This window comes from Acomys russatus, chromosome 7, assembly GCF_903995435.1.
Source record: "Acomys russatus chromosome 7, mAcoRus1.1, whole genome shotgun sequence".
Taxonomy (NCBI): domain Eukaryota; kingdom Metazoa; phylum Chordata; class Mammalia; order Rodentia; family Muridae; genus Acomys; species Acomys russatus.
The window spans coordinates 20,912,372-21,056,550 of record NC_067143.1 but is presented as its reverse complement, the minus strand read 5'-3'; the positions used below and the strand labels follow the sequence as shown (position 1 = coordinate 21,056,550).

Sequence of the window (144,179 nt, the reverse complement as noted above, 5' to 3'; positions counted from 1 at the left end):
GGGCCTTTGCAACAGCGAACAGCGTCGGCCTCTTTTCTTCAGAATTTCCCCAGGTCAGGTATCGTGTTTTCCTGATAGGGAATGGAGGGGTAAATGTTTCCAGCTTCGGGATGGTGCTCTATCCTTTGGGGACTCTCTTTCCTTGGAGGGAAGCAAGACTTGGCTTTCCCGAAAGCACAGAGCTAGTCCCTCCCCGGCTTCTAGAGGTCTCAGCAGTCCTATACCTCCAGCAAACATGGAGACTCCACTTGGCGGAAGCAGCTGGCCAGTGTACCAGGCACAGGTAGCAGTAGTATGCTCAGCATGAGTAACATCCTACCCATATCCTGGGGCTGTGGCCACCGTCATCCAGCAGCTCTGGATTCTGGGTCATTTCAGAGTCAGTTACCTACAGGCCTCTTTGAATCCTCTTCTTATGGTCCTTCCAGCATGATAACCAGACTGGTTTGCAGGCAGGAGATGTGGTGGGCACAGCCAAGGGTGGCCTTGCATTACTGTTTGAGGGCCATCCCCTCTGGCTGAAGGCTCATTCAAAACTACCAGGGCACACCCTTGGCTCAAGCGCTTGCCTTGTCACGCCTCGCAGATAAGGCACAACCTACCTGCTCCTCCTGCTCTCCCCCTCCTCAGCACTTGGATGGGCTCAGTTGTCCCTGGAATTGAACACATCAGTCAAAACTCAGCAGCACGCTCAGGTGGGCAGCACGGGGGTGCTTGGTGTGTTCAAGCGTCGGGGACGTCAAGTCTGGAAGGGCTTTATCCTGTTCTGAGCTACAGGCACAGAATACAAATGGCTCTTCCACCTGTCCTTTCGTCAAAGCGGCACCGTAGCGACTCATCTTTTCGAAGCAGCAGTCCGCATGCTCTGCTGAGGGGCCAGACACACTCACAGGACCGCCGTATCCCAGCTATTCCCAGCATGCCTTGCAGAACGGGCTAGATTGGAGGATGGAACTGAGCCCTGGCAGACATGGGTCCCTCCGTTTGTCAAATACAGTCAGGGTCTCAAATAAAATCCAGGGCTGGTTGTCATGTGGCTCTCTTCTCCCATCTCTGTGATAAAAATAACCGACGAAAGAAACTTAAGCAAGAGAGGGGTTTATGTTGACTCAGAGTTCAAGGGTGTCGCCCCGGAAAGTGGGACCTCGAAGTGGTTTGTGGCATGCATCTGGGGTCAGGACATGAAAAAGGCATGCCCTCTAGTGTTCAGCTCAGCTGACTCCTCCCCTTTTTTGTTTTGTTTTCGAGGCCAGGTTTCTCTGTATAGCCTCGGCTGTCCTGGAACTCGCTCTGTAGACCAGGCTAGTCTCTGCCTCCCAAGTGCTGGGATTAAAGGCCTCTACCCCAGATCTCCAGCTATAGAGTGGTACTGCTCACAGTTAAGGTGGGCTGGCTTTCCTCCCTCCGTTTACATAATCAAGACAGTCACCGGCACACCCTAAAGCCTCTCTATGGGTGACCCTAAATTCTGTCAAGTTGACAGTCCATATTAACAACCAGGTCTTGAAACATGAGAAAGTGGCCATTTTTACTCGCCCCAGACTTTAGAGGTATATTGAATCAGGCAGAGGAAGGGTCATCTCCAAAGGTGGTGTGACTGAACCGTGGGCTCACATTCCAGGGCAGAAGCCTCCCCCTCCGTTCTCCCTGTAGTCTGAGCACCTACTGTGTGCATAAGCCTCACTGAGTGTGCTAGCTGTGGGCACAGGAGTCTGGGCCAGGTGATTGGCCAGGGTGGAGCAAGCTGGGGGAGGGGCAGCTGCCATTTGAGGCCCAGCCTTCCGGGTTGGCAGAGGAGATGTTCAGGCAGCCAGAAAGGCCATTGTGGGAGCCATAGTCCGAAGGGGTTGGGGTGTTCTAGGGTACAGGAAAACCCCTCCTCACACTAGGGAGGACCAGGCATAATAACCCCCAGAACTACTGCAGAGACAGCACCATCATCAGCCCGGGGACGGTGCTGTCCCCGGGTGCCGTGCTCAAGATTCAGGCAGAGGCCCACTCTCTGCTCCGGATCATTTGTCTCTGTACTGCCTTTGTAATGCCTGATCCACCAGCATGGTTAAAGTTTATGTATTGTGCATGTATTTTTTATTTTTTATTTGAATAATATCTATTAAGTTGTAATTTCTTATTTTTATGCCTCGATAAAACACGTGCAATAAAAACTCACCGTCGACGGCAGCTCAAGGCGAGTGGCACTGAGTAACAGACACTTGGGTGCGGCCATTACCACCTATTTCCAGACGCTCCTCGCCTTCCTAAGCTGGAGCCATCCAGACCCTTTTCCTCCACCCCTGTCAGCCACCACCCTACTTTCTGTCTCTGCCTGCACAGAAGCCTTGTTAATGGAACCTCACAACATTGCCTTCTTGAGCCCGGATCACTTAACTCAGTCCTCTCAAGGTTAGTTGATATCATAGCATTGGGCACAGTCCCATTTTCTTACATTTGAATATTCTACTGTTATGGACCATGTTTTTCGTAACCATCCATTCGCTGGCACTTAGCATTGCTACACTTTTAAATTAACACCTTAATGCGTATCAGCTTTCTTCAGTGTCTTAGTCCGACTGGACTATGATCTCACCGTCTGGTCTGTTCTCTTTTCTTTGTACACAGCAAGCCCGTTGCCTCTACCTAGGCCTAATTCCCTCGCACACCTGGCCACAGGCAGCTTCTCCCACCTCAGTATCCCTGTTGACAACATCTATGTGCAGGCCTTTCTATCATCGCCTGCCTCTATGTTTCCACCAGCATCCTTCCGGCTTCCCATTGATTCTTTTCATAACTCATTGTTTATGCTTTAAGCTTAGCCCCTTAGCTTTCATTGTTAACTTGACACATTGTCTATATCAGGAGGGCCTGTAGGCATGCCGTGTGTGTGTGTGTGTGTGTGTGTGTGTGTGTGTGTGTGTGTTGATTGCTTTAATTGGTGTAGGAAGATTCGCCTTAAATGCAGCTTCTGTGTATGATCTGGGTTTTGTCTAACAACACACGGGATTTTTGTTGGCCCACAGGAATGGTGGGAGTCCAGAGAGGCTGAAGCCAGACCGAGAGCCTCTGTATCTGACTGTGTTGCAAGCCCCGGGGCTGCAGTGATGGACAAGATAGGCACACTATCCTCTTTCCATCTCCTTACAGTCTGACTGAGGAGCAAACCTGACAGGCTGATAAATAAAACGCACGCAGAGCTGTGAGAGTGAGCAGAGGGGGAAAGATTGGGATGCGCATCACTTCAATGTGAGCCTGAAAAAGACTCTCCACGGTGGTGCAAGTATCCCAGAGAGACAATTGTGAAGCTCGGAGGTGGAGGAAGTGGGGTGGGGGAGGACCCCGAAAGGTGTGGGGCTGCACAGCATTGGACTCTGGTGTCACTGGAGCCTCAGGGCCAGTGTGGGACCTTCGCTCTGTGTGAGACGAGGAGCTATGGAGACAGCTAAGGGACGAGGGTTATTGTGACCTCTGTGAGAACAGGTCACACACTTTGTGTGATGAGGCAGCACAGATGGGGCTGAGGGAAGTGAGGTGAGGCTGTTTGTGATGATCCAGGCAGGAAGCCATGATGACAGCACAGGGTGATGTTGCTCACAGCGAGGACGGTACTGCAAATGAAGTGTAGCAGCATTCCAGAGTTTCTATGTGTTTTTGTCCCTCAAGGCATTATGGGTTAGTGGATTGGTCCCAGTGGCATGAAGTTGAGAGGTCATGGACCCTAAAGTGGGGACAGTTGCATAGGTTACCAAGGATATTGTCCTCATAGGAATTGATGTCGTTATTTTGGGAGCCTGAGTTAGTCCTCCAGAAAGCATAGTTTTAGAAGAACAAGACTGACCCTTCTTGCTCTGGTTTCTACTCTGACAGTGTGGTCTCTCCCACTCCCATATGGTCCCCACAAATGGGATACCTTCAGCTGTGGGGTTCCCATGAGCAGAAGCCAGATCCATGCTCTTATGCCTCCAGAAACAGGAGCTAAAATACCCAGGCCCTCATCTTCCATTACAAGAGAAAAATGAGATAAAACACAGAGAAGAAAAGAAGGGAAACAGGGATCAATCATGTGTGGCCCACGTGACGGACATTGTCATTCTGTCAAATGGGTAGATTGATTGGGGAGTGACACGTGCTGAGGAAGATCAATCAAACCGGCCAAATTGGCTTTCGTGGACCCAACTGGAACAGAGAGCTCAAAGTAGACGGGAGAGACTGACAGGAGACATTCCTGCCAAGCTGTGAGGCACAGATGGTATTTGAGACCAAGAGGATCTCGGGTTCGCTGAGGGAGGTGGAACTGAACCCTGAGCCCTCACTGGAGAGTGGGAAGGAGTGAGCAGCTAGTCCAGTGGTTCTCAGACTTCCTAATGCTGCACCCCTTTAATCTAGCTCCTTCTGTTGTGGTGACCCCCCCCCCCAACCATACAACTGCTTTTGTTGCTGTTTCATAACTGTAATTTTGCTACTGTTCACAATGTAAATATCTATTTTCTGATGATCTTGGATGATCCCTGTGAAAGGGTCGGTTGCAACTCACAGCTTGAGAACCTGGGTGCTGTCTGTGGTGAGGTGGGGTGGACTGCCGTGAAGGCCTACTCTAATTGTGGGTAGCATGTCCAGGTAGCAACCCAGATGCCAAGGAGCACAGAAGAAGGAAAATTACTTTCCGCTCATGTGGTCTTCCCTCTTGCCACTGAGTCGATCTATCCTGCTGCTGCTGCTGCTGCTGCTGCTGCTGATGATGATGATGACGACAATGACGATGATGATGGTGTGGTAGTGGTGGTGATGGAGGTGATGATGGTGGTGATGGTGGTGGTGATGGAGGTGGTGATGGTGGTGGTGGTGATGATGATGATGGTGGTGGTGGTGATAATGATTTCTTTACTGATGTTAGAACCAGTGTTTTCAAGCCTCCATTGTTGTCTAAGGACCAGTGGCTCTCCAGGAACCCTCTAGATTTTTGGTGCCAGATTGGGACTATTGAGGCACCCAGCCTTGCGGGCTGAGCAGCTACCAGGTTGTCTGCCTTTCCAGTGTGAGACATTCACTGTAGGACTTCTCTGACTGCTGTGACACCCCAGCCTCAAGGACCAGGCTGCCACCATGTTCTCAGCTGCCCAGGTGTGAGAATGAGGCTGGAATGTTTTCTAAAGAAAAAGGGGGGTGATTTGGTTCACAGTTTTGTAAGCTGACACTTCAAGATCAGTTGGCCCCATGTATTCCACTTGAGAAGGGCTCCCCTAGGCTGTGTCACGTGATAGCAAAGGGGAGACATCACATGACAAGACAGGAAGCCAGACTGGGGTGGGGGGGGGGTGGGGGAATCTCTTTCCTCTTAACTCTGGAGGGTGGGAACTAACTGGAGTCCCATGGGATCTAGTTTATTACCTCCCAAGGGTAGTATACCCAGTGACCCAAGTACCTGTGTGTTAAAACTTCTATCACCTCTCACATCACCACACTGAGGACCCAGCCTCTAATGCACGAACCTCTGGGAAGATATCCAAGCTGTATTCAAACTCTGGCTCCGGACCCTACACAGCACACTCAGTCAGTAGTGCAAGCGTTGACCAGCAAATCCTCTTTGCATCCGACAAGGCATGGTGGACAGAAGCCAGCAGACAGACCCACAGCCTTCCCTGGCAGCATCCATCACAGCTGAACAAGCAATAGATCGATGAGAGCAACTGGAATGAATTGGGGAAGAAGGCAGGTGGGAAAATGGACCTTCATTGGATAGGTGGTTTATCTGTAACTGGTCATGCTCTGGCTCTGGGGCCTTGGCCAGAGCCTCAGCTTTCTATCTCACTAGATTCTTGTCGGTGCCTTCCTTGCGGGGCCATGGTAAAGACTTCTATTAGCAGAAGATATCTCGCTTTTCATGCTCTTGATGGTATGGTGTCCTCCAACTCTGTCTTTAAGGTTTCTGTTGCTGTGATAAAACATCATTACCCAAAGAAGTTTGGGAAGAAGAGGGTTCGTTTGGCTTACAGGTCCATATTACTGTCCATCACTGGAGGAAGTCAGAGCAGGAATGCTCCAGGCAGGAACCTGGAGACAGGAACAGAAGCAGAGGTCGTAGAGAAGTACTGTTCACTGGCTTGTTCCTCATGGCTTGCTTCAGCCTGCTTTCTTATACATGCAGGACCATCTGTTCAGGAACTAGAAACATTGATTATTAATTAAGAAAATGCCTTATAGGGCTGGAGAGATGGCTCAGAGGTTAAGAACACTGCCTGCTCTTCCAAAGGTCTTGAGTTCAATTCCCAGCAACCACATGGTGGCTCACAACCATCTATCATGAGAGCTGGTGCCCTCTTCTGGCCTGCAGGTGTATATGCAAGCAGGATACTGTATACATAAGTTAATAAATAAGTCTTTTAAAAAATAAAATGAAAGTGCTTTATAGACTTGCCCTCAGGACGTATGATGGAGCCACTTTCTCAACTGAGATTTCTCATACCAAATAGCGCTAGCTTGTGCCAGATTTATAAAAACAAGCCAGGACAAACTCTTTCTGCCTTTGAAGACTTAAAAATGTGCCCGGAACTGGAGCTTTCAGTCCTCATTCATCTCTGACACCTTCTGCAAGTTTCCTGCTTACCATGGCATCTACCTGGAGCCACCCTACAAGTGGGCCAAAGAGGTGACCTTTGGGGCTGTCATGGTTGATGTGGATTGTCACCTTGACAGAGCCCAGAATTACTTAGACAAATATTTATCATCTATGTCTGTAAAGAAGTTTCTTGAATTTAATAATTGAGGTAGAAAGAGCCACTCTAAATGTGGGTAGCACCAGTCCACGTGCCAGGGTCCTGAACTGAATAAAGAGACGAGAAGGCGCTGAGCACTGGAACTCAGTGCTGCTTTCTGGCAGAAGCCAGCTGCCTCGACACTCCTGCCACTAATGCTTTTATTGACATCATGGAAGCTTTTATTGACATCATGACATCATCCTCAGCCCGTGAGCCAAATCAAAGCTTTCCAACTTTATGGCCTTTTGGACAGGTATTTTGCCATGTCAAGGAAAAAAAAAAATAACCAATTCAGTAAATTAGTACCAGGAATTGGATTGTTGCTACGGAAAATCTGATCATGGGATTCATAGGCCCTTTGAACTATTTGGCAGAGGAACGTTGAAGAGTTTGCAGTTGTGGGCTAGAGGAGCCTCTTAGAAAGCAGAACTGAGTGGGCTGTTCTGATGGGAAATTGGAAGACCAGAATCCTAAGAGAAAGGTTAAAAAAAAAAAAAAATGAAGGCCCACCCAGTTCATGGGATTTCAGAGAACAAAGACTTGATATGGGACTGAGACCGGGGCCATTTTAATAATATTGTGGCAAAGAATCTGCATTTAATCTGCCTGTATCCTGAAAGCTGAATCAAAAAGTAATGGGCTGATGTGTCTGGTGGAGAAAATTTCGAGGTGGGCTAGTGCTCGGGTCGTAGCAGGGCTGCTGCTCACTGCTCTTACTCAGCTCTTGAGAGAGGACGGAAGGACACAAAGAGCATAAGCTTGGCGTGCAACGGAGTGTGAGCAAGATGAAAACCGTGCTGAGGGAGCTGCAGGGAAAAAGGCTGTGACTGCTGGAGAGAGGTGCGCCACTAAGGAGAAACTGGGGTGACAGGAACTGTGCGGAGGGGGGGGGGATCAGGGCCCCACCACTGAAGGCGCCAATACAAACGCATTTCAAAAGGGGGGGGGAGAGAGAGAGAGAGAACATTAAACCATGTCAGCCTGTGGGGCCGTTCTCATTTGAACCAGCACACCATGACCAAGACAACGGATAAAAAGAAAAATGTTTAAATTGGGCGTCATGGTTCCAGAAGGGCCTGTGACCATCACGGCAGGCAGATAGGTGAGGGGCACTGCATCTGTAGCTGAGAGATTACCTCTTGATCCCCAAGCACAAGGCAGGGATCTGACTGGGAACGGTGTGGGCTTCTGAAACCTCAAAGCCCACCCCCCTGTGGCACACTTCCAACAAGGCCACGCCTCTTAATCTTTCTCAAATAGTTTCACTAACTGGAGACCACGCATCCAAATATAGGAGCACTATTCTTATTCAAACCACCACGGTGTTCTTCAATTCTTTCTACAAACCCCCTTACATACAGCCTAGTAAAAGTGCCTTTGTGTGCACATGAGCAGGCATGAGTGTAGTACATGCATACATGTGTGCACATTTATGTGGGAAGCACTCACCAGTAGGTACACATGGAGGCCAGAGGTCAACAGTGGCGCACCCTGCTCTATCCGTTTCATCTTTTTCAATTAAGTAATTATGCACGCCTGTGTGCCCAAGTGTATGTGTGTTCCTGCAGTGCCTGAGGAGGCCAGAAGAGGGCATTGGGTTCCCCTGGAGCTGGAGTTACTGGTGGTTGTGAGTCAGCCACTGGGGATACTAGGACATAAACCCCGGTTCTCTGGAAGAGCAGCAAGCAGCTTTAACTGCCAAACCATTTTGAGCTCGTCACCTTATATTTTGAGACAGTGTCTAGCAGGGAACCTGGCGCTCACTCTTTTGGCTAAAGGGGCTACCCAGCAAGGGCCTGGCCTCCCCACCTGTCTCTACTTCCTGCTGCTGCAATGGTTGTAAGTGTGCAACACCACACCCACGTGTTATGTGGGTGCTGGTGATACAAATGTAGGTTCTCAAGCTTGAACGGCAAACATTTTATCCACTGAGCCACTGCTCTGGCCCCCAGGACTGTCACTTATTAAACCCTATCTCTGCTTCATGCTGGCTTACGTTAAAATTCTTTCTGCATCAGAGCCAGGGGTCCAGATTTAGCTGATCCGTGAGTCAAGATTCCTGGAGGTGTGATGTTTGCCCCTCTGAGCTTCTGTGTTGCCTTCGTCCAATTTTACCTTGCAGAGCCCTTATTCTCCCTTCTAGAATAGGAGCGTCTATTCTGTGATCTTGCCTATTGGAGTTACATGTGTGCTTTTTGCATTTTTATTTGGCAGGCATTCTCAGTTAAGATATTACCTTGAGGTTTGGAAAGAATTAGACTTTGGACTTTTAGACATTCAGAACTGTTAAAGACTATGGGGACAAAAGTCACAAGACTTGAAATTGGACTGAATGCCTTTTGCATCGACAGCCAGCCAACCAGGGCGCCTACGGGTACCAGCAGAGGGAGATTATGGCTTAAGTGTGATTGATATGTTTGAGCGTCAGGCTGATGATTGATTGCCAGCCTCACGGGATCTATAATCGCCCTGGTGACTGTGCTCTGGGAATGTCTGTATGGAGATTCCTAGACTGGACTGCATAAAGCTAGAGAGACACACCCTAAATGTGAGTACACTCATTGCATGAGCCGGGGGCTTGCATTCAAAGGAGAAAGCAGACCCAGAACTTGCATTCATCCGTCTTTGCTTCCTGACCACAGGTGCCATGCAACCATGCACCTCACGGCTGCCTCACACTCCTGCCGCCACGTGCTCCCCGCTGTGATGGGCTATACTCTCAATCTGTCAACCAAAAATAAACCATGCCTTGAGTTCAGAGAGCATCTCCCCTGTGCCCACTGAGGTGCCTCTTCAGTGTCTGGAAGGGGACAGCGTGACGACTACCCAAGACAAAAAGTAGTAGAGAAGAGGTCTTGTTGCAGAGGCACTGTGGCATCACATAACACCAGGTGCGCCACCAAAGGTGATGATGGCTCCATTAGTAGGTGGCGCCCAGGACTGCTTGCCCACTTGGCTGTTCCAGGCTCAGCATCACCAGAAGGCATCCCTTCCTGGTGCCCTCTTGTGAACCTGCAACAGCAAAGACTGACATCTGTTGGCTGCACTCTCATCTACCTGCTGCTTTCCAGGACCCCGGACTATCACATGCTCATCTCACCCATCATCGGGGCGGCGGCTCCCCTTCCATGCTCCTACCTGTGTTCTAAGCCTCAATGCATTCCCTTCATTCTCATCTCCAAGGGACCCAGCCACCCCACCATGCAGGGGTCGGGGTGGGGTTCCCATGTCATCTCGTGAAGGATGCTTTTCCCCTAGCTTTCCACGCGGTGTGTTCTTTTCACGTATGTGGCATTCTTGCTAATTTTGCCTTTGGCATTGGTGGATAGCTGAAACTTCAATTCCTATTTAAACTTGAATGGGGGTGGGGGGGGGAGAGAGAAAGAAAGAACAGCAATTCAACACACAAATAAAGAATGTAGCTAAAATTGGGAGCCGTGAGGAGAAGCGTTTTTTTAAGTTAGTACAAATATTTTTGGAATTTAATTTTCCTTAGGGAAAAAAAAAAAAAAAGACTTGCAGACAGAGTGTCTGTATCCTGTGTTTGAACACCAGTGGCCTCTGATGTCTTTATTTGTAAACCAACCAATGATGTATGAGTCCACAAGCCCTCACTTCCCTCCTGGCAAAATTAGAACAATGGCGCCTCTCTTCCTCCTGAGAGCCTCACCAGCTCTTTCTCTCTCCTCCTCACTCTCCTCTTTCCTCCCTTTCATCTTGCATAATTGTGGGCAAACAGCACCACACCTTATAGGAAATAGCACTGTGAGACAAAGGAAGTCTATAAAGCAAGGCTGGGCCACTCAGTCACAAGGTCAGTTTCGGCCTAAGCATTGGGAAGGGAACCTGGGAAGGTGGGGAGCCTCACCTGCTCTGAGAAGGCAGAGGTGAAAAGTGTGGCGAGCAGAAAACTAGGCCGCCCTTGCTCAGCCCTGGGGCGTGGTGTCCCTTCCTAGCAGACGTGAGGTAATAAAGCTGGACCTGGTGCTGTAGGCTGGTTAGTCTTTGTCAACTGGATACAAACTAGAGTCATCTGGGGAGAGGGACCCTGGCTTAAGGAATTCACTCCAGCAGAGTGACCTGTAGGCAAGTCTGTGGGGCATGTTCTTGATTGACTGATGTGGGAGAGCCCAGCCCCCTGAGGCTTCTGCCACCTCTGGACAGGGGGTCCTGAACTGTATAACTAAGGAAGCTGAGCGGTCCTCCGTGGCCTCTGCTTCGTTCCTGTCTCCAGCTTCCTGCCTTTAGCTCCTGTTCTGGCTTCTCTCACCTGGAAGTGAAAGCCAAGGGGTGAAAGCCAAAATAAACAGGTTCATCCCCTTACTTATTCTGGATTATTAACTTTTATCACAACAATAGAAAAACAAACCAGGATACCTATCATCCTAGCTACTGGTCAGCTGAGGCAGAAGAATCACAAGTTCAAAGCCAGCCTGATCAACTGAAAATTTAAAAAAAATCAAAAGAGGGTTCTAGATGTAACTCCGTGGTAGACAGCTACCTAGCACACACGAGACCTTGGGTTCAGATCCCAATAGCCCTTCCAAAATGCTGACAGAAATAATCTCTTCTTTCCAAATCATCCAGGCCAACCTCTTGGTGGCAGGTCCCTGTGCCTGAGGATTCTGATCCATTCCTAGCCAGTAGCATCTGCCCAGCTTGCCTGTCCCATTGTGGTTCCTAAGATGTCTGGGGCTGTGGAAGAAAACACAGAACTGCTTTCAGAAGGTAGGCCATGTGCTGTATGCTTGGTCAGGCATCTTCTCAGAGCCACCCAATTTTCCTTAATGGAAATTATAAAAACATTGGTTATTGGTTAGGTACATCATAGCATGCCCATAAATGTGGGAACAATACAGGCATCCAGGTAAAGACTGGCACGGGAAACCATCAACCACTCATCTTGAGAAAGTGCCGGCCGAAAAATCATCTGTGATGATGGGTCAGGATATAGGGTACCTCCGAGAGTGTGGGGCTGTAGGCTAGTAAGGGGCGAGAGATCCTCCAACTGCTGTCTGTCTATAGGAGTCTACACAGGGCACATCTCACGTCACTGAGCTATGTACATGAGGTGAAGACAGCATCTCACTGTGTGACTGTCAGTCTTAGGTAAAAGCGGACAGTGTCCTCCACTCATGTACCTACAGGCAGCACTATCTTGACTCAATGGGTTACAAGAGGAGGAAGAAGGCAAAGAGGTGGCCACCACTGAAGACAGGACGTTGAAAGGGAAATAAGAGGGCGTGGACCAGGAGGAATTGGATGGGGGGCTGGGGGAGGGGTATGATTTAAATACATTGTATTTAAGCTTTAAATTACCAAAGAATAGATGAATTCTTAAAAATATGAGTGGATTAGCCACTTTAATCTCAGCACTTGGGAGGCACAGGCAGGTGGGTCTCTTTGAATTCAAGGCCAGCCTGGTCTACAGGGTGATTCCAGAACAGCCAGGGCTACACACAGAGACACCTTGTCTTGAATGGACTGTATGAAGATACCATTAAAATTTAATATGGCAGGTAGGGCTTGGTGGTTAAGAGCACCTCCTACCCTCACAGGGGACCTGAGTTTGGTTCTCAAGACCCAACACCCTCTTTTAATGTCTTTGAGTACATCACACCTGTGGCATCAATCAACACACACACCCACACACATACACACACACTCACAAACACACATTCATGCACACACATGCACTGCGCGTGCGCGTGCGCGCACACACACACACACACACACACATACACACACACACACACAAGGACAAAGCATTTAAAAATGTTTTACAAGGCATGTCAAATTTTTTCAAAGTGGCCCAGCATAATTTCTCATCCCAAAGGCTCTTCTAGAACCTTGCTGCTTCCTTTCTTGGGGGTGAAAGCTCGCTTCTCTCCCCTTGAGCTTGGCAGGCCTTAGTGTTTGTCCCACTAATACAGCGGTTCTCGACCTCTTTTGGGGGTCGAACGACTCTTTCACAGGGGTCACCTAAGACCATCAGAAAGTACAGACCTTTACATTGTGATTCATAACAGTTGAAATTACAGATATGAAGTAGCAACAAAAATAATTTTATGGTTGGGCAGCTCACCCCAACATGAGAAACTATGTTAAAGGGTCGCAGCATTGGGATGGTTGACAACCACATCTAGTCTGAAAAACTTGATCTTGAGGTAACCCAGCTGCCGTGCTGTAAGGAAGCCGCAGCCACTCGAAGAAACCTGACAACAGCCGACAACCACCCAACTGCTGGAGATGCGAGTGGACAGCCTCCTGGTGTTTCAGGCATCATGGGACAGAGAGGAGGTACCCACCACTGCACCTTGTCCAAATCCTTCTGTATTATCCTGGCCCAGGACAGTACATGGCTGCCGTGTCATTCAGTTTGGAGCAATTTGTTTCTCAGCCATAGGAACTGGAAGCGGCCTGTGGGGGCAGTGTCTGGCTGTGTGAATGGAGAATACCTACCTGAACAGAGCGGTTGGGTGGCTATGGACTTGTTTTCCCATAATTCACTATTTCTGTCTCTCTGACTCTGTTTCTCTCTCTTCCTCTCTCTCTGTAGTCCATTTGTCTACCTCCTGTCCCCACCCCCTCAAGACAGGCTCTCATTATGTAGGCCTAGCTGGCCTGGGACTTGCTTCATAGACTAGGCTGGCCTTGACCTTACAAAAATCTGCCTACTTTGCCTTTCTAGTGCTGGGATCTCCCAAGTTATGGCTTGTTTGTAATTTTAATGTTTCAACAACAAGTTGGCATTATTTGTATTATAAATGTAAAAGCAATATGAATTTCCCAAGTGAAAGGATCACAGCATATACCCGAGCACACTGTGCCCAGCTAGTCAGCCTTGTTGCCCTGTAGGGTGGAGAAGGGGTCTGAGCCCTGGCAGGGGAGCCCTTCTCCTAGCTGGAATGTCTTCTGTCCTGCTTTCAGGTGGGTGTGGCTGGCCTTTGTGAAGGGTATTATGGGAACATGCATGTGCTGAGGTGGAAGGGGGCTCCTGCTGGGTCACTAACACATTCTTGACCAAACTTTTCATCTTCAAACACCTTGCAGATATGAGGCTGATTAAGAGGCTTAGCCTGGAATGCTGCGTCTAAGTATGGTATTAAAATATTCATGTGAGCCTTTTCATTTTGAGTTTTTCAAAATGCAAGTTGCCAAACATTAAACAAGTACAGCTGTGGCTGGGGCATAGAGCAGTCAAGGCCAGACCTGCCTCGGATTTTTTTTTTTTTTTTTTTTTTTTTTTGAGACTCTTCAGGTGGATGGAGCCTCACCAAGTATTTCCTAAACCCGGGAAGAATTTGGTTTGTCCCCTCTTTTATATCTGTCCTTACTTCTCCCTAACAAGTTCCTCCATGGAATCCCGCCATCGTCAAGGGTCAAAGAAGTTCCACACCTGAGTGAGACTCCTTTGTTCAGGATCCAGACTTCAGGAGAAACAGAGGAAAACAAGGCTTCTTTTCTTTTATTTTCTGCCTTTTTGTTATTTGCCATGGTTGAATTTCCAAAAGAATCTGCACCAAGGTAGTCTTCTCCCTCCCCACCAGCCCCCATGTGTGTGTGTGTGTGTGTGTGTGTGTGTGTGTGTGTGTGTGTGTGACAGGGAGAGAGAGAGAGAGAGAGAGAGAGAGAGAGAGAGAGAGAGAGAGAGAAAGAGAGAGAGAGAGAGAGCGCTGTGTACAGGTTCATGAACCTGTGTGCACACAAAGGCCAGAGGAGGAGGCTGGCTGTCCTTTGTATTGCACCACTCTGTTCCTTTCATTCAGGGTCTCTCACTGGATTAAGGCTGCAAGTCCCAGCAGTCTTCCTGATTCTAGATTCTATTTTCCACCGTGTTGGGTTTACAGGCACACAACCATAGCCAGCAATCTTTTTTCTGGATGCTGGAATTTGAACTGAAGTCCTCATGCAAGCACTCTTATCAACTGAGCCAGCTCTCCAGCTCCAGGATTGATTCACAATCTAGACGCTTATAACACACTAAATCCAAGAAAGCATTGTGCTTTGGTTTCCACTTGGGGCTCGCAATGTAGATTTCCGGAGAAGGCTACAAAGGCATCGGGAAGTGCAATTCCCAGGCTCACTTCTAGGCATGAGGATCTCCAGATGGCAGGGAGCACGCTGCAGGAGGATGGAGTGGCGAAGGAAGAGGAAGGGTCAAAGGTCTTAGCTCCCCAGCATAGAAACCACAAGTCACTGCAGGGAACTTTCAGGCATAGGGAGAGGTAAGGAATACTCTTTCAGGGCAGAAATACAGACCTTCAGAGGCATGACACAGGCCAAGGCTCCCCTGGAGGAGCAAAACAGCTGATGCTCATTGGGGACCCAAGGCTGGTCCAGGGGTGGAGGAGCCAGAGTCCAGGATCCAGGTCTAGTCAATAGTGCTCCTCCAGGGCTGAGAATTAGGAAGCCTCTGTGGGAAGCTGGGCTGGGCTTCTTGGGAGTGGGGCAGGTCGGGGGGGTGGGGGGCGTTCCAGGGACAGGAAGAAGAATCAGCAAAGATCTATTCTCACCATGTATCCCGGGCACCAGGAAGTCCAGTGTCTAGGCCATAGTGGAATCCACAGGCTAGCCAGCCTCTGGGGACAGGCTGAAGGAGAACCCAACGATGCGAGTCCCCCTGTGGGAACAGATTCCGGTAGGCAGAGCATCTCTCCAGGTACAAAGAGAACACCAGGACCCTGGGAGGCCTTGAGGCTGAGAAACAATGCTTGAGGGATTCCAAGACCCAACTGCCTCGATGGTCCTGGACCCTCCACAGGGGAAGGTTCTGGAAGGTACTTACACGATAGTCACCTGGGTGACTTGGGGTTGGAACCCTCCAAGCATAGGAACCCAGGACGGCAATGCCCTGTTGGAGCAGGGACCTTGTTCTTGGAGTTCTTCTACCCTGCTCTTTGCAAATTGGGAACTGGGGGAGGCATGGAGCTCCCGCCATCTCCTTTCCCAGATCTGTCATTGCTGATACAGGCAAGAGGTGAGGAGTAGACACGTTCCCACTGCTCTTCTCTCGGGGCCCAGGTGCCGAACCCTAGTCTTGAGAAAGATGCTTAAATCCTATTCTTGCACTTTTGTCTACTCTTTGGCTGAATTACTTTGGGGTACAAGGGGTACACCTAGGAGGCAGGGAATAGCTGAGAGGTCAAGGTTCCAGGACACACAGTCCTCTTGGAATCCCTGCCCATTGCCACCAGTTCTGCTTCATCCACTTGCTGTCCCCTTCTCTGTTGTCATAGCATGTCAGTCTTACGTAGAAGTGGCCTTCTCAAAGACACTCTGCCCAGCCCACTCAGGCCAGAGCCACCCCTCCATCACCCTAGGCATCTGCTTCTTTTGCTTATGGCCCATACTTGGAAGCTCTCCTGTCTGCCTGTGTGCTTATCCATTCCCATCTCCCCTCTAGGATGGCAGCTTGACCAGGAGGATGAGATGCTGGTGAGGCTGCTGATACCCACCGAACTCAGGGTCAGCTGCTCATGATGCCTTTGCTCAGATGGTGGCTGAGCCAATGAGTGACCCAGGCTCTCGGGGATGTGCTGGAGGTACAGCGGTAAACGAAACACCTAATGGGTGAAAATAACTGTGTATAGCTGCAGACAGGGCTGTGGGGTCATGACAGGTCCTCTAGCCTAGGGACAGATGGGAGGAACATGGCCGACACTAGGTAGGATCTCAGTGGACAGGAAAGAGGGAGATGTACTTACTTCAAATGGAGAAAGAAATGGCAACAGTGCTGTCAAGCTTGGACCTTGCAGGGCCTACCACATATTCATTTTCCCCTCAGAATCCCCCCTCTCTTATAAGCCCCCTTTTTTTTTCTTCTCCTGGGCACATGGAAGATATTTTCCTGAGCTCCAATGGCATCGTTCTGTCTGAATCAGTTGCGCCCCCAGGGGTCTTATGGGATTCTTGTAATTCATCTCCCTAGCTTGAAAGGGGAAATCCAACTTGGCTGTGGTCAGTCAGGTCCTGGGTTATGACTTCTTGTTTGCTTAGTTAATTAACTAATGTAGCATGTGTGTGAGCCTTGGCATGTCCCTGCAGGTCAGAGGGCAACTTGTGAGAGCTGGTTCTCTCCCTCCGGTGCAAGTCCTGAAATGGAACTGAGGTCATTGGAGTTACTTGGATACAGGCACCTTACCCCATGAGCCATCTCACTGGCCCAAGGCGTTGGGTTCAGATTGTGTCTGGCATCTCTGCACAGCCCACTCACTCTGTCCTTAACTTGCCCAAGGACAAAAGGCTCTCTCTCTGAAAACCCTCTCCCTGGCCCCTCATCCTTTCTTTTCTCCCTTCTGCCCAGCTTTGCACCTACACAGTATACTGGTGGAGCATCCAATTTGGGCAAACCCCTGGCTTCATGGTTTCTTTCTGAACCCACCATAGGGCATTGTGGGCAGAAACTTAGAGGACTATGCTGTGGCCCTACTGTCCTGTGGAGGAGATAGACAGGAGTGTTTCTCCATGCTGGCTCATCCCCAGTCAGTCCAGGGAATACGCCAGCCTAGGGGCAGTTATAATCTTACTGTACATCTGACCTTCCCACATCCCAGACCCCACTCACAGCATCCCCCACCCATGTCTGTGGGTGTTCACTGGGCCTTACTTGAGCTGGAAACCAATGCAGAGGTATAAGCAGCTCTCTGTCTACTCAAGGTGGATTCTAGAAGGATTGTGTCTGTAGGAGGGAAGGGTATCGGGGCAGGAAAGGGAGTTCCCGCCTCAGTTGAGATGGAAGAAGTGTCCAGGAGGGGTGGGCCCGAGAAGATGCCCCTGGGAACTTGTGGGCCATGGTTCTGTATTCTTGTCACGGGAAGTACTGGACCAGCAAAATTGCTAACACTACATTACAGAGCACGTGCCCATGCCAAGCCCTACCCTAACGCTGATTTCTCCTCACAGCATGGACAGTGCTGTCATTGGGGGTGTCAGCGGGCAAAGGGGTTGTGTGGTGGAGTGGGGTGGGGAGAAACACAGCCAGCAGTGGGCTAGCTGGATTCCATAACAAAGCAAGAGCAGGGCAAAGTTGAAACCAGAGACCTGACTCATGTATGTACCCCAGACCCATGACACAGGACTGCCCTCACTTTACAGGCTGGCTCCCACAGCAGTGCCAGTCGGCTGAGATGTCTGAGGATGTGCCCAGGTAACAGACACAGCTTAGGACCCCACCATTCCTTTTCAAGCAGGCAGCTTTTAACCATTTCAATCTAAGCCATTTTCCTAGCCCCCAATAAGAAAGTGTTACAGAAAACCTTCCATTCCTCAGCAAGATAGTGGGTTCCATATCAGTCTCTGAGGGGCCAATGCCCTCTGATGCACCTTCATCTTGTCTCCATCAGCTGGTGGCTCCCGGGATTCTGTCTGTTGCATCACAGAAGCCCCCTGCCCACTGATACGGTCTGGATAGCCAGTTCTGACCTAACCATATGTGTGGGCAGAAAGGAATCTGAAGAGAACCCAGTCTCCAAATAACAATATGGAAAAAATGTTAAAGAGACCAGCGCTAACATGGGTTGTAGCGAACCTCATTCATTAAGATAAAAAGTGAGGAAAATTGGCACAGAAAGAGGGAAAATTACAGGGTTATTTCCTGCGAGGAATATATGCGACATCCTTGGAAATTTCTTGAGGCATAATAGGTTTACTGTTCCTCTTCTTGGAAAAAAAATCCTGCATGGCTCACCTGTCCCCCCCCCCCTTTCCCAAAGCAGTTATTTATGGGTGTAAAATACTCCCTGTTCTGAGCAACTTACAGCAAACACTGCTGTGAGAGCCTCCCCTCCCGGGGAAGAATTTGGCACAAGGTCAGGATCTGAGGTTTGGTTATTTGCTTGCAGCCATTAACTGCTACATAAAGCCTTTGAAAAACAGCCCTGTATCTGGAAGCCTGCCCTATAAAAGACCATTTAGAGCAGTGGGAAGCTTGTCTCTGAGTTGTTGTCGCCAGAGACTTCAGTCTCCAAGCAGGAACTCCCAATTACACATTTACTGGATGAAGGTACGGGGGCTACCTGAGGGATAATTAGAAATGAAAACCCCTCTTTGAACCCACCATTGTGGGATGCCCAAATTTGCCTCCAGAATTACGGCCTTTGTGACCACAAAGGAGCCCAGAGAGAACTGCTTCGGGATTGAGGGGGGAAAAGGGGGAGCTGCCTTCTCCCCCTCCTCAATTAAGAACGCTTTGACCTCCCTTCTTGTGTTTTAAAATGACTAGTCAAATACCTAAGTTCAGCTGCTTTGGCGCATGCCAAGGGACTTATTTAGAGAGCAAACACCTGAAAAGAGCCCAGACACAAATGCATTCTGCTGCGGAAGATGCTGCCCGGGTACTCTGTCTATGGGACCCAAGTTAGAAGGATAAAAACGTTTTGAGACAGTCTATCCCAGCCTGGTTTCTTCCCGTGGGATTCAAGGAGTGTCCAAACAATCTTCTTGCACAAGCAATACCCTTTGTTAAGTGTGAGAATGGGAAGAAGCAAGCTGAGGGTGCCCCCCCTCCGGATTTTGAGTGTTGACTATGCAATTTCCTTCATCATTGTATTTGAAACGGTATCACAGATTCTGCAGGTCTTTGGGTCAGCACCCAGCCCTTGTGGTCAGGATTGCCAGAGCTCTTGAGCCACACAACACACAATAGCTCGCATCAGAGGGGCAACTGATATTGGCTAAGGAGTGGCCACTGATGAACCAGTTCCTCGGGTGAACTTGTAACAGATGCTGGCCACAAAGGCATCTACAGCTTGTTTTCCAGTTTCTGTTCACCAGATGGGCTGTGCACCATTTCAAATACCCCACGTTTCTCACGCAATGCAATGACAAGAAGGCCCCACCTCACAGGACTCACGGAAGGCGAGACACGGGAAGCTCCGCCTCCTTCTACATCTATGGCAAAGCCATAAAGACAACGCATCTTTGGTATCGGTGGTGACGCCCAGTGTTGGGAAGATAGAGAGAAACCACCGTTCCTGACCACAACTGAACACTAGTATTCTGCCATCTTTCTGGAGGGCATTTTGGCACTACTCAAAAGCCTTGAAAACACGCAGTCTAATTTCTGATTCCAATGATGTTAGAGGCGCTCGTTTCAGGCCACGCCTCCCATCAAGAACAACTAGAAAAGGCTGCCTAACCACTACCTGCCCGAAGGCACTGGAGTAAACCCAGGACAGGGAAGACTTGAGAAGACAAGTTCCTGGAGAGAGGAGAGGCTCGAGGGGCATAAACCTGAAACTGGGTTCCTTTTTGTGTCTTAAGGCGTTGGCTGGCTTACAGGTGCTGAGAAGCCAGCAGCAGCGGGGAGTGAGAAGTCAAAAAGGTGGGCAGAGCTACAGGAGCACCATGGGACGGGGGACAAAACCCTGCACAGATGGCTTGCAAGGAGGAGTCAAAGCAGATACCCCAACCCTTTGGAGTCCTAAAGAATGACCCGTGGTGACTCTCTATCTTGGTTCACCTGACTGCCTGTCTTTAGTACCAGAACTTCCTGTTCTGAGAAATTCTTTAGTTCAAGGCAAGCCAAGGTGGTTGTTGAGCCTGGGTGCACCCTGAGACTAAAACTGATGCCTAGTTTCAAACGTCCTCAGTCACTGGGGTAAGTTAAGTGCTCTCACTCATTCTGAGTGCCAGGCAGAGGCAATAGCAGATCTTCTCCAGAGAAGGATGCTGCCCAGGGCCCCTAGAATCCTCTATAGTCCAGAGAAGGATGCTGCCCAGGGCCCCTAGTATCCTCTACAGTCCAGAGAAGGATGCTGCCCAGGGTCCCTAGTATCTTCTACAGTTTTATACAAAATGGCTAATAGTCAATAAAAAATAGCAAAGGTGTGGAAAGTGATGGAGTTGGAAGAAGAAGGGGAAATAAACACTAGAAACAGATTCACTGGGAAATGTGATGCTGCTGTTATTATGCTCATAATGACGTCAAAATATCTGGGTGTGGTGGCCCACACCTATAATCCCAGCCCTTGGGGGTGCTACAGCAGGGGAGTCATGAGTTGGAGGGCCGCTGAGGCTATGCACAGGGATCTGTCCAAAAAAGCAAAGCAAAAAACCTTTATGATAACGAGATTAATCCATGCTAGAAGTAAGATGACAACATGGGTATTTTCAGTAATATCACAGAAGCAATAAATAGAAAACTCGGAACTTGAAAATGTAGCTAAACTTAAGGTAATGGTTAAGTTTACCCAAAGCTTAAGAAAATAAGTAATTATGAAGGCAAGTTAGAAAAATACATGCAGACCAAAGCATAAAATGAAAAAAAAAAAAAAAGATTTTTCTACTTTGAGAGAAAACACATCATTAGAGCTTCAGAGTGAGGGTTGGGGGGAGGGAGTATTTGAGGAGATGATTAATGAGGGTGGTCCAAAAGTGAGGAAGGCAGAGTCATCTGCTCAGGAAGAGCAGGTACGGGGGCTGGGGGGGGGCACCGCTAACCTACTATGGTTGCGTATGTTCTTACACACACACACACAGACACACACACACACAGACACACACCAATAAATAAATAAACAAATAGCAGTATAAATGAAAGCCATAGATAGACACAGAAGTGCAAAACTGGAAAACAAATAGAAAATCAGAAAGTTGCCATTGACCAAGATTTATTTCCTCCAAAGGAAACCGTATGGGCCGGTGGATGATGGAGCCACAGATTCAAAGCTGTGGAAGTAATTATGTCCAATAAGAACATTCATGAATAAAGGGATGTGTGAATAAATAAATAAGAAGGCAGGTAAACCTAAATGAAGATTATATGAAGCAACTTTAGTATTTCCAGAACTCCATGTGATACTTCAAAACAATAAGAAGAGGCTCTGCTGGGGAAAAATATAATGTTAAATTATCCTCAAAGCTGTAAAGCCAAGCTTACAGAAATCACATGAAAAGGGATGAATTTATCATTCTACTATATTTTAAAATATTCTTATTTTATTTGCATGAATGTTTTTGCCTACATGCATGCATATGTTCCATGCAAACTTGGTACCAGAAGAGGGAGAGCACACAGGTAAATTATGTCAACCAAGTTGAAAATTTACATTAAATTTCAAAATTCCTGCCAACTGTTCAGAACTGACATTAGAGGAAATAGAAGACTGAACAATTTTCTGTCTATTCAATGTATAATTAGGAATCCTTCCTATAAAGAAAAATCCAGACCCAGACTACTTCAGGGCATCAATCCACACAGTTTAGGTATAAATAAGACTAATCTCATAAAAACTCTTCCAGAGAGGAGAAAAATGAAAAATAAAAATGGAGACTGGGCGGTGGTGGCATATACCTTTAATCCCAGCACTTGGGAGGCAGAGGCAGGCGGATGGATCTCTGTGAGTTCGAGGCCAGCCTGGTATACAAACTGAGTCCAGGATAGCCAAGGCTACACAGAGAAACCCTGTCTTGAAAAACAAACAAACAAACAAACAAAAAAGGAAATGCCATCAAGACATCAACATATTATAGGGCAAGAAAAAGTTTTATACTCAAACCTGAGAAAATCATTATGAATAAGAAAGTTGTAGGTTACTCGTTCTCATAAATACAAGGATAATCTTAAGATACTAGCCAACAAATAATGGCTAATGTTTGATGTATTTGTATACCAACCTCACAATATATGAAGGATATTCCAGGATGAAAGGTTGGATTAATACTCAAACATTAGCACAACTCACATTGACACTGAAGAAGACAATCCTATGTACCACTGGATACAGGAAAACTGGGTTGATACAATCCAACATCTGTTCATACTGGAAATGTTACATAAGCTCGAGAAGGAAGGGGATTGCTTGGCCAGAGCAAGGAATCTACAAAAATCTTATTGGAGCATCACACCGAACCGTGAGTTAGAGAAAGTCTGTCCCTTAGGATCTAAAAGCAGCCAGGACCAGAAAGGTAAGAATCCGTTGGATGCACTCCCCCATCCCCCGCCCGGCCCCGGCCCTGAGGCTGGCCACAAAAGTACATCAGAAGTGGACTCCAATCATAGAAGGTGATGTTGAAAATCTCTGACAGGTAGGGGTGTGTGTGTGTGTGTGTGTGTGTGTGTGTGTGTGTGTGTGTGTATGTATGTGTGTGTGTATGTGTGTGTGTGTGTATGTGTGTGTATGTATGTGTGTGTATGTGTGTATGTGTGTATGTGTATATGTGTGTGTATGTGTGTGTGTGTATGTATGTGTGTATGTGTGTGTGTACGTGTACGTATGTGTGTATGTGTGTGTATGTGTATGTATATGTATGTGTGTATATGTGTGTGTATGTGTATGTGTGTGTGTATGTGTATGTATATGTATGTGTGTATGTGTGTGTATGTATGTGTGTGTGTGTGTTCTTCACAGCTCAAATGCTATGATCATGGCAACTTATAGCAAAAAACATTTAATTGGAGATTGCTTACAGTTAGAGCGTTAGTCCATGACCATCATGGCAGGAGGCAGACAGGTGGGGCACTGCAGCAGGAGCTGAGAGCTTGACATCCAGATACAGAGGCAGCAGGTAGAGGGAGAGACTGGGCCTGGTATGGTCTTTTTTGAAAACCCACCTCAGTGTCACCTCAGTGGCACACCTCCTCCAACCAGGCCACACCTCCTCCAACCAGGCCACACCTCCTCTAACCAGGCCACACCTCCTCCAACCAGGCCACACCTCCTCTAACCAGGCCACACCTCCTCTTATGAGGCAGACCTCTTAATCCTTCTCAAACAGTTCCACTGACCCCATTCGAACACACGAACTATTGGGGCGGTGGGGGGGCTGCCTCTCATTCCAACCACCACACCAAGGAAGGTGCATGCACATTAAAACCCACTCTCAGGGAGTGAATCAGTTTCTACAAGAACCAGCCTCACAAGAGACATTAATCTCTCTTAGCAACCCAACCACCTCTTCAAGGCCAGTACCTCCCAGCACCAATTTTGTAGCAACCAAGTTTCCACAAGCGCTTGGGTGGAGATAAACCACAGCCACACCACAGCACCTGCTGTGGTGGAGCTCAGCCTCAGGCAGGATGGCCACCTAGGTCGGCCCAATAACCCGCAGAAGCATTGGGTAGCCACGCATAACAGCTTTGCCTGGGGCCATGTGCATACCCACAAGCCCTTGGGGCTCTTGCTTGACTTTAGGGGTGGCAGCATCTGAAGTGATCTGTACTTCCTAATCATACTTCCTAGCTTCCAACAGCGCCAACACCAAGTATGTGCCCGTTTAGGGTAAAAGGACTTGACCCTGTGCCACTGAGCTCTGCCAACAGGAAGAACTATAAAATCCCACAGCTGCCGTTTGCATCTTCCAAAACTGGGAGAGGAGAGAGATTAGCCCTAAGACAGTCTTTTTCCTTTTTTAATTTATTCATATTACAACTCAATTGTTATCCCATCACTTGTATCCTCCCGTTCCTCCCTCCTTCCCACTTTCACCCTCTTCCTCTCCCCTAGGTCTAAGACCGAGAGGGACCTCCTCCCCCACTCTATGGTCATAGGCTATCAAGTCTCATCTTAGTAGCCTGCTTATTCTTTCTTTGAGTGCCGCCAGGCCTCCCCACCAAGGGGAGGTGGTCAAATATGGAGCCCTCTGTCCCCTCAGAAGAAATGGCTCGAGAAAACCAGACTCAGTGTCCTGTGCAATGGATCCGCCCTCAGGTGGTTGGGGACCCTGAGTCCTTCCTGCTCCTGAGTGCTGGTGCCATGTTGCTTGGTGATGGCTTGCCGACAGTGTAGAGTCTGCAGGGAGACTAAGCTCGCAGCTGAAGAGCATGGAGTCTCCCGAGTGCCTGTCCCCAGCAAGGACCCAGCCTCTAGTTCGAACAAGGGTGGCAGATGGACGAGAGGGAAAAGAATGGGGTGCTTTCATTGAAGAATTTTGCATTTTCAGAACACGTTTGCCAAGTTGCGAGGCAGAGATCCCTTTGATCTGGCACCCATGTCGCTGCACTCTAACTTTCGGGGTGGGGGGGGCAACAGAGCAGTGCTCCTTCCCAGCCTTCTGTTGAGCACTTAGAAAAATCAGTACAACTAAGCAAGATGGATGTCACCTGGCTCCTTCATCCTGTGTTCTTTATTGACCCAGAGACCTCAGTCAACATCCCAGAGGGAAAGCTCCAGCCCCGATCCCCCCACCCCCACCCCTGTGGCCAAGTGGGACCTGTTTTGTAGTTCTCCTGGACTTCCCCTAAATCGGAACTATCGTGGTAGAACATATTTTAAATGTGGAGAAATGTTATACTTTGAAACGTGACTACCCACAGGGGCTTGTGTTTTGAGTGCTCCCAGCTGGTGGCACTAATTTGAGGTACGCTAAAGAAATGGGACCTGAGCTGGGCAGTGGTGGCGCACGCCTTTAATCCCAGCGCTTGGGAGGCAGAAGCAGGCGGATCACTGTGAGTTCGAGGCTAGCCTGGTCTACAAAGTGAGTCCAGGCTAGTCAAGGCTACACAGAGAAACCCTGTCTCGAAAAAACAACAACAACAACAACAAAAAGTGGCGCCTGGTCGGTTGCTAGGAGACCGCGTTCAGAGTAGCAGCCTGCCTCCCCTCCTGTCTTCCTGGTGTGCCTTATGAGGAGGCTCTGCCACACTGTATTTAACTCCCCCCTGCTTCCCACTAGGATGAAACTGTGATGGAAAACACACGGGAGCTGTTCGTGCCTTGTATTGTGGTCACAGTTCAAAAACCTCTGGTACAGGAGTGGGCAAGCTTTAGGGTCAGACCTTCTCAAAGCCTTGCTACTCACCCTGTCAGAGACATGCATCACAGTCCGCTCTTCTCTTAGAAAAAGGACCTTGTCATCCACATGGGATTGGGTGTTTTGTTTCTTTCACTTAGAGTTACGAAAATTGAAAGTGATTAATTATGTCTTCTCAACATTTTAAGCCAAACAATTTTCTATATTCTGGATGTTATAATTGGACAAGTACCCTATTGCTGGACACTTACATAGAAAATTACTGTGAAAATTCTTTCCTCACGGACACTCAGTGACTCTACTTTTCCCTGGGGTATTTCTAAACTTCCGGGCTGGAGAGGTGAGACACAGCTGCTCATGCAGAAGAACAGCTTGGTCTCCAGCACCCTTATAGGCCCCTCACAGCCACCATGGGCTCCAGTTCAGGGGCGTGTGGTGCCCTCTTTGGGCCTCTGCAGGTACCTGCATTCACACACGCAAATAAAAAACACACCATAAAAAACGTTTTCCAAATTTCTCATCATTAACATCCTGCTTTTTCCTTATTTTCTGACACGATTGAATTGCTAACCACTGCATTATGAAGTCTCTGCTCTTTCACACAGATGCTGTGCTCATGGGTTCTTCAAAAGACATCAAACACGTGGCATTGATTTGAAAGAATACAATCTTATTAACAACGATTTTTGATTATGTTAGGTTTTTATTGATACTAAAACAAATGATCATACATCAACCAAGCAAGCATAGCTCAGAAGCCTGGCACAGGCCTCCTTGCCGTCAAATCAAGATCTGAGCAGGCTGCACTCCTCTCTCGTGGCCCTACATAGGCGTCCAACCTGCCCCCCTCCATCTTCCAATTTCTTCTCCTCCTCCTCCTCCTCCTCCACCTCCTCCTCCTCCTCCTCCTTCTTCTTCTTCTTTGAGTTTTCGAGATAGGGTCTCTCTGTGTTAGCCTTGGCCGTCCTGGACTCTCTTTGTAGACCAGGCTGGCCTCAGACTCACAGCGATCCGCCTGCCTCTGCCTCCTGAGTGCTGGGATTAAAGGCGTGCGCCACCATCAAGCCTGGCTCCATCTTCCAATTTCAAGAGAACAGTCACATTCCTTGGCTTGTGGTATCTTTCTCCATCTTCAGAGCCGTTCTCTAACATAACAGTGGAAGAGACCCTGCGTCAAAGGCTTTCTGTGCTTACATGGAAGCCTCCTAGAAACCCAGGACCATTTGCTCCTTATAATTCTCAAACTGTGATCACCCCTGTGGAGCCTCTTTGGTTCTGTGGCATGACCACCTCACAGGTTGTGGGCATGAGGATGGGGCATCTTTGGTGGGGCCATCACTCCACTCGCTGCAATGCTGGCTGTCGTTTATTGACTGGATGTTAGTGCCAATGGTGAACCAAGCAGCTTGAGGGTGATTACACATTTAAAAGTCGGTTCTTATCCCCTCCCCCACCCCCAGGAAGATGCTCTTCTTCTCCTCACTGGGCAAAGAGAAATCAAGGCTGGGAGCCATTATTTGGAAGCCAAAGCTAACCCCCTGGAAATCATGAGTCAGCAACTACCCAGAAGCCCTCTTACTTTCCCTAAGAACAACACTGAAAACAGTGTAGACCTGGGACCTTTTGGAGGGTTGTTATTTATAAGTATTGAGTGGGCCAGCTCTGTTTTGAATCATTGGTGTGTGCCATGTGCCCTGAAACCCGTAGGTGAGAAGCTGTTCGTGTGAGCCAGGCATAGACGTCCTTGGCTCCTGGAATGGGGCCTGAGCTTCCATTTTGCTAAGACTTGCCCCGGTTTTTGTTTTTTTGTTTTCATGGAACTGGATGTGGTTTTGTGTGACTTTCAAGTTCCAAATGGTGCTTGGGTCCTCTTAAAAACATTTCCATAAAATGAACTTAAAATAGCCCTAAGTGGTTTGCTTCATCTTGCTAGAGTGAAACACCAAGTAGTGTTTAGCCCCGGAGTGTTCCCAACCACTCCGCTAAACAGATGCAGAAGCGTGGACCACTGCCTGGCCACCGTGCAACAAGATGGCACCTCTGGAAAGGGCTGTGCATTCTGAAGACAATGCTGAGTCATCATTTAGCAGGCGACAAAGGAAACATAAGAATATCAAGTCCCAGTGTCCCTCTGCTATCTCTGAGGCAGGTAGTCTGTCCTTCAGAACTGATGATATGACATTATTTTCCATGGGGCAGGTCTGCCAGGGCTAGAAGCAAGAAACGAGGATGGCTTTGACTTGGCTTGTACTTCAGATAAACAACGAACAGGGTTAGCACACTTTTCTCCCAAATGTACAGTCTCATGCCCACATGTAGCATTATTATTTGTTGTTTGCCTGACATTCAAATTTAACCAGGCATCCCGTATTTTCTCTGGCATCCCTCCTCAGGAGCAATGAGGCCCATTTCTAAATCAGGTACTCAAAGCGAAGAGCTCCAGCCCTGTGGTTGAAGCTCCGTGACTCAAAAGGAAACAGATCAGTGTCTTCAGGGTGTCCTTCCGGAAGCTCCTTTACTTCTTGAGGAGAGCCTCTGGTGGCCCCAAGACTGAGCACCACCATGGGCTTACAGACTGATGAGAGACAAGGAGGGGACAGCAGACCCCTTCAAAGAATGTGGAAATGTTCAGAGACGTGGAGGAGATGGGATGGGCAGGGAGACGATACGTTATGTAAACATTATGCAGTATACGTGTTTCCAAGCATGGTAGCCTATTAACAATACACTGTTAAGTTTCAAAGCCAGGACAGGAGGCTGAGGTACCTGCTTAACTTGTCTCCAGGATCTCCCATTGTCTCGCAGTCTCTACCCGTTAGGGTATAGCTAGCATACACTGCCACACCACCTTCCCTGAACCTCTCCAGGCCACGGAGTGGGCTGCCCTACCCTATACAATCCAGCCATTTTGGCTACCTATCCTTCTTTGTACCTTTGGCCTCTTGGGTGCAGCACCAGGTTCCTCTCTTTCCCCTGTTACCCCTTCTTCTTGTATGGTTCGGGGTTATGACCACTCTGGACTCTCCCGGATGTCTCCGACTTTAGCTATGTCTCCCTTTTATCTATAATAACCCTTCTGCTCCACCAGACCTAGGAGCGGTCGTGTTCTTTCCCTTTTGATTTTAAAACTTTTGTGTACCAGTAAAATTAAATTTAAATGAAAAGAAAAGGACCCTGTTCACGTCCAGCTTTGAGGAAGATAGCAGTATTCTCTGTTTGTGTTCGCAGGAGGGAAGGGGTAGGCAGAGGAGGAGGAGGCGCTCTTTGGAGCTCTTGCAGAACCATAAAGTGCCCTCAGGGCGTACCATAGCATTAGATGAGCATCTATTTGTAGTGGATATAAACATGTTTGTGTTTTGATCCCAAGTGTGGGATAGGTACTGGATGTAAACATGGTTTTGTTTTGACCTCAAGTGTGGGATGGGGAACAGACTTGTGAGAGAGCAGGTGATGTTTATCCACTAGAAGATGAACACCTCGTGTGGGGGCTTGGTTTTTGCCAGCTGAAACACGTCTTAGTACAGACTCTGAGAGGAGATATGACCAAAACAGGAGGCGGGGGCTTTTTGGGTCTTGGTATTGGTGGGCTGTTCATCGCTCCACTTCGAGATGCTCCTAGAAAGCGGCACCAGAGATCATTTCTGTGCTCCGGGTTCCGGCTGCTTTGCCAGGTTCCAGCTGCTGTGCCAGGTTCCAGCAGCAACTTTGGTGGAATTGCTGGTCTGCTGAAATCCTGCCGACTACGCCAGGGGAATCGCTCCCAGGAACTGAGTCTAAAAAGGTCTACTTCTGTTCCCATTAGCCTCTTTGCTCTCCTATCTAAGGGTTGGAAGGAAGGTCTAGCAATTAAGAACCCCAAATAAAGTAGGTTTGGAAAAGGTCAAAGCCTACATCTATTAGTATTTGGTTACAGTGAGAAGTGTGGTGAAATCTCTCTGCTTGAACAAGGCCAGGGACTTGAGGGTGTGCAGCCTGGGGTGAGATCCCAGGGAGCAGCCATCAAGACTTTGGACAATATTGGTTTCTAGTTTCTAGTTTCTGGAGTGTAAAAGTTCTTGGATCTACAGCTTCTGCAGACTGTTGTACAGCATGAAGGAAAATATTAAAATCCTATGAAATATGCTTGGTTTCACTTCAGTCACTCGGGGGCCAGGAGCGAACAGGTCCCACGGGTGGTAAGAGCAATCATGGAATCAGGGCCAGGAAGCTGAGGCATGGGTGGGATCGGGTGTCTCCAAGAACGCTCTCAAGTGTCTGACAGAAAACAAGACAGGGAAAACCATATCTGTGAACCTGGGAACAGGAGGGTGGAGCTGAAGGCCAAGTTTCACAGAAGCATGTAGTCAATGCCTTAGCTCTGAGGGACTAAACTCCAGGACCAGGAGACTCTGAAGGCAGTGGACTCTGTGCCAGGGATCAGAAGAGCTGAGGGGTTCAGGGAAAGAAAGGCAGCGGGGGATCTAAGGCAAGAGGAGAGAAAGAAAGGGCGACAGAGGGAGGGGAAGGGATGAGGGAGCCAAAGAGATCCAGGAAGAGCGGGAGGGGAATGTGTGTCTGGAAGAGAAATAGAAGGAAAACCACAGGACCCAAGAAGCAGGGGAAGCCAGTGGGATCCAGAGAAGGGAGTAATGAAGCTCGGGCAGGTGATAGGCACTAGGGGGGGTGGGGGAGGGGCTGTTTGGTGAGGGTGGGCATGAGCACAGTGTGGACAAATGGTTAGCACCTGTGTGCATCTGAATGTGACTGAAGGACTTTGCTCACTATGAGCACTAGCAGCTGAGGGGAGGCTGCATCAGCTGTCAGGGAGAGAGAGGGGCCTTCCTTTTGCTTCTGGTTGTTCTCCAAGGTGGAAAGTATTTACAATTGAAAGAGAAATTCAGTCTTACATCCCAAATGCTCCTCACCCAAGAAAAGCACTACAGTTCATTTTCAGACAGGTCCCAGTGTCCAGTTTCTCTCCTCCTGTTTTTCCCGTGCCGGGGATTGAACCCGGGCCCTCGTACATGCTAGGCAGATGTTCTTCCTCCAAGCTAGTGGTTCTTAACCTGTGGGTTGCAATCCCTGGGGGGGAGGGGGGTTAAATGATCCTTTCACAGGAATGGAATATCCAACATTCCACACATCATAGAGCTACTTTGTTCTTCATAACAGCAGCAAGATTACAGTTATGAAGTAACAATGAAATAATTTTATGGTTGAGGGTTACCACAACATGAGGAACTGGAGGGCTGTAACATCAGGAAGTTCGAGAACCACTGATCTAAGCTATAATCTTAGACTCCAGTCCAGGTCTCAACTGAGAGAAACCAATTGGAATTCCAGGGACAACCAACAATGAACTATTTCCTGTGCTAACAAAGAGGCCAAGTGTCATAAAAAGCAGAGGTGGGCATGGCCAGTGAGGGCATTGATTCTGAATCATTAAAAGTGATCTCTTGATATTCAAAATGTGAGCATTAAAAGAAAAAACATTTCTTTTTACCTTTTACCAATGTGAATGTTTCTGTGTCTGTGTGTGGGTAACATGCATGTGAGTGCAGGTGCCACAGAGGCTAGGGCCACCACAGGCAGCATGTGAGTGCAGGTGCCAGGGAGGCTAGGGTCACCACAGGCAGCTCTGAGCTGCCTAGTGTGGGTACTAGGAACTGGACTCAGTTCATCTGGGAAAGCCATACATGCTGTTAAACACTGAGCTGCCTCCCCAGCCCTGTGAGCATGGTTTTAAAATGATCGCTTTACCAATTCCCATGAAAAGTGTTGCCATTGGTGCATCTGCATATACACCCCCCCCCCCATGAAAAGTGCTGCTGTTGGTGCATCTGCATATACGCCCCCCCCCCCCAGTGATCACTGCAGGAAGAACAAGATGGCCGCTTCATGCTCGCCGTGGTCACTGCACGGGGCAGCATGGCAGCTCTCCATGGTGAGGCGGGTTTAGGCAGGTTCTGTAAGCATGTGGTCTTCCCACTCACTTTGAGGCCTCTCGTGCTCTCCAGCAGGTGAGTGCTGCTGTTGAGACTGTCCTTTTGGAAAAGCCTTTATAAAACCTTGAGATTCTACCTTCGGAGCAGGTCCACTAATTCTAACGTCTGGGTCTTGAGCAGATGACACTTTGAGGGAAATTGGTCCTTTAGCCTTGCCTGGCCTTTGGGGCTTATGACAGTAAGTTTCTTTCTTTCTTTCTTTCTTTAAGATGTATTTATTTATTACATATACAGTATTCTGCCTGCATGTATACTTGCACACCAGAAGATCTCATTATAGATGGTTGTGAGCCACCATGTGGTTGCTGGGAATTGAACTCAGGACCTTTGGAAGAGCAGCCCAGCTCTTAATTCCTGAGCCATCTCTCCAGCCCAACAGTAAGTTTCTTAAAAACATCAGAGAAGGTACTTATCTTGGCCAGAACGCTGGTGTGTGTGTGTGTGTGGGGGGGGTGTCTATGTAGGTCTTGTGTCTGTGTCCTTTTAGATGTTAAGTCTCGGAGTCTTGGTGTTGGCAGGTTCTCTCTGCTCAGCAGTTTCCATGGAGGCGCCATCCTCAGATGTCATCGGCATACAAATTACTGCTCTTTCCTGGCTGTGCGGTGGCCTGGGGGAAGCCTTTTTCAGATCACACTCTGGTGACGCTCAAGAGAAATCTTCCGACAGGCTAACCAAGGTCAGGCCGCTGCCAACTGTTGTGGCTGTCTTTCCTGGAGCCTTTGAATGTTGACTGAGGCCCTACCACTGAGGACACAGCGACAAAACACCTCCCCCATGTCCAAAAAAGCACAAGCAACAAGCTACAGGAAAGCCACTGTCAGGCTTGCTGACAAGTCTAAGCTGGTTGTGTAACACCTGACCCAGTGATGTCAGCTCCCCGCCCCCCCCACCCCCAGCAGTGGAAGCTGAGAGGGCTGAGAACAAACGAGACTGGAGAGTGACTGTAGGTCTGTACCTGGCAGGCCTGAAGAGTTGGGCCTGAGAGCAAGTGCCTCGAGGACGACGCCATTAGACCTCAGCCACCTGCAGAAAGACAGCGGAGTGTGGGGCTCCCTGATACTTCTGCCTGCTGTGCAGTGAGTTAATAGTTTCTGGTGAAAATTCTCAGATTTGCAAGTGTTTGCAAGTGGAAATGAGAGACTGTGATGCCTCCTTCCCTCTTAGAAACACCTCAGGATAGGGGCCTGACTGGAACAGCCACAGGGCCAGGAAGGAGGCCAGAGACCAGATGGCCAACTTCCTAGTCATCCTCTGTGACAGGAAGAGCTTGAAACAGCCTGAAGTCTCACTGTGTGATGGTTATTATTGTCAACTGAGACACCCAGGAGACAAGCCTCCGGGCACACCTGTGTCAGGTCTCTCCATTGAATGAGGTGGCCCACCTTAGTTGTAGGCCCCACCATTCTCAGGCCCTCAGGCCCTTAGAATAAAAAGCAAAATCCATGCAAGCATTTATTCTCTCAGCTTCCTGGCTGTGAATGCAAAGTAAGCAAAGTCTCAAGTTTTGTCACCATAGCTCGCCTGCCATGATGGACTTGAACTATGAGCCAAAGCAAAGCCTCCCAGAAGCGGGTTTTGCTAGGCATGTTTGTCCCAGCCGTGCAGAAAGTGACTGACAAATCCTGTGGCGAGGTGGTCTGCCAGGATTGAGGGCACAGGGAGTGGCCTCCTGCAGACACTTCAGAGCAGTGAGGGAAGGTGTCAGTCAAGATCCTAGAAATTTAGCCTGGAAGAGACTTTTTAAAAAATTAACATAGCAAGATAAATTTTATATTAAGTAAAAATTTGTCCTTTTTAGGTGTTGCATTGAATGAGCCCCGGAGCTTTTGCACGGCTCAAGGGCACACATGTGAAATGCCTTAGGTCTGATTCCCCAGTGCCACGAGAAAAAATATATTTCTATTTAACGAGTTGTTATGACTGTTCATAGCCCTTTAACCATGACTACAACCCAGGTACAGAATGATGATGTCACCCTCCTAACCCTCCTGTTCTTCTGCAGCCATGCCCCATCCTTGGCTCCTTGCTATTGGGTGCCCCAGTGGCTTATTGCTGTTTGTTGCCAGGCAACAGTGGACTATCCCAGGTCGAGGCAGTATTGCCCCATAAGAATGTACCACTAGTTGTGACCCACTCACCTGCTGAAGGCCATTTTGATGATCTCTATTGGGGAAGGGTGACTGAGTAAAGTTGCCACATGTAGTCACCCAGGTATCTGTGGATATATGTCTTCGTTTCTCTTAAGCAGATGAGAGTAGACACGCAGGGTCACAGAGTAGGGGTGTGTTCAACTCTGTGACCTCTTCCCACAGTGCCGGAGCATTTTTTCATCCAAGCACAGGACTCTGGTTTCTTTATACTCTCACTGGCAACACAGTCCCGGGTTTTAATCATTGTAATACCCACATAGTGGCATCTTGTGAGGTATTCATTTGCATTTCCCTAGTGTTGGCTATCTTTTTGTCAACGTACAGATTCAATGCAATCTCCTTCAACATTCCAATACAGAGAATTTGAGAAAAAAAATTTATCTTAAAATTCACACGGAAACACAAAGACCAAAGATGCTGAACAATAAAAGTGCTGCAAGAGGTATCACTGTGTTTGACTTCAAGTGATGCTACAGGGTTTTAGTAAAAGATCAATATGGTACCGCCATAAAAATAGACACATCGGCCAATGGAACAGAAGTGATGACTCATATAAACCCTCACTCCTACAGCCACCTGATTGTTGAGAGGGCAACAGTACACAGCGGAGAAGAGAGATCTCGAACAGGCTTCATTCAACGGCCTCTCAGGTCCCCTTGTCCTTTCAGAGCCTACAAATGGGGCTCCCTGCCACTTATCGCCTCACATTGGCCGCTGTCTGAAGCCATGGGAGAAGATTCCACGACCTCTTAACTCTCGCATCCTTCATGGCTCGGAAGCCAGCATCAGATGGCCACTGTTGGCTGCTGATCAGTTTGAAGTATCCCCTTGCCCTCGGCAGCAGCATTTGGTTGCTGCTATTTAGGGGGCAGAAAAGGCCTTGTGCTCTCTTCATGAGGTTAGGATGAAGGCTGGATGGGGGTCTTTCCTTCAGGGAGCCCTAACTTTTATTCCAGTGCTGAGCCAGACACTTTTCTTAACAGCACTGCTCTCTTTCTCTCTTTCAGCACAAACGTTGGCTGCAACATTACGTTTCCCAGTGTACTTTCTGTCTCTAAAGTGTGCACTTTGTATTTCTTTCTGCCCTGTTTTCTCTTTTCACTGTAAGCCTGCATAAGAAGGATTAGTAATCACATGAAAGGATCAATATTAGGCTATCATGAAATTGCTTGTGCCAAAGAAATTAATCCATGACTTTAAAATTTTTAAACAGTCTCAGGCAAGTTCTTAGGACACGGACAGAAAGCAGCCATATTTTTTTTTAACTGAAACTATACAGGAAGGGACTATCGTATAATTGCTAATTTTATTGTTCCCCTTGGGAATTATTGAGCCAGCCCTCCACAGACCAATTGTTCTTAGCTCTACTGACCTTCAAGCTCTTAGTCGGATGGCCCACTAAGCTTCATTTGCAATGGTCAATCACTTTTCTAGCCCAGAGTCCCAAAGTCTCCCACAATCCTACAAAAGCCAGCATGATCAGATCTGTCAATAGCCTTCTCCCATATTAGTTACTTTTGTATGCTGTGAAAAGACACCATGACCGTAACTACTTATAGAAGGAAGAATTGTCTTCAGTCCCAGGGAGATAAGAGTTCATCATAGCTTGGAAGTGTGGCAGCAGATGACAGGCATGGTCCTGGAGCCAAATCTGGGGCTCATAGCTTGAACTGCTAGGAGGAATCAGAGAGAGAACTGGGATATGTGCATGGCTTTGTAACCTCTAAGTCTGCCCCCAGTGACACACTTCCCCCAGAAAGGCCACACCTCCTGAACTTTCCCAAAAGGTGCCAGCAACTAGATATCAAGTATTTACACATCTGGATCTGTGGGATACCTGCTCATGTAAAGAATCACACCTATATAGCAGGTAAAACAGAAGCTAATGGAAGCTGTGTTCCACGTAGTGATAGCCACCTGGAGAGAGATAGAAGGCACAATGAAATAGGATATTTTCTGTTCCCTACAGTATTCAGTGCACAATTGAACCTGAGGCCAGATTTATGCTGCTGTAAAATTCAGAAGGTGCTAGCACAATGTTTCTCTACCCCTACGGACTGACACCCTCACAATTCACCCAGATAACTTCTGCCCCAGGAGTGAGAGGATAGAGGGCTCAAGCGTACTTTTCCTGGACTCGCTTGACACGAAGGTCTCACTGGTGACTCAGACCTGCCAGGCACACATCCTGCCATGAGACTCAGGAGTTGGCGATAGGCATGCCCAAGAGGTGACTGTGTGTGTGTGTGTGTGTGTGTGTGTGTGTGTGTGTGTGTGTGTGTGTGAGAGAGAGAGAGAGAGAGAGAGAGAGAGAGAGCAGAGAGAGAGAGAGAGAGAGAGAGAGAGAGAGAGAGACAGAGAGAGAGAGAGAGAGAGAGAGAGAGAGAGCATCTGTAGCATTGACCAGGGCTTGGTTTCTATAGGGGAGGAGGTGAAAGTCCTATGTTCCATTCTAAGCCATGAAGAGGAGTCCAGGGTCTAGTCAGGTGTCTCCCTGACTGTGCTAACTCACTTAACTCCATAAGCTGCTTAGAAATGTACGAACTGCCAATATCTAGCAGATTTGTTTCTCATAAGCAGATTAGATTGATGAAAGCCAATAATAAGCTCCTCTTATTCATAATTGGACTTGAGTGACCATCACTCACAATATAGTCCTAATCAATATATTATGATAGCCAAACAGATAACCCAAATTATCCATTGAAGAATAACACTTTGAAATGAGAAAACAAGAAGCCATATTTTACTCAGACAATAGAGGGATCTGCCGTAGGCAACTGTGGTCACACTCTGAGGTTGAGATATCAAGACATCCAAAATGTCATGTCTATGGAAAGGTGTGTGAATGGTTCAAGTTAATTGACTCCCAGGGAATACTAAACAGTCCACGTTCCATCAGATAAGAGATTTAAAATAAAAATGTTCTCTACATGCAGGTAACATTATACAGACTGAGCAGGTTAGACTTAGGAATACATATGTATGTACATACATATATACAGTAACAATTAATGAAACAAAAAGGCCACAATTTGAAAGAAAGCAAGGAGTGATGTATAGAAGGATTTGGAGGGGGAAAGGAGACGGAGAAATTTTATAATTATATCTCTTCCTCCTCCTCCTCCTCCTCCTCTAGGCTAGGCATGACGGTGCATGCATTTAGTCCCAGCACTTTGGAAGCAGAGGAAGCAGACTTCTGAGTTCAGGGCCAGCCTGGTCTACAGAGCAAGTTCCAGGACGCTCAAGGCTACACAGAGAAACCCTATCTCAAAAAAAACAAAAAACAAACAAAAAAACAAAACCAAACAAAACCTAATCCCAGCACTGAGGGAGGCAGGCAGATTTCTGTGAGTTCAAGGCCAGTCTGGTCTACAAAACGAGTCCAGGATAGTCAGGGCTACACAGAGAAGCCCTCTCTCAAAACAAACAAACAGACAAAAACCAACAAACAAAACCAACCAACCAACCAAAAAAATAATAAAAATTATTTTAAAAATTAAACCAAAAATATTTTAAAATGTACTTTTCCTCGAGTCAGAAAAAAAAAAAAATGTTCGAATGTTTTCACTTGCATTCTGAAGAGCCTGAGGCCCAGGGAATCAATAATGAGATTAGAACTAGAAGCCCCCGCTGCTCACCCAAGTCTCTCTCTGCTACAGCAGTGTCTGCAAAGAAGACAGGACCGGGCCCCATCACATATATTGTCTTTATGACCATATTAGCAGAACTAGACATCAGAGGAGCGGCACTGTGAAAGATGTAGTTTGATGAATTCTGTTCTCTGCTCCTCTCTCTACAGGGAGCTATCAATTCAGAGGGGATGGCACAAGTTCACAGAACACTCTGCCCTCTACCCACACCACACACACCATGCCTTCCCTCCACACACAGTTCCCCTCCATGCAGATCGGTGAGGGATGTGTCTAGTGAAAGTTTTACTTCTCCTAAGCCAGTCACTCCATCGCAGGAAAACAAAAGAATGGGAATGGGAGCAGCCTGCAGTGGCCGTGAAAAAAATATGAGCATTCCCTGGTCCTGAAAATGGGCAGACTGAAGACTGTCCAGCATCACCCTTTAGAGATGTCTCTGAGAAGTAGTGCAGTCCTAGAAGAGAGAAGCTTGCTGTAGGGGTGCCTGCCACAGTCTGGCAGGAGCTTGTGTGTAAGGGAGGCCAGCAGCCAGCTTAGTGTAAAGTTCCCTTGAGCTGAGGGTTGGCTGTCTAAGGGTTTGGGTCCTTCCCACAGGAGAACAAAGAATTGGATGGTCAGGAATGGATGGAGTAAAGGCTTAGAGAAAGTGAAAGTGTTTATTGAGGTGAGCAGAAACCATGGGCAGGAGCTCTGGGCTGCTCTTTGTCGAGGGTCCCTGGGTTCTCCCTTCTTTTGGTTCCTTTTCTTCTCCTGATTCCCTCCTCCCCTCTCTCTCCCTACTTTATCTCCTCCATCCTCATGGTCCTTGGCCTGGACCTTGTCTCTCTGTACACTGCAGTTGCTATGGGGGAGTGTTTTCTCTTCCCTCCACCTCTGCCCTGGCTGCCTAGTCCCTGCTAACTAGGAAATTACTTCATTGTTTGTACAAATGCTTGGAAAGCTCACCCAGATCACAGACTACATTTTCATTAGAGGGAAAGAAAGAAAGAAAGAAAGAAATGATCATTTGGTCATGGGCAACTCACTGGAAATATAAACATTGAGGGGGGATGGGGGAGCGGGGAGAGAGAAAGGAGAGAGAGAGACAGAGAGAGACAGAGAGAGACAGAGAGAGAGACAGAGAGAGAGACAGACACAGAGAGAGAGACAAAGAGAGAGAGAGAGACAGAGAGACAGAGAGAGAGGGAGCCACTTGATGGCCCTCGGGAGGGCCACGCCTCCATGGCAGGTAAGCAGTGACATCACAGGTAGGCGGACTGTAGCTGAATTCTAACATTCATGGCGGGAAGCATGGCAGCATGCAGGCAGCCATGGCGCTGGAGATGGAGCTGAGAGTTCTATGTCTTGATCCTCAGACAAGATGAGACTGTGTACAACATTGAGCATAACTTGAGCATATATATAACACCTCAGAGCCAGTCTCCACAGTGACACACTTCCCAACAAGGCCACCCACTCCAACAACTCTACACCTCTTAATAGTGCCACTCACTATGGGCCAAGCATTCAGATGCACGAGTCTATGGGGCCAAACCTATTCAAATCTCCACCTCCCTAACTTGTTCTTGGTCATGGTATTTCATCATAGCAGTAGCAGCCCTAACAAAGACAGTAATGAAGACGACTGAACCATCATGCCAAGCATGCTGCTATCCAGATGCAACCAGAGACCTGTGGGCAAGGAAAATCAGAGCAGCCGATGGGTGAACCAAGGATGGGACTTGCTGTCCCAGAGAGTCATACCCAGTCCTGTAGAATATCTCGAGCTTTCCCCATGAGACGTCTGTGATTTGCAGTCTTCCCTCTGCCCTCCTGGAGAGGATTTGCATAGTGTGCGCATGCACGCAAGCATTTATATGGACACATGATTACATATTGCAGGGTTAGTGAACAGCCCTGACAACTATTCCCCAGTTCATACAGCTGAAGGAATGTTGTCATATCACACAAGAATGAGACATCACGGGCAAGTTATATGTCCTAGATACGTGCCCTACCAACTCTACCTCTAAACTAGAGTAACCGAAGTTCTTTGGCTTCATCAGCCTTTCTTTTTCCCCCTGCAGCAATACTGGCCTGTTAAGGTGGCCTGAGGAGCCCATGACAGATGAGAATCAGTGAGATTAGCAGAAATAGGAAAGTGATGAGCTGGCTGTTGTCAGGTACATCTCATCGCTCTATCTCAAGTGAAGTCTTTCAGACATTCTTCATCCCTTCCCCGGGGAGCTGGGAAACGGCCAGATCCCCCTGCATGTGTGTGGTTTAATATAACTGTCCGTTAAATTTCCCCTGCAATTTAGGGAACTCTATCTGATTGGTTGGTTTGGTCAGCTTTAGGATATTGGTCTGAAAGGGGGTCATAAATTCTGTTTTCAATTTTGTTTCTGTTGCCTTTTATACTTTAATATGCCCCTGCAGACTTGCTGAGCCTGACGCTCAAGCCAGGGAGAGAAATGGTTCCGGGGGAGAGGCCTCTACCCCATGAAAGAGTTCAATCCCAACAAAGAGTCTCTTTTGACCTTTAAGGACTTTGAGGCTAGGTGGGACTCAAATAGTGTATGGCATCCAGTTGAAGGTTCTCTATCTTTCATGTGGCCCCCTTCTTCAGCAGACTCTTTCTTTGTTCTCTTCATCCTGGCCCGCCTCACTTTAGCTGCAGGGCTTGACATTTCATTCAGGACACGCCATTAGAGAATCCACTTTCTTGGGATGAGAAGGGATCACTACAGCTGCGCCTATAACAGCCTATACTGGAGCTGTTGGGCAACAGGCTGCCCATCCCATTGGTCCCACCATCCCTAAAGCCCAATACTCCCCTGGAAGTTCCCATTGCACAAGTCAGTAAGTCCCTCCAGGCTTCCTCCATTTTCCCCCTGATAAGCATTTTGAGTTGGAGTTTCGTTATTTACAACAGAAAGAGTTATGAATGACACTCTGAGTTCCAAGTCTAGGTGTGCACCCAGTGTGCCTGGGATGTCACCTTTGTCCTCCACTCCCTGTTCTTCCATAAAAAAAGTGTTTGAGTGGTTTGAGCAGCTGCTGCCTTCCATCTTCGGCACGACACACCTGCCAAGACCATCCAAGGACTGTGCTCCATGCCCCAGCCTGGGTGCTCTCCTCTAAAAGGACTTGCCTACTGTTGTGGGTGGCACAGCCAGAGAAGTGGAACCCCCAAGCCCCTGGGAGCCCAAAAGATCATGAGTAAGTGCCAGATATTGGACACTGAGCTTTTTATACTGTTTCATGTGGGTTTTGCTTTGATTGGATTATAACTGTGCCCTTGTCCTTTTCTTTAGGAGTAAGAATGCATTTAACTTGTTTTTTATTTTACAGGATCCCGCAATCAAGAAACTTTGGATTTTTAAAGCTAACTTGGACTTTTAAAGTATTGAAAAATGTAATACTGGGATTTTTAAACATTGGACTGTGGTATTAGCATGAGATTTGGGGGATAAAGAAGAAAGGGAAGGTAATGGCTGAATAGTGTGTGTTTGTGTGTCAAAGTTGACAAAGGGTGAAATATCTTTTATTCAATTTTCATTGACTCTTTGTGCATTTCACATCATGTACCCCAATCCCACTCATCTCCCCATCCCTTTATATCCACCCTTTACCCTTGCAACAAGAAAATAAACAAGCTGGACATGGTGATGCATGCCTTTAATCCCAGCACTTGGGTGGCATAGACAGGAGAATCTCTGTGAGCTCGAGGCCAGCCTAGTCTACAAAGTGAGTCCAGGACAGCTAGGGCTACACAGAGAAACCCTGAGAAACCCTGTCTTGAAAAACCAACCAACTTCCGGGCATGGTGGTGCATGCCTTTAATCCCAGCACTCAGGAGACAGAGGCAGGCAGACCTCACTGTGAGTTTGAGGCCAGCCTGGATCTACAAAGTGAGTCCAGGACAGCCAAGGCTACACAGAGAAACACTGCCTTGAAAAACCACCCACCCAACCAACCAACCTAACAAATAAACAAAACAAAAAATTAAAAAAAAAATCTCATGAGGAAGCTGCAGTGTGCCACAGTGTGTCCCACAGTAATCCTTTCATCCGCACATCTTTACTTGCAAATGTTCATTGCAATGAGTCTCTAGTCAGCTCAAGCCTCCAGCTTCTGCTATATTAACCAATACTGGCTCCTTATCAGTACTCCACTCAGATAGCCTGTTGTTGCCCTGTGTCATGGAGAACCTGAAGCTTTGGATCTGCAGGGCCGGCCCTTTCACATCCTCCAGCAGTTCATAGATGGGGCAAATGTTAGGGTGGGCCAACTCAAAGCCCTGGATCTAGGCCTGGGTGGTAGCTCAGTCGGTCAGCCTGCTAGCATTCCCACACACTCACACCACCAGAGCGAGTTCTTCTACTACCTCTGGGGCCAGCTCCCCCACATCCATGTCACCAGAGCTAGCTCTACTGTGCTGCTCAGTCAAGGTGCAGGGGTAGGGGGTGGGAGTGGGGCTCTCCTGAGCACTGCAGCCGACAAGGGCCAGGTCCAACTCTCAAGAGGTAAAATATTATAGTTTTTGCCAACTGGACCCAAATCTAGACATACCTGGAGAGAGGGGATCTAAATTGAATAATTGCCTCCTCAGATTAGCCTGTGGGCATGTCTGTGAGACATTCTCTTGATTAACGGTTGATGTGGGGAGGCCCAGGCCACTGGTGATGGCGCCATCCCATAGGCAGGTGAGTCAGGCTTGTATATAGAAGCAAACTGAGCAAGCCATGGGGAGCAAGAAGATAGACTGAGGATAAAGTGGGCTGAGGCAGGTGCCCCTTGGCCACTTTATTCTCATTCTATCTTCTTTGGAGATGCACTTTTAGTCTGGACAGGCAAGTGGGTGTAGCCTAGGAAACGAGGCTCAGGAAAGGCATGGGGAGGAAGGTGAGAGTGAAGCTTCACTTCTTTTTTTAAAAATATATTTTATTAATTTATTCATATTACATCTCAATTGTTATCCCATCCCTTGTATCCACCCATTCCTCCCTCCTTCCCATTTTCCCCTTACTCCCCTCCCCTAAGCCTGTGACTGAAGGGGACCTCCCCGCCCTGTATATGCTCATAGGGTATCAAGTCTCTTCTTGGTAGCCTGCTATCCTTCCTCTGAGTGCTACCAGGCCTCTCCATCCAGGGGACGTGGTCAAATATGGGGCACCAGAGTTCCTGTGAAAGTCAGATCCCACTCTCCACTCAACTGTGAAGAGTGTCTGGTCCATTGGGCAGATCTGGGTAGGGGTTGAAGCTTCACTTCTGCTGCTTCCATTCTGCTCCTGGGGGGTGGGGTAGGGGGGTGACTGGGAGAGGAGACATTTTACCTTTTTTTCCCCATCAATGAAACTGATGGACTTGTGTCTGCAAGATTCAAGAGAGGCCGTGTATAGCTAGTGTGGACTGTAACAGAGGAACCAATGACCTAGAGATGATGGGGGTGGGGTGGGATTCCTCAGTCAGGGCTGTGTGTGGAAAGCCAATGGCTGACTGCTTCCCCCGCCCCCTCCAACCCCCCACTTCCTGACCATGCTAGAGACGAAGCTCAGGTCTTACAGAATCAATCAGTCCTGAAGCCATGTGGAGAGCCTGTATCTCTAAGGGACTTAGCACATACCCAACGCCCTTGACTAGCCCATGATCTTGATCGATTCTACTCTGTTGTAATTGAACACCTGAAACTGAATCGTTAATAAAGAACAGACAAGTCTTACAGTTTTGGGGAGCTGAGTAGCCCAAGCCCATGGGGTCCGTACCTAGAGAAGCATCGTGCTGCTTCATCCCATGGCAGAAAGCAGATGCGAAGAGAAGGCATGTTCATGAGAGAGGAGATGGGTGGAACTCACATCTTTTTTCTTGAGAGACAGGGTTTCATGCAGCCCAGGCTGGCCTTGAACTCTGTATGTAGCTGCTGAGGATGACCGTGAGCCCTTGATGCTCCTGCCTCCACTCCTAGAAGTGCTGAGACTCACAGCCCCGTGCCACACATCTGGGGTGTTGGAAATCACAAAGACTTAGACAAAAGATTAAAGACAAAAGGGAGATAATTTCATGACATGCACACACACATGCACACACATGTACATGGAAGGAGGAAAAGAGAGACAAGGAGGGAGGAAGGGAGGGAAGGAAGGAGGGAGAGAGGGGAGGAGGGAGGAGGTAGGAGGTAGGGATGACTTAGCAACAATCAAGATTTGCTCAGGCCAAAAGGAAAGGTGTGTGGAAGGGCCTAGACAGGAGGTGGGAGTGAGGAGTAGGTCTGGAATCCCACGGATGCAGCCAGCAATGAGAGCAGAAAGATGAAGGATCAGATTCCCCTCTCTTCATTGCCAGGTAACAAGTTAGCTCGACAGTAAGTGCAAGTAGCCGTAATTCTACTAAACCAGCCCAGGAAAGAAAGGGGCTGGAGTACTTTCTCTTTGGTGCTCCTACAAATTAAGGTGTTTACTTTCAATTTGTTCATGAACTTTCTTTTCTTTCTTCCAGCCTCAATCCCATGATCCCCCTGAAGGTTGGGATTACAAATGCCATCTTGCCCAAAACTATTGTTGTTGTCCTGGTGATTTGATACTGATATATATGAAATTTCTAAATGGTACAAATTATGTGGAAAGAACAGATGTTGGACTTTCTCATCTCTTTTGTTCAATTTTTGCTGCTCTGGCAGAGATGGGGTTAGGGCAGGGAGTCAGGAAACTGGGAGACAGCTAGGGTGAAGTTTCCTCTTGGGTGAGGGAAGGCCATTCAGGGAGGGCTAAAAGGCAGGAAAACCAGACATGAGCAAGGCTGTTTGGAAGAGCTGGGCCCAGGTGTCATAACCAAGCCCATCATCCATCCCTCTGGTATGAATGCTATCTGTGAAGGTTGCTGATGTTAAAACGGAGTCACTTATGCCAAAATCAAACTCAATGAGTCTGGGAGGCCATGCAGTGGGGACTCTCAGGCACGTTTTGCAGATGAGAACTATTGGAAAAGACCGCTGAATATAATCTTTCAATGAAAGCCTTACCTGTGAGGGTATCCTTCTAATCACAGCCAGTCTGAACCGTGACCTTCATGACCCTGAAGCCAGTGTTGCCTCTATGAAGATGTCTCCCTGGCAACAGTGAGCTGCTGGGCCAAAACTAGTAACAGCCACGACCCCCAATCAGCACAACGCTTCTGTGCCATTGATCTTTTCTCAAAGAAGCTCACATGGGCTTCTCTTTTTCTCCTTTAAAGTTTCCACATGCCTCAGTCCTCTGGGATGCGATCCAGCATAGCGTGCGTCCCTCAGATTACAATCCCCTGCTCTTTCCTGGGCAGATTTACTTTTCTCTGCAAAGTCTCTGGTTGTTGTTTAGGTTGATAAATCCACCCAACCGTGACCAAGACCAGACCATCACCAGCTGCCATACTAGGCTCATGGCAGGTCCCGCTGCCTTGGACTTCCCCGGGCTTCCTGGCTGGGAAGTCTCAGCCATAGGCCTGTCCTTGTCTCTCTACAGCCAGCTCTCCTCAGCTGCAGCTACAGCACTTGGCTCCTCTCCATCTCCTAGGAGATCTCCCTGGCGACCCATCCTTTCCCACAAGCCTCACTACCCACTCTAATCTTTGTCATTCTGAAAGGTTGCTCAAAGTCACATCTTGATATCAAGTGTACCGGCACCTGTTCATCTGCACTTGAAATTCTTTGGTAAATTTCCTGCTTCTAACCTGCATCTGCTTTCTGGTATGTGGTTCCGTCTTTTTTCTTTTCTTGTTCCTGTTTTATTTTAAGGCCTCGCTTTGAAATCCAGACTGGCACAACCTTAGCCCTCTCCTTCCGCAGCCACCCCAGGGGCTGAGTTTGAGTCGTTTCCACTCTCGCTGGTGTGGAGTGCCTTTTTCCACGTGATGCACATTAACCCTGGATCCACTATACACGGCAAGCATTGTCTCTCACGTATTCTCGGTGTACTTCTTCTGCTGTGGCATGCAGTTCTGTTCAGGAAGCCTTGATTAGGTGGTTTCCCGTGTGCCCTCTTGGCACACATAGACACGTTCTCTTCACTGTCCAACACCTCCGTGAGTGGGACATTTGTAACCGTTGATGAACCAACACAACATTACAATGGTGTGGCACACGGCTATCCCCCAGACTCCATCATTTGCATGGGGTTCACTCATGGGCTTGCATCATCTGTGGGACTGGATGTGTGTAGTGGTGAGAACCTACCATTGTAGCCCCATGAGCAGTGATACCAGAGCCCTGACTGGCTTCCCTGCTAACCTGCCCATTACCCTCCCCTAGCCATTGGCTACCACTCACCCCTTTGCCTTTTCTGTTTTCTTTTCATTACTGGTGATTTTTTTCAATGGGGAGGGTATGTGATGGGGAGGGGGAGGAGAAATACTTTTGTTTGTTTGTTTGTTTTTCAAGACAAGGTTTGTCTGTGTAGCCTTGGCTGTCCTGGACTCTCTTTGTAGATCAGGCTGAGCCTTGAACTCACAGCAATCCACCTGCCTCTGCCTCCCGAGTGCTGGGATTAAAGGCATGCGCCACCACCGCCAAGCATATATTTAACTTGTAATTAATTCCATGAGTTCCTTGTACGGAAACTGGGCTCTGGGTCTTGGTTGGAAAGGCCTTCTCAATTCCAGGGGTATAATAATATTTCCCCTTATTTTCTCTTGATTCTTCCAGGGCAGAGTTTCACATTTAGATCTTTAATATACCTGGAATTTGCTTTTGTGTGTGGTCTGTGAGGTAGGGCTCTAACGTGGTCTTTTCTTTTTTTCAAATCCCCTAACATTTGATAGATCATGTTTATCAATGCTCTTAGTTAATACTGGGAAGCTAATAATGCATATTAATAATATATTAAGAGGAAATGATATTTTAAAAGTCTCCCACTCAGCCTGATAAAAATCCTCAACAAACCAAAATATAAAGGAATTTTCTCAGTCAAAATAAATAAGCTACTAAGTCAACATCGGCACATTCATTGTCACAAATTTCCCACGCTTGTGTAAAATGTTAAAAGTGGGGAAATGACAAAAAGTGAGGGCTCTGGGAGAACTTTCTGATTAATTATTTTCCAAAATGTGGAATTGCTTACAAATGACAAACAGACAAACAAGCTACAGTGACCCCAGCATCATTGAAGAAGCATCACACACATGTGCATTAAAGTCAAAAGGAGACATCATGTGTCTTCAGCTTCTACTGTTTCTTCCCTGCAACAGAACAGTCTGCCCCTGACGTCTTCACTTTTGCACATGAGGCCATCACAGTCTTCTTGGCCTGCCTTCTGCTTCCCAGACACTCAACCTCTGCCCTTCACTCTTGTGATGGGTACCTGTGGCTGGATCTGAGCATGGGGTTCAAGAGAGAAAGCTGATATATGAGGGAAATAGTGCCTTTGGACCACATAAGACCTGTTATTTGAGGAGCCAAGTCATGTTCTAGAACATGGTCTCATATCTTATCATCATCATCACCATCATCACCACCACCATCAGTATCCATCACCACCACCACCATCACCACTATCCATCCTCACCACCCTCAGTACCACAACCACAACCACTACCACCATTACCATCACCACTATCCATTACCACTACCACCACCACCATCACTACTATCCATCCTCACCGCCACCACCACCACCACAACCACCACCACCATCACCACCATCCATCATCACCACCATCACTACCACAACCACAACCACTACCACCATTACCATCACCACTATCCATTACCACCACCACCACCACCATCACTACTATCCTCCTTCACCACCACCACCACCACCACCAGCACAACCATCATTATGTTTTCAAACAGGGTCTCATACAGCTCAGGTTGGGCTTAAATGTATTATGTATCCAAGTTTGATTCTGAGTTTCTGATTCTTCCATGTCCACCTCCCGTGCATGGGGGTTACAGACAAGTCCTATTTTGTCTGGCTCAAGATAAAGACCTGTTCAAGTGTCTGTGACTTGCTTCTCAAAAAAACCTTTCCAAAATCCTTCTCTGGCTTCTTAAAATACAGGGCACGTTTGCCATCTGTCCTCACCCTCCTGTGCAGGATCTCACCAGGCCTCCTCACTTTCATCTAGTTTGTCATATAGATTGACAACATGACCATCACTTCTTCCTCTTCTTTGTTGATTTGGTTTGGTTGTGACACAGAGTCTCACTGTGCATCTCTGGCTATCCTGGAACTTGTTATGTGGACCTAGCTGGCCTCGGACTCAGAGACCTACCCGCTCCTGACTGCCTAGTGCTGGGAGTAAAGACATATGACACCACATCCAGCCAAGACGGCCTTCTTTATGGGTCCACTGCCAGTATCCTTGGCCCCTTCTAAGAAATCGTTTCAAACTCCCTGGGCTTTCTACTATACGCCATCCCATGATACCACTTGGGCTTCCTGCTTTGTAAATCATATCTTCTCTACTCTGTATGGAGAGTGAAGAAATGTAGGCCTTATTCAACATGAGCCTGCCGCCTCGTTGGCCTTCCACACTGCTCAGCACCAGTTTCATCCTTGTTCTCAACCCCCACCCAGATGCTGCACTGATCTAGGCCAGGTGCCTCCTGCCTAAGTCATGAGCCTGCATCCTTCGGTGGTTCATGGAGCACGGATGCCTTTCCCATCCTTCTTACCCACCATGCCTTTGTCATAGCTCCGCGTTCATCTAGTCTTCAGCATGTGGTTCATCTTTGTTATGGATCCTCCCTCCCAGAGCTCTTCGACCCTTGGCTCAAGTGTAAAGTGCTTCATATCCACAATGCTGCTCAGATGCAGTACTGGGCCTTCCTGTCTGCTCCTCTGGATTTGGTGATTCTTTGTCTTGTTTTACTAGATTATTCTCTTTCTTTGTATGAAAATGCATGAGCCTTTAATGGGTGTGTGTGTGTGTGTGTGTGTGTGTGTGTGTGTGTGTGTGTGTGTGTGTGTGTTTACCTGTATGCATGAGTATGGAAACCAGAGGTTGACACTGGTGTCTTCCTCTTTCCACCTTCGTTTTTGAGACAGGGTCTCTCACTGAACCTCACCTTGTCATTTAGGCTAGACTTGCTGTCTACCCACTAAGCCCCGAGGAAGCATCTGTCTCTACCTCCAAGTACTGAATTACAGATGCGCACCACCGCATTTGCTCGTATGTGGGTGCTGGCACTCCAATTTCAGATTCTCCTGTTGGTGCAGCAGGCCCAATGACCAGCCACCTCCCATGCTTATCCCAAGCACCTCCCAGTGGTGTCCCAGACTCTCTTTAGTACATCCCCATGCTTGACAGTCACTTTGGCTGCGCTGTTAGCTTGACGCCATCTTCCTCCAGTCTGAAGTCTCTGCTCCGTAGTCTCCAGCTCCTATCGAGGCTGTAAGTCTTCCGCTTGTGTGATTCTCATTCCTGTGAGGGTTATCTGTCTTTTTCCCTGCTGGCAGCTTTTTAGGATTTTCTTTCCTTTGTAAGATTTATCCTGGCTATTCTGAAAATCCATCATGTGTGTTTAGATGGAGATCACCGTGTCACTCAGAATGCTTTCAGCTGCAAGTAATTGAACACCCACCTTGTGGCAACTTCAGAGACAAAGAGATGGATTAGCTCTTATGCTGCCAAGCACCACAGTAGTGCAGTACCAGGCTGCCTCAGCCTTGCAGTCAAACCCCACCACCTCTCCAGCATCTCTCCCCTGGCTGTTTCCCAACCTCAGGTGAGTGCTTGTTGGTGCTCCCGGACCCTGCTTTGCAATGTCAAGAGCAGAAGAGGAAGTAATCTTTTCCTCATGTCTTGTGTTAAGAACTTAGAGATGCATCCTGGGAGAGGATTTTCTAATAGCTCATCATCTAAAGTCGGGCCTTAAGCCTCGCCTATGTTTGTGGCCAGATTTGCCACAACGTGCTTAGACCAGCACAGGCCCAGTCGCCAGGTCCCACAGACAATTGTGAGGAGCTGAGAAGGCAAAGTTGTGTTCTAAGTAAGGAGAGACCATGTCTCCTTGAGCCTAGGCTATTTCCTGTCAAAGTGTTTTCCCGTTGCTTTCATGCTTTCAAACAGAAAGAGTCAAACTCATTTTAAGTCTACGCTGAACCGTTCGAACTGGTTAGAAGCATGTCTTTTTAATTTCCTCGTTTCAACAGTGGTATGCTCAGCAGGTGTGGCTTTCTCTGGATCCAGGATAAGGATGTAGAGACAGACGACAGATTAGAGGCCAGAAACAGCTCATCTGTAAAGTCTAACCCCATTAGCGTCTCCCACCAACCCTCTATTATTCCCTTGACTAAGAAAAGTGTGGTGTCTGCTCATTAAATAAAATTCTGTTTTCAAAATACCCATAAGACAGATGCCTGCACCACACCCAATACCCACAAGTCTTAAAAACACATGATCACAGTACCAAGACCCACTGCTGGGGACTCCCCAACACTGTAGGGTCTCCAGTGCTCCACCCCTGAGCACTCTGGTAGATGCCATCCTCTGAGTTAAATGGCTATCATCTTTCTCGGTGCAGCTTTGCCTATTGATTGTTGACATTGTCTCATAGAAGAGGGTGTGGAGAGGGTCACCCGGCCCTCCGGCACCTCCCGGCCACCTATATGCAATTTCATCCTTAGGACACATGGGTGTGTCTGGAGGTGACTGAGTATAGGAGAAGACTAGGGAAAAGGGCTCCATCTGCGAGGCTATGGTGAAGCCATCCTCCATGCCGGGTGAGGACATCCCAGTGTATCTGCTTTGGGGTCACCCATCTCCTACAGCCTCTCGTGCTCTATGAGTAAATCCAATCAACTCACTGCTAAACTTGGGTGGGGTCATACTTTGAACTGTGGTTGGAACCTTATAAGGAGGGGACAGGAATTCTGACAGTGTCTCCTGGAGGGAGCATGTTGATTACTTCAGCCTCCAGAATCCCGAGCCACAATAAGTCTCTCTCCATTTTGAAGCAGCCAGTGTCAGACGTACCATTCTAGAGGCATGAAAAAGCTGAGTGATATGGTAGAGCCTCTAAAATGGACAGCTCAAGATCTGGCAGTACCATCAAGTTATACAGAGATATGGATATAAGTCAGGGGGAAATAAACCTCTTTACAGAGCTCAGAACTTCCTTCAGAGGAGTGAAAGCTAGAGGGTTAATGGGAGAAGCGCAAAAAGATTTTGTCGTGAGTTTGAGTAAAGTCTTTGAGTTTTAAAACTACATATGTGACATAATTAGAGATTTCAAAATGATTCCTTGATCAGGCAAAGGAATGTAAAACCTCTATTCAAAAAATCAAAGGCCATTTTTCAATAAAGTTCATGTATCTAATTTTCAGAGCGCACTGCAAGAAAATATCCCAGAAGCAGAGATTGGTGGGCTGAAACGCAACATTGTGGAATGGCTTTGAATCTCAGCTTAGCAAAAGCTAAACGGTAGCATGAAGACATTGTTTTCCTCTTGAAGTGTCTCCCCATCATACCCCCACCCCCCCACCTTACCCCCACCCCTGATCCTACCCCCACCCCACCCTACCCCCACCACCCACCCTCAACCCCTCACCTCTGCTCCTAGCTTTTTCCAACTGAAGCATTTTAACTGTAGACAACAAAGAGGAAAAAAAAATGTTCCTCTAACCTTAAGGTGTATGCACAGCTGGATTTCTTTGCCCCTGTCAGGGCATCAGCAGGTATGGACACATTGGATGGGAGTGGATCACAAATGTGAACAAAAGTCCTTAGGGTGTGTATCTGGGACTGGTGTGTTGGGCCTACGGTGTTTTCAGGTTTTTGAGAAACCTTAACACTGATTTTCATAGAGCAGCAGCATTTACACTCCCATCAGCAGTGAATACAGATTCCCCTTTCTTCACCTTCCTTGCCAGCATTTGTTGTTTTCCTAGTTGTAGCTACTCTGAGTGGGGGAGAAGAATTCTCAAGGCAACTTCAATCTGCATTTCCTTGATAGCTAAGGGTGTTAAATAATTTCAAGTACTTACTAACCCCTCATATTCTCTTTTAAAAACCATGTAATTAGCTTATTAGTTCATTTATTGGTTAAATGATTATGTTAATTATATGTGTAGGTGGGTATTTCTGTGTGAAAGTATGCCACATGTTTGCAGGTGGCTGTGGAGGTCAGGAGAGGATGTCAGATCCCCTGGAGCTAGAGTTAGAGGAAGTTGTGAGCTGCCTGACTCTGGCACCATCAACTGAACTCAAGTCCCATGAAAGAACAGGAAGTGCTTGGAACTGTTGAGCCTCATCTCCAGCTCCTTGTTGGGTTTTCTAGTGTGGAGTGAGAACTTTGGTTTCAAACAAACCAAACCATTATGTTATGTGAATATGTTTTTGTTTTATTCCCAGGTGTGGAATATGGGCTGTTTCCGTTTGTTCACAGCCACTAAGATGTGTGTGTGTGTGTGTGTTTATTACCTTTTGTTTTGCTTTAATAGAACTGAGATTCTAGTTTCACAAGATCTGCCCTTTGTAACAAAGACTGGGGTGATTTCTATTAGGACTGATTAGATCTTTCAGCATATCATGTGCTGAGTCAGTGGCGGTCTATCACCCTTGGCTTGTCCCCTTAACCCAACCAGAGAGATGATCGTGTGCATTCCCTCTCCACCCAGTTGGAGGGTGCTAACATACCGAAGCCCACTCTGCCCATCTTTGACTTCTACTGTATCAGCTGCTAACTTTGGATGTGTTGCTGCTCTCCAGCCTTGGCTGGCATCTTGTTGGCTGTTAATTAAACTCTGCCCCCTTTGGCTTCATGTTTATGAACCAGCTTGCAGTTTTATTGTGGGCCTTTTTCCCTTTATTTCCTAGGGAGATCTCCCTCCTGTGTGGCAGTACATTATGGCGGCAAGAGTAGGAGGCATAAAAAAGTTTCTCACCTCCTGGCAGCCAGGAGGGAGGGGAAAAGGGAAGAAGAGCGGAAGAGAAGAGGAGAGCGAGGGACAAGATACATCTATCTTTCCAAGGCATGACTGCACTGACATACTTTTTCTAGTCAGGCCTCACCTCCCCAGATCTCTATCATTTCCCATAAGGCATCACCTCTGGACACCGCTTGCACTGGAGACCAAGCCTTTGATACTTGAGACCTTGGGAAGCTTCACACTCAGCCCACACAGTACTGTATGGTGGCTTTTCCCTTCAGTGCTTCTCCATCATGCCCCAGGACTCCTGCCCTGGCTGGATGTGTGAGCCCTAAGTGATGTGGTCCAGGCCTGTGCTTCTGAAGGGAAGAGATGTGAACCAGGCACTGTGATTTCCTGTTCTTTCATCATTGAAAAATGGTCCTATAGCGGCACCAGCATCCATTTGAGAAAGACATTCAAAAACAAAGCTCTCACTTTCCCCGAGCCTGGCTCTTGCTGACAGAGATAAATAGGTCACAGCGCACACTGAAACGTGAGATCTGTTGCTCTTTAAGCCTCTAATTCTGAGCGCTCTCTCGTAGGCTACTGGACCCCGCGTTATTCTTCAATACACAGTAGAGATTTTCATCTCCTGGATGCTAACACAGTCACTGTTTCTCAGTCAGGGAAGAATTAAGAATACTGCAGTTTCTTAGTTGAGATCTCCTCCCCTTGGGTGACTAACGTGTCCAGCGCAATTATCAACCTAGCCAGATTCAGACTCACCACTCAAACACATCTGACTATGCTGTGGGGTGTTTCAGAGAGGTTCAGAGGGAGAGAAGACACACCCTGAGTGTGGGCATCAGCACTCCATGCACTGGGCTCCTGGACTGAGTGAAGAGAAGGAAGCGTGCAGACAGAACACAGGAATCTGCCTGTCTCTGCTTCCTGATGGCAGAAGCCACGTGACCAGCTCCCCCACGCTCCGGCTTGGCAGCTTCCTCACCAGGGTGGACCATGATTCAAACTCTGAGACATAACACTTCCTTCCTCAAGTTGCTTTGGTCATGTATTGTGACATAGGAAGGAGGAAACTAAGTTACAATTGGTACCCAGGAAAAAAAACCATCAGTTCCTCCACCAGTGAGCTTAGAAACACGCCTATGAACAGTTCTGGCCAATGAAATATGAGGATGTATCCTCTAGGAAATGTGCTCCTTCTCCTTTCTAACTGGAGGGAAAGTGTTTCTTTTTATTCCAGCTGTGTATGCACGCTACGACGCAGAGCAGAGAAGATAACACAGGAATATGAACAAGTACAATGAAACTGCCACATGAAATCAGCTAGTCTGTATACTAAAATTTTTAATGTAAGTTTGAAAAGTGCAAGGCACTGGTGGGCGTTCTTCTTTTCATGGTCTCTTCTGCTACAAACTGAACGCACCCTAGTGAGCGTCCCACCCATTTCGCCTGCTCTTCCTGGTAGACATGGCTCTAGTCATGGGATGCCACTGGGCAGGAGGAATGAATGGGATGTCCAGACAGACCCAGAAGTGAGTGACCACTCGATGGACCACTTCCCTGCCTCTGCCTGTCCTTCCTCTGAAATGAGAAGTCATGTTGTCATGACAGCGCCTCCCAGAGAGTGCCTATGAATACTGATGCTCCAGGCCTGATCCAGAGTAAAGATTCATAAATACAGGGTATCTTTCTTACCTCAAACGTCTGCTGATTGCACTTTCCAGACCCGATGTTTCTACCTGAGATCTGGTAAGTGGACTTTAGGGAGTAACTGGTATGAGTGATTGAAAAATCAGAAGGGCTCAGCAACCCCGAGCCCTATCATTTCCAAGCACCAGAGAAGATACACCTAGCACCTATCATAAATAAAAGATGCTATTTCCTTAAAGCCGTTTGAAAGTCAGCATCAAATCACAATGGTGAGAGCATCCCGAACGAACGCCCAGTTGAGTTAACAGCGGCTTCCTACCTGCTTCTGCTGTCTCTTTGCATTTGAAATGATTGTCATTATTGTTGGCTGCCAGGGTACCTTCCCACCCCACACCGGATTCCAGAATCAATGCTTCTGACAAATGCTCATCATGTCATCTACTGAGGGCTACATTCTGAAATGTTAGCATATGCTTTCTTTCTTTCTTTTTTTTTAATCTTGTAGATACATATAAATTTAGAAACCAAAAGAACACTTTCATTTATATTCTGTGACTTCTGTGGGGGAGGCCAGAAGCAGCTTTTTGGTATGTGTTGTGCTTTTGGCTTTAACAGTGCCCCCCTACCCCCGCCACCCCGTTTTTCTTTGGAAATATGATGGACTGTAATATTTACCAGGAACTGAGAATCCCTGACACACCACCAGCAGCAACACGGTCTCTAGGCTGCAGATGTCTGTTCAGGGGCCAGTGAGGCCAATCCTCAGTTCCTGCCCCCTCAGAATGAAGCAACTAGAAAGTTGTCAAAGCCAGTGGTCCTCCCTTCCAAGACTGGCAGTCAAGATTATTAAGGGTGCCTGTGGTGGGCCCACTATGCTCTCCCAGGGTCCAGGTGCCTCTGTCTGTCCCATGTCCCCGGGAGGCCTGAGAACTGTGTTAGGATTTGGCTTCAGTTGACCTACCTGGGATGTCATTGCCTACCTGCCAAGGAGCGTCGCCCTACCTAGGGCCATATAAAAGGACAGACCCACCTACGCGCTCCCCCCTTACCTCTCCCTCTTCTCTCTCTGTCTCTGTCTCTCCGTTTCCCTCTGCGGTACCCATCCCCTGTTTTTAGCTCTCCCCATGGTCGTTTAATAAACGTCGCCATCTCATATCTGTTGCCTGGCATCTTATTCTTTAAGCAATAAAAAATTGGAACCCTGACTTACATATCTTTAGGTACCCCAAATCCAGAAGTTACATATATATAATTTATATAATACAGCAAGTGTGGTTAGTGGACAGTGGACAACCCGAAGTGTAATGAGTGGACGACAGCTTGACTGAACTGAGGGATGCCAAGGGAGCTGGGGAAACAGACTTCAGCACGTGACAGCGAAAGTTTCCAAAGAAGACTGAGATGTGGGTCATCAGACTCAGTGCAGAAGATGCCTCCTGGATTTGAGTGGGACAACAGTCAATTTTCAGGATTGAGGAGAAGGGGTTGTTCCTGGGAGAACAGAACGGTGGGAGGAGACTCTGTCCCTCTTTTAGCAGCATCTTCCTTCCATCTTTCCTCCCTCCCTCCCTCCCTCCCTCCCAGACCAGGTATGGTTCTCATGTTGCCGCCCTTGCATATCAGCATCCAAGCTCCTTGGCTTTCGGCCTTGCTCTTGGGCCCCTGGCCTTACACTGGAGGCCTCATCATTGATCTGCGAGATTCTGAGGTTTACTGCTTCTGAACAACTGCCAGCTGCCTCGGCCCTCCAGCCTGCAGAAGATGGCTCTTTTTCGACCTTCTCAGCACGTATCAGGTGAAAAAATTTAGTCTCCACCACCCCCCCATACAATACACATGTATACTCTGGAAAATCCAGGCTTAAACTGAAGCCTCTGCGTATGTTTTCTTAAATACTCTCTATGCATTTTACACAACCTCTGTTTTGTGAATTTTGCCTTCCAAGCAATTCCCAGCCTGCTGGTGGATTCCCATCAGACACTGCATGAGTTCGTGACAAGAAAGGATCTGAGGAGTGTCAGGTTAGGTAAGGCAAGTGTCTGCATGGGAAATGTCTGAGCAGCTGGAACCTCAACCTCTCACGTCTCTGTCTTCAAAAAAAAATCTTTTAGATTTATTTATTTATGTTATATGTATGAATGTTTTGTCTGCATGTATGCATGTGCACTGTGTGCATGCCTGGTACCACAGAGACCAGAAGAGAGTGTAGGATTCCCTGAAACTGAAGTTGTGGATGCTTGTGAACCACTGTGTGGTGTGTGTGTGTGTGTGTGTGTGTGTGTGTGTGTGTGTGTGTGTGTGAACCTGGGTCCTCAGCAAGAGCAACAAGTGCTCTTAACTGCTGAGCTATCTCTCCAGCCCCTGAGATTTATTTTATTTGTGTGTGTGCATTTGACTTCATGTATATAAGTGTACTCGCTGTGTGCATGCCTGGTGCTGGAGGAACCCAGACGAAGGCACCAGATCCCTGGGAACTGGATTAGTGATGGTTGTGCGCCACCGTGTAGGGGCTGGGAATAAAACCTGGGTCCTCGGGAAGAGCAGCTAGCATCATAAGTACTCAGGGCTACAGCAGGAGATTCTGGCAGCGCTAGCCAGGTACTTAGCTGGGACCCACGGTCCAGAAAAATGACCTTTGCATGAACAAGTCTAGGTTTGTAGGAGTCAAAACTCATACAACTAAAAGGTTCCCCTACAAAAAAGAATATGAAATTGTTGTTAGCTTTCCTGGAATGACAACAGTGCAATAAATGCCTGAAATAACCAGCTTGAAGAGAGGAAAGAAGATGGAGAGATCGCTTAGCAGGCAAGAGCGCTTGCCCGTGGAAGCCTGGCAGGCTGAGTTTGAGCCCTATTTCTCACTGAGCCAGCTTGGAAGTGTTTCTCATCCAAGGGAGCCTCTGGATTCCTCCACCGCCCTGGCTAGCACTTAGTGTAGGCTAGGAAGCAAGAGCCTTGGAGAAGTAGTTTGAAGTCACACTTGTGTTTCCAACCTGGAGAAACTGTGGGATAACACACACTTTTTAATTTTTATTTTATGTGCATTGATGTTTTGCCTGTCTGTGTGTTTGTGCGAGGGTGTTGGAACCCCTAGAACTGGAGTTACAAGCGGTTATGAGCTGCCATGTGAGTGCTGGGAACTGAACCTTGGTCCTTTGAAAGAACAGCCAGTGCTTTTAATTGCTGAGCCATCTCTGCAGCCTTGCTTTTTAACTTTTTAATAAAAGAATTGTGGTGATTTGTGGCCTGAGTTCTGTCTCGTTTAAATGTCAAGGTTTCTCTCTAAATATAGTGGTTAAATCTGTTAAATCTTTTAGTGGGGCGGGGTACAACAACTACAAGAACTCCATCTTTTTTAGAGAGATGGCACTTTCACAATGAATTTGGGCACCACGAATTTGATGTGCATGTGGTCCTGGAACACTTCTCTCTCTCTCCCTCTCTGCCTCTCTCTCCCTCTCTCCCTCTCTGTCTCTCTGTCTCTCTCTCTGTCTCTCTCTGTCTCTCTCTCTGCTCTGTCTCTCTCTGTCTCTCTGTCTCTCTCTCTGTCTCTCTATCTCTGTCTCTCTCTGTCTCTCTCTCTCTCCCCACACACACACACACATACACACACACCACACCACACTCACACACACACTCCACAGAGCTAGGTATTTTTGTTAGCACAACATGCCTCCTGGGATATTTGTTGAATTTTGCCAACTCCTGCTCACGACTAAGCCATGACTGAATATGCTTAAGGTGAGACAGTGAAATGGATGTCAGGACTTCACTTTCCTGTCAAGGATGGGATGACTTCTATGCCTAATCAGATCAGGCAAGCATTCTGGAATTTTCTAAGCCAGCTGGCACTGGGCATCATGTTCTCGGACTTTTCTGTTCATTTTTTTTTACCCTAGTTGAAATATGTGGTAAGATAGTTGCCCCAACGATAGCCAGTCCTAGCACACAAACGCTGTGACTGCTGTTACATATGGCAAAGAGGACGTTGCAAATGTCATCAGATTAAAGATCGGATAGAAATACTGTCCTGGGTCACTGTAGTGACCTTTAAATACAATCAGAAGTGCCTTCCTAGGAGGGAACACAGAGATTTGTGGCACAAAAAAAGACAGATTGAAAAGGCCAACCTGCTACTCAAAATTCAAGTTATTACACACAACACACACACACACACACACACACACACACACACACACACACAATGTATGAGTGCATGCCACAGTAAGAATGTGGAGGTGAGAGCACAACTTTTAAGCCTCACTTCCCATCTCTAGCATCCGTGTCCTGGCCATGGAACTCAGGTTGCCAGGCTTGGCAACCAAACGCCTTTACCTCCTAAGCCATAGTGCTAGCTCAAAGCTGCTGCTTGTGCCAATGAAAGATGGAACCCAGGAGAAATGTGGCTCTGGGATGCCTGGGGCAAAGAGGGGGGAGGAAGTGTATCCATGACAGCTTTTTGCATATGTGGGTAGCTCCCCTAAGTCCCCTGGTAGATCATCCTTTTACTCTAGTTAATAATTTTATATTAAAATTTTCTGGGTGATGTCTGTCTCCTGATTAGATTCAGCCTACTTGGTATGATGCCATGACCAAATTTTAAGTTGAATCTGTATTAATATTTTCCAACCATAGTGTAGAAAATCAACAAGCCCTCGCTTGTAGTGTTGGCCAATTTCCATGGTGTAAATATCTCTTTCACACACATCATATAACATGGATTTTTGTGACCACCATTATTTGCAGTTTCTATTGAATCGGTACAATACACAGATACAATCCGTATGCATAAGTAATTTTTAGTGTGGTAAAAAATGATTCGGAAGTGTCTGTTTCCATAATGTTAGCATATTTAATTGCAAGCTCACATAATCAACTGTTAACATGCTTGTGTTTAACAACTGGTTCACAGAATCCCAGACCACTGGAGAGTTGGCTTTCCCTGAGCAGTACAAACCAGCTGCAGGACGGCCCTGGGACAGAGGCCTTGGGCAACATGCCAAGGGTGCTGAGCATGCTTCCCGCCAGGGCTGGCCTCTTTAGGGCACAAAGAAGGTCTTCTGATGGACTGCTGGGGTGGGACCTGGGGCAGGAGGAGCCTTTGCCAGCCACATTTGTCTCTCCTGTCTTCCACTGTGACCTTTATCTCTCCTCCCATTCTGCCTGGGAGTAGCTGTACTCATGGACAGCTGCGTTACCATGCCCTGTGTATCTTAGAGCAATGGGTGTCATGGTAGCCACCGTTTTGCTCTCAGCTGTGCTAGGTGAAGGTGACCATTATCCAGCGACTGTACCTAGGTGTGCTACCTTCACAACTCACCTCATTACTGGCTGGCAGAGGAACTCTGAGCCAATCATCCACCACCCACGCATGCCCAGTGCAGCATCATGACTCCACTGCAGTGAGGGTGGAGTGGGGTCATGGAAGCTAGGATGGGGCCCTGTAGCTGAAGCAGCCCTGCTGGAGCCCGCTGCACACTCCCTGGGAAAGCCTATTCCTGGGAACCAGCAGCAGGTCCTGATCACAGACGCTATCAGATAGCCCAGCTTTCCCCCCACCGAAAACAAACCGCAGGCAAGCCGCCTGATCTCACTCTTTCTTGCATGTTTCCCAGGGACCAAAGAGCCTCTAACATAAACTCCAAACGAGCTATTCCCTCGTAGAGATAAAACGTTCCCTGTGCCCAGCCCTGTAACCTTCTCCGGTATCCTTGGCAAAGGAGTGATCACTGCCACCAAGGGGCCACTTGGCTGGAAACAGAATTGAGATGGCTGGGTTGAGGTTCCTGGTCTGCTGCCTGCCTAGAGCCCGTGCTGTCCAGGGGACGAAGCTGCACCGAGTCCCATAAACACCATCCAGGGCCCAGCTTGGGCAGGGTCAGTGAGAAGGTGCCCTTGGCCGGGCTCTACCTTGGCAAGGCACTAGGAAAAGTGTTCCCCGAGCGTGCTTGTGAGGTTAACTCAGAGAAACCTGTTGTGGTCAGCGTCCCCCCTGACCCCTTCTCCCAGCCAGGGCCTTCCCTTCTGGCTCCCTCCCTCCTGCTGCTGGGGCCCATCCTATGTCCGGTAGTCCAGGCCTTAGCAGTCCACACTGCGCTGTTTTCCTCAAAGGATGGAGATCTTCCTCAGGTGAATCAAACTCAGGAGGACCGGGCGGGGACAAAGGAGATGGTCTCAGAAGAGACGACCCACCCCAGATGGAGGTGCCAACACTGGACCCACTCTCCAGGCCTGGCTTCTGGCCACCCCTCCCGGCCCGTTCACTGCTGCCCATCTCCAGGCCTCAGCCTGAGGGCCTCCCCCTTCCCTAAAACAGCAAGTCTGCCTCAGTTTGAGAACGCTCCGGGCTGACTGGCAGGAATGGCCAGATGGCCGGATTGTGAGCCCACTGTGTGGTCAGGTCTGCCTTTTCCCACCTCTTGCATTATCCCAGATGCGGCCAAGCACCAATCCACAGATGTGTTAGCCGATGTGCCTTTTCTTGGTCTCATTAGTGAGAGGTAGAAGAAAGGATGAAAGTAGGGTTCTGGTCACCAGAAAGTGATTTAGGAGGGATGGATAGAAAAATACCAACACAAACACTGATATATAGACCTATGTGAATATGCTGTGCACATGTATATATAGTTATCTACAGTCACTTACTTATAGTTACAGATACCCACACGTGTCTGTGTGTCCATGAACATTTTTGTGTGTACTGACCATTGTCCCTCCGTATCCTTTGAGATTGGTCCTAGGTAGCAAAGCCTGCAGGTTCAAGCCTGGCATGTAAAACAGTGCAGTGTTTACATGTAACCTTTGCACGGACCAATACATGGGGTGAATGCCAGCTGAAGACTTGGTTCTTCAGTATATTCAAAGAATACAGAGAGAGAGAGAGAGAGAGAGAGAGAGAGAGAGAGAGAGAGAGAGAGAGACAGATCAGGTGTGGGGATACACACCTTTAATCTCAGCACTTGGCAAGCAGAGACAAGTGGATCTCTGTGAGTTCGAGGCCAGCCTGATCTACAGAGAGAGAGTTCCAGGATAGCCAGGGCTACATAGTAAAGAGACTATGTCTCAAAACAAAATAGAAACAAACATCTTTATAGTCTGCGCGTATTTTCAGTCTATGGCTGAATCTATGATCACAATCTGCGGGTACAGAGGAAAGAGAAGGAGCGCTGCCATTAATGTACAAGCCTCAACAAGGCTCAAACAGACAGACACTTAAACAGGCATCCAGCATGGACTTCACAGAGAGAACATTTCCTTTTAGACAGGGAGCCCAGAGGGGTACCTGGGCATATCACAGGAGGCCAGGCCAAGAGGTGAGTGTCCCTGGGTTTTAGGCTCCTGGTGGCAGAGAGAATAAAGTGGCCTCTGTTCTCTTATCTTGCTAGTCTCTCCTCCAGTGATGTTGGTCATGCCTGTGGCTTCAATCACCATGAGGGATGCCAAGGACTCTTGTGCCTTCAGCCTGACTGTTCCTGGACCCCAGACCCAGAAACACAGTCACTCCTTGACATCTTCCTGAGACTGCCTAAGATGTTGTCATCATCTGCCGGATGCCCAGCCAGAGGCCTGAGTGCTTCCTGGGCACCACCCCTTCCATCTACATCCATCCCTCACCCAACACTCTTAGGCTTCATTCCCTAATATTCCTTGGGTCCACCCTGGCTCAGCATCACCACCACTACCCTGAATGGTACCCATTCTCACTCTCCAATCAGTGTGGCCCGATTGATCATTGCAGAACTCAATTCTTCATCCCACCCCAGTCTTAGCTCCAAGTTTAGTGACAGCCCTTCCATGCTTTGAAGCTATTCTAGTTCCATTCTGTTGGTGTGATTAAAAACACACACACACGCACACACACACACACACACACACACACACACACACACACACACAAACACTCTAACCAAAAGCAACGTGGGTGAGGAAAGGATTTATTTCTCCTCACAGGATCACTGTCCCTCACTGAGAGAATTGGGTCAGGAACTTGAAGCAGAAACCATGGAGGTAAGCTGTTTGCTGGCTAGATGGCTTGCTCATGCTTGGCTAGCTTTCTTATACACCCCAGGACGATCAGCCCAGGGAATGGTGACACCCACAGTGGGCTGGGCCGTTCTACATCAGCAAACAATGGGGACAACCCCACCCCCCACCCCCATAGGCTTGCCCGCTAGCCTAGTTGACCTAGGCAATCCCTCTTGGAGACTCTGCTCAGGTGACACCAGCCTGTATCAAGTTGACACTGAAAGCAAACTAGGACACTTTCTCTAATTTGAGAACCGCAGAAGGGAAGATGATAAGGGAGAGGAAAAGAGAGGGGTAGGGCAAGGAAGGAAGGAAGGAAGGAAGGAAAGGGAAGTGGGCAGGGCTCTATCTGCCTGACCCAGTCTCCAAGCTCCCATCTGGTCCTACCTGGAACTCTACTCTCTGATTTTTAAAAAATTGGACACAAGTACTGGTCTCAATATGGTCCCGAGAGTTCCCTGGTGTCTGAATCCCATTGGACATTTCCATGTGCTAGGCTGGGGGAAAGGATAGGTTTCCCAGGTGTGGTGGAGCCTCCTTGTGGATGTCAGTGTTACACACATCTCAAGAAGTTTCCAATTCCGTTCAGCCTTCCCCAGTGGTTAATAATTAGTTTGAGAGTCTGTCCAGAAAGGTGTGTCCAGTTCAAGTGTGTGTGTGTGTGTGTGTGTGTGTGTGTGTGCGCATGCGTGAATGTGCACACGTACACACACACACGCATGTACTCATATGGGCATATATCTTTTTCAAGTAGTTTCTAACTCTTTCCACCTGTCTCCACTGACCAATAAATAGACTGAGAGGCTCGACAAGTGTATTAGGAGAAGGCTCTCTCTCTCTCTCTCTCTCTCTCTCTCTCTCTGTGTGTGTGTGTGTGTGTGTGTGTGTGTGATGCTTGTATGTAGGTGTGTGCCTGTTCATGTGTGTGAGTACAGACATGCATGTGAAAGTCAGAAGACAATCTTAGCGATTTGCATTGCTTGATGCAGAGTCTCTGTTCATTTGCCACTGTACAAGCTAGCTAGCCTGTGGGCTTCTGGGAATTCTCCTGTCTCCGTCTCCCATCTCCCTGTAGAAATGGTAGGATTACATACGTGCACTACACAGCATTCAGCTTTACATGGTTTCTCATGATCTGAATTAGGCTCTTTTTGCTTGCACTTGCATGGCAAATGCTCTCTCCACTGAGCTGTCTCCACCATCCTGTGTTGGCTGTAAAGAGATGCCAGCCTGCCTCATCTCTGCAGAGCTCTCACTTAGAGCATCCATTGGGGCAGATACACCTGGGCTGTTCTGCATGAGGCAGCCAGGTCTGCTGACTGAACAGTCAGGCACAAGGGCTCTGGGCAGAGGGGCACAGCATTGACTAAACCTGTCATTCCCATGCAAAGGTGCCATATGGGCAGCATGGTTCCAGCTTATCCAGTAGCTTTAGAAGGGCAGCCCTGGTCATCATGGAGGGGGAAAAAAAAAGATAGCTTTTCTACTAAAGACTCAAAAAAAAAAAAAAAAAAAAAAAGACATTGGCACATGAGCACACAGCGTTGAGACAACCCAACAGAGCATGTGACAATGAGGCACCATCCCCTGTCATTCGACCATAGGCCAGAGTCTCACAGCAGTGCTCAAGGCATCACGGTCCTGAAGCATCTGCTAGATCTCTCTGCTGGCATTCCTCTAGCTCTCTTGAACTGCCGGCCTGGGGTCTGTGCCAGTACTTTTCTGTTGCTGCGATAAAACACCATAACCAAAGCAACTTATAGAAGGATTTATTTGGACCGATGGCTCCAAAGGGATCAGCGTCCATAACCACCATGGCAGGTGAGTGAGACAGAGGCAGGCACAGTGCCTGGAGCAGCAAGCTGGGGAGAGGAATCAGAGTGAACTGGGAATGGCAGGAGGCTTTGAAACCCCAAAGCCCCATCCCCAATGATGTAGCACCTCCAGCAAGGCCACATCTCTTAAGCATCATTGTCAACTGGGAACTGATTATGCAAATGTCAAAGCCTATGGGGGACATTCTTATTCGGTGGGGGGGGGGGCGTTGCCTTATCTGGCCAATATTTATGCCCTGTTGTCATCAGGGTGAAGCCATGGGGATACGGAATGGAGGAGGGGGGAGGAACACAAAGTACAGGTGTAAGGTTTGGGGGGATGAAGCAAGAGGGCGGATACAGGATTCTGGAGAGAGAGAAGCAGGTGTGAAGGGTGTAACCATGGGGCACAGGGAGTAAGAATGTGGGGGTACCAGGGTGATGACTGAGAAGATTATGGGGTGCAGGGATGAGGGGTGGAAGATAGAGGAGGAGAGACCCAGGAAAGAAACAGAGACAAGATTAGGAGAAAAGAGGGATACAGGGATTAGTTCTTCTCTTAGATTCCCTAGTTAGAGGCTGACAATAGATGGAGAATGTGAGAAAGTACTCTGTCCCATAAGCAAAGATGAACATGCTGCAGCCAAGGCAGAGCTGGTTCTGGAGAGCCTTGCAGAGGGTCTTTGGGCTGTGTAGGGATGTGCTAATGGCAATAGAAAGGTGAGCCCTCCTGCCCCAGCTGCAACCTGCACTGACGTCATTGGCTACCGTGTTCTGCTAAGTCCCCAGTCCGTTAGAATCCCAGCTACCTTGCTGGGAGAGCTTCTGTGGCACTTTCGCATGCCGACCATGTTACCAGCCCCGTTTGCCTAGCATTTTTCATATGCTTATCGTGTCATCTGCCTCACTTCTTAAGTATTTTTCATGCGCTTATCATGTCATCAGCCTCATTTTCTTGGAAAAGGCAATGGCCAGAGGTTAATTGCGGGAAGGAAACAGCCTCCCGTGAGCAGGCGCAAGACCATGAGCGCCCCGTGTGAGCTCAGCAGCAGCCTGGGTGGCGTCACCACTCAGAAAACTCAGGTGCTTTCAAATTTGGGATTAAGTTTCACACTGTTTGGGGATGTTTCCTCTCCGGCTCTGCCTGGGTAGCTCAGCCCATCACTTACCCTTCTACAGCTGCACTTAGTGACTATATAATGCCTGTGGGCACCGTAGTCTGCGGATGGGGAAAGGACTTTTCAGCCTTCGGTCCTGTCCCATGAGCAGCCTCATATAGCCGCAGATGCTATGCTTTGACGTGCTTTTCCTCTGCTTCGGTCTTCCTAAAATTCCAACGTACCAGAAACCCTTTCCCAACCAGCCCGCCCGCTTCCCCACCCGCTCTCCTGGCTAGCCACTCTGAGACTTGCCTGGGACATCTCACCTCTCCCTAAGCTCTGAGTCTGACCTTCCTGCACCGCCCCCCACCGGGTCATCCCAGCAGCTCATTCATGTCGGTGTTCCTGAAGAACACCCAAACCCATTCCGTCCCAGGTGCCTTGCAGTCTTGATAGGCCGACATCCTGTTCCTAAGTGGCATAATGAAGGCAGTATAGGATCCTGGAGGGGCCAAGAAGCGGCCACCAACCAGCCCTACAGGACGGAAAAGACAGTGCAAGAGCAATCTGTAGAAGCAAGCTCGTGGCGCTCTTGGTGGGAGCACAGTGACCCCACCCACAGAGCACCTGGAATCACCCATAGATATATAAATGGCCCCAAGGACAAAACCAGGGTGCTAGCCACATTTATTGTGTGCATGGTTCCCTGGTTGGTCACTATCAGATGCCTAATAGCTTACTTGTCCCACGTGGGAGACACAGTGTCTGAGTGGATACATATGTGTGCCGGAGTGCACCTGAGCATGAGAGCCAAGGCACGTGACGTCAATAACATGGGCTAGGTGATATCCCCACATCCTGCATCCCAGAAGATGTGTGGTCAGTAGACACAGCTGGACCCCTTACATGCAGGATGAACAGCTTTGGCTCCGGAGTCTGTCTTCTCAGATTAAACATCAGAAGTGGGAGCCTGATGAAAGACGGCATTTACTGCATTGGTGTCTCATTAATTCAGTCCTGCCAGGGAACAGCAATTAGCTCTGAAATCGTTCTAACGTTCTAATTAGCATTCTATCGCAAACATTTTAACCTTAACTGAACCCTTCAAAACACAATTTAATTTTCCCTCATGACCCAGGGTCCTCCCAGTGAAAGCTGGCCTGTTCCATGGGGTATGATGGCAATGACTTAAGTGTGACCATCTGGTTCCCACGGAAAGGGCTCCAGGTGGCTACATCTGTTGGCCTCACGCGTGCTCACCTTTAATGGTCAGCTGGAAATGTGTGACCATGGCAACTTACAAACACCCAGGAGGGTCGGTTATAACAAAATAGCCGAAGTGAGCATCGTCATAATCAATTGAACTGTTCTGGTGTAGCTGACAGGCAGTCAATCTTGTAATCCATCAGTCGAGGTGTGCCAAAGCAGGGACAGTGGCCGGAGCTGGGATTAAGGCAGCCAAGGGAGCTGCAGGACTGCAGGGGCAGCCGATGTCTTCCAGCTCTGCCTGGGTTTACATGCCATGGCCCCCAGACCATCTGGAATCTTGGAGCCTCTGAACAGCTACCTCACTGTGTTCCACAGAGGGCTCAAGGGGCAGACACTTGTTGCCTTGATTGGGGCCCACTGGCAGCCTCTGGGCTCCCCTAACTTCCAGGCCTAGGGTACCTGCAACAGGCAACCATTCTTATGGACAGAAACCCCAGCATTGCCCTGTGTCTAGGGCCATGGCCACAAGGTGATGAGCTCTCTCAGTCCTCAGCCTGATTTCCCCCTAAGAAACTAAAGAATAAGGATGCTAGGCTGAGGTGACTGTCACCCTGGAGGGTCCTGTAAGTCTGGAGCAGAGACAGTCATCGCTAATAAGAGCAGGCAATCCTTTAGTTTGTAAATTAGGGTGGATTACAGATGCCAATTGGAGTATTGGTGCTGTTTCATGTAAATAGTTTTGTCGACTAGCTCACCCCTCAATCTGCAGAGGAAAAGACCATAGTCACGTCTTCGAGAGCTCAGAGTCTTCTTTGCTTTTCTCCATTGCTCCTGATTCCTGATCTAGTTGACCCACCCACTAAGTTTCTGACCTTACCTGCCTCCTGCATCAGGAGAGAGAGCATGGGATAGGACATACGTTTAATCTCAGCACTGGAGCAGCAGAGGCAGAACTCTGTGAGTTCAAGGCCAGCCTGGTTTATGTAGAGAGTGCCAGGACAGCGAGGACCACATAGAGAGACCATGTCTTAAAAACCAACAGAAACAAAGCCTGCAGTCATTTTTATCTGTGTCACAGGCTGGCAAAGCTTTCTGAAACATCTGAACTCACTGCGTGCCCACAATATGTTTCCGTCATGGTGACTTCCCTACAAACCCCTTTTTTTGGTGCTACACAGCCATTGCCGGGTCTCTGCTGTGTGCTGTAGCTCACCCAGAAAGTCAGCTCTGTGAGAAACAGCTCTGAAGTGTGAGGAGGGGCGTGTGACCTAAGCAAAATGTTTGTTTCTGCTATGAAAAAAAAAAAAAAAAAAGAAAGAAAGAAAGTAAGTAAGAAAGAAAGAAAGAAATTGGAGCTAGGGTGAATGTGCCATTGTGTGCTCAAGGACTAGCTGTCTTTCTGCTCTTGTGACCTTGTGACAAAGATCATCCCATCTCCCCTGCAGCCAGAAAGAAGCCACAGGCAGAGAGTCCATTCTACAAGGCAAAACCAAACAAATGCTGACAACCATACTGGGTGCGCCAAACACAAAGGTGTCAATACAAGCACAGGATGAGCCTCCCTTATCTGAAGTTCTCAGGACCAAGGGTGCTTGGGAGCTTTTGGATTTGGAAATATTTGCGTAGCCTTTACTAGTCAAGAGTCACTAGTCTGAAATGGCCCCAGATCTGAGATGCTCTGCATACTGTGTCCGACGCTTGCAAGGCTTGGTGTTTGGAGGCATTTCAGACAGTCAGACAAAGGATGCTAACCCATACATAGATGCCGGGCATGGTGGCACACGCCTGTAATCCCAGAACTCGGCCAGCCTGGTCTACAAAGCGATTCTGGGACAGTCAAGAGTCAAGGCTACACAGAGAAACCTTGTCAAAAGAAAGACAGGGAGAGGGGGAGGGAGAGGGACAGGGGGAGGGAGAGAGGGAGGGAGGGAGGGAGGGAGGGAGGGGGAGGAGGAAAGAGGAAAGGGCAAGTGTGGGTACTGGAAAACCAGATTCAAACCTTCAGGAAGCAGCTGTGACCTGGGGCAGGGGCATAACTTTGGAAATGGGGACACTATAGCTTTAGGCACAGTGTGTCCAGGCTGGAACTAGAGCTGGTGGCCATGGTCAGCCCCTGCTGCTGGCATAGTAGGGGCTCTCAGGGGCTCCTGTTACTACATCTACAGGTCTCTGTCATAACTGGAAATGTACAGGCACCCAGTCAAGGTCGCTCAGGGCTCATCTTCACCAAGAGGGAAGGTTTTCCTCTGTTCAGCAGGCTGAGAAGAACCTCCCCTCTTTTCAGTGGAAGACTTTGTCTTTGTTCATTTGCTATTCATGAACACCGCAGGCTGAGTAAAGGAACAGAGGCTAACTGAGTTTGCAATTCTGGGGGCCTGGGGAGCTTAAGTGTGTGGCACCCACTGCTCTTAGGCATCTAATGAGTATGCTGAACCATCACATGATGGACACGGTGAGACAGAACAAGAGAGCTAGCTCGGGTCTCTCCTCCTCTTTTGGCAAAGCCACTGGTGCCATCACAAACTACCAGAGTCACCTCCCAAGGGCCCCACTTCCAAATGTACCAACAAAGGGACTTGGAGATTAAGTCTCTAACGCATGCACTTTGGGGACATTTCCAAATGTCAGCCAATGTGTTCTTAGCAGTCTTGAGTCTGTGGCCTGTGGCAGGTGACAGTTCCCATATGATACAGTTGAGACCCCCCCCACACCCCGTCACACATACTGGGGCCCTGACTTGGAAGTCACAGGCCTAGTGGATACCCGGTGTCAGGGACTGTCCTTGTCGCTGTGACGAAACACCCGGCCAAAGCAACTTAAGGAAGCAATAGTTCGTTTTGGCTCACGGTTTGAGTGTGCAGCCTGTCATGGCAGGAAAATATCCTGGCAGGAGCATGAGGCAGCTGTCCATGTTGTCCCCCACCCCCAGCCCCTCCAAAGAGCAGAGACATGAAACGCTGGCACTCAGCTCACCTTTCCCTTTTATTTAATCGGGGAACTCAGCCCATTGAGTGGTGCTGCCTATAGTTAGGGCAGGTCTTTTCTTCATCTCAGCTGCTCCAGCCTAGAAACACCCTCACACTAACACGTTTGAGTCCAAGACCTAAGAACTTCATCAGACTCACTGGTGAACTGAACGTTGCCCATCTAGACTGAGGGGCAGAGGAGGACCTCCTTACGCCAGCTGGCAAGGCTGCCCTCGCTGTAAATGGCCTCTTACAGGTAATGCTGGAAACATCCAAACTGTGACAGGTGCCCCGGGACAGTTTCTGAGGACAGGGCTTTTGGACACTCCTTTCTTACCAACCACTGAGGCTTTCTGGGGTTTGTCATGGTCCAAGACAGGGCTTCTTTCAGGTAGGACACTAACTTGCTCCAAACTTTCACAGAACAATTGATATTGCAGCCAGCCTGGATGGATTGATTCCAGGAATAACCCCCACACCCACATCAAAGTGCACAAACCACCACCAAGTCTCTTACCTAAGTGACGCCATGTTTCCATATAATCCATCACATTTGCCTACGTATTTGAATTCATTTCTAGGTCAGCTACAGTCCCAGACATGATGTGAGGGTCATGAGTAACCCCTCATTAACATAAACTCCTTGGTTCACTAAGGTAGACTTGGGAGGAACCATCACTTTGGTCTTTTGTCAATCCTTATCTGGAATGAACAGACTTTTTTTTTCATGTCTCCCAGAAAAAGTCTTACCCCGCCCCCCAAAAAAAATCACAGGTAAAAAGAAATAGAAAATTCTGAGGGATTCTGAGCTGGCTCCTAGGCAATTGTGTTCAGCTTTCTTTCATCTTCTCTACCTCCTAAAGACTGACCGTAGCAAACTATATTTTCTGAAAATGGCCACTCCAATAGCTTGAATTTTGTAGTGATTTTTATTTTCTTTTTTAAAAAGAGATTTATTTATTTATTATATACACAGTGTTCTGCCTGTATGTGTGCCTGCAGGCCAGAAGAGGTCACCAGATCTCTTAATAGATGGTTGTAAAGCACCACATGGTTGCTGGGAATTGAACTCAGGACCTCTGGAAGACCAACTGGTGCTCTTAACCTCTGAGCCATCTCTCCAGCCCCCTCATAGTGATTTTTCTTGAGTCTTTTGTTTCCCTCACTAAGAGCTGGAACTTGTCTATTTCGCCTGGACATGGGCGGGGCTCTGTATAACTAGATTAGTCAATGGCCTGTTGTGTGGCTGCTGAAGAGTGACTCCTGGAGCTGAGGTAGGACAGGTAACATAGCTGTCACCCAGGTAACAGCGTTAGCCTGCTTCCTTTTGTGACAAGAAACATCTGAAGCGAGGCCTAAGAAAGAAGGGAGCCAAGCGAATAGTCAGTTCATGTTTCCAGATGTCTAGGCGCATGACTCAGCTCTGATGAGGGCATTGTGGCAGTGGCTTCCTGGGCACATATGCAAAGGGGACAGATGATGGTGATAAAGTCAGAGACTTGTTCTTTTATACTAATTTACTGTGGATCCCAGGGAAGCTACCTTAACCCCTCCAAGAACAGCACCCCCACAACCTAAACAAATCCTGCCAGACTCTGCCTCTTGAGAACCCTAGCATCTCTTAACATCTGCATACCAGGATTAAGCTTCCTTCACACAACCACCCCGAGGCTAAGCCGAACCAGACCCACGCAAAGAGAGCAACACAGAGGAGGCTCCAAGCAAGGGACTATAACAAATCTTCAAGAGATAGAGGCCCCAGCCTTGGAGTCTCCCTGCTCTGTGGGGTCACACAGCAGAGAAACCGTAAGGCTTTGCCTATCCAAATATCCAAGCCACAGGAATCTTTGAAAACAAGGGACTATTTTAAAGCACTAAGATTTGAAGTAATTTGTTACGTATCCATGGAAATTGAAACGTTAGATAATCACAAAAATGCCTGCTTTTATGTTCATACCCCAACATTAACAAGCTCGGGTAAACAGATCTAACACACATACAAACAGATTAGCACACATACACGGTTTGTAAAAAACCAATACAACGCATTTCGTGTTCTCTTAAGAACTTATGGGACACACTGCCTTGGTTGGTTGCAGAAACCTCCTATCAATTTAGATGAGACAATTTGAGAATTTCCAAAGCAAAGAGGAGTGGTGTAGACGTCTGATCTTGAGTCAACCTTGAGATTTCTTTTAAGGGGATAATCTTTACCCTGAGCTCATCACCCAGAATAACATATTCAACAAGACCATCATCCTGGGATGAAGGTAAAACAAAGGTGTTCTCAGGGGAAGAAAATTTGTTGCTAGCAGATCTGCTCCAAATCACAACAACAAAATGCTCTGATAAAACTTTTTTTTTTTTTCAGACAGGTTGTTGACAGCAGAAGGAGCCTCCTAACAATGTGGACAAAAATGTACAGAAAGCATATGTATTATTTAGGTTTCTCTAGAGAACCACTAGAAGGTAGACAGACAGACAGACGGACGGACGGACGGACGGACAGATGGACGGAAGGACGGACGGACAGATGGACGGAAGGACGGACGGATGGATGGATGGATGAATGGATGGATGGATGCACAGACAGATGGACAGATGGATGGATGGACAGACAGACAGACAGATAGTGCTGAGAGACTGAATAGACTAGCTGATATTACCAGAACCAGTACACTGCTCCAGTGGCCCTGTGTGAGCTGGAAAGCAAGGAAAAGCAGGGCATGCTCCATCCTTGAGGATGAAGGCCCCAGGAGAAAAGCCAGTAATGCCATCCATTCCAAGGTGGAAAGCCTGGAAGCCCTCAGGGAACCACTGGTGCAATCAAGAACCTGGCGTCTGATGTCTACAGATGAAGGTGGCAGAAGTGCACCCACTCAAGAAGGGTGGGCACACGCCAGTGAGACACACTCCTGCACTACTTTCCCACTCTCTCTAGGCCTTCAATCTCTGGGATGCTGCCATCTCCATCCAGGCTGGCCTTAGCTAACCCTCTCTAGGCACACCCAGGGGTGCACTTAATTAACTTCCCAGGGACTTCTCAATCTAATCAAGCCAGCAATCAAGACTGTCTATAAGTCTATAGTCTGACAACCTCACAGCTCCATGCTACCTACGGTTAAGGTTTTTATTGTAGATGCGAGAGAATAGCCAGAGGCATCTGGAAGAGTCCAGAGTAGAGAGAAAACAGTAGACTGAGCATGGCGAGCAGACTGGATTTCACCATGAGAGAAGCAGAGAGATGGAGAGAGGGAGGTGATGAGACAAGGAGAGAGAAAGGAACACAGTGAGAATGAATGAGAATATATCAGATAGCAGGCTTATAAGGAGAATGAGTAGCTGGGGCGAGGGAAGCCCACGAGCTGGAGGAGTTCAACGTGGGGAGGAGGTGAGAAGGGCTGGGATGCTTGCATGGGCTTCAACATATGTAACAGGTGCTTGTGATATTGAGGGAGCCTGGGCGCCATCATGAGCTTTGATGTTCACTAAGACACCACAGGTGGCCATTTGTCCCTTCCGCCAGTGACAAGGGAAAGGACTCTTTTTGTAGAGGGGACCAGATTCACAAGTTCCCAAGGAATTCTGGCTTTGATCTAATTGCCAGAAATCCTCCCATTGTTCAGGGTCAGCCCATTTCTGGATATTTGGACTGCCCTTTGGTGTCTGGGAAGTTGGAGCCTCCTTTGGACCTAACAATAAGTAAGTAAAGAGATTTAAACAACCCTTTAATTTCATCATTTATTAAACTCATTTACTTAATGGTCTAGCTATCAAACCCATGGCCTTGACATACTAAGAGAATATATGTCTTGAACTATATATATGTAAATAATATACATAAAAAATATATAATATGAATATATATTCATAATATAAACATGAGTTCATACTTGGTGCTACAAGGTGTGAAGTGGCAAAAAAAAGGGGGGGGGCACATACTCATAACCAGAGAGTGTTTATTCAAGCAAGTCCAAATCCATGTTCCCTCCATGATGGAAAAGGTTTGTGAAATCTGTATCTTGTGGTTATATTTTTGGCAGAAGAATATGTGCTCCCAAGGGGTGGGGATACGGATCAATGGCAGAGTGCTTCCCTGTTGTATACAGGCATGACCCCTAGAACCACAAAACCAACAACTTACAAAATATTTTCATTTATTCTTGAAAATAGTATACAATGTGTTTTTTTACCATATTCACCCCTCCCCCCCCACACCCCTGCTGCCTCCCTACCCATCCAACTTGGTATCCAACCTTCTCCTTTCCTCCTCTCTCTTTCTAAAAACAAACAAACCACTGAGTCCAGTTTGTTCTGGCTGAGGACTCTTGGGTATGGGCTCTGCCCTAGAGAGGTTGATATGCCAAGTATCACCCCACTGAAGGGAAACTAACTTCCCCTCTCCCGGCACCAATCAAGTGCCAATACCTCCTCAGCTAGGGCTGAGGCGTAAGTTTATGAATTGTTCATCAACTGGACATTTGGGTTGTTTCTACCCTGCCACCACTAGAAATAATGTCAAGAAGAACAGGGTTCTGAGTGTATGTATAGCTTCACTTCTCTTGGACTTGCATATGAAACTAGAATTCCCGAGGCACATGGCCATTCTATTTAACATACCTAAGAACTGTCATGCTGTTTTCCAAGATGGTTGACTCATTTTATATCCACGAGAACAGTAACTAAGGGACGTAATTTCTCTGCTTTTTTTTTTTTTTACCAATACTCTTTTATGATAGTGATGTTTGTTTTGGGGTGATATGGACAACGTCATAATATTGTATGAGTAAGCTCATTGCCCCCGCCCCGCCCTCTTCCATTCAGCATCCCGTGGGCTAACAGCCAGAGGTGAAGTGGAGAAGCTGAAGCAGTATCCTTACTATAATATACGGACCGTAGCCTACTTACTAGAATTTTCTAACTTTCCAGAACAAAGATGCCCTCGCTTGGGTTAGGAGTGGATTTCATGACTGATGACGTTCACCCCAGGCGTTGCGTCTGTGTCTGATGTAGCATGGAGCCTCCACATGCATCAGTCTCTACCCTGGTGGTCACCAGCCCTCTCCTTGGCCTCTTCTCAGCAGGGAGGGAGAAAGATAAAGACATTGTCCCCCTTTAGCAAATCAATCTTTTCCTCTCTGCTAGTGAGAGTCCCTGAATTTTGCTGAACAGCACCATTTGTAGTAGTTTTATGCCTCTTCCTTCACCTTCTTTTTTTTTTTTTTTTGTCATTTTGTTGTCTTTTCCTGCTTTCTGATCTTGTTTGTGTGTTGCCGTGTTTTGAGAATGATGTACTGGTTTCCACTACTTTCTGATTATCCTTTATTAAAAAGAGATGTAATTACCCAGTTGTTTTCTACCACCATTTAAAAATCTTTAAATTTTTTAATATTAATTAAGTGTATGCGTGTCCATGCATATGCGTAGGTGCCTGTATATTTGGGTGCTTGTGGAGTCCAGAAGAGAGTGTGAGATCATTTGGAGCTAGAAGTTACGGAAGGTTCTGGGCCAGCCAGCAAGGGTGGTGGGAACCCTGCTCAGGACCTCAGCAACAGCAGTGGGCAGTATCTGCGGCACCACCTCTCCAGCCCCAATGTCACCTTTTCAAAAGCTTTACCAGTACTTGCCGATACTCAACTTATTCTCAGACACGCCCGGTTGCTCACTCATCAGTTATCCATTGTGGACCTCGCTTATGTTAGGTACCACTCTTCAAGTGGCTATTAGCAGAGAACCAACCAGTCTTACCATCCTCACAGAACAAAAGTAATGTTACATGTCTGCATATGTTCACATGTACCCAGCAAAATGTCATTGTTTTATAAGGAAATAATGTGCTTACAGGAGGTAATGCCAAGACCCCCCAATTCAAGAATGTATAGTAAACTTCTGTAGATGTTGACACCAGTGCACAAGGTGTTATGGGTTGAACCTGAACTGTCCTTCAGAGGCTGGTGTTTTTAATACTCACTCCCCACCTTGTAGCACTGTTTTGAAGGCCATGTAGATTTCAGGCTGTGTAACCTAGCTGGCAAAAGTGGGTGCCTAGAGGCCTGTCTTTGAAGGCCAACTCTAGCTATGGCTCAAGGTTATGGTCTCTGCTTCCTGTCTACACATCTGAAGAGCCACTGCCTCGTGCTCCGGCCTCTATGCGTGCAGCTGTTCCTGTGTTACATATTTACCGCCATGGTAGACTGAAACCTCTGTGGGACCGGGAGCCAAAACTGGTCTTTCCTTTCCGAAATTGCTGCTGTTGAAAGGCTAGTCACAGAAAGAATCAAAGCGACTAACGTAGAAACCTTTTACAGAAGAAACGAGCCCACTGGTGTGATGACTTAACCATGTGGCTGACCTTTGGAATTGATTTATAGGAGAAACTTTCAAGAGTTTGGGCCTGGGGGCAGAGAGACCTTCGAATACTATAAACCCATTTAGTGGGTAATTATGGGTAGACCAGAAGGCTGATTGGAATGCAGCTGGGCAAGAACGTGCTCATGTTTTTAGATGGAAAACAAGGGCTCAACTGGAAATGTGGTTAGAAGCCAGTTGTGGTGGTTTGAATAGGTGCGGTCCTTAGAGGCTTCTGGGTTTGAATGTGTGGCCCACAGGGAGGGGCACTATTAGGAGGCGTGGCCTCACTGGAGTAGGTGTAGTCATGTTGAGGGAAGTGTGTCACTGTGGAGGCGGGCTTTGAGGTCTCCTATGCTCAAGCTACACCTAGTGACGGTCTCCTTCTGCTGCCTTCAAATCAAGATTTATAACTCTCAGCTCCCCCAGCACCCCGTCTGCCTGCATGCTGCCATGCTTCCCGTCGTGATGATAATAATGAACTAAATCTCTAAACTGTAAACCAGCCCCAATTAAATGTTTTCTTTTTTAAGAGTTGCCTTGGCTCCAGCAATAAAGCCCAAACTAAGACACCAGTTATGTTATAACCTAACAAAAAATATTGCTACACAGAGAGACCCTGTCTCAGAAAAAAAAAAAAAAAAAAAAAAAACCACAACAACAAAAAAACAAAAAAACAAAACAAAACAAAATATTGCTATACCTTTGCTTGTGTCCTGAAAATTGGTTGCTCCTGTGTCCCTGCTGCCTCCACCTTCACAGCTGAACCCTGTCTGAAACCAGAAGCTAAACTCTACCTCTCTGTTGCAGGGTATTTGATCCCACTGTGATCCCTGAGATTGAACTGTAAATCCCTGTTACTTGTGGTTGAGCCCTAACACACCTTTACTCCAAGACCTTTCTGCTTGTTGTAAACAGGTGATTAAGGTGTTTCAGCCAGCCTTACACACGCCTTTAATCCACGGGCTAACTTCACACAGGATTTAAGAAAATTAACCCTAGGTCAAGAGGCGGAGCAAGAAACCAGCTGACAGGGATTAAAGAGGAGGGATTTTGAGTTGAGAGGTATTTAAGGGTCTTTGAGGCCTTGGCGCTTCTTTAGCTTGGGAGTTCAGCTTGGCTCTTAGCTCTCTAGCTCTTGAGCTCCTCAGCTCCTTGGCCTTTGGCTTTTTGGGCTTTGAGTTAGCAAACCTTTAGCCTTGGGTTTTTTTTTTTCCCCCCTTTCCCCCTGGGCTGTCAGCTGAGCAAGTGAGCCTTTTGGGCCCTTCTCCTTTGGGATGTGAGCTAAGTAGGAAGGTCAGCAGGGTGCTTTCTCTGCCTCTCTGAGCGGGCAGGTTTTTCACCACATCTGGAGCCTTTATTGGTCAAATAAACAATTAGGATTTTCAATTAAAACACCACCTCTCATAAATCATCGGTTAGAGTTTGCTCACAGGGACCAGGAGCATAATTCAGTGACAGCGTATTCTGTAGCATACACAAGGCCCTGAGAATACCTAGCACCACCAGAAAGAAAAAAAAAACCTTACATATACAATGAACATGAAAACTGGTTACTAAGTTCTAGACTGGAAATGTATGGAGTCGATTTTAAGTGATGACAGGTATGCTAATTTTCTTGGCTTCTCTATATCAAAACACAATGCATACTGTAAGCATGTAATTTTTAATTTAAAGTTTAATTTAAAAATTAAAAAATTTAAGGACTGTGGATGTGGCCCAGTAGTTGAGTGCATCCACGTACATATGATAAAAGAAAGAAATTAACTTATAAATCCCTCCTAGATTTTCAATTTTTATATCCCTCTGTGTGTACATGGGGTGTGGGTACCCAGAGTCCAGAAAAGGGCTTCAGATGCCCTAGTGCTGGAGTTACAGGTGGCTGGGAGCAGCCACGGGCATGATGAGAGCTGATCTCTGGACCTCTGGAATTGCAGCAAGTGCTCTTAACAGCCGAGCCATCTCTCTTATGCTCTTTTTGTTTTTGGTTTTCGAGACAGGGTTTCTCTGTGTAGCTTTGGCCATCCTGGACTCACTTTGTAGACCAGGCTGGCCTCGAACTCACAGCAATCCGCCTGCCTCTGCCTCCCGAGTGCTGGGATTAAAGGCATGTGCCACCATGCCCGGCTCTCTCTTATGTTCTTATGGTACTCCATACCAAACCCAGAGTTCATTAGATACGCCACGGTAGGGGTGGGGGGGGATCTATATTCACTGTGAGCTCTCCCCCCGCCCAAATTTGGAAAATGTCAGCAGATGCAACTCATATTCTACTTGATGCTTCTGAATTCAAACCATCTGCAGATTCCTCAGCACCTGATGTGCTGCTGCGCCAATAGAAACGCAATTACGGCTCACGGTAGAAAAGCGACCTAGTCCACCAAGGCAGTGATAGCAAGGGTGTCTGTAGGTTTGGGGAATCTTCAGGCTGAGGATCTTTTTTTCTTTTTCTTTTTTTTTTTTTTTTTTTTTTAATCTCTTTTACAAGCACCATAAGCCAGAATTGTTTCCCAGGAATTTGCAGATTAACATGGTGTTACTGACAGACACTTACTCAAAGCCAATCCCTACGTCTTATCTCCCAGCGGGCACCTTGACTGCCAGTCTTTGAAATGCTGGATGATGCCTTCAAGGTACCTGTGGAAGTAACTTACTCAGCAGAGATTCTGAAGGGCCTGCGCGTACAAGATGCTGTGCTAGGGACAAAGAGGGTGTCAGAAATAAACAGCATGACACCTTCCCAGGGAGAACTGTAGCGCAAAGGCAAAAGTGCTGACAGAGTAAGGTGGAGACACAGGCGATATGACAGATAGCATGCTGCACCTCAGCCCCGCCTCAGGAGAGAGGGGCCGACTGGTGTGGCTTCCTAACACATGTGGTACATACACTGTGATGCAAATATGGTGTCCTCCTACCTCCATTCCAATTGAAATCTTGACACCTGAGGAAGCAGGCCAACAGGAAGTGACTAGTCATAGGGGTTGACCCCTCATATGTTACAGGAGCCCAAGCAGGACCCTCCTTATGAACACGATGGGTAGACCCAGAAAGGCAACGCCAAGAGGAAGTCGGTCGCCAGGGTACCTCCATGTGCCCGTGCTTTGATCTTAGACTTCTCAGATCTTCAACTGTACAAACTATGAGCAAGCTCCTTACGCCTTTCATGAGCCCACTGAGCACAGGACAGCCCGGAAGTCAACCCCAAACCTCAAACCCTGTCGCCAGCAGGGTCCCGGGGGCTGGGGGCGGGGGTGGCCTGCCACGGAGGGCTCCTCAGGGGTCTTGCATGACTTCGCCGTTGGGTTTCAAGACTCTCATTCTTTGTGAATTTGTTTAAACTGTATTTGAAGATCCCGTCTCTGAGCCATGGAGCAAACCTCTGAGGATACTATGGGTACTGAGCCACGGCTTCCAAAAGCGATCCCTTCCTGCAGAGTGCTTAGTGTATTGGGTAGAACTCAGGACTCCTTTACGGACTCAGAATGTTTACATTTTCACGTTTAAAAACTGCTGCTTTGTTATCTGAGCTCTGGAGGCCACAAGGATGGTCCACTGTCCAGCAAGCGGCTAATTAGTTCCTTTACTATCGTGTTCTAGTCACTTCCCTTGCTCCACCTTGGTTGTTCAAAAAAGAAGGCTTAAGAGTCTTTGTTGAAGAGCTAAGGAAGGGGGAGGAAGACACAGTTGATAAAAGGGTTGCTTCTCATGAAAGAATAAAAAAATGGTTTTTTTTTTTTCCCCTATAAAAATACCTGCTCAGCCAAGTCTGACAGATAAGAAGAGTAACACTGACTCTTAGAAAAGCCCACACAACTGGAAGCACGGCTGAAAATCAGCTTGGCAATTTCAGCAAACAGCGTCAGAACATAAGGGGGCTGCGCCCGCCATCTAGTGGCCAGTGCTGGAACTGCACCCGGCTACATCCACAGCCCTCATCAGTGAAGACCCTTAAAGGGTTGAACTTTTGTTTATTTATTTATTTATCTATCAATTATATATACACAGTCTTTTGCCTGCATGTGCACCAGAAGAGGGCACCAGATCTCATTACAGATGGTCATGAGCCACCACATAGTTGCTGGGAATTGAACTTAGGACCTTTGGAAGAGCAGCCATGCTCTTAACCTCTGAGCCAGCTCTCCAGCCACCAGGTTGAACTTCTTAAAGAAATCGAAGCTCTGACACCATAGTGACCCGATGGCACTTGCAGACAGCCTACACTTTGGCTTCTAGATCTACATGTTGGCTAATAGGCTTGTGCAGATATTAAGTGCAGACCTCAGATACTAGAATTTGCACAGAAGAATGCTAATTTGAAAGGCTCCTTCTGGACTAAACTGTTACAATTTCTCCTCCATGAGAGGCCTACAATAGATCTATAACCATGCACACAGAAGTACATTTTAAAGAAACATTTCCACTGTGGTCAGTGAGCCAGATAATTATCACCAACCACCTGTTGGAATGGAAGGCTGTGCTGAAAAAAAAAAAAAAATCAAAATTTTACTTCTATAAGCAAGCTATGATGATGACTGAAAGCATTTCAACACAGGAAACATAGAAAAGGCTGTCCTGGATTTAATGTGGTCTGCAAATTTATTAATTTTCAATACTCTGTACTGTTTACGCCATAAAACTCTATTTCCCTTCAGACAGCTCATACTGTGAAGTGCTGTGTTCATGACTTACAGATGGCGGAAGCCGGTGGGAGTAACTTGAGCTGGTACAGTAACCCTGCCCACTCCGCCATGGAGGAAGCTGAGGTACCTGAAGCTGGGAGACGATAAAGTAACACAGCGGGACTCACACAGGACCTTCTGCCATCTTGTTTTTCTGGCTTAACAATTGACGTGTTCCAAACAAAACAAAACAAAACCAAAACCAAAAAGGACTTCAGGCAAATAAACAAATTCTAGGCTGTTGTGGTTCAGTGTTCCATTTCTTTATTTCACCTTCACGAAGGCAAGCCAAGTACAGATGCTGTACATTAAAGACATTTCTCCCACCACACCCATTTCCACCCAGAGGGCTCTCCACGCGGCCCACTGGAGCACACCACCACAGCTAAATGTACAGAGAGCCGTCTGCCGGTCCCACATAGCCAACTCCAATCAACAAGACATCGATTAGTGTCCATATTCCCAAGCCTCCGAAGCTGAAGAGCTTGCCAAGGCCTTCGCGCCACTGGCCCAGGTAGAAGCGATCTGCTCCAAACCCCCCAAGGGTGATGCTGCAAGAGAAAAGCAGAGTGGCGGGACCCCTTAGTGCAGGTGGGTAGTTACACCATGGTAGGAGAGGGCTGAGAGAAGCTAGTCCCCGTGACTACACACTTACAAAACAAATGATCACAGGGAAGACTGCCAGAGAGAAGCAAGGAAGTCAGCTTGTGTGAGGTCCTGGGTTGGATTCTTAGGAACAGGGAAAATTAGGAAATACATAAGTTTTAGCTATACTGAAACCCAATGTTTTCTGTTACAGAAATGACCCTCACCCAGCCTGCAGAGTGCTGGTGTGGAGTCAGGAACTGAGGCACCTGACACACCTGGCAGATCCAGATCAAGTCACCTAGCCTTGGGTACTTCTCCCTACAGATATAGTGCTGTGAGTGATTCTTAAAAGTTCCTTTAAATTCTAAGATCTGACAGTGCAGGGAAATAATGTAAAAGGCCAAAGCATAACAGCAGTGCAGAGGAGAGGCGCCTGTGCGCCACTGGCTCCACTAAGTACCCACCCATGGCCAAGGGGTCCTACGCCCTCCCCCAGAGCAGAGCAGTCAGCCTCCTGTATCCAAAGGAAGTTCTGCATCTCAGCCAACTGAAGAAAAATACTTAAGAGGGGAAAATGCATATCTACTGCACAAGTACAGCTTTTCCCTCGTCACTACTCCCTCAGCAAGTGACAAGCATCCACACAGTGTTTACACTGGATAGCGTAAGCCATCTCGAGATGACAGGAGGTGCAAGGGTGGGATGTCTGTAGGTTGTGTGCAAGCACTACACTATTTGATAAAAAGGACTTGAGTGCCATGGATTCTGGTATCTGAAGGGGCCATGAAACCAACAGCATTTTGGAGCAAACCCGCAGACATCTCCTTGGAGTGAACATTCTGTATAACTATGTTGAGCTGTGACAAAAAGCTTCCATACCGTCAGCTGCTCAGTGTAGCATGTGATGTAAAACGCTGACAAGGTAAGGGGGCCCAGGTGAGGGTGTCATGGGGACTCTCTGTCATCTCTGTGTCACTAGGCCTAGAGGCTGGGGTGGGGCTGCTGGGAGTCTGTGGCCAGTCTGGACTACATAGTAAGTTCCAGGCCAGTGAGAACTACATGGCAAGAACCTACCTCAAGAAACAAAAGGAACAAATAGAGAGACTTGAAAGTCAGTTATTAGTTTTAATTTGAATCACTGCGGACAAAGCCCAGGTATGGCCAGCTATTGGATTTTATTTGTTCCATCTGAGTTTCCACCTTGGATTCCTCTTTTATTTTTCAATTATCCCTTTTCCCAGGTAGGATCCTTCTCTTTCCTCAGCCTAGATCTAAATTGTATTTAGAAGCAATGCTGCCACCAAGGAGACTCTGGCAATGTCTGGAGAGATTCTGATTATCAAAACTGGGGTGTCCTGACAATTAGTATTAGGCCAGGATGCCACAGGGCATTCCAATAAGTATAGGACAGTCCCCAAGAAAAAGAATTTGGCCCCAAAATGTCAACAGTAAGATGGATGAGCGGCCTTGCTCAGCATCACACACCACAGGCCTCAGGGTCTCAGGCCTAAGCTAAGACTTCAGATGTAAATAAGCAACCATCTGACTGCAGTCCCTCCCGGTTTTTCCTTTCATGGGAAGAGCTGGTACAAATTCTTTTAGATGCTGTTGAAAAGTTTAACAAAACTTAAGTGCATTTTTCTTTCCTTTTGTGCATGTAGTGTATATGTGTGTGCAGAGGGGTCTTGCTCTATTAGCAATCACGTGACTGTACCTCAAGCTCACTCAGCACTCACTGGTACAGGGGGCTGGGACTCTGAACCCAGGTTCCCGTGTTGGTGCAGCAAACACTCGCATACTGAACCACCTCTCACTCAACACTCACTTTTATGTAGAGTTACAGGCGTATGACTGTGTAGACAGCACAATTCTAGGAAATTCAAAATGTGTTTCCTGGGCCAGCAAGATGGCTTAGTAGGCACAGATGCTTGCATCAAAGCCTGGCGACCCGGGTCTCATCCCCAGAAGCCAAGCAGGAGGGGAAGGAGAAAATCAATTCCACAGAGTTGTGCTCTGGCCTCCACATGTGTGTGTTGTACAAACACACACACTCTCTCTCCCTCCCCCACCACTGCAAAAAAAAAAAGTTTTTGTTTTCATTCTTTTTAGTTTTCAGTAAGCACATTTGTACTTTCTGCAGCACATTATGTAAAATAGTCACTCTAGACCTGTCTAAACAGGATACAGCATTTTAGTGACCCCAGTGGGTTCCGGTGTGAATTGGCTATTTCTAACAACAGGGACCAGTGATTCCATCACACTACACCTCAGAGGAGACGCTCCCACAGCTCAGCTCCACAGAGTTTCGTCTGATCACCCTTCTGTGACTCTTATCACCCGTCAGCGTATATAATGTAATTTAGCAGGAAGCTAAGCTTGGCTGAAGACTATGCTGGAAGATCCCACAGACCCCAAAAAAATCTCAGGAGCATTTAAACTCAGAAGGACCATCGCATACCTCAGGGCCAGAGCAGTCGACCACTTGTAGCCTCCAGTCCAGTTGCAGTACAGCAGTTTTCGGAAAGTCCGGTTACCTTACCGGGGGGGAAAAAAATCAAAGTATTTTACTTTGAAACTTGGGCACATAAAATATTCTCACGGAGAGTTACTTATGAACAATGGTCATGTAATTTGGATTTTTAAAGTTACTTGTCTTTACAAAAACATTTACCATAGCGAATGGCATAGAACAAAATTCTTCCCATTTATTTATCTATTTATTTTAGGTTTTTTGAGACAGGGTCTCTCTGTGTAGCCTTGACTGTTCTGGACTCACTTTGTAGACCAGGCTGGCCTCAAACTCACAGCGGTCTGCCTGCCTCTGCCTCCCAACTGCTAGGATTAAAGGCGTGTGCCACCACTGCCCGGCAATCCTTCCCATTTATTTATTTATTTATTTATTTATTTTTATAGGAAACATTTCAAAAACCTTAGGATGCTGGATATAGAAGCCTACAGAACCAACAAAAATAAATATACAAATCTGCCCCAGCCACTGGTGACTGAGTGCTAGTCACCTAAGAAAGGCAGCCTTCATTACATAAGTCTCTGAAGTCATAAATACAAGAAATCCCTTATAGATCAGCATCAAATACAGGTATAGAGCTTTTCTTAACTTGTGTCCTGACATATATAAGAGCTTTATATATGTAACAGGGAGCATCTCATATGCAGAGGGTCCAGCTTCAATCCCTGTTAGTGTAGAAACGTGTGTTGAGAGGTGGGGATACAGCCCAGAGCCAGGGGCAAAACTGATGTGGAGGGAGGGACGGTCCTGCACTCACAGTGGACCCAGACGTCATGCTACATTGTTAGCTTAGGGCTAACCACATAGAGGAAAATAAAAAGCTGCATCTTCCTTAGATTACCTACCCAAATGAATTCTGGAAGGAAAATAGACCTAAATATGAAAAGCCAAATTTGGATTTTAAAAGAAACTGCTTTTTCTCTTTATGAGAATAAAAAAACAATAAAAACACATGCTAAAGAGGCTGGCTCTGCAGGTAACTGAATTCTTGACTGTGTTTTCAATGTTCTGTTTTGACTGGAGAGATGGCTCGATGGATAAAGCCCTTGCGTGCAAGCACAAGACCTGGAGTTTGGATCTCTAGCGCTCCGGAGAAGCTGGCAGGCTTGCTACCCAAGTACTGAAGGGGCAGGGACAGAAAGGCACCCAACACCAATTTCAGGCTAACACATGTGCCCACACACATCTCCAACCAACACACACATTCTCTCTCTCTCTCTCTCTCTCTCTCTCTCTCTCTCCCTCTCTCTCTCATATGTGCCCACACACATCTCCAAACACACACACACACACACACACACACACACACACACCCAAGAATGGAGTTCACAACTTGGGACAGGGCCTTAGTGCTACTGAAGGTTGCTCCAAGCAACATAAATAAACGCTAGCAACTGTGAATGACAAGAGAGCATGTGCAGACAAGAGCTGGGCTGTCAAGGCCCTGTCTACTATCCACTGTTGGGAAGGTTGAGGAAGGCAGCCATTGTGGAAGAGAGAGCTTTGGAGTAGACACTCTCCTGAAAGGAAGACAAAGCAAGAGGACGAAGGCCAGCAATGCCCTCAAGTGGCCACAATGCCATCGGTACTGACTGGGTCAAGTTCAATTTCTGTTTTAGACCTGAGATCTTTTCCTTGTTTTATGACAGATTATGTATTTTCTGTTTTTCTTCCTTCAGTTTGTCAGCCTTGTTATGAGAATTCATCTGTTGACTACAATTCAATAAGTGTAATTCTCAAGTTTCTGGCTAAGGGCTCTTGAGTAAGCTCAGAAAAAAAACAATTTTGCTTACATAGCTCCCTCAAACTCTGTTCCTTACCCAAGCAATGAATGTGGTCGCGCACTGTGCAGTTGGCAGGATAGCGCTGCCGCGGGCAGGCCACTGTCATGCAGCTGGTGGAGTTGGTACACTCATAGTCTGTTTCAGGAAGCTGCCAGCAAAACCTGCAAGTCATGTTGATGACGAAGTTCCTCTGGGGTTTCAGGTCTTGATCCTATGGACCAAAGCACAGAGCGCATCAGCTGCAACATGGCAGCTTGGTACGACATCAACAGATGCCGAATTTCTACAACATTTATATTTAGGACCTAACAGTACGTAAAGGAGGCAGGTTAGTAAATAGTATCAAGGGGGAAAAAATCTATACAGTTTGCCTAAAGAAAAAAGGCTATGGACAGGACATGGTGGCTCAAGCCTTGAATTCTAACATCTGAGAGGCAAAGGCAGGTGGATCTCTGAGTTCAAGGTTAGCCTAGTCTTTGTAGTGAGTTCCAGGACAGCCAGGGCTACACAGAGAAACTCTGTGTCAAAAAATGAAAAATTTCAAAGTGGTATTTCATCACTTTTGTTAACTTTTTAGTAATGAGTACCCATATTTTTGTAATATATTAAAGGGGGGGGGGGAGCTGGAGAAATGGCTCAGTGGTTAAGAACCCTGACTGCAGAGAGCTGAGTGCTGAGAGCGGGCAGGGGACAAGGGCTCCCATCCCTAACCAAAATACTCCTGCAACTGCTGCCCGTTTGCAGAAGAAAAACTAGTTTTTTTCGATGGGGTCTCCTTGGGTATATTAACTACAATTCAGGGGTAGATGATGGCCAACACAAAATGAACTATTTCTGTAGATCTGTTGTTGTTGTTGTTTCAAATAGCTTTGTTTGGGTGGCTTTTGGTCTGATTGGTCTTTTGCTTGTATATTCTAGTTCCCAATTTTGTGTTGTAGTGTGTGTGTGTGTGTGTGTGTGTGTGTGTGTGTGTGTGTGTGTGTGTGCGCGCGCGCGCGTAAATTTGGTGTGTGTGTTTCCTGGGTTTTTGTTTGTTTTTTAAAGAAAGAGAAAAGGGTGATGGGTTGGGTAGGTAGAGAGGTGGGGAGGATCTGAGAGAGGGGGAAAAGCATGATCAGAATATATTGTAAGAAAATACTTTCTTTCAATTAAAAAAATAAAAATAAAAAGGACACCCTCTTCCTGTTCCCTCTTCCTCTTCCAGAGAACCAGGTTTGTTCCCAGCACCCACAGGGCAGCCCACAACTACCTCTAGCTCCAGTTCTAGAGGAGCAGATGCCCTGTTCCAGACCCCAGGGGCACCACATGCAGGCAAAATACCCACACACTCAAAAACAAAAACAAAACAAAACTGATGAAAGAAAGAGGAGGAGGAGGGGGAGGAGGAGGGAGAGGAGAGGGCGATGTGTGCTTTCCATCTCACTCTGGCTGCTCAGGGCTCAGAGGAACGACACAGCAGGCAGCGTTTCCAGGTCCTGCCTTCATGTGGCCCTCAGCTGGACTGCATTATAGTGCACTATGGTGGTGTAATGCCCTGAGAGAGTCAGGAGGAGGAAACGCTGTTTTGAACTGAGATGAGGCTGTGCGCTTTGCTTACAGAAGCACCACACCTGGGTCAGAGCACAGTGTCTCAACAAAGACAATCACCTGACCTTTTCATCTACCTGGAAGGTTCACGCCCTCATTTTTCCAGAGAGCTACCAGGTATCCCACACACTTATTGGACCTATCTTTCCACCACTAAGAATAAGACTGGATAGAGCGAGAAAAAACAAAACCAAACACAACAACAACCACCACCTTATGGGAACACAGGAAGGGAGCAAGCCTCTTGCCCTGAGATCTAGTTTATAGTTCCTGCTAGCCAACAGTTAAAAATCTCAAGTGAGCGCATAGTCAAACTGCCCACAGAAGCCACGCCTGCGTCCCTAAGGACAAGACGCTCCTCACCGAAGGCCAGGGTGTTTGGAGCCCTGACTGTGCACACCTGCATCAGGATTCCTCTTTCTTCCCCAGCTCTAAACAGCACATTCCACAAAACCGCTGCCCAACTTCCTATCAAGGGCTATGCTTTAAGAAAACTACGTAAACCAGAGCCTACTTTTTAAGTTTTAAACCAGAAGAAACTTTAACTTTTGTAAATTACAGCCTTTATATTATGTTAACTTCGAATGGTACAGAATTATATAAACAGCCATTGTGAAGACACCTAAGTGCAACTCTTGGGAGTACACACCTTCCTTAAGTCTCTTTCAACACCCATCCCTATATCTAAAGTGCGCGCATCACATATCTCGACTTTAATAAATCTTGCTTCACTCTGACTTGTCCTGAACGCTTCTCACTGGCCTAGTCATGGCTTTATCTAAGTGGGAGATCCCCAGTGGGGCACTGGCCACAGTGCTATGCTGTTTCTCTCACCCCTGATAAGGCTGATCCCTTTGCAAGTTCATCTATGGTAAAAAGACATTACTATCCCCTCTGTACCCTAATTCTCACTACTGAGAACCCAGAAGTTCATGAAGGACTTAGGCTGGTAAACGGACACCTTCAGTGCTGCCCAACAACAGCCAGCCTTGTCTAGTCACATTAGAACTGAAACAGAGATAACCTGAGCTGGAAGGAGACGGAAGATCTTATTTATAGTCGTGTCTGATTTCAGTGTGTACGTGGTGTATGTGTTCTTGTATGTGTGCATTTATGTACCTACATGTGGAGGACAGAGGTTGATATCTGTTGTCTTCCCTGATGGTTCTCCACTGAACCTGGAGTTCTAAGCTCAGAGGCTTAGCTTGCACAGCAGTCACTTGGCCGACTAAGCCATCTCCCCAGCCCTAAGTTCAGAGAGAAGGGCTAGCCAGCCAGCCCATAAGGCCCTCTGCAGCTCCAGGGTTGCAGGTGCATGCAGCCATGCCTCGGGTTTTACTGTGCTGGATATCCAAACTGCTCTTCATCCTTGCACAAGTGAGCTAGCTTCTCAGCCCAGATTTTCATTTTTTGGGGGGGGGGAAATGGTTCAGAGGTTGTTGAGGGCAAGGGTATCTATACGTCTATCTATCTATCTATCTATCTATCTATCTATATGTAAGCTACATTTTTAACATTATAATGCATGCAGTCGGAATAAGTAAACTGCAATACTTACAACACAGGTAACAGAAGGTTTCACTGTACAGTCAAAAGTGACAGGCTTCCCATAAGTACAGGAGACATTGGTCACACATTCTATACAGTCTGCAGGAAGTCGGCTACACAAACCATTGCTTGGACACTTCGTCATATAAGGGGGGATTTCGGTACTTTCTGTGAGGTGAGAGAACAGCTTATTCTCCATGAATAGTGATCAGAAGAAGAGTGAAATACAATTTTCTAAGGCAGAGAGACCAATCATTAGCAATGAGACATGTGCTGCCATGCAAAGAGCACAGACTTGGAACCTATGACACCTGCAACCTAAGAGTAGTTCTGTCACCAGCTAGCTGTGACCTGGTAACTTGTGTGACATTTGTAAACAAACAAACAAAAAAACCAAAAAAACCATTTCATTCCTGTTTCCCAAGTGGCTACGAAAACTGATGGTGCTCACTGATAGGCAATGCAGGGAAAACGCTGGGTCCAACTTAGACACTCAATAGCTACTGGCCCAAATGGAAAACTAAAGCCTGGGTGCCTATGCCAAATCCCAGGGAATTTACTGATAGAAAAATGAAGCTATGGACACCCTCGGGACTCCAATTCTGTTAATACTGTTATTAGTATATACGTCCGAATAAGGATTCGTGAAATACCTCTGCCCGTTTCAAGTCTAAGTCATTGAAACAACAGAACTCCAAAGAGATGAACCAGAAGAACCAGCATCCACTTAGCAAAGCAGCAATACGTGAAGCTGGTCTGAAGTGGTCCACTCTGTAAAATGCCATTTCCCCCTATTGTTCCTATCTCCTTGTGGCCCGAGCTTGGAAGGTTCAGATCACAAAGGGAAAATGGCCTTAAGTTAGGCTAACTACAATGACCAGAAAGATGAGGGAACAAAGATCCCAAAGCGGTAATCTCCTCACAACCCCAACAGCCGGACCCCACTCAGATTACAGCCCAGCCCTTCATGGCCTTGAGAATCACATTAACATTAGGGAAGCATGGCAGAATCTGTTTTGTTTTGTTTTGTTTAAACTCAAGGGAAAACAGCACTGGTTAAGACACTGGGTGAGAGTGTTAAATAATAAACAGAAATGAGGAGTCCTGCCGGGCTGGATGAAGAGGTGAGTTACAGATTTCAAAACGGAATCAACCAAAGACCGTCTGCTTAAAAGCAGCTGTCCGCCCTTAATTTACATACCTAAACAGCAACACACGAAATAGCCCCAAACAAAAGCCAACTTCGTTTACTAAAGAAATGCTTATCGGAAACAGAAAGGGCGGAAAAACTACTCAAATAAATATGCACATTTACTAAAAAAGAAAATGTCTAGTACCTGCTGCCCTGGGAACTACTGTGAATGTACGTGTTGGGCCCGGATCCTTTATTGACTGAGCCAGCGGCTGCGAATGTTCTAAATTTAAGGATCCTACAATTAGAGAAACATGTTATCCTGGGATATGATACCCTTGGTTTGTGTGCTTAATAGGTAGAGGCTGCACTGGGCAGATAATGGTTCATGAAACGGACACAACGGTGTGGACTCGGGTTCGGTTCCCGGCCGGCTGGAGCGCAGGGCGGCCGTGGCCCGGAGAGCTGCGGCGCCCAGTCTTCCGTCGCCGGCCTCCCCCGGCTTCTGGATCCCTCCTACCACCTGCTCGCCCGAGGCGGCCCCCGGCTCTGAACTCACCATCGCCCGAGAGAATGTAGCACTGGGAGAGGAAGAGCAGCACGCGGGAGAGGCGGCGGACAGTCCGCAGCGGCTCAGCCGCAGCCTCCATCTTGCCGGCGCGCGTGCGCACTTCCGGGCCGGGAGGCGGGGCTGCGGAGCGCGCCGGAGGGGGCGTGTCCGGGCGCGGCTCGCAGGCGCACTGCTAGGGGGCTCTGCTAGTCTGTGTCGCAAGTTCCCCGCTAGGCTTCCCTGGAGCCTGAGTGCTACTGACTAGGGGAATTGGGTGGAGATGAGGCCCTGCAGCACAGGTGGTGACTCGGACCTAATCTCCCTCACGCCCCTCTCTTTCCAGTAGGAGTCTGGGAGAGGGTTTTGATGCTATGCGGTTAGCCCGTTTTATTTTCAGCTGGCCCACGCAGCAAGCAAAGCAGCTCCAAGAGTGACAGACAGGCGGCTGGAGTCCCACGCGCCAGGACCCAGGGCTCCTGCCTTAGATTTCATCACAGCCTAACTGTCCAGGGACATGAGGTTCTTAAGAGTTAGTTCCGCTGAGACTGGGAAAAGCAGGTCAGGCCTCAGGGTCCTGGGTTAAGAGCCTAGTGTGTGGAATTTTCATGAAGGAGGAGGGGCCCAGCCCAGCTCAGCCTAGCCCAGCCCAGCCAAGCCAAGAGATCACCAGCCTCGAGCAGGGGAGTAGGGGAGCAGGGCAGTCTACACTGATTCCATCTTGAATACCTCAAGAAGCGCACTGTTGGTATGCCTCTCTTCCCTATGCCTGTATTCTGTTGACATGCACTTTGGGGGGGGGGCGGTCCTCAAACTCCTAATTCCTCCATGTGCACATCTCATAAGTGAAAAAGTACATGAGATGGTATCTGGCACATGACAAACCCATAATAAGTAAATGTTAGCTTTAAAAATTGTCACAATTTGCACCTTACACCGTCACACTGGCTTCATCTATGACACTAACTGATGCTTCACTCATGTTCCCAGGAAGATAAATGATTAATAGATCAAAGATAGATGCTTTTCTGTGTCTGACTTGAATTCTGCAACACCTAGTGAAATAAATCTGTAGCTAAGTTCTCTTTTGCTATTATAATTAGCTTCCAAGATAGTAAGTTTTTCCTTTCAGTGAAAATCAGAAATACAGGGGCTTCAGCGGCGATTCAGGAGTTAAGAGCACTGGCTGCTCTTCCAGACCACCTGGGTTCGATTTCCTGCACCCACCTGGCAGCTCACAGCCATCCATGACTACAGTTTCGGGGATCTGGTACCCTCTTCTGGCCTCTGCAGGCACCAGACACTCCTGTAGTGCACAGACACACAGGCAGACAAAGTACCCATGCATAGAAAATAATAAAAATAAATTTGAAACTATCCAAAATATGATCCAGAGGCACAGACAGGCAAATCTCTCTGAGTTCTAGGCCAGCCAGGACCACTGAAACCTTGCCTCATTAAAAAAATAAAAAAATAAAATCAGTCCCAGCACTCAGGAGGCAGATGCAGGTGGATTGCTGTGAATTCAAGGCCAGCCTGGTCTACAAAGTGAGTCCAGGACAGCCAGGCTACACAGAGAGACCCTGCCTCTAAAAACAAAAACAAACAGAAACAAAAAAAAAAAAAAAAAAAAGAGAGAGAGAAATACATGTGGTTCAGCAAATAAGTGAAACACCCCACGAACGCAGTAATTCAACTCTGGATAAGCAGCCTAACGTGGACATACACTGCAGAGGTACTAGAGACACCATGTGATGCACTGTATTTAGGACTTTATTTTTTCTAAAGATAAGGAATTATGAATGGGAAGCCACTCTTAACTGCTACTCTTAAGCTACAACGCAAACAGATTCCACAAAATTTCTCTGAGGTTTATACTCCTTCGCCACTAACACAGTATTAGTACTTCTCCTATGCTTGCTGACTGAATGAAGTAATGATCCAACTGTGGGCATGAAGTTTCAGTGTGAACTTTAGTAAAACAGCCGTAAAAATACCTGAGACATGTGTATTAGAAATAAGACACCTCCCTGCCATGTTCAAAAGGGATGTGGGCTTTATTGAAAGTCTACTTTAGTTGTTGTTGGCGGCGGCTTGGGGCAGGAGCCCCGGCCTCATACATGCAAGGCAGATGCTCTCATGAAGCTCCGCCCCCAGGCTGGCAGCACATCTTTAGGGAAAGATGCGTTCCTGTTTGCATGAACAACATTTTACCGCTGAGGTCTCTGAAGTCTTGATCTCCCGTGGATTTCCCCAGCTTCTCCTATTTGGTCTCAGAATACAATGAATGAAAAATTTGTATATATCAAATAATAATTTTTCCTTCTTAGGTGACTGAATCTGTGGCCTACCTCTGGCCCTAGGGTTCTTGGAAGTACTAGTATCTTAAGTGGCTGGAAAAATACATCTTCAGAGATGAAGCCAAGGAGAAGACTTCAGAAGTCTTCCTCGGCATTCAGGGTGCGGGATTGTTTGAGGTTCTTCAATTTTTCAATGACAGAAGCCACCGATCTTTCTCCATGAATTTTGTTGTCTCTTGTTCGAACATTTACCGCATTATTTATCTTTTCCTTTTCACCAACCACTGTAGAAAGAAAGAGAAGTAAACATTTTCAAAATGAATGGTTTACCCGCCATAAGTTAGCACATGTGACGCATGCCTGAGTTTCTCCTCAATGTTACTCACTAAATTTCGGTGTGGTGAGCGTCGGGTTCTCCCTCCGCAGCTCAGCAGTTGGAGTGGAGGGACAGGGTGTCAGCCCTTCTACTGACTACTCCAGAGCACACCACTGTAGTCTTAGAGCACAAGTGGGAAGGGCTTTTTGTTTGTTTTGTTTTGTTTGTTCCTATGTATTTGATGACTCCAAGGAAACGTAATGTGTCTGGAGCTAAGCAAGCCAACCGGAATGTTCTAGAATGGGGGAGAAGGGAAGCCTGTTCTTCATAATTCATTCTGTGAGAAGATGCAGGAATCTGCATTCGTGTTTCTTCCCATATAGAATGAAGAAACTGTTAAGTGGAATTACAAGGATATTCACAAGTATAAAGGAAATGGAACCAGAAATGGAGAGACATAGACGCGGCAAGGCTGAGTTCCCGGTTACTCTTTCAGTAGCTTAGCTATTTCCTCGGCCTTCCAGGTCACTGGCCACTCGAGGACCCTTCCACTTGGCTAAGTTGATATGACTATCACAAGAAAGAGTCTGACTGAGACACCTCAGTCCCCTCTACAGCCAAACCTTGCCAGTGACCGCTGTTGACAGAATGGCTCTGGCCAAGGTTTTGTTTTTTCTTTCTTTTCACTACAGACACTTTCAACTTACAGAATGTATCCATGCTATACCTCCAGGTATGTTAATATTGATTTCTCTTGATTTTATTGTTAATTTTCATTTATTTTTTTAAGCCAAATTTTTGGACTTTGGACTTTGTACTTAATTACTCATGAGTACTCATGAGTCTCTGAGAATGTTATTTATTTATCATTTCTTTTGATCATTTGAAATTTTTTCTACCCATAGCTTAATCCAAGATTTCTAATAAACCAGAAAATCAAAAAGGAAGCATCTGAGCTTTGCAAATGGGCTGGGGCAAAAGCAATGCAGTTCCCCGAGAAGAAATAATCTTGGTGTTTGTCTCCATTTGGGCTTGAATGTTACCCATTGCTAGGAACATTGCACCACAGACTCCACATGGGGGAGCAGGACTACAGCTCAACAGTCAACTGTGGTAAGTAGTTACTATATAACCCCCCTTTTATTTTCTTCAAGTAAATCTCCAAGCTGAGCATCTGAAAAAAAAATATGAGCTTCAATTACCCAAAATAAAATTATATTGAGCCAGCTGTGCATTCCGTATTTTCTTATTTAGTGTACAACTGTCGTCTAAGTCCACATCGGCCATAAAGCCTTCTTCAAAGCATTCCTTGGACACCTAGAAGAAAGTGGGGGTGTCATTACATCATTTATGGTAGCCAGACTCCACAACAGCCCTGTGTCTCCCATCTCCTAGCATTGAGCCCTAGGTGGCTCCTGCTACACTGTTCAGAGCTGGTCTGTGTGACTCACAGAAAGGCATGGCAGGGAGGGAGGGAGGGAGGGAGGGAGGGAGGGCTTGTTACTACCGAGTCTGGGCTGTCAAGCGGCCCATACAGCTAGGAACTCAGGGTAGTGCCTGTGTCCTAAGGTTGCATCCCATGAGGTGCCATGCTGGAGCCAACAGCTAGGGGGCTAGACAGACTGCTCAGCAGTTAGGAGCATGTGCTGCTCTTGCAGAGGACCGGGTTTCAGTTCCCAGCACATGCATGATGGCTCAAAACCACCCCTAGTTCCAGGGGACCTTGTACCCTCTTCTAAACTCTTCAGACACCAGGCATACAGACAGGCAGGCAAAACACTCATACATAGAAAATAAATAAGCCAGGTATGGTGGTGCACACCTGAAATCTCAGCACTCAGGAGGCAGAGGCAGGGGGATCTCAAGGCCAGCCCTGTCTACATAGTGAGTTCCAGTACAGCCAGGACTACATAGAGAGACACTGTCTTTAAAAAAAAAAAATCCCAAACAAATATTATTTTTAACGTTAAAAAATAGAACTAGTTAAGATGCTCCCAGACTACTGCCCTCTCCCCCTGAAAGTAAGATAGTAAATATTTGTTATTATAATGTGCAGATAAGGAAGTGTTTTTCCTCAATAAACACATGTGGGATAGAGTAAGTATGAGGTGCTTGGAAACACCCATTTCTCAAAAGCATTAAGAAAGCACAGCTCCATAGATATAACTCATGCATTGCTTCCAAGGACGGAAGGAAAAGTTATCAACATGCTAGTTAGTCATTATCTTAAAACATGAACATATCAAGTCATTGACTACACAGAATATATGACAAGTTATTATGCCCTTCAAATGTCTGTAATCTTACCTGTAGTGCATAATTTTCACAAGTTGGACCTACAGGGATGACCATTACCTGGCGAGGAGACAGCCAGAGAGGCCTGAAAAAAAAATATATATATATAATATTTGTGCTTAAAGTCATTTCAAAATGACCACTTATGTGATTAAAAGTAATCAAAGCTTTATCATGGTGATCTTTATAAGACAGTGGTACTGATAAAATGGCATAGAAGCGAATGAAACTTTATTAAGTTGGAAGGCAACAGTACAGACAGAAAAGGAAATTTGGAGTTGTGATAGGAAAATAAGGCAGGCACATTCTATCTATCCCAAAGAGCCTGGAATCTTCACACAACACCTCCACTCTGATGTCCACTGCAGCTTTATTTAGAGCAGCTCCAAACTAGATACAGCCCAATGTGTTTCTGCAGGTGAACAGTCAAACATGGTCAAGCACACGTGGGAACACCAAGAGCAATCGCAGTGAGCCAATGACTGACAGAATACATGTGGCTCTCAAGGGAGTCTAGTGAGCCTCCGAAAGCTGTAACTGCATGACCGCACTATGTGACACTCTTGAAATGACAGAATTGTGGAGAAAAACATAGGTTGACGGTTGCTGGCTTAGTAGACAGCAGTGGGATAAAGGGAAGCATGAGAGGCTGTTCCAAGTGCTGGCTTTCCTCAGTACCATGACTGGTGTGATGACTTCGTGTTTACATGGGAACCACGTACACCCATGCATAGAATTAAGTGCATGTGAAATGGTAACATCTGAGCAGGGTTAGCAGTATCAATGCTTATATCCTGGTTGTGATTGATGTATTGTATAATTCTGGGGGAATGTGGGTGCCCTGGTTAGTCTTAGGTCAACTTGACACAAGCTACAGTTATCTGAAAGGAGAGAACCTCAATTAAGAAAATGCCTCCATAAGGTCTGGCTGTAGGGCATTTTCCTAATTAGTGATTGATAAGGGAGAGCCAGCCCACTGTGGGCGGTGCCATCTCTGGGCTGGTAGTCCTGGGTTCTCAAGAAAGCGGGCTGTGCAAGCCATGGGGAGTAAGCCAGTAAGCATCACCCCTCCATGGCCTCTGCATTAGCTCCTGCCTCCAGGTTCCTGCCCTGTGTGAGTTCCTGTCATGACTTCCTTCAATGACGGACTACAATGTGGACGTGTAAACCAAATAAGCCCTTTGCTCCACAACTTGCTTTTGGTCATGGTGTTTCATCACAGCAACAGAAACCCTAACTAGGACAGTGGGAAAATTATGCAGTTCTCTGTATGTATTTTCACAACTACATGTGAAACCTATGATTATGCTAAAATATAATGCTGTTTTTAAAAACATAGAGGGTTATGTTTAATGTGAGACACATTTACCTTTTTCTTCACTGTGGTGAGAACTTAGTTTAACAGTGGAATGGAGGGCAGTGGGGACCATTCCCATCTGCTACTTTAAGACTATACATAGTCACATACTTTTTTCTTAAATTATAGAAATGATGCATAAAATCAAATACTTGGCAAAACTCACAAGCACAGTGTATAAAGTAAAAGGTAAATGTTTGCTTTTAGACTCTGGCCTCACCCCCGCCCCAACCTACTTCCCCTAGGGAATCTCACTCTTGGAGGCATTTTCATGACAAGTCTGGCAGGTGTTTGAAGTCTTGATGTACAAAGTGCAGGGATTATGACCGAGTCTCTGAGGAGAGACTGGTCACTTCACACAGGATCACCTCCTGTCCCCTACTGCATGTCCTAGTCCCACCAGCTTCCCTTAGGGTTTGGCCCACTTCCCTACTCCTCTCTAGCACAAGGTACCACCACCTCACCAACTTCCACCTGTCAAAACAGAGCCAACTATAATGAAATATGAGCATGTTCATTCATACTCAGGGAGCATGTGCGTCACACCTGCACTCTTGGCTTCTGTGGAATCTCAGTAAGTTAGCCTCTCGGTGAGATCACAAGTTCATTGCTCTAGATGAGTTATCAGGAATACACACAGCTTTCTAGCTAAGTTGGACCTTTGCAAGATGCTCCATTCAGACATTTCCCTCCTTACTTTTACTCATCAGAGGGATGAGCACAGCATGCTGCCCTGGGATAGGCTGCTGATGCAATGACACAGAACTTTCAGAGGAACTGAGGCAGTGGCCCTGGCAGTGACACCCAATGTCCACTGTGGGAGCTGCAGGGCTTGTGTGTAGGGACAATAGCTCTGGAGACAGTGGATTCTGAAGCTAGGACTAAGCTCTATTGGCAGAGGAGGCTTATCGTTCACTGGTGGATGCTGGTCTGCAGCGTCAGTATCCCAAGCTGTGTTATATTAGTGCCAGTGGGTGCTGTGGCTATCGGTGAGGCAGTTGCCTCTCAGCATGGGGTTCCTGGGTCCAGGGATGCTGGCTCACTCCCTCACCTCTCTTCTAAGGAACTGGGAGAACAGGACAAAGCAACATCCAGAGCTCCCACCGTTTTAGGGAAATCACTATGTTCTGGAATCAGCCTTGCTTGATGAAAGGGAGCCAAAGCAACAATCAGCTGCTCCATGCTAGCTTGCTGCTCCTCTGCACTAGGACTGATCACTACTGATGAGAATTGAGTCCTCGGGAGGGGTGTAGCAAGGTGGAACCTAGTGAGGGCTCGCTCATGTGGTGGCTCTCATGAATATGCTTTAGTGGCCACTGTTCATGAACCACGGATTGGGAACTCTTGTATTTGACTACTCAAAAAGCCCTCAATAGTAAGGGCCTTCTGCTGGGTGATTCCACCATCATGGGTGTCTTAGTTAGGGTTTCTATTGCTATGACAAAAAAACATGACCAAAGCAATCAGGAGAGAAAAGGATTTATATTACTTACACTGTTCACCCTGAAGGAAGCCAGGGCAGGAACTCAAACAGGACAGGAGGCAGGAACTGATGTAGAGGCTGTGGAGGGGTGCTGCTTACTGACTTGCTCCCTATGGCTTGCTCAGCCTGCTTTCTTACAGACTGCAGGACCACCAGCCCAGGGGTGGCCCCACCCACAGTGGGCTGGGTCCTCCCCCATTAATTATTAATTAAGAGAACACCCTACAATCAGATCTTATGGAGGCATTTTCTTAACTGGGGTACCATCCTTTAGTTAACTCTAGCTTGTGTCAGTTGACATAAAACTAGCCAGCGCAATGGCCCATGGCTGTTATCAGCAACATTCCTCTTCCCCAAAGCTGTCACCTATTTTTTAATCCGATTGCTTCTACATAATTGTGACCAGAATGGCATGCGCTGACCACACCTGTGGACAGCTTGCTTTCAGGAGAGAGGACCCCAAGCTATAGCACGTGAGAGCATTTGCTTTCCTTACTAGGCCTGTGCTGCTGGGGCAGCTTCTCTACGATGGTGCTGGTATACTGTGTGGGTCACACGAGGATTAGATGTTTTTCTCTTAGTCACTGGCCACAGGGATCCCCGTGGGATATCAATCAGAGTCTCAGAGTTGAAAGGATGACAGTGAGGTAAGATGCCTTTTCCAGACAACAACACAAACTCCAGTGGGCTTGAAAAGGGTGAAAAGATAACTCAACCCTGCAAGTTCATGGTCCTTAAATAAGGAGCAATGAAACAGTTTTGTGTCACTCTGCTTGAGTCCCCCTGTTTTCTCACCAGCCACGTGGAACAAGAATCCTCTGTTTGCTGTGTGGATACTTGCTGACTAGGAGGCAGAAACTTCATCTGTTCAGCCTGGATTTTAGAGGAGCGTCCCCCAGCTTCCCCGTGCATGCCACTTACCATTTGCCCCCGTAGTTCTCTGAGAGGATGGCTATCATCCTTTCCACAGACCCCAGGATGGCGCGGTGAATGATCACAGGCCTAGTCTTACCATCCCCATCCTTCCTGGAAAAATGAAAAAAAAAAAAACAAACAAAAAACAAAAAAACAAAAACAAAAAAAAAAAACCCCATGTATTAGTTATCTTCCATTTTTGTTTTTGTTTTTGTTTTTGTTTTTGTTTTTTCAAGACAGGGTTTCTCCATGTAGCTTTGGCTGCCCTGGACTCACTTTGTAGACCAGGCTGGCCTCGAACTCACAGTGATCCTCCTGCAGGTTGATGAAACAAACAAACATGGAGAGGTCCTCACCTAACCCAATTCACATGCTAAAAGAGCACACTGTCACCACATACCTTCCTGCTGATGCTCACTGCAGACTCAGGCAGAAGGCTGAGCTATCCCAGAGAGCTTGGCCCTGGGTTTGGGGAAGGGAGACGTGGAAGCAGCCTGAGCTCATTCCTGTGGGGACTTGTGCAAATGTCGCCATGGGGAGCAGTATGGAATATTCTTAAATGTTATTTGCTGTTTTATGTAGGAAATGAAAGAGAAATATGATAGGGTCTCTGCAGGCCTCTATGTATCCAAATTTTTCTGTCTTTTATTTTAATCAACTGGTGATATAAAATTATGCTTATACATTTATGATGTCCAACAAACTTCAGGATGTCTGCCAAATCCCCCTCAGATAATCCCAGCAGCCTAGACCTCATGGGTAAGTTTGAAGAGGATTGGTAACTTTGCCATATTGGTTCTTCCCATTCCAAGACTGTAGTCTGAACCTTCATGTGAGTGAGTAACTGTTTTGCTTTTGGTAAGAAGCTTGCGATGTAAGCACCATATAAACACCTGCACCTTGTCACTTTAAGTTCACCTCTCAGTACTCTACGCTGTGCCATTGCTTCTGAAATGTTCTGCTTTGTCTTTCCCAGCAGGTGACTGCTGACTTGCAGGGCGGCTCCCCTGCTTTGTTCCTAGCCCTGAGTCCTACACGTTTGGTCTGTAGGGTTTTTAGACATGCGAGCTTCCATAATGCCTCTAAGCATCTGCAGTCCTGGGATAATTCTGAGCGGCAGTAAACCAGGTGCTACAAACATAGCCTCCTGGCTCTGTTGAGATGCTGCTGTTGTTTGCTGCTAAATGTTCCTTATCATAAATAATTAAGACATTTATTTGCATCTTTTCTCAGGAATGGATGTTGAGCTCTCTCCGATGCCCTGCCTCATGGCTGTGTGCAATGGGTACCAACATACTGCCCACAGTGAGCCCACAGAGCTCACAATGCCCACAGTGGCGATGCTTCATGCTCCTGTTCCCTAGGCCTCAAAATCACATCAGTTCCTTCTCCAGCAATATGCCCCAACATAGCCACCTGGTTCATCTCCCTGACACTGCCTGGTTCAAACCAGCACCATCTCCAACCTGTCTAAGGACCAGTGCTCTTTGCTCCCCACCCTCCCTCCACACACTCCTAGGATGGATGGCTTACATGGACCGTCTAATCCCCTCCATTCCCCCTCAAGTGAGAAGTGGTTGTTTATTTGTTATAATAACCCTGATAGAAAATATCCTATGAAAATGACTGGATTTTAAACATGACAATAACTTTTTTTTCCCCCAAAAGGGAAACTTATAGCTGTGGGCAGTTTTAATGGAAAGTCTAACAATTATCTTAAAGAGAAATAACGCCAAATGCATCTCATCTTTTCCAGGAAGCAGAATGGAAAGGAACACGCTCCCAGTGGCTTTAAAAGAACAACACTCTTAGACACTGAGCCATACTAAGCTGGTACAAGAAAATAAAACTACAGTCCAGTCTCCTGTATGAATGTGCAGTCAAACAAACTAAGGGCAGGATCAGGGCCCACGTGGCTTTTACCCTAGCAGTGCAAGGCTGGTTCAGTATTCAGTATTCTAACTAAATACCAGCCACCATATCAGCAAGCTAAAGGAAACGCATAACACAATTCTTGATAAATTCTTTGGACACTAGAAAGATCGGGGAGCACTTTTTCCCTTTTGTAGGGGAGGGGGTTGAATCCAAGGCCTGGCAAAGGCTAGGCAACCACTCTGTCACTAAGTGCCACCTCCAGCCCAAGAGGTGGGAGGCTCCAGCTGGTGGGAGGTGATTAGGTTGGGGGTAGGGGGCAAGGGTGGGGGCTGGGGGCTGGATACCCCAGGAAGGGGTCACTGTAGTTCTCACACAGCTAGGTTAGCTCTCCAGAGAAGCAGGGTTGCCTTGTGCCTGTGAAGTCGGCTGCACAAAACCATTTCCTTTTCTACGGCTCTGCCATGTGAGAAGCTGCTCTGCCATGTGGGAAGCTGGAGAAGGCCCATGCCAGATGCCTGTGCCATGCATGCTGTCTGGACTTTAGAGCTGCCATAATTTTAGCCAAATAAATCCAGTTTCTTTTTCTTTCTTTCTTTCTTTCTTCTTCTTTTTTTTTTTTTTTTTTTTTCTTTTTTTTTTTATTAATTTATTCTTGTTACATCTCAATGTTTATCCCATCCCTTGTGTCCTCCCATTCCTCCCTCCGCCCCCCCCATTTTCCCATTATTCCCCTCCCCTATGACTGTTCCTGAGGGGGATAACCTCCCCCTGTATATTCTCATAGGGTATCAAGTCTCTTCTTGGCAACCTGCTGTCCTTCCTCTGAGTGCCACCAGGTCTCCCCCTCCAGGGGACATGGTCAAATCCAGTTTCTTTTTTTTTTTTTTTTTTTTTTTTTAAAGATTTATTTTATTCATTGCATATGAGTGCTTTATCTGCAGAAGAGGGTATCAGATTACATTATAGATGGTTGTGAGCTACCATGTGGTTGCTGGGAATTGAACTCAGGACCTCTGGAAGAGCAGGCAGCGCTCTTAACCACTAAGCCATCTCTCTAGCCCCTCAAATCCAGTTTCTTTATGAGGTACCCAGCCCTAAGTAGTTTTACCTAGCAACATAAATGGTTGAAGAAAATCCCCAGGTTACAAAGATGTAAGCAAATGTATAGTATATAACATAGACACCAGAACTCACTAGCGCTTGTTTCTGTATTCTCGTGATCTTACGACAGATAGTGAAGGTATTTGAGTCACTCACCTAACATATGTGAGATTAAACCTAATAGGCAGTTGGAAGTCCAGCTGGATTGTAGCACACTGATGGTATCTGCCAATGGCGTCTTTAATTTGTATATCAATCTGTAAATTAAGTAATGCTTGCTTAGAAACAGTTTTTATTTTTTATAATGCCCCTCTTTCTCTCAGAATCTGTTCTACTTACTTTAGGGCCATAGAATGCTCCATCTCCTGCGTTTATTTTCCATGGCTTTCCAAATTCCATCAAGCTATTCTGCAGTTGCTATTTTATTTTAAAAGAAAGATTATTTTTAAAAAACTCCTACATTATCACATATTCATCCTTTTTACCATATAGCTCATCAGTATCTATACATATTAGTTACATCCTACCTTCATTTAATGCATACTTATCAACAATACACTGGGGGAAAAGAACGACTTTCTAAATTGTTCTAGGAGATTCTAGAAAAGACCTTCCTTCCAGTACCAGCCTCCTCTGACCTACAAACAGGCCTTCTCTGACCTACAAATTGACAGCAGGTGCCTCCTAGTTTGTTTCCATGTCACTGTGATAAAACCATGACCAAAACCAACTCAGGGAAAGAAACGGTTTCTTTTATCTCACAATTCCCAGGTCACAGTCTATCACTGATGAAGTCAGCTTGGGAACCAAGAGGCAGGAGCTGAAGCACAGGCCATTGAGGAATACTGCTTACTGGCTTGTTCCCAGTTTCATATTTAGCTACTGTTCCTGTACCTTCCAGAACCTCCTGCCCAGGGGTGGCACTACACTATTAGTGGGCTGGGCCCTCCTGTATCAGTCAGGAGTCAAAAACAAACAAAAAACAAAAACAAAAAACCAACAAAACAAAACCCCAAAAGTCTCATAGACATGAGCATGCCTACAGGCCAATCTGATGGATGTAATCCCTCAGTTGAGATTCTCTCTTTAAGATATGTCGAGGTTTGTGACAAGTTGACAAAAACAAAGCAAAATGTGTCTCCTCGGGATGGGGCTGAGAGCTATTTCTTGTTGTGGGTGGGGCTTCCACACATGACGATGCATAGGAGCCTTGAACCTGCTTCCCTGTACTCACTGAGTGTGTCCCTACTTCCTTTGTGCCTCTGACCTCTGCTGCAGCAGAGGGGCAGCCCTTTTGAGTTCCCGGGCTTTTCAGCCTAAGCCAGTTCAGGCTTGAGCTGCAGCCTGTGGTGAGGGTTCTTGGCTCTAGCTGACAGTGAGTGGGTGTCCGGATAAGCACTAACAGAAGACCCCTTGGGCCAGCTTCCTGGAGAGCATGGAGGCAAAAGTCAAAACACCACCCAGATTCCTGTCACAATCCAGTATACTAAGGAGGAGGAGGGGTTGGATACTTGGTAATACAGGGGTTTGTGGGAAGTCAAGGCAGCAATGTCACCTCTGAGCTGCAGTGGAAATTACCAAGGTAACTGGCTCCTGGGTCACGGAGGGCTCTCGCAGGTCCCAGTCCAAGTGTGCTCTTGACAGAAAGAATCTCATTTCTGAGATGCTGGCAACATCCCAAGTGGACCTAACCCTACAGAAGCAGCTCCCCTCTCCTAGGAACAAGAAAGGGCATCTGCACGGAGGTGCTTCTCAGGCTTGAAGGAGAAGGGGTACAAGACAGAGAAACTGGAGGACCCTGGAACCCCTAAGGCACTAAAACACCAAAGATAGGCCAAAGTTTGGGGAAGAATACAAAGCAGAGGCCACCAGATTTCTAATTTTGGACACAGGATGAGGCAACGCGATAGGAACGGGAGTAGCTATAGGCAGGGCTAAGAAAGCTTTGGGCTTTTTCAAGGCAGCTCAGAGACTTGTGAAGAAGACAAGGATGACAACAGCGCAACAGTAAAATAACCCCCTCAGATGCTCATCTCACTCACTCCCAGACGATCAAAGATGGTCACCGTGGGAAAAGGCTCCCAAAATAGAGGAAGGTCCATCATGTGATACCATATTCCTGGGAGACTTCAGCCTCGGCTGCTAAATTCTAGCCATATCAATCAAAAAAGCAAAAGTGTCAAGACTTCTGTGTGACTGAGTCACCATTTCTCCTGGCACAGGAGACCTCATTTAAGTTTGATCCTTCATTCAGTAGACAGGGAAGAGTGTAGAAAGGGCAAGGGCAGGAGTATGTGAGGAGGAGACTATCAGCTCAAGCTGAGCCTGTGTCTGTGCACCTCCGCCCGGCATCCATCTACTCAGAACATGAAAATAACTGCTAGACTCCTTATACAGTGCCTCCGCTCTCCTGCCTCCTGGGACACGCTTAGCTTCTGTGAGAGTTTTAGGAAAAAGTGGACCAGCACTGAATGGTACAAATGAAAACCTCACATCAGGAGCTAAGTGTGGTCCAGATGATCACCATGGAGGTAGGAACTGGCTAGCCACATTCTGCAGGCCCAGACTCCTCAGCCTGAAGGGCCAGGGACATGCGGCCTCTTGGGCTTTTGTCACAGTGCTTACCCTTTCAGCTTCATCCCACACCTCAGTCTCTCCTAGGAAGTGCTCAGGCCTTGTTGACAGGTTTAATTGAAAAGAGAAGCCAAATGTTGAGTAAACAGACTGTAAAAAGTGCAAGCATCCTTTTATTTCTTCTTCAATCTGAAATCAAAACAGGTGAAACACTCAAATGGAACACCAATTTAAATCCATTTATAATATAGTATTTTCAATAGTAAATACTTTTGTCAAATAGTTATTAAGACTTAATTAAAATCTTTTAACATTTTTACCTGAATATGAATGTTTGCCTGTATGTATGCATACCACATGCCTCTCTGCAGAGGATGATGACATGGAGGTCAGGTGAGGGGTGGGGAGGTAATGGTAGGGGTCAGTCACAGCCAGTGTCTTCCCCAGTTTAATTTCCTGCCTTTCAGATTCTATCTTTATTTTTATATCTATAGGTTCTTTTGTCTCCTCTGTTCTGTTCATGAATCCAATTATTGAGCTTTTATTTTGGCTTTTAATTACACATTTCATTGAAATTTGTTTGCTTAGTTCTTCAGTATGGTCTTTAATCCTTCTCTAGAATTTCCCTGTTCAGAGTCTTGGAATGGTTTCATTGGTTGGAAATGGTTTGTAACTGTTCCCGAAAGCATTCTTATGATGGCTGCCTTAACATCTTTGTAATAGAGCTGGAGAGACAGCTCAAAGTGTATCCCCAACTCACAACCTGAATTCCCAGGAAGCTCACAACTGCCTGTGACTCTGTCAGACAACTTGTACTGGTCTCAGTGAGCACTTGACCACACACACACACACACACACACACACACACACGGTCATCTCAGTGTTGCTGCTCAAGGGTTGTCCTTTTTCATTCAAGAAGAGATTTTCTAATTGTTGGAACAATGGATGGTTTTTAGTTTCTGAGCCCCAGGTATTTAGGGTATGACTCTGGATCAGAACCTTTCTTTGGCTGCCTTGCTAACACTGCTCCAGCCTGACTGTTCCCAGGCAGGGGTGGGGTTTCTTCCTTAGGGATGAACCAGTTCATTTTTGCTGCCCAGTGGCTTGGTGGCTCTGACTCTTCTCACGGCCTTTGTGAACCAACACTGGGCAAGGTCGTACCATCTGCAAGCAGAACTGCAGATGTTACTCTTTCTAATCTGGATGTTTGCGTATTTCTCTCTTGCTTATTTCATCAGGAGATTTTCCAATGTAATTATTGCTGACTGAGGCAATGAGAAGTGACATCCTCGTCTTGCTCCTGTTTAGGTTTTTCAGAAGTGCCTGTCAGTAGGTCGAGGAAATTCTCTTCCTTCTTTCTTAGAGTTTTCAATGAGAAACGACCAGTTAGTTGGTTTTTCCTGATGCTTTCCCAGCATCTGCTGATACAGTAATTATTGAGATATGCTTCTTTCTTTTAAAAAAAATGATCTTTTAATTAATTTATTTATTTTTATTATAATTTACTTACATTACATGTCAATTGTAATCCCCTTGCTCTTATCTTCTTGTTCCAACGCACCCTCCATCTTCCGCCCTATTCCCCTCCCCTAGACCTCTGACCAGGGGGGTCCTACTCCCCCACCGTCTGACCACAGCCTATCCAGTCTCATCTGGATAGTCTGCTTCCCCTTCCTCTGTGGCCCCACAGGGCTTCTCCACCAAGAAGCAGTGATCAAATTGTGGGCATTAGAGTTCATATCAGAGGCAGACCCCCCCCTCTCCTCTCCCCTTCTCCATGTGGAGAATGAACTGTCCATCAGCTACACCTGATCAGGGGGATTGGCTCTCTGCATGCATTGTCCTTGGTTGGTGCATCAGTTTGTGCAGGCACCCTGGGTCCAGAGCCACCAGTCTTCATAGTCTCTTTGTGGAGCGTCTGAAACCCTCCCACCCTGTCCTTTCATCCCCCATCTCCTCCATATAACTCACAGTTCTTTACCAAGAGTCTGGCTTGGAACCTCAGTATCTGATCTGATCCCCCTCTGGGTGGAGTCTCTCAGAGAACATCTATGTTGGGCTAATATCCACTTATAAGTAAGTATATACCATGCATGTCTTTCTGGGTCTGTGTTACCTCACTCAGGATGATCTTTTCTAGTTCCACCCATTTGCCTGCAAATTTCAAGATTTTCTTGTTTTTGATAGCAGAGTAGTATTCCATTGTGTAAATGTACCACAGTTTCTTTATCCATTCTTCAGTTGAGGGCCATCTAAGTTGTTTCAAGATTCTGCCTATTATGAATAAAGCTGCTAGGAACATAGTTGAGCAAATGTCCTTGTTGTATGGTGGAGCATCTTTCGGGTATATGCCCAGGAGTGGTATAACTGGATCTTGAGGTAATACTAGTCCCAATTTTCTGAGAAAAAGCCAGATTAATTTCTAAAGTGGTTGTACAAGTTTGCACTCCCAGGCAGGCATGGTGGCACATGCTTTTAATCCTAGCAGAGGCAAGCAGATCTCTGTGAGTTCAAGAGCAGCCTGGTCTACAAAGTGAGTCCAGGACAGCCAAGGCTACACAGAGAAACCCTGTCTCAACAACAACAACAACAACAAGCCCCAAAACAACCAAGTTTGCACTCCTACCAGCAATGGAGGAGTGTTCCCCTTTTTTCTACATCCTTGATAGCATGTGCTGTCACTTGAGTTTTTGATCTTAGCCATTCTGATAGGTGTAAGATGTCATTTTGATTTGCATTTCCCTGATGACTAAGGATGTTGAGCATTTCTTTAAGTGTTTCTCAGCCATTCGATATTCCTCTGTTGAGCATTTTCAGTTTAGCTCTGTACCTCATTTTTTAATTGGGATATTTGACTTGGTGGTGTTTAATTTCTTGAGTTCTTTATATATTTTGAATATTAGCCTTTTGTCAGATGTAGGGTTGGTGAAGATCTTTTCCCAGTCTGTAGCCTGTCATTTTGCTGGTTGACAGTGTCCTTTGCCTTACAGAAGCTTTTCAGTTTCATGAGGTCCCATTTATTAATTGTTGATCTTAGAGCCAGAGCTGTTGGTGTTCTGTTCAGGAAGTTGTCTCCTGTGCCAATGAGTTCAAGGCTCTTTCCCACTTTTTCTTCTAACAGATTTAGTGTCAGGCTTTTAATCCACTTGGACTTTAGTTTTGTGCATGGTGAAAAATATGGGCTTATTTGCATTTCTCTACATGTAGACATCTAGTTAGACCAGCATCATTTGTTGAAGATGCTATCTTTTTTTCCATTGTATGGATTTGACTTCTTTGCCAAAAATCAAATTCCTATAGATGTGTGGGTTTATATCTGGGTCTTATATTGATTCCACTGATCAGCCAGCCTATTTATATGCCAGTACCATGCTGTTTTTATTACTGTTGCTCTATAGTACAGCTTGAGATCCAGGATTGAGATTCCTCCAGATGATCTCTTATTGTACAGGATTGTTTTAGCTATTGTGGGTTTTTTTATTTTTCCATATGGAGTTGAGAATTGATTTTTCAAGGTCTGTAAGAATTGTTTTGTAATTTTGATGGGAATTGCATGGAATCTGTAAGTTTCTTTTGGTGAGATGACCATATTTACTATGTTGATTCTCCCTATTCATGAGCCTGAGATAACTTTCCACTTTGCATCTTCTGATATCTTCTTCAATTTATTTCTTTAGAGACATGAAGTTTTTTCATACAAGTCTTTCACTTGCTTGGTTAGAGTTATACCAAGATTTGCTATATTATTTGTGGCTATTGTGAAGGGTATAGTTTCCCTAATTTCTTTCTCAGTCCATTTGTCATTTTTAATACAGGATTTTTTTTGAGCCACTTTGCTGAAGGTGTTTATTGGCTGCAGGAGTTCCTTAGTAGAATTTTTAGGTTCACTTACGTATACTATCATGTCATCTGCAAATAGTGATATTTTGATTTCTGCCTTTCTAATTTTTATCACCCTGATCTCCTTTAGTTGTCTTATTGCTCTAGCTAGGGCTTCAAGTACTACATTGAAGAGATACAGAAAGAGTGGACAGCCTTGTCTTGTCCCTGATTTCAGTGGAATTGATTTAAGTTTCTCTCTTTTTAGTTTGATGTTGGCTATAGGCTTGCTGAATATTACCTTTATTGTTTAGGTATGTGCCTTGTATCCCTGCTCTCTCCAAGACTTTAAACATGAATGGATGTTGTATATTGTCAAATGTTTTTTCAGCATCTGAGGAGATTATCATGTGGGTTTTTCTTTAAGTTTTCTTATATGATGGATTAAATGGATGGATTTCCATATAATGGAACTACCCATGCATGCCTGGGATGAAGCCTACTTGGTTGTGGTGAATGATATTTTTTTTTATATGTTCTTGGGTTCAGTTTGTGAGTAAATTATTGAGTATTTTTGCATCAGTGTTCATAAGAGAAGTTGGTCTGAAATTCTCTTTCTATGTTGAGTCTTTCTGTGGTTTAGGTATCAAGATGACTGTGGATTCATAGGAGTTTGGTAACGTTCCTTCTGTTTATATTTTGCGGAATAGTTTAAAGAGAATTGGTATTAGCTCTTCTTTGAAGGTCTGGTAGAATTCTGTGTTGAATCCATCTGTCTCTGAGCTCTTTTTGGTTGGGAGACTTTTGATGATTGTCTCTATTTCCTTGGGAGATATAAGACTATTTAATTTGTTTATATGATCTAGATCCAATTTTGGTAATTGGTATCTATCAAGAAAATTGTCCATTTCATTAGATTTTCAAATTTTCTGGCATATAGGTTTCTAAAGTACAACCTAATGATTCTTTGGACTTCCTCAATGTCTGTTGTTATGTCTCCCTTTTCATTTTTTATTTTGTTGATTTGAATACTCTCCCTTTGCATTTTAGTTAGTTTGGCTAAGGGTTTATCTATCTTGTTGATTTTCTCAAAGAAACAGCTCTTGGGTTTGTTGATCCTTTGTTTTGCTCTCTTTGTTTCTAATATATTGATTTCAGCCCTGAGTTTGATGATTTCCAATCATCTACTCCTCTTAGGTGAGTCTGCTTCTTTTTGTTCTATAGCTTTCATGTGTGTTGTTAATTTGCTAGTATGCGATCTCTTCCATGTCTTTATAAAGGCACCTAGTGCTATGAACTTTCCTCTTAGGACTGCTTTCACTGTGTCCCATAAGTTTAGGTATGTTGTACCTTCAGTTTCATTGAATTCTATGAAGTTTATAATTTCCTTTTTCTTTTATTCCTTACCCAGATGTCAGTTAGGTCCATTTGATTCATGATGTCTATTGGTTTCATTATTTCTCCATTTAGTTTCCACTGCAATGATCTATCTATTGGTGAGAGCGGGGTGTTGAAGTATCCTACTACTAATGTGTGCAGTTCAATATGTGATTTAAGCTTTAGTAATGTTTCTTTTATGAATGTGGGTGCTCCCGCATTTGGAGCATAGATGTTTGGAATTGAGACATCATCTTGGTGTATTTTTCCTTTTATTAGTATGAAGTTTCCTTCTCCATCTCCTTTGATTACTTTTGGTTGAAAGTCTATTTTATTAGAGACTAGAGTGGCTAGTCTGGCTTGTTCTTGGGTCTGTTTGCTTGGTATACTGTTTTCCAGCCCTTTACTCTAAGGTAATGTTTATCTTTATTTCTGAGATGTGTTTCTTGTATGCAGCAGATGATGGGTCCTGTTTTTGCATCCATTCTGTTAGCCTGTGTCTCTTTATTGGGAAGTTGAGGCCATTGATGTTGAGAGATATTAATGACCAGTAGTTATTGGTTCCTTTTTTTTGATGTTGGTAGTGGTAGTGGTAGTGTGTGTGTGTGTGTGTGTGTGTGTGTGTGTGTGTGTGTGTGTGTTTTATTTCTTTGGTTTTGTTGAGTTATTTATTTCCTTTGTTTTCCTGGGTAAAGTTACTCTCCTTGGGTTGGAGTTTTCCTTCTAGTATCTTCTGTAGGGCTGAATTTGTGGTTAGTTACTGTTTGAAGTTAGTTTTTGTCATGAAAATACTTGTTTTCTTCATCTATGGTGATTGAAAGTTTTGCTGGGTATAGTAGTCTAGGTTGGCGTCTGTGGACTCTTAGTGTCTGCATGACATCTGTCCAGGCCCTTCTTGCTTTCATAGTCTCCATTGAGAAGTCAAGTACAATTCTGATAGGTTTGCCTTTATATGTGACTTGGCCTTTTTCTCTTGCATCTTTTAATATTCTTTCTTTGTATTTCTTTAATATTCTTTCTTTCTATATGTTTAGTGTTTTGATTATTATGTGGTGGGAGGATTTCTTTTCTTTCTTTCTTTTTTTTTTTTTTTTTTTTTTTTTTTTTTTTTTTGTCCAATCTATTTGAAGTTCTGTAGGCTTCTTGTATATTTATGGGCATTTCTTTCTTTAGGTTAGGGAAGTTTTCTTCTATGATTTTGTTGAAAATATTTTCTAGGCCTTGCAGCTAGGAATCTTCTTTTTCTTCTATCCCTATTATTCTTAGGTTTGGTCTGTTCATGGTGTTCCAAATTTCTTGGATGTTGTGTCAGGAACTTTTTAGATTTAACATTTTCTTTGACTGTTGTATTGATTTCTTCTGCCATACCGTCTACCTCTGCGATTCTGTCTTCCATCTTTTGTATTCTGTTAATGATGTTTATACTGTAGTTCCTGTCCTCTTCCCTAGGTTTTCCATTTCCAGGATTGTCATGAATTGTGTTTTCTTCATTGCTTCTATCTCCATTTTTAGGTTTTGAATACTTTTATTCATTTCCTTCTGTTTGATAGTAGTTTCCTGTCTTCTGCAAATTTAAGCTATTTGTTCAATTCTTTCATCTCTTTCTTTGTGTATTCTTGTTCTAGTTTGAGGGATTTATTTTCCTCCTTTAAGGCCTCTATCATTTTCATAACCTCAGATTTGAAATTCTTCTCTTGTGTGTTGGATGTGATAGTGTCTCCAGGGTTTGTTATGGTTATGGGGCTGCTGGTTTCTGGTGGTATCAAATGGTCCTGCAAATTGTTGCTTGTGTTCTTATGCTGACTTCTTCCCCTTGTGATGCCTCTAGTTAGAGCATGCACCTCGTGCCTGTTTGGACCCCAGAATTTTCTGTGGATTGCTGGGTGACCTGAGGTCAGATCCACTTGTGTTCCAGACTGTGGTATCTGTTCTGTGCTATAAGCCACAGATGCTGGTTTGTTTTTGTTTTTGTTTTTGTTTTTCCTGCAGGCCATAGCTCCCTCTGTGTCCCAGGAGTTCCAAAGCTGTCTGCCAGTCAGGTGTGTGGTACTAGCTTTTGGTGTGCATGTCCCATGCCTGCAGAGACCCAGGACTTTTCTGTGGGTTAGTCAGTTGGCCAGAGTCTGGACCCAACCATGCTTCACACAGTTTCAACCCCTCTCACCTATGGGTCATCAGTACGGGTGTTTTGTGATTCTCAGATTGGTACTTAGGTTGTTGTACAGTCACTGCTGTCCTGCTGATCAAACAAGGTGTATGTTCGGCACTGCCATCTTGGATTTTTTTCCAATTTTTATTTTTATGCATGAGTGCTTTGCCTGCATGAATGTCTGTACATTGTGTGCACTCAGTGTCTATGGAAGCTATGAGAAAGTATCAGGTCCCCTGGAACTGGAGTAACAGATGGTTTTGAGGCACTATGCAGATGCTGGGAATCAAACCTTGGTTCTCAGCTTGAATAATAACAACAAGTACTCTTGACCACCCTGTCATCTCTTCAGCACGAAAGCTGAACGTTTTCTCTTTCAGTTGGTTAATATGGTAAATTACAATGGCTCTTTTTTTTCCTTTTTTTTTTCTCTTTTTTTTGGTTTTTCGAGACAGGGTTTCTCTATGTAGCCTTGGCTGTCCTGGACTTGCTTTGTAGACCAGGCTGGCCTCGAACTCACAGCGATCCGCCTGCCCCTGCCTCCCGAGTGCTGCGATTAAAGGCATGCGCCACCATGCCTGGCTGACAATGGCTCATTTTATTATGCTAAATATTATCTAATATTATACATCTTCCATTTGTGGAACAAAGCTTACTTGGTTAAGATGCACTGTCCTTTGTGTGCTATGTTCAGCTCAGCCTTTGCCTTGTTTTGTTTCAGAGTGCTGGAAGCTTCCTGGGGTGAGTTGGTAATGACTTCTTCCTCTTCAGTTTTTGTTTGTTTGTTTGTTTAAAGATTCTGTTTAGAATGCCCTCCAGTGTTTGGAGAATTCATCAGTGAAATCAGTGTGTACTGGCACTTTCTTTGTAGGAAGGTTTTAGTGGTTAGTTTAACTTCTGTGATGGCCACAGGGCTGCTTATTGACTTCTTGAATAAAGGCTGGTAGTTTGTGTTTTTCAAAGATTTGCCTACTTTATTGAATTACCAAATTTATTGGTGTCAAGTTATTTGTAGTGGATGTAAATATGTTTTTGTTTTGATCCCAAGTGTGGGATGTGGAACTGCCTTGTGTGAGGGCATGTGATGTTCGTCTGATAGAAAAGGAACTGCCTGTTGTGTGTGAGGGGAAGGGGGGGGGCATGATCTTTTCCAGTTGAAAAACATTCTGGGATGGACTCTGAGAGGAGATTAATAGGAGCCCAAAAAACAGAAAGGCTTTGCTTTGCACATTTTGCATCACTTCCCAATCACCTGGCTGTTCATTGCTCCACTTACCCTCCTAGAGAGAAACGCTCCAGAGAATGCTTCAAGGTTCCAGGTGGCTGCTACGGCTGCAGTCACTTTTGCTGAATTGAGGGTTTGCTGTTTAACAGGTCTGCCAGAATTCTGATGAAGAGTGGAATCACTCCAAGGAACTGAGTCTTAAAAGGTCTACTCCCACTGTCCCTATTAACCTCCCTTCTCTCCTGTCTAAGGTAGATGGGTTGGAAGGGAGTTAGAGGCATTAAATAACCCCAAATAAAGTAGGTTTTAAAAAGATAAAAGCCTATAGTTAGTCATAAATATGCTTGAAGTGTGTGACTTTGGACTTCAGCTGCTTTAAAAGGCCTGGTAGCTTTCTAACCAAACCTTTAGACATAGTCTATTTGTTGGTGTGATAAAATCTGTTGTAATGATAAAAAACATATGCCTTACTCCCCGAGTATCTTCAGAATCTGTACCAACAACACCTCTCATTTCTAATGCTGGAATCTGTATGTTTTTCCTTCAGTCTGTCTAAAAGATTACCCATTTGGTTGATCCTCTCAGAGAATGAGCTTTGGGTTTTGTTGGCACCCTCTTTTATTTTTCTGTTTCAGTAGCTTTTGCCTTAATGTATGGTAAGGGCATTTTCTCAATTGAGGTTCTCTCATCCAAATGAACTCTAGCTTGTGTCAAGTCAACATAAAAGTAGCCAGCACACCTTATCACTTTATTTTCTTTCTTTGGCTTATACTGGATACAGTTGGATCTTTTTCTTTTTCTGGTTTCTTAAGTAGAAGTCGGGGTGCTGTAAATATCCATGTAGATATCATTTTAACGGCATCACATAATCTGTGGTGCATGTGTTTTCATTTGTACTATATAGGTCTTATTTTCTAGTTTTATTTTGGACTTCTCCTTTGATCTGTGGGTCATTTAGAAGTGTGCCGTGCAGTTTCCAAATAGATTTCTGACGTTGGTTTTCACAGTAATTTCAGTAGTCAGAAAACATTATAATTTATCAAATCCTTTAAAGTCCCTAAGACTTGTCCAGTGCAGCACCTCTTGGCAAACATTCCATGTGCTGTTCTATCGAAGCAGCGAAGCCTAGCAGTCTGGCTGTGTTTGAGAATTGACCAAATTTTAATTTGGATTTTAAGTTCCAGGCAACACACTGGGGGAAAAAAAACAACCCAAAGTTCCCTTAAACTATCCCAGCTGTGGAACTTGAATTAATAATGTAAGTGAAGGAAACCAAAGGAAAACAATAAACTTCATGCCAGGAAATGATTGGCATCTTAACTCTAAACCAGACAACCAGCAAAGGTTTTGCTCAGCGAGCGTACAGAGACAAGGGCACACATCCCACTTCACAGCAGCTGAAGAGGCTGAGCCTCTGCAGAGCCAGCCTCCCACAGTGTCCTTGCCTACCTGTTCCACCATGCAGAAGATGTGAGCATCATCCTGCTGGAAGCGCCTGACTCGGGTTAAGCCGCTTAAAGTTCCCGACAGTTCGTTTCTGTGAAGAACTCCAAAATCAGCAAATCTAACAGGCATTTCCCTCCAGGATCGAGGGCGATGTGCAAACATTAAACTAGAAAAGATGTGGAAACAAACAGAACTCACATTATGGAGAGAAAACTGATCACTTAAACACTAAGAAACTAAGTTTCAAGATGTACAAATGCCTTGTTCTGGGTCTCAGGTCAACAGGCAACCTTTTTTCTAAGATTATTTTTTTACTTATCTTTTTGGCAGCAGGCATTGAAGCCTTTGCCTCACACACTAAGTATGTGCCATAATAAGTAACAGAGAGCCGCAGCCTTCTGGGAAATACCAACTGAGTTGCCATCACCACAGCACTCGGATCTACCCTCTGTTGCTGAAAGGGTGTCCCTGGCAGGGCGCTGACTCTGGGAACACCTTGGGTGTAATATATATAGGGCGCTAGTCTAGTGCTGCAAACCATCACCTATCTGTTCGTGGTCTCCTCTGAGCTCTGAGGAAACAGGCTGTGTCCTGAGGACTTCTAGCACCAGGCCTAAGAGATCCTCACGCAGCTAAGGATCTCAGCAGAATGAGAGACTCGTCTTTCCATAGAAAATACCCCTTTGCTTCTTTATTTTGTCCCCACTGAGCCACTGTGTCCCCAACTGCTTATCCTGAAGCAGGAAGAAACAAACTGCAATTCTCTACTTCACACAGCCTACCTCAGAATTGAAACCACTCACACAGCTTGAAAGGACCCTGAGAAATTAATAATGCTTCTGAGAGTGTGGGCACAAGCTGGGCTCCATTTTGTTTGAAGATGATGGAGATTATATTTAGACGATTTCCACAATATTAGAGTTGCAAACACATTTTAAAAAATGTGATTTCACCTTAAATTCTAATTTCTTTTTATCTTTTCTTTAAAGGCATAAGGCTTCCTTGAATTCTAGAGATTTGTTTTAATAGCTGTCTTCTAATGTCAATTTACTAGAAATTGTGTCTATTGCTAAGAAAAAAGTGATAAGCTTGGGAGTGTGTGTGTGTGTGTGTGTGTGTGTGTGTGTGTGTGTGTGTGTGTAGAAGATTGTGTCTATTCACTTCTATCTATAAAATCCACTCACACTAGAAGGCTGAATTTGCACATTAAGTTAATGATAATTGCAATCTCTCATAGAATCCAAAATCGCACTGATTGTAGGACATACCTTTATTTTATGTGCCACTAAGAAATAACACAATGTTTTGTGTGTATGAGTGGTATGTGTGCACACGTGTGTGGGGTACATATGCCCATGGGTTACATGTGGAAGCTGGTAGTGTTGGGTGCTCTCTTTTCTCATACTGCACCTTATTTACTGTTTATCTCACTGACTGGTCTGACTGGACAGCCAGCAACTGCCCCTCGCTGTCCCAAAGCACTGATATTATAACAGACACGTGTCACTATGTGTAACTTTTTATGCTGATACTGGGGACACAAACAGGGGTGCAAGTGCAGGTTCTTATGCTTGCACAGCAGGCACTTTACCCAGAAAGCCATCTTAACTTTTGGGCTATATTGTGGTATAATATTAACATACCACCAATTCTAAAATGTATCACAGTTCAGAGATATTGAAATGTGGAGGAAAAGGTACTTCTAGAATCATCCACTGATCAGGACTTTGTAGATCTTATTGTAAACATCCAAATAGTATGAAAGGATTAAGTAGCCTATGAGCATGTGTATTTGAAGTATAATTAAGAAGACAAATATAGTGATCTATAAAATCAATACACACTCTTACCCTGAGAAGCACAGAAAGTGAGAGTTCCCAGCTAACATTCCATGCCTGCCAAAGGCCGGCCACATTTTAAAAAGGAGCTCTATTCTCTAAAATTAAGTAACGTGGTGCCATTCTCTAGAATTAAATAACACAGTAAAAGTGATTAACAGCCTCCATTCTTTCCATTACAGGAAATCACTTAAAAAAAAAAAAGCAAAGCAGCGACGTGGACAGCTGACTCTGATGAAGTGCTGTGTACGTGCTGGGCCCCTTCATGTGCAATACTCACCAGTGCCCTGGGCAGTTCATGGGTTTGAGGGCAAAGGTGTCCTTTTCAACCTCAAAGGTGAACATGTTGCCGCTGTAATGCTGCCAATGGCCCGACGTCTCCCAGAGTTTGCTGTTGTACATGTTAGGAGACAGCACTTCTGTGAAGTTCCGCTTGTGGTATTCCTCCTTGAAGACAAATGTGGTTGATGTTAAAACCATCCAAGAACAATTCCGCGCAGAGAAATACTATGAGCAACTATTTTAAAACTTAAGATCATGTCTTCTATTAACTCGTGTTTCCTCAGGGTCACATGGCAGGCTTAAGGTGGCAGTTCTGTGGATTTTGAACAAAAAGGTTGCATGCTCACAGCAAACTTCTCACTAGTCTATTTCACAGCACAGCACTGGGTTCCCCTTTGGGCATGAGGTTTCCCCTGTAAGCCCATGTGTTTGGTTTGGTCCACAGCCGGTGGACTCAGGCACTGAGAGACGACTGGGCTGTGAGAGCTCTGACTTCAGCAGTGGGTTAATTCACTCTTGGGTTCCTAATTTGATGGCACTGTTGGGAGGTGCTGGAAACGATCAGAGGAAGTAGAACCCTGGAGTATCTCCTTGGAGGCTGCGTCTTCTGAATCTGGTCGCCTGCATCTCTCTCTTCCTCTTCCTGGCTGTCAGGAGATGAATGGCTTTGGTCTATCATCTCTGCCTCAGCAAGTCCCCAAAGAGTAGAGCCAACCAACAGTGGATGACACCTCTGATGCTGGAAGCCTAAATGAATCCCTCCTCTTTTAAACCGTTTCAGGTATCTTATATAGAAAAAATTCAAAATGACACAAGTAGCATAGACACAAATGTTTCAATGCTTTAAAACGTAGTGCCTGAAAGTCGATATATCTAGTATCTCATTTCACCATAGCTAAAAACTTCAAAAAAGTTCTACGTTCTAAACAAACGATAGCACTTTTTCTCCTATGATTTAAAAGACCTAATAATTTTATAATGTGTAAGTCTGAATACCGTGTCCCATGTCACATCTTTGACCAACTTAGTTTTAAGTAGAAAGAAAACTGAGAAATTTAATTTGCAACACATTAAGTAGTTGGTGTCTACTAAGCCATAGCAGTTTCTCCCACCTATTAGCAGATTCCTTCATAAACTCCATGGGGATAAGGGAGAAGCACTCCACAAGTATTTTTAAATGTTTATTTCTATTTTTTAAAAATTCAACATATCAGTTTCCTTAGATACTCTTAAATCATTTTTAAATAATATAATGAACACATGACACAAATCTAGGCCACCATATTGCAAACAAGCTAAAAAACGTTTCTCACAAATCAACTACAACAACAACAACAACTATTACTACTACTGCAGCAATATACTTTTACAGCGGAAAGAGCTGTCCCTGGCGCATTTCAGCAGAGTGCTTTCCCAGTACAACAGCGGACCTAGACGTCAGCCACCCAGTAAGGTGTTTGCCCGCATTCTTCATGTCTGTCTAAACTATAAATCCTCAACAAACTTATATGCCATATGAATGGTGCTAAATTATTTGGTGATTATGACATACAATCCTGTACCCTCAGAATGATCCTGGAATTGTGTGTATATACACATGTGTGTACTGTGTTCATTAGAGAGCTCTTCTAAAGCTGAGCTAAGGAGATGATAAAAAAAAAAAAAAAAAAAAAAAAGGTATCCATTCTGAACACACTCACATGAGATATTAATATTTTATTAGGGTGCTTAGAAATTATGTCAGACTGCTCCTGAATAAAGTTTTGTGTTCTCACCCCAAACTCACATGCAGAAACCTTAACTCTAAAAGATGCCATTAGGAGGCGAGGTTTCAGGCAGCTGCTTGGGCATGCAGGTTCTAAAGGATCAGAGACCCTATGGAAGAGACCCTGCGTCTTCCTGTCTTACAGCCTGAGGAAGGTGGCAGTCTGCAACCAGGAGCAGACCCTCAACAGACTGACTGTGTGGGGACCCTGTTCTGGGTCTTCTAACCCTTGCACTGTGAGAAATGCATTTTTATTATTTATAAATGTCTAAATCTCTAGGACTTTGTTATTACCACACAAGACCAACTAAGACATTTTCCTAGGAAACAAAGCATCAGTAGATACCATGGTTTTTATGGATAGACCTTTTATTGATGTTGTTTAGACAGGGCTTCATGATGTAGCCCAGACTGGTCCTCAAACTCAGTCTTCCTTGCCTTGGCCTCCCAGAATGCCCCCACCATGCCTGGAAGTCAACAGATACTACATTTTAAACATAAAACACACACACATATGTATCTCTATATATTATAAAACATATAGTATATAATCACATATAGGTAGAGCAAATTCAAAATTCTACCAGCTGATAGACCCCGATGAAAGCAATATGAATGTTGACTGCACTTTTTCTTACAGATTTGAACTTTTCAAAAAGGAAAGTTAAGGGGAAAAATGTCAGACACTATGCTACCGACTTCTCAAAAGCAAAGAAAGGCAACCACTGGGAAGGAGCAAGCAGTATCCATGGCCCAGCTGTCAAAGTTAGGGTTTCTATTGCTGTGATGAAACACCCTGACGAAAAGCAAGTTGTGGAGGGAAGGGCTTATTTGGCTTACACTTCCACATTGTAGCCATCACTGAAGGAAACCAGGACAGGAACTCAAGCAGGGCAGGAAAATGGAGGCAGGAGCTGATGCAGAGGCCATGGAGGGGTGCTGTTTACTGGCTCACTCAACATGGCTTGCTCAGCCTGTTTTCCTATAGAACCCAGTAGCACCAGCCCAGGGTGGCACCACTCACCGTGGCCTGGGCTCTCCTCCATCAATCACTAATTAAGAAAATGTCCTACGGGCTTGCCTACAACCCCATCGTATAGAAACATTTTCTTAATTGAGAGCTTCCCTCCCCTCAGATGACTTAGCCTATGTCAAGTTGACATAAACTCTCCAGCACATCAGCACAGTCATGATCCAGCAGGGTGCACCTCCATCTGGTCTCCTGCAGAATCTTGAAAACTGACTCTTGAGCAGAAAAGCACATTTCCAGCCATCTCTCTCTCTCTCTCTCTCTCTCTCTCTCTCTCTCTCTCTCTCTCTCTCTCTCTCTCTCTCTCTCTCTATGCACCTAGTGACTTAGTAACTCAAAAACATCTCAGTGGCTCTAAGAATCAATACCATTGAAGAAATGCTACTTTGAGGTGCATGAAAGGAAGTGTTTCTGGATGAGACTAGCAGTGGAGTGAGTAGACTGATTCAGAAGAATGTGGATAGGCAGCATTTAATCCACTGAACACATGAAAAGGACAGAAATGTGAAGGAAGGGGACGTTTGCTTCCTTTGGCCCTTTACCGCCTACAGAGCTGGGATAGTTCAGTCTTCTGTCCTTGGACTTGGGTTTCCATCATCACCTCTCTCAATGGCAATTCCACACAGTGAGCTTCCTCCTCTATGTATCTATGTATCCAATTGGTCTATTTCTCTGGCAAATCCTGACTAATACGTCTCTTCTGACTTCTGGCTGGGTTTGACCAATGAGAAGTGCTGAAGATTCCAGGAACAGCAGGGGAGAGCTGGGGTTCTTGGCCTCCTTCTCCACTCCTGCTCTGCCCTGAGTTCCCCTGGTCCTGATGCTGTTCTCTTCTTAAGTTCTATTTTGTGGCTTTCAGCTCTCTGGGTACAACTACTTGTCCCTTTTCCTCTTCAGATATAACAGTGAGGATGAAGTGACTCCCCCCTCCCTCCCAGGGGACATCCTTGTGTGCACCACCATCCCTCTTTAGTCCCTCTTTACTAGACAGACTCTCCATCACTATTCCTTTCACTAGACTCTTTTTAGTTAAACCACTAAGTGCATCCCCCAGGACCCTCTCTTCATGGAAAGGAAGCATCCTGAGACTTGACATGTCTGCAAAGGATTCCACTGAGTCTAAGAGGAAAAAGCGCCCACAGTCTCCAGCTGAGCTAGTCTGATGAGCTGAGCCTCTTCTCCCCATAAGGTCCCTAGTGATGCCTCAATGAGTCCGGCAGCTCTGGGAATTCAAAACTAATGGCTGGCAGGATTCATAACGGGAACCTCATGCATTGCTGGAAGGATGCAAAAACAATAACCGCTAAGAATGGAAACCTGTGCAGTGTCTTCTTTTAAAGTTCAGGATAACGTGCCACGAGACCCTGAAGTGACTCTTCTGGATATTTTTGCCAAAGTAAAATGACAACCTACGTGCATACAAAAACCTATTCATGTGTGTATATATAGCAAACTATTTACTATTGCCAACAACTGAAAACAAATGTCCAAACAACCTTCAACTGGGAAGAAGAGAGGTATGCTGTGGGGCGTCTGAACTGTGGAATCCCATTCAGCAACCAGAAAACCTAGGCAGATACCGTAAGCAAAGTAAGTCACTTCCAAAAGGTCAATCAGTTATAATTCCACTTATGCACTGAAGTTTATGGACAGAGAATGAATCCAATGAGTCTGCCTAAGATTGAGGAGGTAGGGGGTGGGCTCAGCTCAGAATGGATAGCCAGAGGGAATTGCTGAAGATGTTGTGGTGTAACACAGTTTTGCATGCTATCAAAGAAGTGTACACTTCGCTGCATGGCATTTTAAAGTAAAATTATTTTTTAAAAGGTAAGAAGGGTAAAAGAAGAGGCTGTGGGTGGGCAGATTCCAAGATGCAAGGGAGAAGAAATGTACAGAGGAGACAGCGCATCACTGTTTATGCATGGTCTGTTCTTTACATAGTTGCTGGCCAACAGAAACAAAGGTGCCTCACCTTGACTTACTACAAGCAGAAGTCATCTTACCTCAGAGCTTTGGAGTTTCCCTTGGGTCTGAAAATGTCTGCCTACTCAATCCATGTGGCTGCCTGCGTGATCTTCCACAGAATCACAGCTCTGCCTGGGAGGGAACAGGCCCTGCCCACACTGCTTCCACAGAGGCCCACTGTCCTCACCACTGCATGTCCCTATCTCCCTGCCCTCACCTGGGCAGACAAGGGCTTGCCATCAAGCCAAAGGCTATTGCTATTGGGTGTGTGATAATCCAAGAGGCAAGCTGTCATTGCTGAGAATCTGTCCCGGTGCACGCCTTCTCCCAAACAGTGACTCACAGAGGAGAGTACAGGAAAACAGGCAGAGGTAGGCAAATGCAGGGGCGTGAATTGCACATTATTCCTCTTACAAAAGATAGAGTTTAAATAAAGAATCAGAAACAGAAGGAAAATTTTTTAAAAAAATATTAAGTAAATATCAGCATATGAGAGCTGGTTTGCCTATATCAGTGATAAAAACAGACTTTTAAAGAGTCTGGAAGAGGTCAAATATCCTTTGGTTATACTTCTGAGGAATGGCAGAAAGCAGAGTGGTGCCAAACACTGGTGAGGGAAGAGCACTGTTACTGTACAACAGGTGCATAATTTCAATTTGGGATCATGACCAAACCCTAAAGCATTTAAGCTGAGTAAGAGGAAAAGAATTCTGGTGTTGGCTGGTGATGGCAGTAAGCTTAAAATGTCTAACTTGTCAATACTGATGCTAAGTATATTTTATCACAAAACAACCTTACTGAGGTACAACTTATGTGCAAGAACGTTTACCAATTTTAAGTATATAATTAAATAACATTTGGAGACGACTTTCCACCCAGTGTCAGTACCTTGTTCCTTTTAGATGAGGAATGGTCTGCTGGACAAACATGACGCCCAGCCTATCACAAGCTGGTGACTTTCTGTCACTGTAAAAAAAAAGCTGAGAACACCCCCAGTGCACACTGTGCAGAAATACCTTCCCTTTCTCTTTGATAAACAGCCAGGAGAGGAATTGTTTGACTGGTTACATTATGTTACATAGACAGAGGAGGCCATTGGTTTTATTATGTTAGCTACTTGCTGACAAGATAGCTCAGTGAGTAAACGCCCCTGACAAGCCCGCTGACCTCTGTTTGACTTCCAAAGCCCATCTTTTTTTTTTTTTTTTTTTTTTTTTTTTTTTTTTAAAGATGGAGGCAGTAGTGAGTGTCTGTAATCCCAGCATTCTTACAGCAAGTTTGGAGGTGGAGGCTGGAGAACTGAGAACTGGCCCAGAGCTTGAGGAGCAGATAGCCTGGAATGTACAGTGCAGTTGGGGCAAAAACAAAAGCAAAAAACCAACCAACCAAACAAATAAAAAACAAAGCAGAACAAAAAAAAAAAACAGTTCTGGTGGTTTAAATAGGTACGGCCCCATAGTTATGTGTGTTTGAATGCTTGGCCCACGGGAAGCGGCGCTACTAGGAGGTGTGGCCTTCTTGGGGGAAGTGTGTCACTGTGGGGTCGAGCTTTGAGGTCTCCTGTGCTGAGGCTAGCTCCAGTGTGGCGCACAGTCTCCTTGCTCCGTGGGAATCAAGATGTAGAGCTCTCAGCTCCTCCTCCAGCACCATGTCTGCCTGTGTGCTGCCATGCTTCCCGACATGACGATAACAGACTAATAAACCTCTGAAACTGTAGGCCAGCCCTAGTTAAATGTTTTCCATTATAAGAGTTGCTGTGGTCATGGTATCTCTCCACAGCAATAAAACCCAAACCAAGACAGTAGCTGGCAGAGATTTTCTCTCATTCTGTCAAATGCCTCTTCACGCGATTGAACTACTTTCGCCACTATACAGAAGCTGTTCAGTTTCACGAGGCCCCATTGGTCAGCTGCCAACCTTATTTCCTGAGTGAATGGGGTCCCATTGGGAACTCCTGGCTTATGCCTACCTGTGTCCTGTACCATATGCCCTAGCTTCTCTTCTAGAAGTTTCAGTTTCAGGTTTTATGTTGAGGTCTGCGGCCCACTTGGAGTTGAGTTTTGTGTAGGGTGAGAGATGGTGATCTAGTTTCCTGTTTCTACATACAGCCAGCCAGTTTTATCTGTCTTTGTTGAAGAAGTTATCTTTTCTCCACTGTGTATTTGTGGCATCTTTGCATGGACTGTAACCAGTGGGGTTGTTCTAGTCCATTGATTTTTGTGTCTATATTTTGTGGGTATGCCAGGACCATGCTAGGTTTTTTTTTTTTTTTTTTTTTTTTGCTTGTTTGTTTGTTTGTTTGTTTGAGACAAGATCTCATTCTGTAGACCAGGCTGGCCTCAAATTTACAAGGATCCCTGCATCTGTCTCCCAAGTGGCATGTGCCATTATGCCAAGCAATCATGTTTTTATCATGATCACTACTGTGGCTTTGTAGTATACATTGAAGTCAGGTATGGTAATGTCTTAGCATCATGATTCTTTTGGTTAAAGATTGCTGTGGCTATCTGGTGTCATTTGTGCTTTCATGTGAATTTTAAAATTGTTTTTCTATTTCTTTGAGAACGCCGATTTTAACTGGGATTGAAATGAATGTTTAGATTATTTTTGGTAGGATGGTCATTTTTCTTTTCTTACAATATCAACTCTACCATAATCCATGAACATGGGAGATCTTTCTATTGCAAAACCAAGCTCAACATAAAGGCACCTTGTCTCAAAATAAATTAAGTACTTCATTCAATTTCTATGACCCACCCCAGGTACACAAAAGAGGAAAGTATGAAAGAAACACAAGTTTTATCAGGATATAGGGGTATGCATCTTTAATATTCAGAAATGGGAAACTGAGGCAGGAAGATTGCAAGTCTGAGGCAAATGTGAATGTAGTAAGAATGTGACTCAAAATAAATTTACAATAAATAAAAATACCCACAACCTAGTAGTTCTATTTTTTAGAGATTATCGAAGGACAAATTATAGTAATTTAGTTATATTAACTGGTTTTACTTTCTACTCCAGAATGGAACCACACTTTACCTTACATTACCTTATCTTAAAAAGGGCAAGTGCCCTGACACCTCAAGCAAAGGCACCAGGCTTCAAGAACAGAGAAAGACTAACGAAGGAAGCAAAGGCCAGAAGTGAACTGCTCATCACAAAGCTATTTTCCTTACCAGGAGGGAATAGGAGACAGAAAACAAGTGATGAGGCACCCTTGGCTATTTTACAGTACTTCATTTAAGAATGAATGGAGGGAAATGTCACTATTATGCCAATAGAAAATGGTGTGTTCAAGGAATTTGTCTATTCTCTCTCTGACCCCAATCTCTCTGAACACGAGGTAAACAGCAGGCCCTCAGCTTAGTGATGAACTTTAGCATGGCTGACTCCATTTGACTTAGTCTAGTATAGAAGCTCAGTCCAAACAGCTCTCTTGTGATTTCTATGTACCAAAAGTGGGCAGGTGTGTGTGTGTGTGTGTGTGTGTGTGTGTGTGTGTGTGTGTTGTGTGTGTGTACACGTACACAAGTCATGGTGACTGCATATAGCATCTCTAAACTGGAAGTGACCTAAATATCTACAGGAGAAATGGATTATCATGGATTGGACCCACAAAATGGAGTACCTGAAATAATACTTCCAACCCCTATCATAACACCACAGCTTGGTTGAATCTCAGAGATTCAACACCAAAACAAAACAAGTGCCGTGTGATCCCAGCAAGAAGTTTCAGGCAAGGAAAAGCTAATCCATGTTGACGGAGAGCAGCACAGGGACAACCAGTTAGGGGCAGGGACAACTGTAGACATCAGAATTTCTCCAGCCTGGTCACCATCAAGTACCTCCTACCCTCCCCACCCCTCTCTGAAAGGAACTGTCAACTGCATCCTTGCCCTCCATCATCTTTTCATTATGTGGGGGAAAGAGGGAGGTTGCCAGGAGGTGCCTTATCTTCTGCTCACAGGTCTGAGGATAAAGAGGGAATGTACCTGCCATCAAGGAACCTCATCTGCACTTGGACCAGATCTGACTGAACACTCAGCAGTGTGTCAACCAGACAAAACTTGGAATAGTTTACTCTCTAGTAACAGAACACAGGGGAGGGGCAGAGATGCCTTTCTTCCAGTCTTTTGGAGCTGACAAGAGACACAGACCCATCAGCCTTCAAACAGAGGCACAGAGAACCAAGTCCTCCCAACAGGATGAAAGCAAACTACACTGATCTCATCAGACCGTGACCAAAAGCAGCTTAGGGAGGAAAGAGTGAGTTTCATCTTATAACTCTTCGGTCACACTGCATCACCAAGGCAAGTTAGGGCAGGAACTCAAGGCAAGAACCTGGAGGTATGAAGTAGAGGCCTTGGAGGGGCTTACTCCTCACGGCTCAATCAGGATCAGCCTGCTTTCTTAGAGAACCCAGGACCACCTGCCCAGGGATGGTACCGCCCACAGTGAGCTGGACCCTCCCAATTCAGTCACCAGTTAAGAAAACATCCCCAGACTCGCCTACAGGCCAATCTGATGGAGGCATTTTCTCAGTGGAGGTCCCCTCTTTCTAGATCATTCCAGCTTGTGTCAAGTTGACAAAAACAAACAAACAAACAAATCAGGACACTGAATAAGCATTTTCCATATTGGCAGAGGAGTTTCTGGGTATGGTAGCACTTGCTGTAACCTCAGCACTTGGCCAATGAGGCAGAAACATCAGGAATTTAGCCATCATTTGAGACATAGAAAGCTCAAGGTTAGCCTGGGCTACATGAGCCCCCTTTTTAAAAAAAGCAAGTGGTTGGGCATGGTGGCACATGCCTTTAATCCCAGCACTTGGGAGGCAGAGGCAGGTGGATCTCTGTGAGTTCGAGGCCAGCCTGGTCTACATAATGAATTCCAGGATAACCAGGGCTACACAGAGAAACCCTGTCTTGCGGAGAAAAGATAGCAAGTGAAGAACAAACATAAAAAAGTAGCTGAGGTCACTGGATGTTCTTTTAAGCATTATAAGACCAATTACGTCATACAAGGGTGTCTGGGAATTTAAGGGGCTCAGCCCTTACCTTAGCATTAGAGACCACTGGGATTGTATATATAAGTGCTTTCCAATGCGGTCACCCACACAGTCAGGCTTGGCCTGATCATCGGCCATGTCTGTCTCGCATCTATAAAAGATAAGAGAGCCCTTTAAAGCCACCATAAAGGCTTTCTGTTTACTCTCCATAGTCCATTCCTAACCTGGAGTTTCAGGTACCAGGGCTGTGCTGACGTCATGGCAGCAGCAGTGAGCGGTCACTGTCACCCACCAGTCTCCAGAACCGTCAATGATGTTTCAGGCCTCATTCCCTGGCCCTGTTCAACTGCCTCGCAGTGGCCGTCCTTAACGAAAGGAACGCAGGATGTGTACTACTCCACAGAGGTCCCCAGACGTACAGCACAAGAGGGGAAGGAAGAGAAGTGGGAGGGGTAGCCACAGAAAAGACCCAGCACATTCCATGGATGCACCTTTTCTCAGAAAGCTCTGAAGAAAGCAATCCCTTGAGAGTTAGGGAGAAACGAGCACAAAGAAGAGGCGCTCTGAAAAGGATTTCTGAATCTGAGACACGAAGAGAGTGACCAGGGCGAAGCAAGACAGGAAGAGAAGATGCTAAGTGAGACATGAGAGACCGCAAGAATATAAGCATGAGGGTAAGTCTGGGCTGAGGGGACAGGCATGAAGGAAAAGATTTACTGAGCTAATTGGAGCCTCTGCAAATAAGCTGGAGGGAGCGCAGTGGTCACTGGAGAGGGTCTGAGTGTATCAGCGATCAGCACACAGAAATCAGAAAGCAGACAGCCACAGCGTACCTTACTTACTGATGGCTATATTCCGAGAAACTCGCTGAGGGGCAGCTTGATTGTGGGAACATCAGAGCCCCCTCACACAAGCTAATAAAACAACGAGAAGCAAATCCCATGGGACCGTAAGGCTGCTTGCTGTGGTCTGGACAACACACTCTTAAGGGATCACCACAGATTTGTGGTCGGCTGTTGACTGAAACACCACCACGCACTGCCGCTGTAACTGTTACAGGAAAGACTAAACAGGACAAGACTGGACAGTCAGTTCCAGCAGTCCAGATGGCCTACCTCTGAATGGTATCTGCAGAGGCCTAACCCTGCCACACTGAGCACACTAAACCACTGGGTGTCAGACACAACCACGTCCCACTCCTGGAGATGTCGGGTTACGGGTAGTTACCCGGCAGTGAGCAGCAGGCAGCGGGCGTTGGGCACTTTGAGAAGCAGAGCCCCTCAGAGCAGCATTCCCTGCCACAGGAGATCTGCACTCAGCACATCCTCAGCGCGCCTCATCCTCAGAGAGTGAGGACAATGCCTGCATTTTATGAAATACATAGCACATTATTTATGAGCAACGCTAGTAAGATGAAGAACACAGATGAGTAAGAATAAAAGACTTTAAGAACTAACTTACTCGTATGAAATCCATAAGTGTGTTGTAAATGAAGGCTCCTCTTGGGAGGAAAAAACAGCTTCCAGGGCTCAGATCATGGAAGAAGAAAAGTTCTTGTTCCTAGATTGAAACAACGATTGTATTTCAAATTTCATCTCTTGCTTAATGTTTATCATACCTGATATGACAGTCATAAAATGTTATTTTACCCTCCTATCATCTATTGTTAGACACCCCAAAGTCCCTCAGTAGCTATCCAGATATATATGTATATATGATAGTGCACGGAAGATAATTACATATTTATGATTGCTTAGCCGCAAACTTGGCTTTTCTGTGATCTTGTGTTTATTCACTACTAATTTTTTCAGGTGTAAATCCATAGCTAATTGACTAAGCGCTCTTCACACTTATAGAATATAAGCATCACGTGGTCACCTGACAAGATGAGAGGGCAGGCCTCAAGTGATGTGACCCTTTTTATGGTGTCGCCCCCCGAGAGCATGCCCTGTGCACAGGGTGTCTCTTAGCAGCCCTGCCAACAGCTCAAAGGACAGATGTGGACAGACGTGGCCCTCATTTGACATAGCTCAAGCCTGGCAGGGTGGAAAACAAAACCCTAGGTCCACCTATTTTCAATTTTTATTCTCTATGTCCACATACTGTTGTCTCCTAAATACAGAGCACATCACCAAGTATGAGCAATTTTTAAAAATAACTTTATTTCTATATCATGATAAAAATAAACTCTCATAAATGCCTTTAAATCTCTAACAAAAGAGAGAGAGGAGGGAAGCTGGCTAGAAGGCATGCATTCGGAGTGTGGGCATAGAAGAACGCAGCAGCCGGCAACGAGTGTCAATGGAATAAAACACGAGAGGAGAAGAAACATTACTCTTAAGATTTTGTTCTGCGAGGTGCAGTCATGGACAATGAAGGCGTGTCTGTGTGGTGATGCGTGGACGTACCTTCCCGATTTTTCTGTGGTCCCGGCTCTTGGCTTCCTCTTGGAACTTTTCCCAGCCTTTCATCATCTTGCCATCAGGAAAGGCTATCCCATAGATCCTCTGCAGTGTTTCCATCTCAGGATTGCCTTCCCAATACGTTGAGGAATTCTAGACACCAACAAAATATTGGTTTAAAAAACAAAAACAAAAACAAAACAAAACAAAAAACTTTAGCAGTAATAGCACTCTTCAACGTGTACGCAGTTTTCTATCATAACAGCCACAATGCTCAGTTAGAGAGTTTTTTGTGGTGTTTGGAAGAGTCTTAAAATGAGTCTAACAAAAAACTTTTCATCCAAATGACAGCACTGATCACCAAACCGCGTAAAGAGTCTGCTGTGGATTCCAGAGCGAGCCTGGCAGGGAACGGGAAGAAGAAAGATTGAGGAGCCAGAAAAGGCAAGAGGTTCATGGGAGTGCCAGCCTCTCTAGCCTGCGCCCTGTGGCGACTGATGAACATCAATGGGCATAAAGGAAAACCTCGAGAAAACAAAGGTCGAGAAAGGCCAGGGCTTCAAAGTCAGCCCTGCTCCCTATGACTGCCAGCAAGGTGTTCTTGTTACTTTTCTCTTTTGCCTGTGGGTCACATTCTTACATGCAGAAAGATTTCTTGTTCTCATTGGGCAATTCAAAAAATCCACAGTCCTTGCTCTTCAACAGACATCTAAATGCACAGCCACTTAAGTCTCTCATATGAAATGGTGTATTTGCACATAATCTGTACAAGTCTCCTGCACACTTTAAGCCATCTCTGGAGTACCTAATGCGAAATTGATGCTATGTATGTATTTGTTGCAATGTACTGTTTAGAAAATAATGGCACCGCTGCCACCCCCCCACCACCACTGTTCCCAACCCCCATGTGGGCAAAGTCTGTGCATGCTCAGCAGAGGCACAATTTGTTTTTTATATATTTTTATCTGGCAGTTGATTAAATCCATGTACGTAAAACTTGCGAATATAGGGGAGTATCTAAATAAGGAACGCTATACTTAAAAACTATATGGAAAGTTAAAAGGATGGCTCAGTAGTTAAGAGCATTTGCTGCTCTTGCAGAGGATTTGAGTTCCGTTCCTAGCACCCATATCAAGTGGTGACTTCAAGGGATGTGACACTCCTGGACTCTGTAGGGACGCGCGCATGCGCACACACACACAGACAAAATAAATATAAATCTTAAGAAATGGCCATATAAAAAGATATGTATTATAGTATTTAGAATAAGGATAAGTAATTATCAAAAGCTACTTAGGGTTCTAATTATCATGATTTTTAAAACATATTACTTTTAGTGAAATAAAAATGAAGTGTTTTAAAGTACTATCATGTTCAGACTGTAGAAAACATGAGTGAAATTCCTTATCCAGTACCCTTGTTTGCTGTTTTTATAAATTAAAAACAAAAACAGAAATCTTACCTTGAAAAGTTTTATGGCTTTAATTTTTCCAGTGTGTCTTACATGAGGGCCTTTACAAAGGTCAATTAATGGACCACACCTATAATGAGAGATTTAAGACATATCCAGACATAACTACAGATTTTTGAACTATTTAATATAAACCACATGATCATATTGTTCCACTTAGCATTAACTGTCAATTTGACACAGCCTAGAATCACAGCATCTCAGTAGAGTAATTGTCTTTATCAGTTTGGTCAGTGGATACGTCTGTGAGAGATTGTCTTTTCTTAATTAACACAGGTGGGTCCAGCCCAGCATGGAAAGCACCTTCGTGGCCAGGTGTTTGGGCCTGTGTAAGACACCAGCAGAGAGCAAGTCAGGAAGCAGGGTTGCTTGTTTACTTTTCTTTTTTTCTCCCTCCCTCATTCCTTCCTTTCTTTTCTTTTTTCCTCCCCCTTCCCCACTTTCTTCTCTTTCTTTCTTCTTTCTCCTCCCCACCCCCACCCACTACCTCTCTTTTTTTCTTTCCTTCTTTCTGTGTTTGTTTGGGTGTTTGAGACAAGTCTCTGTATGTATTCCTGGCTGCCCTGGAACTCAATTGTAGTCTAGGGAGGCCTTGAAATCACAAGGACCTGCCTGTCTCCGCCTCCTTTCCCCATGGCTTCTGCTTCAAGCGCCTGCTTGGGTCCTTGTCTTTTCTTTCCTCAATGACTGTAACCCACAAATGCAGGCCAAATAAACCATTCCCTCCCTGACTTGCTTTTGTTCAGCATTTTATCACAGGAACAGAAAAGTGACCAGGACACATATTTTTAAGTGAAAGGTCTCACTTTTCTATATGTCTGAGACCCTCTTTAATATATAGTCAAGAAGAAAAGCAACCCATGTAGCCTCAGGTCACAGATGGCTCTCTTTATGCAAATTCAAACGCCAAAAAAGATCTTCTGAGGACACTATATAGGTCGAGAAACCCTTTTAAAAACTGGCCCATCACTGTGATAAAACCAGAAAGCCCCCAGGCTTCAGGGCAGCTGCTGCTGCACTCCACGGCCCCACTGAGCAGTGCTTAAAGCTGGCGCACACAGACCTGTAGACAGTGGTCGTTGGAGTGTCGACTTTCTCCTTCAGAATCCGGCACTTAAATTTATTGTACTACAAAGAAAATGTTTATGTATTATTACAAAAATGTCTTAATGGGAAAACTGCTATTTTAAAGAAGCTCTGAGAAGCTGTGTACTCTGTTCAGGGTGTTGAGATACTATGGACAATGCTGTGTTCACAGCAAAAAGCCACACTGTCCAGGACAAGACCTCAGTGTAACACGGCTGGTGATCTCTCACATATGACCACAGTGTGAGTGAAAACACACAGGACCACAGAGGTGGCATGCACACATATTTTACATTGGTTATGTGCCCGAAATTCCATCTTTGTTTTACTTTTAAAATGCAGCTGTCATATGACTGAAGGTTATACACTGGGCTCAGATTCCATTGGACAGCACTCCGAACAAAAGTATATTTTCCTGAAGCACTAACATGGTTTAGAAAGCATGCCAACTAGCAATGAAGACCACAAGACTGAGGAAGAAGGGATTAAGAGCACTGGCTGGTCTTGCAGAAGACTTGGGTTCAATTCCCAGAACCCATATGGAGGCTGACAACCAATGCCCTCTGCAGCCACAGCATACAGACGTACAGACAGGCAAACACCCACACACATAAATAAACAATTTAGAGGGAGGGAGGGAATGTAGACTAGAGAATTCTGTATAGGATTATAAATATATATTGTTGAAAATAGAGTTCAGAGTCTTTAGTCCATCTGTCAATTGGCCATACATTCCGCTTTTGAATCAGGCAACAGTTCATACTGCAAATAGATCAGTAATCTCAGCAGTCAGATATTTATCATATATCAGACAAATCAGACCTATAAACATACAGGAAAATTGCTCTCCTGGCTCTTTATCTGCCTCTGATTGCCTGAAATGTCTCAATAAACATGAAACAGCAAAGAAAGTGATGGCTGATACCCTCACAACAGCTCTCCAGACTGCATGTGACCCATGACACCCTCACAACAGCTCTCCAGACTGTGCATGTGACCCATGACACCCTCACAACAGCTCTCCAGACAGTGCAACTGGCTGCTGGACAACAGTCAATAATTTGCAGGGAGGGAAGAAAAACACTAGTATATGGTATTAGCGTTATAGTCCCAGTGAAAGGATTTATGCTGTTTCCCAATTACCTTAAACATTTCCAGGAGGGTGTCCTTGCTGGCTTCCAATCTTTCAAATGGTTGCTTTTCTTTGATGATACTTTTGCATATGTCCTCCAGGACAGACAACTCAGTGCTGGACACCACTCTAAAGATACAAAGAAAGGAAGCAGCCCTGAGCTTCAGTACAGTCTTCCAGATGTCATCCACCTCTTCCTCCTCGGTCCTGTGGCCTTCACTGTTAGTTGGCATGCTTTCTAAACCAACTTGGTGCTTCAGGCAAGTATACTTTTGTTCAGAGAGCTCTGTGCTGGGCTCCCCATACCCCTGCCCCCAGTGGTTTACAGGAGCTAGCCTTTGAGGAAGGTGTGTGTGAGCTGTGGTCACAGATGCTCGCTCTGCACAAAGCCTGAACTTTCAGTTGCTCCTGGTTGGAGCTTACTCCCTTCCTGCCACATTGGCTTCTTTGCTGCTCCTGAACAGCCACACATAATCCTAGCAAGGACTGGAACGTTCTCCCTTAGTTTCCTCTGGTCTGACTCTCCCCCCTCCATTTTGGCCTCTGCTACAGGCACGCTCTGCTTTTTTTTAACCACCTGCCTCTTGCAGCACATAAGTCCCCACTCCTCTGTGTGTGGTGGGAGAGAGGGGCATCCCTACAGTTACCACAGCCAGAAGCAAAATGATTCTCGAAGAGGTGAGAATAAAAACTCGGTTCAGTTCAACTTAGTTGGGCTGGATCAAACGTTGAGAGTCTGATGCCAGGACGTTTACTGCCAGTATATTTAAACAGTATCATTTGAGGTAAACTTTTCTGGTGTAATATAATCACCAGTACACAATGAGGCATAATTATGTTGAAACTCAACTCAAAGTACATGTCATTTCTTCCAGGAAGATGGGTTCTGGAGCTAGGCTACCTGTATTAGCTTAAGGGTCTAGGGAGGATTTGGCGTGGTCTCAGTCACACAGATCGCATAGAGGTCATTTGCACTATTAGCCATTTTCAGTCCTGGTTATGAGAGCCTGGCTATACAGATAATGTAAGAGTCATTTAGACTTCCAGCCACCTCTGGTCTTGGGTGTGGGAGCTTGATATGCCTGGCCCTACTGATAAGGCAGAGCACTAGGCTGTTAATCACCTCCAGTTCCCAGCCTTCTGGATAGAAGAGAAGGCTAAATGCTCTTCCCTTTGAGAGGACAACCCTGCATGCTTAACATTTCTGGTTTCCCTGGTGATCTGCAGGATTCTTTTCCTTCTTCCACTCATCACCACCTGATGGCAGCTGGCTGTTTCTGTGTTGTCTGTCTTCACACGCAGCTGACTCAGCTCCATGAAGACAGACCAGCTTATTCACAGCTGAGCCGCCAGCACCAGAGAACATGAGGTAAACAGTCAAAAAGCTCATGTTGCCTGCATGAAACTGGGAGAAGGGTAATAAAAGAGGACGCCAGATATGCTACTGTGATCAGAGAGTGTCTCCATCCATGACTGTGCCTGCACTGAGTAAGGACATGAAGGGGCCCTCCAGAGACTCTGTGTTAGCAGACGGTTGGAACTTTAGTCCCAGAAAGGGAGAGGGGCTAGAGAGTCCATCGTCGATGACCAGTGATTTAATCAAATGTGTGCATCTTACAAAACATCCACTGAGGCCCAGAAAGATACCTCAGCAGTTAAGAGCACTGGCTGTTCTTCCAAAGGACCCAGGTTCAATTCCCAGTACCATGTGGCAGCTTGCAACTGTCTGTAATTCTAGTTCCAGGGCATTTCACACACACATGCACACACACACACACGCGCGCGCGCAGAATGCCAATGTACATAAAATAAAAATAAATTATAAGAACAAAAACATCTGTTGAAAACTACTAAACAACAAGGCTCCAAGAGGTACCAAGCAAGTGGTGCAGCCCCGTGGCCATAGAGAGCACCACGCCCTTCCTGGCTGCTAATCTTCCCCTTTGTAAGAAACCAACAGTCTTCTATGAGCCATTTCATCAAGCACTGAACCCAGGTAGTGAGCTGTGGGTCAAGATATAAAAGGCCTCAACTGTGGCAGCCTTATAGGACTGAGACCTGAGATGCAGGTCTGGGTTAATGTTTAGTTGGTATTTAGAAGGCTTGGAGAATCAGATGTTGCCTGAGGGAAAAAAAGACAAACAAAAACCCCATACACTTATGGTCATTGGTAGTGTAAATAAACATACTCTAAACTCAGAAGTAAAAACAGTTCCAACTTGGAAAGCCTGTAAGAAATAGTGACATAAGACAGATGCGGTGGCAAATGTCTTTAATTCCCAGCATGTAAAAGGCAGAGATAGGAGACTCTGTGAGTTCAAGAACAGCCTGATCTACACAGTGAGGTCCAGGCCTGCTGGACATACATAGTGAGACTATGTCTCAAAAACAAATAAACAAGCAAAAGAAATTAAAAATAAAAGCAAACAAACTGCCAGCCACATAATACTAGATACCCTGTTAGGGAGGTCTTACACAGCATGGGGTGATGGGCAAAGGAAAAAATGTTCAGTATTCACCAGAGCAAGGGAGCTGTGAGAACAAGTTAACCCCAAGTGAAAGAAGATGGAAACGTTTAGGAGATAAAGTTGGCAAACTAGACAGGGCTGCTATTGGGGCGCTGAGGAGCATGGGGGATTTAGGACTGGCCTGGGCTCCTAGATGGGGGTGGCAGCATATATAGAAGAATTAGAAGGACTCACGGTTTCAGTTTGGCCACTGGTGGTGTCCCTAGGAATTGTGAGGGATACAGCACAGGAGTGGATGAGAGCTACGATTGCAAGCACAGACCTACTGAGTGTGACACCCCTGTGAGCCACCACCACCTGGCACTCAAGTGTGTGAGACATTCAGTGGAGTTGACAGCATCTCGGCTCATTTTGAACAAAAGTGCACAGCTGCTCTCTAGGATGGAGCACAACCATCTGATATGAATTAGTGCCATGTTCTAGCAAGTTCTACATTAGGTAAACAGCACACAATACCCTTCAAGGCAGAAGAAAGAATATGTTGGAAGTTATTCTCCAACCTGAGCTCGTTTGAAGAGCAAGTTTCACAAACAGCTAACCTCCTGATAATCACACAACACATGGTGACCGACCTAAGATGTAACCAATATAAAACAACGGCACATACACAAGCAATCAGTGGGCAGCCTTACCTGTCTTCAATGAACATGTCATAATAAAACCCATTTTCAATGGGTGGGCCGTAGCACAGGTGGCCTCCGTAGTAAAGTTCCATGGCCTCCCCGAGGATGTGAGCACTGGAGTGCCAGTACACCTGCGAGATGTGGGCAGGAAAGCTGTTAGCTGCCAAACGATCACGGGACATGAGCAGTAAAAGAGCATGGGCAACCAGTGAATGGATATCGAGGGGACAGATACCAAGAATAGAGAGTCCCCAGTGCCTGTGTGGAAGGGATGTTCCCTGCATCCGCCCCAGCACTCCCGGGGGAACTTAGGTCCAGCTCAGAGTAGCTCTGCTGGGCACTGCGGCTATAGTGTAGCTGCTCTCTACTTTCCTTCTGTGCTTTTGACTGTGCAGAACCAGCCCATGGACTCAGAACACTGAGCTAAGTAGCCACATGGAGACTGGGGCGGGAGGGGACCAGCTCCCTACCTTTCTCCAAGACAGCCTCTCTGAACTCAATACAGGCAGGGAGGCGGCTACCTGGGGTATTACAAAACTTCATGGGATTTCACATCTGCACGGCAGTCTTGTGTCTTATGTCAGCTTGACTCATAAACTAGTTATCTGAAAGGAGGGAATTTTAATAGAGAAAATGCTGCCATAAGATCCAGCTATAAAGCATTTTCTTAATTAGTGACTAGTTGGGGAGGGTCTAGTCCATTGTGAGTGGCACATCCCTGGACTGTGTGCTCCTGGGTTCCATAGGAAAGCAGGCTGAGCAAGCCATTATGAGCAAGCCAGTAAGCAGCACCCCTCCATCAGCTCCTGCCTCCGGGTTCCTGCCCTGCTTGAATTCCCGTCCTGTGATGAACAGTGACATGGAAGCGTAAGGCAAACAAACACTTCCCTCCCCTTATGCTTTTTGGTCATGATGTTTTGTCACAACACTAACCCTAACTAAGACAAGTCTTTATAGGCTGAACAGCATATGACTGTGGAAGTTTGAACGAATATGAAAGATGGTTCAGGAAGGAAAAGCGGCTGGAGACCCCGGAGTACACGTGTGGGCTAATTCCCCACAGTCTAGGGGCAGGTTATCCCCACAGATTCAGAAAGCTGATTTGGTTTCAAATCCCTGAGAAATTAGTAATATGTTAGGGGTAACTAAAACAAACAAGATTAGCTTAGTTTATAAGGAATTAATTTTCATTTACTCATGAGTTAAAATTAACCAAGTCACTAAATTAATAAATTAATTAAATACAGATGCCAAAAGTGAATGATAATTGAGTCCTAACAATTAACAGTGCCATTTGGCAAATCAGAGCGGAAAGAGGTAGGTACAGGGAAGCCATGAGTGAACCTGGTCGATGGCAACAGACTGAATATGCTCTGGTAACACACCAAGAATGCTCTCCTTGCAACAGAGCACCTAGACTCAGGGTGCTGCTGAACCAGCTGGCTGCCTGCCTGCATCTTTTGGGGGGTGTTACCCTTATCTACATATTTGTCAAACCAAACAGTATGCTAGATACCCAGCCACACCTCAGCTCTTTGTGTGTTACACCTTAGTGACGTGGTAGCCATGAGGTGAACGTGGCTCTCAGTAATAAGTAGCAAAGCCTGCATTCACAGTGAAGGAAGGTCTGAGTGGTTGTCTGTGGTAAGAGAGGAGCTTACCAAGGTCTGAGGGGTAGGGAAGAAGACAGGCAGACCACAGCAGGAGCTCGAGTTTTATGAGTTTAAAGCAGAAACCAGAGATGTCACAACGCCGTTTGGGCGTTGATGACATAATAGGCTGAGGGTAGGTCTGCCCATAGCCAGGGGTCACAGAGATGGAGAGAGATGAGCAGGATCTACATGCATTAGCAAAGTCCAGACTAATGGGCTTTCCTACCACTTGAGATGAGAACTGAGGAGGGGAATAAGCATACATGACCGCCAGGGTCTGGGCTGAGAAAGCTGCGGACATGGTGGGACACACTGAGATTGGGTAAACAGCACAGGAGTAAGTTTGGCGGTTAGAATCAGGAATTTCGTGGTGAAATTCTAGCATCTACATCACTTAAGTGTAACACACGGCACTGAAGCACATCTCCCTGGAGACTGCTGAGTGGACAGTGTATAGACTTCCATTTCCAGAATCCCCTTCGGACATGGCTTTATTCATACTGTGCTGCTTAACAATTTTACGGTTATAATTGGTGTAGTGGTTTGAAGGAGAACTGTCCCTCCTAGGGTCAAATACTTGAACACTCGGCCCCCAGCTGATAGTGCTGTTTCCGGGAGCTGGAACCTTTAGGAGGTGCAGCCTTGCTGGAAGATGTGCATCCATGGGGTAGGCTTTGAGAGTTTATAGCCTTGGCCGATTTTCACTTTGCTCTCCCTGCTCCTGCATGTGGATGGAGATGACCAGGCAGCTTCTTGCTCCAGCCACCTGCTGCCATGCCTCCCAGTCCTAATGGACTGTCCCCTGTGGATCCCTAAGCCAAAGTAAAAATCTTTCTTCCACATACTGCTTTTGTCATGGTGTTTTGACACAGTAACAAAAAGTAATTAATAGCCTTGACATGCTTTAATCAGAGATTTACAGTTCATACCATCCAGAAAGTATAAAATATAACTTCAGCTAGCATAGCTGGGTTTTTTACAGAGGCAACAGGCCAGTTGAAAAGAAGCTACAAGCTAAAGTGATGTGCATATTGGAGACAAACACATAATATGGTACTTACCATATAAAGTACTGCATTTACAAATAAAGGATTTTTTCCAAATTCTACTACAGATATTAAATTACAGGCGCAACATTTAAGAATTGACTAAAAATTGATTTTGAATAGACACTGATTTAATAGATAAAACATTTAACTTAAGGTAACAAGTATTTTAAGAAATAATACACATGGTCTACTTGATTATACATGCTACAGATATATTTATTAGCTATCATGAAATGCTGTTGTTAATTTTAAATGTTGAAAAGCAAAAGTTTCATCACCCTTGATTCCAATGTGTGGCGTTACCCATAATTCCTATATCCTAAAGGCCCAACTCTGCTGGTTGGTGTCAGTACTTACAGCCTGAGCCTCCTCATCGTCAAACGTCAGGAGCTCCACAGTGGAATCCTCCTCCAGCGGGCGGTCCAAGTCCCATAGCACACCATTCACTTTGGCAATTACTGTATTTTCAGCCAACTCTTGACTAGTCGGAGAAAAAGACCACTTGAGGTTAACATTTATCATATTATAATTCATTATAAGAAAAGCTTAAAATAATTTCAGGGTTTAAAAAAAGTCAGAAAGTACAAATATGAACTAATAGGATAGAGATCTTTTATTTCATAATGATCAGTTTATATACAAAAGTCATATACATTTGCTATTTTTAAAATTTGAGAAATAAAGAAAGCACAAAGGATAAAATTAAAATCTCATCTAAATCTTACCCCTTAGTCCTAAAAATAACTGTTTATAACATCTGGATACATCACTCTGTAGTCTTTTTCTATATTGGCTTCTTATCCATGTTAAAAACAAAACAAAGCAACACCCACAACTAGTTATTGTAGACAGACTTCCACCCACATTATTTAGTCATTACAAGAGGACGAAGACTTGCTGGGCACCTTGGTTACACTTTTGTGGGCTTTGGTGTGTTGGTGCTGTAATGAATATTCTTGAACACATGCTTTTGTAGCAATTCTTTCCTTGGGGAAAATTTTTCAAGGTAAAATCATGACGTCAAGGGCAATGTGTTAATGGTTTGTGTTGGTCTACAATGCTAAACTTCCTAAGAGCAGAGGCACAGGGGTCCCTTGCAACTGCGCTCAAGCTAGGTGCTGGGAAATTGTATTGGTCCTCAACAGAGTCCTAAGAAACAAGGCATTACCCATCCAAAAAGAGGGAAACCATGTTAGGGGTGGATATTGGCGCCTCTAAAGCAGTGGGTCAAATGACCCTTTCACAGTGTTGCCTAAGGTCATCGGAAAATAGATATTTACATTACAACTCATAACAGCAGCAAAATTAGTTATGAAGTAACAATGAAATGATTCTATGGTTGGGGGTCACCACAACACAAGGAACTGTATTAAAGGGTCCCAGCATTAGGAAGGTTAAGATCCACTGCTCTAAAGGGAGGATGGGACTTGATCTCCAGTGAGGATGACCCTTGACGGCTGATATTCTCCAGGTTCCTTGGTAAAAAGCCCGCACTCAAACAACTGCAGACAACTCTTGGGGCATCCCACTAAATGCCCTTGGACAGTGTGCAGTTGTAAATGGAAATGCCCAAAAACCAAAGGACTCATTTCTGCCACTGGGGTCTTGAGACTCACTCTATGTGTGGGCTGATAACAGCCTGGCATGAACACAGGCAGTCTTCACTAAAAGGCAGGGGACATTGCTAGAGCCATGGCTAACCTCCCCAGCTCCTCTATAGTGTATAGTCATCTGGGAGGCTCATAGCCTATAGAACCCAAAGCAATGCAGGTAGCAGAACCGGCTCAAAGACTTAAACATCTTCCGACATGTGCTGACCCCTTCTCTCGGTGGACAAAAGCCTACCCCATGCAGACTAAAGCAAATTTATTCCCTAGAATAAAACTGCTGACTTTCCACTGCCTCAAGATCATCTGAACACAAGGTGGTTTTGTTTGTTTGCTTGCTTGCTTGCTTGCTACTATTTGTTTGTTTGGTTTGTTTTTTGTTTTTTCCTAAGACAGAGTTTCTCTCTGTGCAGCTAGGCTGGCCTCAAACTTAGAGATTAACCTCTCAGTGCCTCCCAAGTGCTGGGATTAAAGGCATGTACCACCACCCAGCATGTCTTAACTGTTTAAATACAAAGATAAAATCCCACTTGCAAATCTACCAGCAGCTGTCACCGGCCTTTATGCATAGGTTTCCATTTGTTTTCTTTTGGCCCTGTCACAATCTCACTCCATTTTCCTTTTACTCTACTCCACCACTGCTTCCTTTCCTAAAATTGTTCTTTTGTGTTTCACCACATTGCTGATATACAACCAAGGGAATCTCACCCCTGGGAACAAGCTTTATAAAGATTGCTCTCTGGGACCAAACGCAGCCATGGCTTTCCTGAGTCTTGCTCTTTGGGAACTACTGGTTGGCATAATCATGCTGGTTCTTGTTTGGACCAGTGTCCGTAGTCCCTGTAAAGTAAAATGAGTCTTCTGGGTTACATCAGTTCCTGATGGACTTCTTGTGAGGCAGGGGTTCCAGTAAATTCCTGCTATACCCCAGATTCTCCACATAGTTAGAGTTTCCTGGTCCTCCTGTGCAGGGGCTATCCCTCTAATCACTGTATAAACGGTTACGGGGAATGAATCCTTTTCTTCAGCTTCCCAAAAAGGATCCCTGACCGCAGGTCTCAGGAGGCCTGCAGGGTGCAGAGTGAGGTGTGTAGAGGCTATAAATTAGCAAATAAAAACCCATTGACCAGAAAAAGGCTTAACCCCCCCCCCAGCCACACCCACGGCCACCAAGGACAGTTCCTTACAGGGAAGAAAAGACAGCAGGGATCCAATGGGCCAAAAGCCTGTGTGTGATGCGTGGGGTTTAAAAGTCCATGTTTTTGTACTGTGTTTGCCATGTCCACACATGTATGTATGTCTGTGCAGGAGCGCACATCCATGCACACATGCATGTGTATGTTTCCGGGGTACAAGGGGTGGGGGCTGGGGATCTTACCTAATCTCAGCGGCCACTTGATAAGGTGTTGTCCCCCACCGTTCTCCTTGCACTGTTTTCCCACCAGCCACCCTCACTGTAATCACGCCACTCGGGTTCTTTTTGTCCTGAGTGGCAGGTCCGAGCTGACGGTTTGTCTTCAGTGTTTCATAAAGCTCCAATCTTCCTTTTATAAAATTTGGTTGCTTCACCTGAAAGTCATTAGCTTACAGTAAGGTTAAAGGACTCAGCCGGCTGAGCTAGCTGCTCAGCGGAGTCCCACTTCACCACTCAGCAGAGCTCACCCTCTCTCCACGACTCCTCCGGCAGACTCTCCCCTCTTAGCTACACCCATGGATACCTCCCTCTCCCACTATTAACAGTACACAGTATATGCAAGGTTATACAGTGTAACGCTTCTTGGTAGACAACCCTCAATATCCCCGGGACTGGTTCCTAGAGCGCCCTGGGTGCTCAAGCCCTTAATAAAGTCACACAGTACTAGCACATCTTCTCACATCCGCCCATGTGCTTTAAGTCATCTCTAGATTACTGAAAAACAAAATGCAATGCTCAGAAAATAGCTGCTATACTTACTGTATTGCATGGGGAATAGTGACCAAAAAAGTCAGTACAGAAGCATTTTTCCCCAAGTATTTTCAGGTTTAAAAACCCACAGATGAGGAATATGTATATGCACATGAGGGGCTGGCTGTGCCACCCCAGTTTACCTCCAGTTGCTTCGGCCTGACTCTGTCTGACTTCCAAAGCCAGGCTAGCGTCTTTGAGACTAGGTATTATCCTTTGTGCCTAACAAGGGCTGCTATTAATTCACCTTAAAGAGAGTGGAAAAGCCGGGCGGTGACGGCGCACGCCTTTAATCCCAGCACTCGGGAGGCAGAAGCAGGTGGATCGCTGTGAGTTTGACGCTAGCCTGGTCTACAGGGAGTTCCAGGACAGCCAAGGGCTACAGAGAAACCCTGACTCCAGAAATAAGAGGGGAGGGAGAAGGAGGAGGAGGAGGAAGAGGAGAGAGAGAGAGAGAGAGAGAGAGAGAGAGAGAGAGAGAGAGAGAGAGAGAGAGAGAGAGAGGGAAAAGGGTGGACTAGTCAGTGACTAGCTTGACTCTGTAAGAGGTTACTGGTTTGGTGCAGACAATAATTTCATTAGTAATTATGTTCTTACCCCAAGCCCTGCAGACCCATGCTTAAAATTACAGCCAACATTTTATGTTATTTCTATGGCAACAACTTACCTCCCTAGTAAGCTCACTCTCCTTCAATCTCTTCTTCTTGGTGTTCTTTTCCTGGTTTTGAGTAGGAGGCTGAAGGACAAACGGTACACCAATGACAGGTAAGAGCTGTATATTAGAAACCCGAGAAAGGGGGGAACCCAGGCAGCTCATGGAAGAGGCTTGTGGATTGAGAGTCCCTGCTGGGCTGTGGGAAACAAGACCTCCTTACAACCCTCAGGGAATCAAGTTTCAGAGTTGAGCCCTTCCTGTCCAAGCACATTAGATAGAAGTTTTGCTTTAAAATGCCTCTAATCAAGAGCTGGCGATGTAGCCAAGTAATAGTGCACTTGCCCAGTATGCACGAGGCTGCAGTACACACTGTCTCCGTGTCTCTCTTTCTCTTCCCCCGAAACTTTAAGCAACCGATGTCACTGGAAAATGCGTGGCTGCCACCAGACTTCCATTGCACTACTTTATGAGATGTTGTCAGCGCACCATGCTACTCTCGGCGAAGAACTAAAAACCATCTCAAGTTTCTAAAGCCTTCGGAACTTAGAAAAAAATCTTCTTAGAAGATAACTTGTTATTTAATAATCTTCTAAAACATGAAAACACTGTAATCAATTACTCCTGCTAAATACACTGAACACAAATAGGCCCTCAAAGTAGACTGCCAAAACAAGGCAGTGAAAATAACCAGTTTTAGATAGCGCGGGAACCAGTCAGCAGAGGGAACAGAAACTGTTAGCCCTCTTCCCCAAGGAGACTGTGAATCTTAAAAACTTCAGTGGCCTTTTTAAAAAGTTTTATTTGAGATATGTCTAGTTACATAGCTCTGACCGGCCTGGTCCTCGCTATTTACCCCAGGATGGCCTCAAACTCTCAGTCATCCTCCTGTCTCAGACACCAGAGTTCTGGGTTGGAGGCTTGCACCTCAGTCATTTCTGCTATTGGGGTGGGGGGTTGCTTGCAAGTCTATCCAATGAAGAGCTGAGAAATTACACCAGCTGGTCAGTTAGGAGGTTGGTGGAAACCTAACGGTTCCCCAGGCCGTGGGCAGCAGGCAGGGTACGGGTGGGGGACACATCCTGCAGCCCTACTCGCGCCTGGGTGCAGAGTTGGGAAGCGGTGAGTACGCCAGGGCCGGGTGCCCCGAAGCCCGCTGGGTTACCTCCTGCGCCGCCGCTCGCCGTGCCCCGGGACCGCGCTGCTCGGCCAGGCGCAGCCGCAGGTCAGACAGGCGCTGGTGCAGGTCGCGGTTCTCCGCCCGGAGCTGTGCCACCTCGCGCGTCAGGCGGGGGCTCTCGGCATGGCCCCGCTCGGGCCCGCGCAGCTGCTCGTCCCTCAGGCGCTGCACCTCCGCGCACAGCCAGCGGATGTCCTCCTCTTGCCGCTGCAGGCGCGAGGCCACGGCCTGGGCCGCCAGGGCCTGGGCCGCCATAGCAGCCTCCCTAAGCCACCGGCGCTGCCACCTAGCCAGAGTGACAAGGAGACGGGGCGGGGCGGAGCTAAGGGGCCTTGCGCGGGGGGGGGGGGGGGGGGGGCGGGGGGAGAGAATCACTATAAGAGGCGGGGCGATGGAGAAAGATGGGCGGGGCCTAGGCTGGGTATCTCTGCACAGGGCGGAGCGGCGCGCGAATAAGAGGCGGTGCCATTTCCGGGCAACTGTGCGGGTGTAAGGCAATGGGCAATGAGAAGGGGTTATAAGACGGTAAGGGGCGGGCCGGGGCCGGCTTCATGGGAGAGGCGGGGCGATGGAAGAGGCAAGGGTAGAGCAACAATGCCGAGGCAAAGCGACGTGACAGGACCAGAGCATGGCATCACTGCTAGGGAGGATGGGCTGGCTGAACAATACTTCTTAAAGCAAGGAGAATGGGTGGAGGAGCGAGGTGGGGAGCACGGGCAGGGGCACGGTCAATGTTGGGTGCACTGCAGGATTGAGAACTACGCTCTGGACCTAAGCAGTAGGGGGTGGGACCATTGGATGGCCATCTCTAGCACTTGGAGGCGTTCCCAGGTTGCTACTGGAAGTGTGCTCAGTCTGTTGAAACTGGAGTTGGAAAAACTGAAGCACAGAAGAGGTACGTCTCTTGACCAGATCGTCCACAGCGTTAGCAAAGCCTGATGAATTTCCCTCACCCACCTCTTGAATTCTTGCATTCACCACAGTGTGCCAACAAGTTCAGAAAAGTGGCCATTGGAAACGGACCTTCATGGCGAGGCTGTGCAAACACAGCGGTCACTTGGCAAGGATACACAGAAGAGTACTACAAAAACTTCAGCCTGACCAACATAACATTGCTGACTATTTGGGTCTAGAACAAACAGTGTTTGTAACTGTTGTGGCAGAA

At 46.2% G+C, this 144,179-nt stretch overlaps 2 protein-coding genes across 3 annotated transcripts; both read right to left on the bottom strand.

The window, feature by feature from the left end:
- Positions 1–80,233: 80,233 nt before the first annotated feature.
- On the bottom strand, positions 80,234–89,697 carry Tm2d3 (TM2 domain containing 3). Of its 2 annotated transcripts, XM_051148688.1 has the most exons (6): positions 89,580–89,697; positions 89,226–89,318; positions 87,899–88,056; positions 84,790–84,964; positions 82,901–82,976; positions 80,234–80,405 (listed from the first exon to the last, which is right to left on the bottom strand). In XM_051148688.1, the coding sequence occupies exons 1-6, from the start codon at positions 89,668–89,670 to the stop codon at positions 80,240–80,242; spliced, it is 759 nt and encodes a 252-aa protein (XP_051004645.1). In that variant the 5' UTR covers positions 89,671–89,697; the 3' UTR covers positions 80,234–80,239. The 2 variants fall into 2 exon arrangements, with proteins under 2 accessions (XP_051004645.1, XP_051004647.1); XM_051148690.1 differs by lacking the exon at positions 89,226–89,318 and having other exon boundaries at positions 89,580–89,691.
- Positions 89,698–91,819: 2,122 nt separating this feature from the next.
- On the bottom strand, positions 91,820–143,321 carry Tars3 (threonyl-tRNA synthetase 3). Its single transcript, XM_051148687.1, has 19 exons — positions 142,973–143,321; positions 141,850–141,918; positions 140,616–140,806; positions 137,988–138,111; positions 134,939–135,060; positions 131,790–131,907; positions 130,624–130,688; positions 129,552–129,630; positions 128,096–128,242; positions 127,149–127,247; positions 115,918–116,084; positions 113,803–113,965; positions 103,835–103,972; positions 101,549–101,626; positions 101,366–101,466; positions 98,240–98,344; positions 94,491–94,563; positions 93,386–93,500; positions 91,820–92,151 (listed from the first exon to the last, which is right to left on the bottom strand). Exons 1-19 carry the CDS (start codon positions 143,267–143,269, stop codon positions 92,003–92,005), a joined length of 2,400 nt encoding a protein of 799 aa, XP_051004644.1. The 5' UTR covers positions 143,270–143,321; the 3' UTR covers positions 91,820–92,002.
- Between the last annotated feature and the right edge of the window lie 858 nt (positions 143,322–144,179).

What these genes read in the sequence shown, in the direction of transcription:
- Tm2d3 (XM_051148688.1), bottom strand. Translation starts at nt 89,670, where the DNA reads ATGGAGGCTGCGGCTGAGCCGCTGCGGACTGTCCGCCGCCTCTCCCGC. An exon ending in AGTAGTTCCCAGGGCAGCAG is followed by an intron (nt 88,057 to 89,225) that starts GTACTAGACATT and finishes CTCACCTCACAG; the next exon opens with AAAGTACCGAAATCCCCCCT. An exon ending in TCGACTGCTCTGGCCCTGAG is followed by an intron (nt 80,406 to 82,900) that starts GTATGCGATGGT and finishes TTTCTCTTGCAG; the next exon opens with CATCACCCTTGGGGGGTTTG.
- Tars3 (XM_051148687.1), bottom strand. Translation starts at nt 143,269, where the DNA reads ATGGCGGCCCAGGCCCTGGCGGCCCAGGCCGTGGCCTCGCGCCTGCAG. An exon ending in AGCGGGCTTCGGGGCACCCG is followed by an intron (nt 141,919 to 142,972) that starts GCCCTGGCGTAC and finishes TTTGTCCTTCAG; the next exon opens with CCTCCTACTCAAAACCAGGA. An exon ending in TTTAATCTCACATATGTTAG is followed by an intron (nt 98,345 to 101,365) that starts GTGAGTGACTCA and finishes TCATTTTTCCAG; the next exon opens with GAAGGATGGGGATGGTAAGA.